This window comes from Anopheles marshallii, chromosome 3, assembly GCF_943734725.1.
Source record: "Anopheles marshallii chromosome 3, idAnoMarsDA_429_01, whole genome shotgun sequence".
Taxonomy (NCBI): domain Eukaryota; kingdom Metazoa; phylum Arthropoda; class Insecta; order Diptera; family Culicidae; genus Anopheles; species Anopheles marshallii.
In genome coordinates, this window is record NC_071327.1 from 77940498 (window position 1) to 78080850 (window position 140353).

Below are 140353 nucleotides of genomic sequence, written 5' to 3' on the forward strand. Positions count from 1 at the left end.
AATCTAGCGTTTTTATTATAAACCTCCGCTCGAGTCGTTCATCCTACCCAAGGGCCACCGAACTCCTGAACCAGGTGTGGTACCGTGGGTCCCAAAACCATCACGGACGCCATCGCACTCGTACGATGGAGACTGGGGCTGCCGCCAGTCCAGCGCGCCGGTACAGCGTTGTTTTAAGCAAACGACAAGCAAATTTTCCATCACATTCAATTTATGAACATGAGCATGATAAATTCTTCCTAATCTCGCGCCCAGTACCACCCGTGCCCCGCTAAACCAAGTGTGTTTGTATGTGTGTAATTGATGAACAATTTCCACGAGCGAAATGTCATTTGTTTTATCGGACACGGATGCAGAAATCACAGCACGTCTTGCCCCGGAAGACCGTCTGCGTTTTCGTGTCCGTCGAAGAAGGACTGCTGTGATGGACACGGTCAGTGATTGCTTTAAAAAAGGAAGTGCTCGCGCGATTCGCGCTACGGTTCGATGCGACATTTATTCGCTCGGTTGCATTTGGAAGGAGCGAAGTATTTGTTAGTTGATATCCATTTTTGGTCCATCATTTTTGCAGTTGTGAGCGAGTGTTTCAATCGCACTCACCTTTATCACTGGTGATGTTTATTCACACACGGCATTATTCATTGGTGTATCGGATTTAATTAAGTTGTCATGGCATTTTACCTCTCATTGTGCCTTTTGATGTTGATTTAAGTGACACATCACCGTACGCGTGTAATACGTTAAAAAAGTTATGGAGTTAAAATTTATCCGTTTGATCACATTTACAATTCTATAAAGGGTTTTTCATTCTGATGCAGGGGTTTTTAAGACGGCGCAGGAAAGTTGGAATAAGTTTCGGATTGTATGTGGAAAGTGGAATGTTTCCTCTTTTCTTGAGCCTTCAGACATGATGGATGTGTTAGTGGCGATAGCTATGAATAGAGTCAAATTTAATTTACTTAGGCTTCATAAAACGGCACGTTCTTCTCTGAATGTCAACTTTTCCTGAGTAACACCCGAAATTGATCCCATCGCTTAAATGAAAATTGATTGAAGTTTAATAGCAAAAACCCTTGATTGGCAAAAATTAGAATGCAGCGAAACCTTTGCAAAATGCACCACTAAGCTTTATGAGTTTATATTAGCGATATTACCTACAAAAACAATAGAGTTAATTAATTAACCAACCCAAAGCCATATCAATCGAGAGGATAGTGTAGCATGCTCATGATGTGTTGATTTACTTCCCAACTCAAAGCATACGAAATTAATTAATGCAAGAACTTTAAGATTGAAGTGCAGTTTGCATTCACATCTCTCTCACCAGGGTTGGCTCTCTCCACCGCCTAAAACTAAACTGAGCTATCACAAACAACCTTGCCCTATCGGCAAAGATTATAATAAGCAAATATTTACCAACAGAGATGTTCCTACTACCGCGAGCCAGACGAGCTTGCTGGGTCGGATTTATGGTACTGGCTGTAAATTTTGCCACCGCAACCGGACGAACCCCTTGAAGTCTGACCCGTTGCATCATGGTCGTAAAACTCGGTCCGGTTGATGGGTTGATCGCACAACAAACCCTGGTATGGCGAAGGGAAGGTGAGACCCTTGCTATATTTGGCCTGACCAGCCATTTCTTTTTACCACCCATAATTAAGCGATCCGTTTCTACTGCTTCTAATAATGCAAACCCTTGTGCGATGCGTTTGATGTTGGGTTTGTTTGCCGTTTGCGTCTCCCTAGCTTGGCTTATTGGCGGGTTTCGAGCGACTGCGACTGGCGTGTGTCAAACGTCATCCATCCGTGTGTTATTTGCTTAGCATTATCAACTCCTTACAACTCTGGGTATCGTTCTGCGTGTGGTATGAAGACATTAAAGTGGCAAGTAACACACGTATGTCTCGCAATCAACGGACAGTGGATGCGCATCTCACCCAATTGATGATTATGATGGTGGTGCTGATGGTAAAATTATTGTCAGCTATGTACTACCGCTGTCTGGCGAGTGTGTTTGAGCCGAAGGTGTACAAGACGAGACGCAAGGTCAGCAACTACCCCGATGTCCCGGCCCACGTTTCATGGTTCCCTTTCGCGAGCGTTTGTTTGAAGTCGGCGGTAGTGCGCGCCTTGAATGGATTGCCTTTTCCTTTTTCCGCACCGACACCAGGCACCGGCCTGGGGTTTGGTGGCGTGTCTATGCTTAGAACAGCACCCAACCACGGTGCGCACATCAATTATCTGTCATTTTACAAGATCTCACCCGTTCGAGTGAACATCTTCCCAAGAATGGGAAGAAACCGCACCGTTTCCCTTTCGGGAGTGTGGTCGCACACTACTCAGGACGGGCACTTGACATTCCTTGCGGCCATGTTCTTATCGTTCCAGTGGGGAGCGAGCTCACATTGAGCAGAGGCAAGCTCGTTATAATCATCGCCAAAGATAGCTGTAGCGCAGGTTCGACGTGCCAATCGCTTCCGAACATACACACCACACTGGGTGATATTTTTCTCCATCTGCGAAAACCCTTTGGGCCGAGCGGGCCCGGGATTAAAACCGATTGTTTTCGATCGTACGCTTTCGGGCGTTCCTTTTCCCCAAAGGAAACGGTTGCAACCTTCGATACGTTTCTCGATTTCCGAGCGCGCTTCATACCGTGGTTCTGCCCTGTGGTCTCCCACACGTAGACACAAAGTAGACACCGTGCGCACTGATTGCGTTTCCGATTGTAAAACCGTGGTCTCCGAGGCGCTTCGCGAAGCGATCCCGCCAATCCTTTTCGGATGTAATTGTTTCCTTCCCGGTGCGGGCATCGGGGGGCCTCCACTGTCCGCCACATCCCGGCACGGGAATCCATTAGACGATCCACAAATAGTAGACGATGCGGGAGCACGGATAGACATCATTCTCGCTGTCGTTTCAGTTGTTGCCTCCGGGGTGTTGGTTGGGCACTGGTTTGCCACAACCATCGTAAAAATTCTTCCGATCCGAACTGAAGCCCCCGGTACCGGTGTGCGTGTGTGAGCCGCTGGTACGATGGCAGATAAAAGACATCTCCAAAGCGGCCGCGATCAGTTGGCGGCAATTTTGCCCGCTGGCTTAAAAAATTATAATTAATGGAAATTGAAGCTAAACGAGTTGATAATGGTTCCTTTACCCGGAGCACTTGCAGGGTTCGCTGTTTTTCGCTAGCATTTATTCCCACTTCGCTACCAACTGCCCGGTTGTGGCAGAGCGAATTGTCGGATTGTCTCTATGCACAACTCGTTACATAGGGAAGGTTGAGATTTGAAAAAGAACTTACCGCCGTGCAGGAAGAAGCATGAAATAAAAGCACCAAGTGCTTAAGATGATGTTGCCCGATTATTGTGCAACGGAAGCCCGGTAACATCGCCATCTTCCAGGGCGTCCCCTAAGGTGACAGCGCACCGGTGAACGTGCGCGTCCTTGGCCACTTGAATAACCGCACACGAACGTTACAATTTTGCACCACGAAGAAAGGGCCGAACCTGCCGTGTCCTTTGAAGGCCACCAACACCTGATACAACACCGCTCGTATGTGGTGGCCGTGCGTTCCATTGCGGAAGTCTTCGCATACCGTACCGTAAGTTTAAAGGCAAGATTGTGCGACGCGCAGTTCAGCAATCGAAAATGGCACACTACGATATGAATTAATCAGTACCGATCATTAGCGAAACACGGAGGCACCCAATGTCTCACCTGGTTTAGTTGCCACTGCTCATCACCTTGCTTCATCAGCTAGAACGGTTAGGCCCGGATGTATTTTTTTGGTGTGTTTTTAACGGCGTGCGAAGAGTTTCCTCCTTTTCCAGCCAACCGCAAACCTGATGTCTTCATGAAGTCGTTTGTTTGATTAGTAGTGTTTTGGGGGCTTTTTTCCGCCGTTGTTTAGACTCGTGCAAGGAAGTGGACATTTTGTCCGTGCTGTCGGTTGTTAGACAGGGCTGGTTAGATTTGGCGGGTGGGTCAGTCTGTGACTAGCGTCTCGATCGTGTTGACAGTGTGGATCGTGCCAGAAAACAAATGTGCTTTTTGGGGTGAGCGTTTTCATTTCGCATGTATGAGATAAGTTCGGGGTTTTAGCTGTGCCGGTTAGGTGCTGGAAGTTGAAGTGTCGCGCATTCTATTTGCTTCTCATCACTGGATATACACTCCGTCAAGCAAACGATAGATTATCCGTAACACAAAAAAGTGAACCGTCATCCGGCGATAACCAACTTAAAGTTCTGATTGATGAAGTTGTTTATAGTCACTCATTCTGCTTCTCATCACCGAGGAGGCAACGACTAAAAAGCCATCAATAATCCCATATCGTCAGTGTGTTGTGTACGTAAATATTACATCACAGTGGTGTGCAAGCTGTCATCAGTACCATCTCCCTGTCCTCAACAACTCCTTGTTGCTAAAGGATGGCCGAGAAATGGAGGCACCTCAAATGAGATCTTCCGAACGGCAAGACTAGCAGCGATATCGGTACGTATTGACAAAGCTCCAACCCAACAATAACACCAGCACCGTTGTGACTCTGGCTATAATTCCCTCCGAGCAAACGAACAACTCAATAAACGCCCTCCAACAACGCCCGCGACACAGAAATATGGCTGGGCTGGTACACAATTTCCCACGAATTTTTGCCGCAGACCACTAGCGGGCCACTCCCCGGCTTTGTAGCGGTGGTTGAGATGAGATCAGCCGAGAAGCATCTTATTGATTGCTTCCCGCCAGCTCTTCGGAGCTGAAAAAAAAATACTTCGGACCTGAGATGCAGCACCAGCAGCGGAGGGTTCTTTCCGTTGCATTTTGCAAGTTTTTCAATGAAAAATGTTCTACTCAGCGCTTCCAACCGTTCGGACAGGGAAAGCACCCCGTCCAATTTCACACCTTTAGCTACCGCTGCTACACACTCCATTACGGTCGGATCATGGCGGGCCCAGAAGAATGGACCCACTCTGCTGCCCACGGTCTGCATCACGGCAGGCGTGTCCATAAGGCAAACACAGCGTGTCCTGCGGACCGTACAGGACGGGATTTGTCGGATGATATCACCAGCGGCCGTAGAACGTGAAACAAAGCGCGACCCGGTGCGCGATGGTCACGACCTGGCTCTGGTGCACACTCCGAAACCAATTACTCTTTTGACTGTGTCATATATTTCAACATTTGTGCGGTTTCGTTCTTGCGATCGGGTTTGGGTACCGTCTCTGCCGGTGAAGGTTGTTGATCGTGTGAATGAACCACCCGACCGAAGGTACCTGTTGCTGTACCCGTGGGACGGGGAGGATGGCGCTTACGGCGTCCAATCGATGACGGGCTGACCTACCCTAACGGGGAACCACCTTATTGTAGCGGTCGTGACGGTGTGGCCCCCGGGATGTCGGACCAGTTCGAGCGGAGATTCGCAACAGGTTCGATTAACGGACAGGCGAAGGTGTGCCACCACTATTAGTTTGCCTGATATTGCCTTATTTATTTCCCGTTTCGTGTTTTTCTTTCCTCCCTTCAGTTTTTGCTCGGTGGCGTACAAAGCTTTTGAAGTTAACGTAGCCTACCGGCTGGATCGTCCCACCCATTAGGAAACGTGAAAAGGTTTCCACGACCGCTTCGTTCGACGAGTGTTCGTTGCGCGGGTTTCGAACTGTAAAATAAAGGGAAGAGATTTTCTCTATTTCCACTCCTCCATTTATCTTTCGTTTCGATTGTTAGCGATTGATCGGGACGTACCGCGGCAAGTTGGACTTTTAACACATTGGAGAAATTGTGGTCGTTTCGTGTTCTCACATTCTTGTACTCATAGAAATGGTTCAATGAAATTATGCAACTAAGGAGCGCTGGTTGAATAAAGACTACTAGAACCTGTCCTGAGCCACGTCCAAATTACAATTCTTTTAGCCAAATATCAATATACCATAAATCAATTCCTCATGAATGACATCAGCTCTGTTACAAGTCGCCGTGAGTCAGTTCAACGGAGCTAAACGCACTCTACATCTGTCTTTAATTCGTTTGAACGATCAACTGCTACCCTGTACAAACAAGCGATTATTATAAATGGAGAAACACTTAAACGGGTCATCAGTACTCGTGACTTGGGTGTTACTCTAAATTTGGTGTTAACATTCCAATTACATTACGAGGACTATTCGAGTTACAGCACTTATCTTGAGAATGCTGCTAGGTTGGGACGGACCCATTTGATCTAATATACCAAGGATAGTGATCTCTGATCTGGAGTACGAATGGTGACAAGTTTCTTCTGTGTGACATTACAACCTCAGAACGTTGGCATGCCCATTTCTGAGTCTCCTTGGCATTAATTTCTCGTAGCTGGAGAGCCAGTTCTGGGTGCGGAAGAATGATTTGGGAATGGTTTGGTGCTGGTTCTATTTGCTTAAAAACCGACAAGTCTATTACTATTCTACAAAGCCTGCGATTAATCATTTGTTGATAATTTAAACCCCTGTTCGCCATCCATTAGAAAGAATTGGTGAAGTCCTTCGCGGTTGTATAGTAGAATAAGACGAAGATGAACCCATCTAATAGTCCGAACATTGGTAGATAAAGCAAAATTATAAAACAGACAACGTTAAACAATCATATTGTTAAGACGTTTTCTACCAGCCTCCACGCTCCATGCTCGATGCTATAACTCCAGCTTTTCACCTTCATTTATCGCTTCCAGACATCAATCATGCAAATGGTTCGGCTTTCAATGTGATGAAGACGTTGTTTAATTACGGAAGAGCAAGCCATCATTTATGATAAGTTCATTTGTCACTTGTGTTACGCCGTTGTGCCGTGATGAATCACTAACGATGAATCTTTTCTCTAGCCAGGAGAAAGGCCGAAGAAGCCTCGCAGTAATTTACCTCGTTTGCTTTTTAATTTACTGGATGGAAGTTCTAAAATTAATCATCCTCCTTGCTCTGTGGCTGTCGAAGTAGTGGGGATTTTTTTATTCGTTCTGAGTTTTTACTATTAAAGAATAGGTTTTGATAATGGCTGTTTATACAAGACGCTACAAACAGGAATTGTTTTTCATTTCCCTTTTAATTTTAAGGTAAAACAGTTCGTTTTTAATCACAATCTTAATGTTAAGTCGATTGAATGTGTTTTTTTTTTCTCACACGATCATTCCAAAGAAAACTAAAAGCAAGGCGGCTTTCCCAGGCACTGCGGGAGCGTGCCAAACTACATTATTGGAGAAAAAACGCAACCCAAATCGTACCGTAATGCTAATTATACGGATGATGCAAATTGTTCGATGATATTTCTCTAACCACCGCGATCATGGCACGAACGGGTTTACTACCCATATTTTGCTACCACACTTACCTGGACCTGGACTGGTGCACGGCAATTTTCGGCCATTTGCTACTTTTGGGGTAAATCACAATCCGCTCATTATAGAAACGTTTGGCTCATCTTCAACTCCGAACAATCGTATTCCGAATGCTGCGTGTTCCATCACCGTTACCGTTCCACGAACCCGCCGGGTGGGAGCCAATTTGCTCATCAATTCACCCGTCCCGCGAACGTTTCCATCCATTCTTTTTCCCAATTTTTTTTTTTTGCTGTGGGGCAACAATTTTGTAACCTTTGCGTCTGCTTTTCACTTTCAGCACGAATTTAAATCGGAAATTCCCGCCAGCGCCCGGTGCGGTCGTGTTTGTTGTTGTTGTTGTGTGGAATGGGTGGAACGGAGCAGCACATCCTCTAACGCGAACCGGACCCGACAAACCGAAACAGAACTGACTCCAAATTCCGATGACGACAGCGAGAGTGTGACCCCCTGCGAGTTGCGAACTTCTATTCCCCAAAAAAAAAAAAATCCCCCGATAATGACGACAGGGTTGCTGCGGATGATGATGATGATGATGGAGCGTTACGATGATGGTAATGAAGCTGCAGATCACGCTGACCATAATGATGCTGCCCGGCATGAATAGGAAGATCGTGTAGCGCATAATTTCCTGGGATCGTGCTGTTTCTGCAACAACAAAAAAACTACGGACCGACCAAGTGTGTTTCAACACGATCGTACGTGTGTGCGCGCGTGGTGTTTTGTTTAAGTTATATTCACGTTTTTAATCACCATTTACTGGATGATTCTGTTGTTTGCTGGTGGTGAGACAAAGTGAAAAAAGAAGAGAAGATTTAATTTACCAAGCAAATCGGCCACCGAAACTTCCACATAACGAAACCAACGAAAAAGAGCTCATCAGGCACAGCAAACCCCGGAGAAGTGAGTGAGTGGCGTTAGAAACAAAAAATAGTGATCTAAACGGCGTTTGGTGCGCATTATTGGGTCAAATTTGAGCGGGGTCCGTCGTCCAGTGTGCCAGTGCTCTTACTGACGCACGTGTGTATTGCAACACCCAAGTGCCTGAAGATCCCCAACGTTGGCGTGTGAATTCAGTAGTGGAGTTTAGTTTTAAGCCCTTCAATCTATCTAGCTTACCAAACATCGGTCCCATTCTCCCCACGGCGTACTTCTAGAGCACTGGTCAAGATGTTGAAGAACATTCACGAACGTACCGTGAAGAAGTAAGTTTTGTGGGCAGTTTCTTGAATATCTGCTATCGTAACGCTCGTCTTTTCTGCTTCGCAGGGTAAAGGGTAACCACTATGTGGCAACGCATGGCCGTGATACGGTGGATCTACCGTACGCCCAGGCAAACCGAGGATACTCCACCGACGGCGAGGACAGCCAACGGGCCCCTTCGGAACGGACCCTGTCCGAGTACACGGTTGCGAACGAGCGGGCAACACCTCCGACAGCACCGGCTCGGAAGTCCCGCTCGGAACACAAGTACCAGAACAACAACAATGGAGGTCCCCGACCTCTTTCTAGTCCACCGACGCGAGCTCCACCAAGGGCACCGTCGGCGCTCAGTTACGATCATGGCGGCGAAACTGGCAGCGACATCTACGTCACATCCGCGGCCTACAAGGCACCGTCGGAAATAAGGTAAATTGGGTACAACTATCACTATTCAGAACACACTCAGCACACTATCCATTAGTCCAGAATTAGCCCGACAAGACCGTACAGCACGTGGACTAATATTCCACTACGCCGGTTGGAATGCGTTGGTATATGAAAATTCCACTCCTCATGAAGTACCACTTCTAGAGAGGCTATATTAAAACAAATACATGTGGATATTTATTGGTATGAAGCGGGTCTTACCGGTTTCCGTTCTGCAGTCGTTACAGTGCCCACCGAACGCATCAATCGCGCGGACCGCGCAGCGTGTACAGTGTTGCCAGTACGGCGAAAACTGGCCGCAGCTCACGGCGACACGGTGCCAAGGTGGAGGCCATGTCCGCACCGAACCCATTCTGCCCGAACGTGAAGGGTGTCTGCTGTCTGATGCTGCTGCTAAACCTGGGGCTGATACTCATCACGCTTGGATTCGTCATAGTAATGCAGTTTATGGAGCCATTGTTTGTGTGGTGAGTGTCTTGCTGCGTGTGAGTCTGTTTTATCGCTTCCGCTCCGTAATCTAACCGGTCCATCGTCTTCCCGCAGGATCTTGGGTGTGGTGTTCCTGATCTTCGGTTTCGGTACACTGATCGGCAGCATGATCTACTGTGTGATCGTGTGTCGGGATGCGAAAACACCGTCCCAGCTGAAGAATGAGGACCTTTACTGGACGAAACATTGGCAGAAGAGCATCGGCTACACGCCACAGGAGATCGACTACAAAACGGATCGGTTCGATGAGCGCGACCGATACTCGGACAGGTTTTCGGTTAGCAAAATGAGCGGCAAATACTCCGATCGTGACATTACCCGATACTAATGCGCCAAGGTGCGGGTTTTTTTTAATAGTCCAGAGGGTAAATGACGATGAGAGACCGAGAGCTCTTCAGTTTATAATCGTGAAAGGATTTTTAATGCAAGAAAGTTACAATAAGCACAAGAACTAACGTATGGCTGATTGTACTAAAAGATACATTACTTCAGTCACTTACAAAAAAAGAAACAGGCAATATAAGAAACGTTAACATTTGCAACCGTGTATCCTTCCACTCTCCCCCATCCGTCCGCTTCGTAAACCAAGTTACTAACCTTTTAAAATAAATGATTTCGCTAAAATGTAGCAAAAAAAAGATGGCGGTCTATTCATGCGTGTCCGGAAAGGGTTGTTTAGTTACATTTCACTTCCGAATAGAGTTTTTGAGCGGAATGTAAAGCAATCAGCAAGAGACGGAAAGGAACTACAACATAACTTTAATTAGTGATAGGGAAATTTTACTTGCAAGCTAGAGCAATAATCGTAACCTGATTAGACGCATAAATACAGCAGCAGTTAGGTGTCCGAGGTTTTGAATAATTGGCAATAATTAATGGAGAGAAAGCCAACGTTAAGTTCCCCAACTCCTTGAATTTCCACATCCCGTAAAAGTACTCTGTGTAAATAATCCAAGTAATAACTTAATGTAATAAAGAAATGAATGTTTTTAATATTATGTACGGGGAGCGCATGGCATAATGTTTTATTACTTTCCACTGCATGTGTAGACGTACAAAATTCGTGTTCCACTTCTAATGGAGAATGTTTGATGGTGTAAGTCAACATTATGCTTATGAATGTATTACTTCACCACGACGTGAATCTGTTCGGTCCGAAATGCCTGGATGTATGTATGTATCGCTGATTTTTGGGTCATATTTCGTAGTTTGTTTGGAAACGATTTTTGACACTTTGAAGCCATCTTGAGGAAAGCGACTTAAGTAAGAACAAAGCAGAATGCCGTCGAGGGAAGTAATACAATTATACTTTGTTTTTGTTCGTTCAGCAGTACGGTAAGTAGTGTACGTTACAGCTTAGAAGGTGATTTAATTTCTGTCGGGGATAACAACCTATACCGGTAGCTACAGTTTACACCGTATTACCCTATTCTGGTACATAAAATGGATGATATACAAAATAATCGCTTCCTATTAGATAAAGCTGCTATCTCTTCTGTTCAATTAACGGTTTTGTACGTTCATTTACGATTCAGCACCAACATGTTCATCCTTTAAATTCCCTCCAACTTCAACTTTACTTTCTTCTCCTGACGCTCAACACTAATCTCGGCTAAACTCTGTTCCATATCTACCTAACTGATTCGGTCGCTTATACTGTTCCAGATGCAGATTTATCTATTGGAAAGCAAGGGGAGATATCGTTTTGGATGCGAATTACAAACTCGAATTCACTTAAAAGTAGGAAGGATATGCGTACGCTTAGCGAGATAAAAACACGGATCACGGATTCTATCCGGATTGATTGAAAAAAAAAACACACTAATTTCCCTTACTGATACTACTATTGATAATGATTAAAATGCACTTTAGCATATTGGACGCAACGGGTAGACACAAGGGTGTGTGTTTCGAGGGTGGTGTGGTGCATCGATTCTTAAAGGCTAAAAGCGGAGGAATGGCGAAGAAGAAAACATTCACCAAACTGGCACAAAGGAGATACAGTGATGTAAGCATTATTAGGACGCACAACACCTGGTCATATTTGAGGAGAAGTACCTTTACGATGACACACCCATTAAACATGGCTTGAGCGAAAGTTGAATGGCATTAGACATCAGTCTGCTGTGTGCTTCCTTTCTCTGGCTTGGATGCTTTCGAGATCTGTACTCCCATCGAACCGAGTAGGTTGGCCGCCGGACCGGGACCACCGATCTGCGACTGGTAGCTTTCCATCATATTCTTCAACGTGTTCATATCGATGTTGACCGGTTTGAATGACTCAATGTCATCGAAATCATCCGCAGCGGTCGAGTCAGCCGAAGCGGAAGGTTTACCCTCAGGCCCATCTTCATCATCGATAGCAGTTTCAAAGCTCTTCCCAATAGTAGTGCCGGCAAGTTCGCGATCCATCTGATCCATGTACGTCTTCAGTCCGTTCTGTACGGCACGATGCGTTCGCGTCGGTGACATTTCCTCAATGTTCCGATCGAACTCATCCTGGCTGTAGTCGCTCATTTCCGACTCGTCGGACGAATCCCACCGGTCCTCGGGTATGAGCAAATCGAGCATATTTCGTACGTGCATTCCAAAGGCACCGGCATCGAACTCGACCGTTGCCGACTGATGGAACGGCGATTCCTGTGCCATCGTGTCCGACGATGACGTGTGTTTGTTGTGCTGCTGTGTCGTTTTCGTCTGTCGATCGTGTGCGTTTTTACTTTTGGTGCGTTTCGGTTTCGAGGGTGATTTAAGTGGTCCCAGATCGAGTTTAGCCAATACTGCCTTGGCCGCTTTCTCGTCTGCTTCCTCCACAACCACGCCATCAAATTCACTCTTCTGGTCCAGGAAGTCGCTAACCATTGAGGTAAACGTTTCTGCCGCATTTGTGTTACCGTTCAACGAGAAAAGCTTCTTGGCCCCATACCGCTTGGTAAGCAATTGATCTAGTTCTTCAGGTGAAATGTTCATCCAATCGTCACTGTCCGCTGGTGGCAACTCTAGACCCTCTTTGCGCAGTTCCTCCACATCCCATTCGTTGCGTTTCAGAATGGAAACAATTTCTTCGCCAATCTTCGGTGTGGAACGCATCGAATCCCGGTTGTCCACGTAGTACTCACGCGCGATGGTGAGCAGTTTTGTGTGCTCTTGTGATCCCTCGATATTGTCACGGAAGTATCCTTTTGCTTTGAGCGATTCGTAGTAACTCTTCCACCCTTTGTCCGTTTCCCAGTCGGTGCGGGAGGATTTTGCCTGTGACGCTAAGATCTCGAACCCGCAGGCCAGCTTCACGCCCAGCATGTACGCTTTATACTCCGGATCGGTGGACAGTGGGATGCTCCAGCCGGTTCTCCGGTCCGGCAGGTAGCGGCTCTGGGCAAGCATTGCATACAAACATTTCGTGAACGTAACACTAACGTTCACACAATTCTCCGGTGGAAAATATCGCATGGCACGGCATGCTTTCAGATCAATTGGATCTCGACCGCAAAATGCCAACACTGCCGGTGCCACGAGCTGGGGATTTTCACGTAAAACCGCCGCTACGCCAACGGGCACATTAACCGTCGCTCGGTGCTGATGCTCCGGAACTTCATCCGGGAAACCCTGAATCCTTTCGCGTATGCATTGGTCCACCTCTTCGCTGACGCAATATTTCATCCCCTCCGTTCCTCTAACCACTTCGAGCGCATCATGCACCTCTAAATGTTCTTGCGCTTCGTTTGCTCGTTCATTTGACCCCACCAGTCGCAATGTTCCATCGCATATAAAAACTTTACCCTCGCAGCTTTCCGGATTTGCCCAACGGGGTAACTGTTCAGCCGCTTCAATCAGTAGGAACTCTCCATCCGCATCTACAACACGCGCCACCAGCCCGGGGATACGTTCAGTCAGATGGAACAACAGTGCGACAATGAACCACTCATCTTGAATGTTGTCACCGACATGGGAAATCCCGTACAGATGAGATGGTAGTGTTGCTAAAAATAGAAATGTACAAAGTTCAACTTTACCGAACCGTTTTTCTCACTATTCGAACAGCCTTACCGCTCGATGAACCGTTCTCCCCCGTGGCTGCTTCGATGAGCATCCGCGAATCGTTCAGTAGCCTTGGAACCACCCGAAACGAATCACGATGCCAGATGTACCGCTGGCAAAATGCCTCCGCCAACCGATTTACCTCCAGAAGGAGTGGCTCCAGCGAGTTTTCACTATTCTCCAGCTCCACATCGGCAGGATCGGATGGACGGGTGGGAAATAGGAAATATTCGACGAAATCGTCCTCCCGGATCGACTGCAGTATTTCGCGATGCGACATCGTTTCGTTCGGTGGTCAACACTGCTTATGCACTGCTACTAAATCCAGCAAACAACTAGCCTTCCTCACCTGGTTAGCCTTCGCCCCGACAAGGTGTTTGCCCTTCCCTGTGCGGATTCAATCGATATTACCGTGGGGCAAATGAAGGGATGAACACAAAGAGCCTTCCCCTTCTACAAAACTATGACACAGAGATGGTTAACGCTTGGTTCTTCTTCCTAACACTAGAGTTTAGTTACAGCGAGTACAAGGAATTTTAGGCTTATCCGATGAGATTAATGCAATTTTACTACAAGCATTTTATGTAAATTTAAAGCTAAATTATGCGCTTGAGGTGTGTTTGCCCGATTTGTTTTGCACAAACCGCCTTTTCCGTTTTGACAGTTCAGAGCGCAGCGTTTGTGTAGACCAGCGGATTGAATACTTTGAATTGAAGGGGCTTTGCATGCATTTTACACATGGCGCGAAATGAAAACATGAAATTTTTAAATTGATATAATTTTATCTATTTTTCATTTGAAATGGAGTTGGGAAGTCAATTATTATGTTATACAATGATCTATATTGTGGTATTTAATATTTTATTGGGTAGGTAGCTAAGAAGACTTAGTTTTGCGTGCTGAATTTGCCTTGTAGTTTGCGCTACGTGTACAAGACCCTAGAGCATTTTTTTATTTGAAAAATAAAATGTTTGTGCAATAAACAACTTTGCATTCAGGAAATATGTATGTACTATTTTCATGAATGGTATTTTAATATTAGATCGAACCATTTTCATCTTTTACGTGATATGTATGTGCGTGAATTTAGCACTTCCCATTCTTTTCCAACATTACGAAATAGTTGACTACATTTTAGCATTATTCATCGTTCTGTATTTAACGCTCCATCAGCGCTAGTACTTTGTGAAAAACCGCGTATCATGCTAACTATCGTTACGTAAACACTACGAAATTACCGGTGCCCGACTGCTAATTTGTTTACATTGTTCATCATGTGCATTTGATATGGTAAAATGAGAAAAAGTACACCTCTGCTTTACTTATTCAACATCTTTATATGAGTTTTCTTGACTAAGCATACAGAAAGTCCAAACATACAAACTAATACATAGCATTTCTTATCATACAACACCACCTTCCATCGTGCACTCGGATCGAATGCGTGATGGACCCGGCTAGGGACTTACTCGCCTTTCTTCTGTTTCTTGTTGTAGTCCTCAAGCGCTGCCTTTATTGCATCTTCTGCCAGCATCGAGCAGTGCAGCTTGACCGGCGGCAACGACAGCTCCTTGGCGATGTCCGTATTTTTCAGCTGGCCCGCCTGATCCAGTGTCTTGCCCTTTACCCACTCCGTGGCCAAAGAGCTCGAAGCGATGGCCGAACCGCATCCGAACGTCTTGAACTTGGCGTCAATGATTTTGCCATTCTCGTCCACCTTAATCTGCAGTTTCATGACATCACCGCAGGCCGGGGCACCAACCAGACCCGTACCGACGTTCTTGTCCTTCTTATCAAGCGAACCGACGTTCCGCGGATTTTCGTAGTGCTCCAAGACGTTCTGATGATACAGGGCGCACGGCACGCTGTGCGCACGGGAAACCTTCAACAGTGCACCGATATTGCGTGGGAGCGACATGGTGTTATACTGAATTTATGAGCCACAAACGAATTTAAACGACACGACGCTGCAACCACCGGAGCTACTATCACGCTCAATCGTACTCTTCGACAAACAATTGCGTTGTGGTGCAATGCGATTGACAATAACAAAAATCAGATGTTTGCTTGATGCTCATTCACCGAGCGTCTACATGACAGGGTTCAAAAGCTCGAATCGGTAAAATTGAAGCATGGCTGTTAATTTTTCGTTATCGAGCCAATTAAGTATCAAACTAGACGGTTCTGGTAATGAAGAATCATCTTAACATTTTATCTACTCATCATTCATAATTTTATCAGGTCACGTTCGCTGATAAAATCGACACGCGTTTCATCAGAAGCACAAATCTCATTGTTTATACACAAACAGCTGTCAAACTACCACGAGCTGTAAGAAAACAGGAAAAGAATCGTGTTTGCCTCCTGCAAACTCAGGAAATAAGTGATAATTTTGTAACAAACGAGTGCCTAAACCATTACCAACATGTCAGTAACGTTTTCTCGACGTAGCAATACCACACAGCATAATCGAGCGGAGTTGCTTAGCTCGAAAGCTTTACCTCAACAAAAAATCATCGCCATAACCGGTAGATATTGAAAGACCGTTTCCGTTTCAATTTAACATATGATTCGCTTTTTAGATAAAATTGGATTTGAACCCAACGCTAGCACAGTGATAGGTAGCTGGCTGAAGGAACAGTATGGCGATAATGCTTGTCCGGTTGAACTTGTACAGCATCTGAACGGATCGTCCAAATTCCAGTTAATCATCCTATCCAACACAGAGCGACGATGTGAACCTAGCCAAATATTCAAATACATTGCACAGTGTAAGAAAAATTCCAACATCGAACACGTTTTCGTGTGGATCGTGGAGCAAAAGCTGCAGGAAATGTTTCTTTTGCCTTACGTCGAGCATATGGCCGATACGGTTGTCACGTTCGAGGATAGAACACATTTGTCCCTGTTGATAAAGAAACCCACCGGAGGAGTTACCAACAAGTACTACGAGTTCGATACACTGAAAGGTTCGTTCACCATCGTTGAGGTAAAACGATCCTTCTCAACTAAACAGAGCACACGAGCGATGGGAGTGGATCCTCCACCGAATCCTGCCACGCTAGGCACATTCAAAATTGACTTAAAGGACGAAGAGGTGGTGGCAAAGAACGCTCTAACGTTACCATTTGAATTGTAAGTGATTCTGTACCGGGAAGATTAAGAATTAGTTTTGAACTCAATATGTTTTCGCATTTTCATCAGCTTCAAAACTCTACCGGAAGGCGGTAAAATCCTCTACCATCCCGATGCCGAAGATGATCTCGACGAAGAGGATCCCGATGATGATTTGTTGATATAAGGTGTGCGAAATACACGCTTTCCCGGCGATAAGAACAGGTAGAACAAGACTTTTTTTTTATCTTGGATTCGTTTTTAATCGTTCCTTTATTCACGCGTAGTATCTGCACGGGATAATTTGGTAGTTTGATACGTCCTAAACAGGCTGTTCCGACAGCGACATTTGAAAATGGGCTAACATTACTAACTAGAGATACCAATTTCCTTTAATTGAACATCACCAACAAGCTACCTTCGTTCCGCGGATTCACATCGTTCAGTTGGCAGTTTGGACTGTTTATGAACACGTATTCTGCATCATATTTTGTTTCATTTTTATCGTATCAAGAATTTAATCTTTTCTCCTTTTGCACGTGGTGCACGTAAAAGCAATTGACTGGTTTTAAAAAGCATACTGGACAGGGCAGAACACTCGCGTTCCTTTTGGTATGGAAGGATTGAGATTATAACATTAAGAAAGTAGGATATGGGATATAACAATCAACACAAAACAAAACAATGGCACTGTATGCGGCTTAATCTAGCTCTTTTTTCGGCTGCCACTAGTTTGACGTCTCTGATTCGACGTAGATATCACTCTTTGGATCCGTTGCTAAGCTGCTCCAGCTGGTTGATTTACAATCGTCAAATTGTTGCTCCGATCGCTTTCTTTCTTCACCGAAAGCGATCACTGCGCAGGTTTCTCGGATGGCAAAGAACTGTCCCACCAGCTTGTCTAGCTGTAATGGATGCTCATCGCCATCCTGCCAGTGATCGTTCCGATCATGACGATCACCAGAATGTCCCACCGGGCTTTGTTTACGATCCTTTGCTCGGATCTTGCTAGTGGCCGTATTGGCACCACTCGAACTACGGCGTAATGGCATAATCTGTCGATGAGTGTGCTGCTCATGATCATCACCATCGGCCGCTTGTTCGTTAGCCTCACGAAAAGTCGCTGCAACAACAAGAAATCGTGTTGCACCGAGTAAAACCTTTCCTTGCAGTAACCGTGCACCCCAAATACCGTCCGCTAGCGGTAGCTTAAGTTTGCTTCCCTTCAAAAAATGATTAAAACTATGCGGTGGTCCATTCGGGCTGTCTTCGATCGTAAAATGACTAGAAGCAACGATCGTCCCCAGCGGATCGATCCACTCGACGGTGAGCGAATAGTTAGTCGCGTTCGCTCCCTTTATCCGTTCCGATTCGAGCGGGGCGGCGAGCCGGAAAATTAGTGCCGGTTCCGCGTTGGTACCGATGATGCGCGGAAAGTTGCGCGACAATTGTTCCTTTTCGTCATAGTCCGTACTGACCTCGAGATGGATCAGACGGCGCGCGAGCGGTGTGTTTCGGGTCACCTTTGCCGTTACGACAGGAGATATCCATGTTTCGAGCTCGATCGCGTTTTCCGTCCCATCAAGCGCTATTGCTTCGTGACGTACCAGAAAGCCACGGTACGTGTCCCGCTCGAGGTAGTGCGTAATTTCCCGTATCCGGCGCGGTTCGTACAACTGAACTGGATTGGTGCGTCCATTCACCCGGAGCAAACTGTGCGCTACGTTTAACAGTGCTCCAACACCCGTCGATCCGGAGTCCTCGTGATGGTACACATTGTGCCAGTACGAGTGTAGATTCGGATAGTCAGCCGGATACGGTCCGAAGATCCACTCCTCAAGCTGCAGCACGATCGCTTGATTAACCATTGCTTCAAACTTACGGGCAAAGTAGAGCTTCTTGTGCTGGCTGGCCTGCAACCGTTCCCAGTCCTCGGTGCGGAAATCGTTCGGACTACAGCCGCACCAGTCCACGATGTGGCGGTACTGGCACTTGCAACCGAGCTGACGCTTCCAGTTCGTCATGTGCAGGTTGTTGTTCGTGTAGGTGTGACAGAAGCGCGAGTTACGCAGTGCCGTGTGGAAAAACGATTCCGCTGGTAGGATTGTGTACTGGAACACACGCAAAAGGCCACGTATCAGTTCGTCCCGGTGTGCGTTACCGTCACCCGTAACATAGCGCGCAAAGTCGCGCGATAAACACACCCAATCGCTACCACCATCGATGGTAATGCCGGCCGGGAGTGTCCGATCACCGATGCGCCACATCCGATTGTCACACTCAACGAACGTCATGTCCAGGCCCTGCTTCTGTATGAACCGTTGAACCTCCCGGCCATGGTTGCGTACGAAGTTTTGTCCCCGGTTGGCCGTTAGAAACGTAACCAGCTGGTCGACCGTTTTGAGCGGGAAATCACTTTCGCTGAGATTGAGCACAAAGTCCCAGTGCCAGTCCGTTTCGTACAGCAGGTGTTCCATGGAAGACAGCAGCATCTGAAGCAACGATGCACCGCCCCAAATCGAGGAGAACCGTTTGCGCGCCAGTCGAATATTGGGGAACTTTGGTTCTAGCTTCAACAGTTCGCGGTACAGATACTCTTGGCGCTGTGTAAAAAGAAACCATGTGTGTCAGCAAGTCCATTGCCTATCCTATGAACAACGGTCTATCCTTACCGCATCGATATGTATGTAGTAATAGTGCCGTGGACTGTACAGTGCCTTCAGCAACCGGTGTACTTGCCGAACGGCTCGTCCGTTCAGTGTGAGCAGAAAAGCGATTCGCACCGTTTCGTCCGCGTGCTTCGGAACAGTTTCGGTGCTTTGAGCAGCAAATTCTAAAAGAACCAGAAACTTATTAAAAAGATCTACTTCCCTTGAAGAGATACGTACTGCGTATGCCTGTTTCGTAAACGTTGATTGCGAAATATCCACCGCAGGCTTGCTTTGGATCACCGGGACATTTGATATTGCAGCTAGAGTCCGGTAGTTTGGCCGATGCTTTTGGTAGCTCGTCGCCACAGAAACATTCGTAGCTGGAAGAGTAACCATTTGATAAGAATCATCTTTCCCAGAGGTACATCCGAACGACGGTCGCTTACCCATACTGTACACCCGCAAACGGGTAGCCCGACTGTAGACACAACCGTATGCACTTTTCCGGCGAATTGTTCGTCTTGAAGGTGGAATAATATCCCGACAGGATGCGGAAGTTCTTCTCATCCCGGAAGCATCCAAGCGCTCGGTTTGGCGAATGATCACCTCGCGGACAGTAGTTCGGTAGCCGTTGGGGGTAGAATTTTCCGGCCTGAATTTCACATGCCACTTCCACAATTTTCGCTTTGCACGACTGGCTCTTGGCTCGGTGGATGGCAGATACGGTTTCCTTCCGTGTCAGCTCGCACGGTGGCACAAAGTCGAGCTCGTCCAACCTTAGCACGTGCTGGTTCGGATTGCCCTCCTTCACGTCTCGTCCATGCCGTCCCGTACCATCGGCCGTTCGTTTATCGTTCTCACCCATGGACAGGTTTAGTCCATCCGTGCCGGTGGAGGGTTTTTGCACATACTTCTCGTACAGCCGCCGGCTTAGATCCCGTTCCTCCGTGGTTTCGTTACCCGTCAGTGGCATGCACAGGAGCTTGTACGCTAGAAATATCTGTGCGGCCACGATCATAAACCCAATCAGCACGAACACCTTGTAGCGCCATAGTAGGCGCAGCGGGAACTTTTGCATGTTGCACAGCCAAGCCGTACCGAGCACCAGCAGCGCTACGGACGGTGAGCGAGTTCTATCTCTGTAGCAAAACGACACCTACGCGTGGATATTTGAGCCGCGCGTGCATTGGAACCCGAATCTCCTAACGGGAAGAATGCTACCGAACTGTAACGCGGCAATATGCTAACCAACACATTCACCTTCCGATGGTGCACATGATCTTTGCCCGATTTGGAGAAGGTTATCTTCTTTCTTCCGCTGCGGTAACACTGCTGCAGTGAACGAAAAAAAATTATGGGCGAAAGAAAATGTGTTAACAAATGTGTCAGATAGCGAGTGGTGACGCGTGCACCGAACTTGCACGATACCTACGGTTACGTGGATCGGTGTAAAGAATCAAATTACATCTAATTAAGAACCGTCGTCGTGACTTGCTCCAGATTGGAGAACCGCCAGAAAAGCACAAGAAACAGGGTAAAAGCAAATGCACCAAGACGCAGAACAAGCAGAAGAAGAGTGCTTGTTTTGACAACACGGTTTGTTGACGAAATGTGAAATGGTGTACGGAGCGAAGGTTGGTCTACGGACAGCATTTTGACAGGGAGCTGGAACAGGTGAACAGGTTGACGTTTCAGTGCTGAAATTGTTGGTTCACTTTTTTTTTCTTTCCTAATTTTCATGCAAATTCTTCAAGTGCGGATCAATCGTTCTCGTTTTATTTGAAAGAAAATATCTAGTGAATACAATTGGGACTCAAATTATGTTTGTTATTCTCTTCAACAGCAAAATTCCTCATACATGCTTCTAAATGTTCAATTTCCGAATTCTCTGTTATTTTTCAGAATAAAATACACCTCATACGCAGATTACAGATTTTAATATCTATCAAGATATTCTAGGCACGTTTTTTAATGCGATTGTAAACATCGCTTTTCGGGTCCGGTGCCAGCGTGCTCCACATGCTGGCAGAACAGTTAGCAAACGATTTGAAATTTATTTGTTCCGGAACTATTTCTCCATCAATAATGCACGTACTCTCAACGTGGAACGAACTTTGAACGCTCTCGACAAGATGAGCATGTTTCTGTAGCACGTGATCGCTGTTTTTCATATTGCAGGAGGTTTGTTTAAACCACTCAACTGGACCACGTGGCTGAATGCAAACGGAAGTAGTTGTACTTGAACGGGGAAACGCGATGAGTTCGTGTGAAGCAACCATAAAATCGATTTTTCCTATGTAGGTCCCATTTAGAGTAACCCGTGCACGCCAAACACCTTCCACGAGAGGAATGTTTAGGGTCGTGCTTTGAAGGGAATGACGATCGAATTTATCTGGATCATCATTGATCGTGTAATTTTCAACCACCGCCGATTGTTGATAAGGATCGATCCAGTCCACGGTAACGGTGTGATTAATAATGGTTTGGAATTGGGTTTTTGCTCGTGGTAGGTTAAAAATAAGCGTAGGCTGCTTGTCGGCCGATAGCACCTGATCGAAGTCGAGTGGGCTTTGTTCGACCACCTCAATGACGTTAGAAATCGCTAACATTACATTAACCAGCTTGCTCTCTAATTTCCTGCTGGGAATAAACTTGTGTATGGGTTTAACAAAAATCTCTAGCTCCAATCGATGATCGTTCACCAGTGCTAAATGGCGAATCAGAAATCCTTCAAATGTGTTCCGATTAAAGTAGTGAGTTATTTCCAATATCTTCATTACCTCGTAGTGCTCGTAATCGTTGGTCTGCGCATTTATGTACAGCAAAGCATAGGCAACATTTAGAATGGCATTCGTCCTCGGGCCGTGGCTCTCATCTTCGTGATGGTACACATTTTCCCAGTAAGCGTTCAAGTTTGGCACATTTGATGGATACCTGCCAAACGCATACTCTTCCGCTATAAGAATAACTGTTTGATCGAAGATGGGATTGAACTTTCGAACTGCGTAGATCACGTCGGTGATGGATCTCTGTACATCTGGCCAGCTATCTCGGCGTATGATGAGAGGACTGCAACCGATCCATTCGATCGTCCGCCCCGTCGAACAACCAACACCGTAAGCCCAGCTAATTAAGCGCAAACCACTACTGTATTGCGTTTGACAGAAAGGCGAATTTTGCAGCACTTGTTGGAAAAAGTTTTCCGTACCAAAAATCGTATGTTCCATAATGCGCATAACATCGGCCACTAGATCGTGCCGGTCGTCTAGTGCGTACTGAATAAATTCTCGCGACAGACAAAACCAATCACTTCCACCGTTCGTCACTATACCGCTCGGTAGTTTCCGATCGCCGATAACCCACATTCGATTATCACACTCCAGAAAGTTCTTACTATATCCCGAATCAGTAATGAACTTGTCTACCGAATACAAGGATTGCATTTGCAGGAAATTTCGTCCCCGATTTGCAGTAAGAAATTTGGTCAGCTTCGCTATCGTTTTGATCGGGAAATCACTTTCGCTCATGTTCAATATGTAATCGGGATTCCACATGGTGAGCATGTCTTTCATCGATGCCAGCAGGGCCTGCAGCTGTGTAAAGCATCCCCAGGTGATGGAGTGCCGTTGACGAGTTACGTAGATATTGGGGAAATCTTTCTCCAGTTTCAGCAGCTCGCGATAAAGATAGTGTTGCTTCTGCAAAAGGTAAAACATTTAGGCGGGGCACAGAAGAAAAATTGGCACAACGCTACCGATTACTTACTGGATCGACATGAATGTAATAATAGTGGCTCTTGTCGTAGATAGCACGAATCAAACGGTGTACTTGTCGGAGATTTCTTTTGTGAAATATCAGAAGAAACGCTATTCGAACCGGTTTATCCTTCGGGTTCGGATACAACTTAACCGGTTGAATCGGGTGCTCTGCAATGGGATTAGAACGCATGGGAACTAGCTGAACGTTTAGCCATTATTGACACACTTACTTGCAAGACCCGTTTCGTACACTAAAGCCTCCCACGCTCCTCCGCAGTTCAGTGCGGGATTTCCAGGACAGGGAAAGCTACACATGACGTCGTTGAATTTTTCCTTCGGGATCGGTGCATCGTCTTCACAGTAGCAAAAATGTCTATAATGCGGTTGAATAGATTGAGAAATAATAGAGAAAATTGTGCAATAGATGGCTATGGTTTCAACATTCTTTACCCTTTTTGAACCATCGCGTAGCGGAAGTTACGCTGGGTGCAGAAATCTACGCAGCGTTTTGGAGTATTATCCGGCATGTTTGTGATCGTGGAGTTGTAGGTCAAGATTCTGGCTGGATAACATCCCAACAGTCGATACGGTTCGAAACCTCCCCGTGGACAGTGATACCCGATCAATCGCGGCGTAAGCTTACCCTTGGCATTCTTGCAAGCGGCATTTGCTATCTTAAGTTTACACTCATCACTAACGGCACGTCGGATGGCATCGATTGCATCCGGGTCAGAAACGTCGCACGGCAGCACATACTTCGTCCCATTCGAAATGGTCAGCGTTCCGATTGTAATTGGATTAGCCGGATGAGACCAATCGAAAAGATGCAAATTTTTTAGCAAAATTAGCACGAAACTTGTGAAAACTATCGCGTAAGTGATGCACTTGATACTGATAAAACGATTAAAAACTGGAACCATTGTTTCGAAACGAAACCATTGACGGTATTGTTAAGACTGGTTTAGAATTTTGAGCTCAAATTGTTCCATGTTGAGCAGATGCGGAACCCAGCTGTGTAAATAAATCAGTAGTTCAAAAGCAGTGTATTCCAAAGAGCTGTTCCGTCCAATGCATGTGCGTGTTTGATGGTTCACGATCGAATTTCTTCGTAGGCCGGGCCTTCACTTCGGGTCCAGTGTGGCGCTGCTTAACATAATTTAAACTTTTGCATTGTTTTCGCAGCCGGTTATACATCGTTTCTCGATTGCAGTGATAACTAAACGAGAAGCCGGAATGGTATTAATACTTCGGTAGATTGACCTACTTATCTTGTGTGTTTGTATTCTAGAATTTAGACAAGAATAGGTTTTAATTTAAAAAAAAAATCAGTGGCTCATTCGAGCTGATTGCGTTGAGAAACGGAGTAAAATGCAACGGCTCGCTATGACCGTGGGCTATCCCACTGTCAAACGTCCCGGCTGTCAAATGATGTGCTGTCAAACTCAGCATAACGGTCAAACCTGCGGCTCTCGCTTTGTACACATCTTGGTATTCGGTAAAATTATCAGTGCAGAAAAGTTGAATTTTTCGCGACAAAAACAAAAGCATTTTCTACTGTATCTTTTCGCTACGGTTCGTCGGTTGTATATTTGCTGTTCGGATCACTCTCCGGCAAAGGCACGGAGAATCGGGTAAAGTTTCGTTCGTTTTCAACCGCCCTACCTTCATCCGCCAAACATCCGCCAACCGAGCTCACAGGCATAGTGCGTGCGGTTGCCGAAAACTCAAAATTAAGACGTAATCTTCCGCACGGGACAACCAAATCGGATTATTCTATTGTTTCTTGGGACAGGGCGGAGAGTGAAGGGCACATTGGATTAGAGCACGTTACAAAGCTTGGTAAGCATTGGGCTCGCGTTTGCCATTCCCTTCGCATAGCCATCCAGGGTGGTTCCGGCCACGGTACGCGGGTGCTTTCGATTGTTATGATGTGATGATAAAGGAATGTGTGTTCGCTAAACGTTCCGCAAACAAACGTTATATGCTGCTAATCACGCGTTGCTTTTGCTTTGCGCCGTCGGACCGATTGACCCCAACGTACAGGAAATGGTTTATGAGATTATTCGACGTATCCGCTTTATGCCACCCTCACTGATCGCGCTTTTTTTTTGCTTTTCCAGATCACTTTATTACTGCAGTACGTACAATCGTGTCCACTGGTCTGTGTGCGTAACACATTTCCTAACATTTGACCTTGCCGTAAAGTAGCCGTCAAAATTAGCGGAGAAACAAGAGTACGCAAAATGTCCTTCAGTTCGGACTCACCGGATGCGAAAAAGCCCTGCAAGGGTATCCTTAAATCCTCGAGCAGCTTCGACAAACATTCGGCGGCATCATCGGTGTAAGTAGGGTGTGCTGGTGAGTTAAGGAGAACGTCAATATGCTGATTGAACCTTCGGTTTTAGACATAGGAAAAGTGCCAAATTTGATGAGCTGAACGTACTACAGACGTACCATCCGCCGGATAAAGATTACGGCCACATGAAGGTGGACGAACCGAAAACTCCCTTCAACTACGTGGAAGCAGCCGACGTCGATCAACTGGACGCCGAAGTACTCGCAGAAAGGTATGATGTATGATTGACATTTGGAGAACCGCACCCACATTGATATCGGTCCCATATCGCAATGTTTTAGATTACGCGTTGCAGCAGACGCTCGCAGTGATGCCGTATCCGAGGAGGAGCTAGACGATGACGACGAGGAGGAAGAGGAAGAACTCACGGAGGAGCAGAAAAAGCGTAAGCTAGAATTCGAACGACGCCGCAAAGCACACTATAACGAGTTCGAGGCAGTGAAGCTGGCCCGCAAACTTATCGAAGAGGACGACGAGGAGGAGGAGGAAGAGCAGGCAGACGATGACCCAAACAAAGTGGACGACGAGCCAAGTTCAAACAATGTGCCCCCTGCTGCTACGGAAGGGTCATCCAGCACACCTGCCAGTAAGGGCGAAACGAGAATGGAGATCGAGGAGGAGGAAACCGATCGGAATGCAAGCAACCGGTCGAATAAGGTTGGCACCGCCGAAAGCCCGGCCGCCCGATTAAAACCAGGTATGGAGGAAACTGTTTAGGTGTGTGTGTAGGTATCGTCAACCGTGTTGGTACCGGTTGGTCGGGCGGGGAAGGAGGTGAAGAAGGAGGACGGGTGGATGGGTGGCATCCATTGTCACGGATGGAAACATTTACGCTTCCACAGCCGGATCGCGTGCACACCGCCATTTCCGGTGGGTCCGGTTTTTTACAAACCGTACAATTGTCCATATAGACACACACACACATGCATACACACATACACACATTCATACATGCTATGCAACGTCGTGGGGTGATACAAAAAACCAAGGTCCTAAGACTGCCAATCTGCCATTTTGTGAGCTGTTACATGGTTACACCTACGCAGAACGCGTTGAGAATAGAGAAAAAGTGTTCACTTCGTTGTACATTCTGTATTGTTTAGCTGTTTTTGCTTTTCTTGTAGGGGTTACAAGTTTATAGGGGTGTATCTGTGCTGGTGTGTGTGTCCGTATAGCTTTGAAACTAGAAGCAACTAGTGTAGCCGTTAGTTTGATGAATCCCCGGCAAAAGGTGTGTGACTCACATCTGATCTTGCGAAGGTGTATTGGGACAAATGTAAGCAATCGAACAATGTCACAATTTGTGGAAAAAAGTACAGCAATTGTTGTAAAGGAATCTAATATACGTCCTAAAAAGAACAAAATCGTCGCCAACATTCAACGATTTCGAAACACATTTCACTTATCCTGTGCACCAGTTTGTTTAGATTTCAGCTACCAAAAAGGGCTATTGTTTGGAGTTTTTCCCCGTTTTTAACTGTTCAGTTACCTGATTCGATCTTTTTAATCTGGTTTTATTCTCTTTTTTTTCTTTTTTCCAAATTTTTTCCATTTTTTCTCTTCCTTTTCTCGTTGTTGCACACTAATGCGTGTTGTTATTGTTACACTCTGCATTAATTTTGCCTTTGTGTGTGTGTGTTTTGTGTTTTCTTAAATTCTGTTTTTTGGCACGTCTCTGTTTCGTGTATCTTGTACTCTTTAACGCCGTAAACACAAGTGTCGAGTGCAATCAGACTCGAGGAAAGTTCCGACTTTGAAAGCCCACGTAGCTCGGTCATCGCACTGATAATGATAGTGTCGATCTGTTTGATGATATTCTTCATCGTTTGCTTTACGTTACTGTTTTATCTGCTGAAAAGAAACATTTAGGTAACGCAGCAACACTGTACCGCGGTGTGACAGGTTCGATCAGTTCCTTTCCTTCCGCCAGAATAGGGTAACGTGTTTTCTTTCTTGTGAGTGAGAACTTAGCTAGGTAGACCGATAGGAAGAGAATATTTATGAATTGTTCTATTTTGGCTTTACTTTATTCGATTGAAAGCGATAAAGAACGATAGATAGATTTGGTTAGCCGCTAGAGAAGGGGAGAAAGAATTAGTTTAGTAGTGTTACAGTTTTCAATGGTCCCCAAACAACGGCACCCGAAAGTCCACACCGTAACCGAATTCGGATTTAGTTGTAAATAACCTCGCACCAACGGATCATTTTTATTGTGTTTCTCTCTGCTAAAAACCGTCAGAAAATATGATTCATAAGCATACGAATTTCTTTCTAACTAAGATTAGATTTGTAACGCATGGGAAGCGAAGGTACGCGTCCGATAAGTTAGTCAGAAGGAGTGTTCCGTTTCCGTTTACCTCCATCACCAAAATCGAACCACTAACCTAAATACCTCCATTACCATGTTGTTACCTTCGTTCCTGTGAACCTTTTGCTACCAACGAAACCCAGTGCTACCAAGTGTGTCGCGTTGCTGTTCGGTAACAAACTGTGGTTTTTTTTTATCTAGCTGCACTCATGGGTAGAATGGGATTAGGAACAGGCTGGCTTTCAAAGGGACGCCGGTGCACAAAAGGGTTTGCCGCTTGTTGCTGCTCATGCACCGCTGCTTCCGCTGCTTGTAACATCCGCCAACGTGTGTGCTAGTAGTCAATGTTTAGAGCGATCTCTTATCCGGCCTGTGGTACGACGGGGACCGGTGTGCAGTTGTGTAGTGTGCGATAAGGGTAAGAAGCCGATTGCTGCACAATCAATCAATCAGTGTGTGTGTTTATGGAACGGGGGGGGATCTAATGAATGAACGCGAACAACACAAACGTGTTTGTACTGAGGACCGGCGAATAAATGATAGAAACTAACTAAAAAACCACCACCACTCGGTTGTCGTGGTAAACCATAGGCGCTTAGTGTAGAGAACAATAATTTTACAACTTCATTTGCTTAGTAATGATTGGCACGTATTGGCGATCGCTAGTAGTACCGGTTAGTGTGTAAAAGAGTAAAAATTGGAAACAAAATTGTAAAACTTAACATTGGGAGGAAACACAAACTTAGCAAACGTTTCTAAAAATTCAATCAACCGAGCAAAAGGAATTACATAGTAAATACGAAGATAAAGGAAGAGAAAGCTAATCCTAAAAACCAATTAAATTAAGCAATATAATACATACACGAATCGGTACTCTTTGAAAACCACAAATGGTTAAAAATGGCATACAAATATGAAACATTGTTGAAAATCGGGCATTTGGATGATAATAATGCCAACCACAACAACCACCTTGTAATAAGATAATCAAAAAACAAACAGAAAAAAGCGTCACACGTTTTTTCGAAAAGCAGGAAAAGTGTAGTTTGCGACCCAAGCAAGGGAATGCATGGTTAAACATTATTATGCGGCTGTTTTTACTCATTAGGATATGATCTGTTATTTTAAAACTAGCGCAACTGTTTGTAATAATTAATCTCAACTCAATTGCATGTCAAATCTGGCTATTTTGGATTATTTTCAATGTCTCAAAAAGGTGAAGCTAATCAAAATTTAGAAAAAGGAAGCCGTTTTGCAAAGATCGACAAAATTCTGTTACTGTTACGGCAATAACACACCTTTTCCCATGATTTTAGGTAGCACGATGTGTATACCAAACGTAACAAAATTAGACCGTTAAATTAGGAAACATTGGAAAATTGTTAATTGTTCTGTTCAAGTTCAAGTACGGAACACACAGCTGGTAGTGTTTTAAGCTATTATCTCGGCCCACAAAAGCATAAATGCAGATTCATTTTATCATCAAAAAGGACAGACTCGACAGGCTCTACATTAGTATGCTTTACATTGGCCTCGGAGTAGTCCCATACAACATTAACTAAAACCAATGTATTTAGTTATCGAATATTCAATTCAAAACAAGCTGCAATTCCAACCATTTTGATGCAGATGGATGAACGTTAGAAATGAAGAACAGAAAATCAAACTTCCGTAGCGTTTAGTATAGATTAGTTTTAGCTTTTTTTTGCGGTATCACACACGGACCATCCATCCTACATGAGTTTGTAATGTATGATTAATAATTTTCTTCACCAGAGTGAGAAATAATGGAGTGAGATTTGATTAATTTAACCATAACACATAAGATTGTTGATTTCGAGCTGCGTGATAGTAATAATTCGTAGTTTTTCCTTCCGTTTTCTTTTTTTGGTGGCTGCACGTGTGTAACGTTACCACACCTTTGATTATTCGTTCGCTTGGGCCAAAATAGTGAGGAAATGTTTTAAATTTTGTTCCCGTTTTTTAACCTGTTTTTCGATCCCGATCCCGCGAGATACGAGAGATTAATTAAATGGGGTAGCAAAATGTAAGGGAAGTCAAGGTTGAGCAATGATAATAGTATCGAATCAATATGCATATAGTTTGCGATTGGATTGAAACAATTAGCAATATAATCAAAGAAAATTATATTGTTTTTGGCGCCAGTAAAATAAGCAATAGAGTGAATGCGGCGAGAGAGAAAGAAAGAGAGCGAGTTAAAGGAATTTCTTGAATAAATTAAAATCGTGAATTGAATAATATGGTCGGTGATGGCTTTCGCTCTGTGTCCACATATAATAATCCTTTTGTTTTTTTTTTTTTGTTGTTGTTTATGTCCATTGTAGGTAACAACTGCTGCGACTGATTGGTGGAAAAATTTGCGGCGATGCAAATTGAAATATTCGAATGCGGCAATGTATGTGGATGGGCGTCCTTTTTTCTTTTCGTTTAACTCTTGGACGCATTTTAATACCTACATCCCGGAACAAGATAAACATGTGAATGTAAAAATAATCCTGCTGAAATTGTCGAACTAATTGATTTCGATGTTTCGTTTGTAGCACGATCGGTACTGTTGGCTCCCACTCCACGCCGGATATTGTCAACCGGTCGGATATCCCGGAGTGGCCAGCAATGGCAGAAACGCCGGGAGAGAGACGTTACTGCATTAATGATGTTGTTGTATTCACTCATCTGATTGTGCAACGGCGGGGATGGGATTATTTTGCTTTTGCCACCCAGTTTGCATTATGGCACGCCACGCACTAAATCATGCCGCCCGGCATACGACGCCTGGATCGGTTGAGTGTCCGTTTCGCTCGAACGCACCCGCCAGCTGTAGCGTAGCGTAGCGGGGTGCTCGTACATGCGGAAAGCAGTGACGACTCATTATCGTTAAAATAAATTCCTCTATCATTACCAGCGAGACAACACCGTGGTGTCTTTGGTGTTTTTTTATGTTTCGGCTTTTTTGCTTTGTAATGATATATTTTATCCCGTCCCGTTCCGTGGGTAAAGATTGAACGCATTCGTCATACCGTGCAGGTGGCGGTGGAGGTGATGAACAAATCGGCCAACGTGCGAGGAAGAGTAACAGTGCACTGTATCGTGTATTAATTTAATAAACAAAAGTATCCCTTGCGTCGTTCCCCTTTCGATGGCCGATGGGTTTTCGCGTATGCAGCAAAACCTAAAGGGGGTACCACGTTGGGCATAAAAACGAATGGGCGGAAAATTGATTCTCCCATGGTGAAAAGTGGGTAAAAATCAAATGTGATATCATGTTATTTTTAATGCCCCATTTGCTCTGGAGAGAGAGAGAAGGACTAAAAGTTGCGTTTTATTTTTGCTTCGAATTGGAAATAAATATTTTAGACGAGTGGGGACAGAAAGCAGCGACACGGAAACGGTGATGGTGAAACACGATTTACAACTCTTTATGGAGAACGCATTCGGAACTCTCCGTAGCCTGCATGTTGATGAGTGTAAAAATTAATTCATCTATCTGTTTACCCATCACGTGCCAACAGTGGCCATCAGTTGTTTACAGGCATATAAATTAGCAGCACCGAGCAGCTACCAACCAATCGAAGTGCGGACCGGCATTGAATTGCCCGTTTTATTCTTATTTTGTCGCAAAATTGTATCGACTGCTGTTGTTCGCTACTGCTACGAACCTGTGCCAAACGGGAAGCGAGGTTGCGGCAAGCAAAAGCTTTAGGTCGGCGGCTTTAGGCAAACTTTCACTTCACTACTCCCCCATCTCCTGTAGGTGTTCGGGTGAATTCAACCGGAAGTGTACCAACTCTCCCAAACGGCACTGCCAGCGGTTGTTATTCCGGTGCGTTGACGAGTGTTTTACAATGTAATAAATTGGTGCACACTCAAAATGTGGCCACCAAGCATGTAGCCCGTTTTTTACAACTGCAAATGAACCATTGGTTAGCACGCGGTTGGTTTTATTTTCTATTTCGTCGTTCGTTTTACATTTGCACGCTGGTTTTTTTTGGGGGGGGCAACGTTTAAAAATTGGAAAACGTAAATGTAACCCGCAGAAAGAAAATATCAAAACGAGAAAAAAATGTACCGGTAATATGGAAAGCTGTTTTTACATTCCCTTCACTATGGGGCGGGTGCCACTGAAACATCGGAAAAAAACAACGAAATCTCGATTTGATATTTATTTGCTGATGAATATGTTTTTTTTTACCTCTCACCCGGAGTTCGCCAGCGTAGCGACGTTTTTGGGTGGTGAGGAACAAGTGCCGAGTGGTCCATTTTTGTTTCTGGCGCCGTGTGCAAATTCGGCACGCACGCCGCGGCCCGTCTGTCACTACGTAATGTTGTTACTTTGTCCTTTTCTTTGTCGAGCCGGTTTTGCGCACAAATGGGTGGGTGGGTAAAAAAACACAACAAATAGTAGAACGCCACGCGTAAAAAAAAGGATACGAACCCATGTTATGTACGCAGATGATTTCGATGATTTTATTATAGAGTTGCTATAGATATTTTTTTTTTTTGTTCGGGCCGGTTTTGGAGTGTTTTTGTCGCAATGTCGCCCTCGCCGTTGTTGATTTTTTTATGTGTCGAGGGAAACAAACCAGTTGAAAATGATGGTTCTGTTAGGCGCACGAAGGGTATATGTGCACAATGGTCGTCTTAATTCATGTTAAGCGAATTTATGCTGGGTACGTTTTTGAGTGTTTTTCGTTGCCGAAAGGGCAGACCAGCACAACCTCGTGATGTTTTAATTGGAAACCGAGGGTGTGGGAGATTGGCTTGTGTGTGTGTGTGTGTGTCTTCAGTTGATACTACCATTATTTCATTGTGCAGCCCATTATGCTTGCGATGGTCTGCTCACACCGTTTGAATGCAATCCGGATGTGTTAAACACGAGATTTATTGTGATTGTGATAGATTTTTATGAATCCAAATCCTATAAGTTTTTTTTAAGGTATATAATGAATTTCCCTTGTAAATATCTGGTATTAAAGTTCTGTTTGGTCGTTTTCTCTAAAATAATAGTCTTGGTCAGACCTCAAGTAATAGAGGACGCCGTACCCGTCTACGACTCTACGTAAGAGCTACCAGATCGATAAGAACGAACATTGAAATAACGTGTAAATAAACACAAAAGCAAGTATTGTCCTGAGGGGGCTCTTTCCACAACACACGAGATAAGTCTACAAAAGTCGAATTGAAAGAGGATCGGAACTATTCAATGAGTCTTGAGATTCATCAAATTATATCCTCCCCTGGATAAGTTTATAGAATGTGAGTCTTACAGGAAGGAATCTTTAGGAAGCTTAGTTAATGCCTCTAAAATTCTAACTGAGAAGAGGCATCAAATAGCAAACATCACGACATCAAGTTGGTTCACACACTTACCAAATACCCTGAACCTGTGATGAAAATCCTTATAAATGAAATGTGATGAAAATAAACGATGTAAAAAAATATTTCTCTCATTACATCACCGTATGATGGTTTGAAACATTGCGATAAAGCACCTCAAACCCGAAGCCGATAATGAGTGTGGGTTGGTATAAAAATAGGGTTTATTAAAATTGGATAGCCCCGGACCGGGTTGAAGTGTAATTTTGTGGTTAGAGCCCACATAGGATATATGGGGTCGTTGTGGGCTAGTGGCCAACAAACCAATGAAAGTACCCGCAAAAAAGTACGTAAAACCCTCACCCTCTACGGCTATCCTAGTTCGCGCGGGAGGGGGGGTTGGTGACGTGGGTAAAACTCATTTATGGCTTTGTGGGTGGGTGGCGGTCGTATTGCGGAGGGTGGTGCGGGAGGTAGGGGGAAATTTTAATTGGACTAAGTTTGTTGATAAAGCGGAAACTATGAATTAAGCATATGTGTCTGATTTCACATCGTCCAGCCGTATCATGCGTTTGAATAATGATTATTGTCATCTTTTTATTATTATCCCCGGGCACATCCGTTCCGGGTGTGTCTAACAATTCCGTCCACTTCCTGCAACCGGACAGCAGGCAACGAGGGCGGACAAACGCAGAAGAGTGGGTCGCTTCGCTTCGGTTCCATTCCGGTATCAAATTAATCAACAATAAGTGCAAATTTACGACACCCATAGATATATTATGCGCGCTTTGCGCTCTGTTTTTTGGTCCTGCCGGTGGTCAGTCTTTTGACTTTCGCTAACACACCGACGCCAGCATTTGTTGACCCGGAACGGCGCGTCCGTTTCAATTTGTACATTTCGGGATGTCAACGCTTATTTGTCATTATGGGTCGCACCGGCGGGTCGCGGGTATTTGCGAGTAGTAATTTTAATAATTTAAAACAATGTATAATAACGACACGAGGGTAACGTTTGCGAAATTGACAGCAGCGGAAAGAGCATCCGCCTGTTTCCCTCTGTATCGTCATCCATGCACGTGTTTGGACAACGGGAACCAATCCCAGTGATATCCTTCAAGCATTGTTATGAAAGCGGCCGGACAGCTTCCGCTTGTTTAAAGGGGCTCCGGTTGCCTGGTGTTCGGGTTTAATGCTTCAACCATTATCCGCGATAGCAACTGATACCGATAGCATTACCTCGCCGAAAATAAAACAATCAAAATGGTAGATTTCTTTTTCTGCTTCCCTTTTCCGAACAGATTTGCAATCTGTAACAATGTGGTTTCGCGAAATCCTTTCCCAAAAGTTTCCATACCGAGGTGGATTTTTTGCAGCATAAGTGAGAGGATCGGGTCGGGACGGGGAGAGGGGTGGAAAGCGACGAAACAGCACAGGATATGCGCTGATGCGTCCATCGTAAAATAAACAATGGTGTCGGTGCGGGTTGCACGAATAAATAAATAATAAACGGCGTTTCCCTCGTGCGGGTGCAACTGGTACGCGCTTTTTGTGGGTGGTTTTGGGGGAAAGCAAAAAAAAAATCACGACAAAGAAGGAAAGAAAACATACACAGATGTACCATAATTTTTGCATGTGGCCTCGCAATTACTCGGCGCTCAACAGCAATGGAAGATGGGGGGGTGGAGTCGAAAACTCCCTTGGCGATTTTCCCCCTTTCTCAAACAGTCCGTTCAATCTTCTGCTCGATCGATTGAAGCCGTTAAAATCTCGTAATATATTTAAAATTTGATTAATAATTACTCTTAACCCACTGCAACCCGATGCCACGTGGTGAACGTGGCTGCGTGGCTCTTGTCGTGTGCACCACCGCCGGATTATGGGTGTCTCATATTCATCCCTCGTTATCTCGTGGTCATCATCGTGCGAACGGAAAAACGAGATGAGCCGCCCATTTTAATGAGCCGTTGCCCCGGAACACCTGCTGCGTTCATTTTCGCTTTTATGTGTACCAAACCGTCCTATCATTTGTCTGTTGCCGTAATCTTATGAATCTCATGTGTGTGAAAACAACGATCCCCCTTCGAACAAATGGCGATTGAGCTTGCTACTGTAACGAATATAAGCCTTTATTAATGTACGTTTCGTTTTGAAAACATCACAAGCATAAGCGTTAAGCGCTTACAGGCGTAATACAGTATACACTGTTCGTGTTTTGTTCAGTTCCTAAAGCGATAAGCTGTAAGTTACAAGCGGATTAGAAGAACATAAGTAAGTAAACAAATAAATAAATTACTGAATAACATATTTAATTGCTTTTCCACGCTTTTCTCCCTTCACATACGCACCTTTGCGTTCGGTTGGTACTTGAACCAAATTAAAACACACATAGAAACGGAGAACAGGAAGCACACGATAAGGCACAGGAAGATTAAAGCCACCGCGCAACTGATGCGCCCATTTTCTACGCGCATCATATTCTGCTTACTATTGTAACGCTAGGCGCATTATATCTAATAGCTTTGCGCACGCTTAAGCTCGTGGTTATACAAAGGATAAAGTAATGATAATTATTATTATGTCGTCTGCTTCCTTGCCTGCAAATCTTAACTGTATAATGTGTGTTCAGTTGTGTCTTCTCCTCACTATTTGCTTTGCTTTCGTTTAGTGTAGTTTTCGAAAATGTTTTCCTTGATTTGTTTAGTGACGTGATGGCTCGTGTTATTATTGCCGTGTGCCCTGTATGTTTTCAGATGATTAACGCTAAGCAGGCAAAATGGTTTAATTGAACGTTTTTTTGAACTTATTTTTCGCACTTTCGGTAAATACTTTCTTGATGTAAGCAACACTTTTTTTCTCTCTCTCTCTCTCTCTCTCTCTCTCTCTCTCTCTTCAGCAACTCAGTACCAACACGTTTAGTCCCTAGCTTTTGTGATGCTTTAGTTTCCAATTGTGGCACGTCCCATCACACTAACGCCAACAGCGCACTGTTTCACTTTTTCCCATGCGCTGCTATTCCGTGCGATGTGGTTGTACGTCATCGGTTTAGGAGTGATGTTGCGTTCCTGGTGGGGCCCGGTAGCCGGGGTAGGTGTTGTTCAGTGCATTCTTCGCAAAGAAGTCGGCATAGTCCTGAGGTCGCCGAGTATACCCAGACGAAATTGTAGAGAGAAAGAGAAAGAGAAAAAGAAAGAAAAACAAAACATTAACCAAATCTGCTGGTAATGAGTGTGATACAGGATTTTAAATTATGTTTTGTATGTTAGTGGAATTCGCTTTATAAATGGCGACATAGCAATTATGGGTGCCGTAACATATTTGCTACTCTGGAGTGCATAACTGTTCAAGTTTACATTTACTCAATCCAATCTTTCAGTTTGGCCCTTTCAAGTTTCTTTGTACTGAAGAAGCTTCCTGTTTATAGTAACGCCGAAAGCTTCACTGTATAAACCTTGTCCCCATTACACATCAATGCGTACTGTAGTGAAGTACTGGGCGGCTCCATAATTTTCCATTTCCATTTTCCAAAAATTTCATAATAAAAACTGAATTTGGTCAAGTTGTACAAGATATTTTTCCTTTTTCTTTTTGTTCAATAATTATCGTGGTGTTGAGGGAAATAATTGACACTTTTTGGCTCATAACTCGGAATGCTTTCCTAACAGGTCTCCAAACCCTTCCGCATTGCATACTTTCAGGCGTTCGTTTCGAATTTCCTTTGCGACGAGAGTAACTCACATGTACCTAAGCGCATAAACATCATAATCCTTTTCAAGACCAGCTTTCAATCGTACTCGGTGATTAAAAATAAATATCAATTATATCATCCACCTGCCATACAGTTTGTGCAGGATGGAGAAATCCCATTGATCTCACTTTTCCATTTCACATTCACTAATCACACTTCAATGGTACGGTGATTTATTTAGTTAACACTTGAAATGAACTGAATGTAAAAATGATTTCGCAACAAACGATGCAGAAAACTTTTGCAGTTTCCCGTTCCCTCACTGGTGCGCGGTTTGCCTATTCTCGCCCAGCTGTACCACGCGCACGATCTACGAGATTAATTAATTTAGCGTTGGGAGTGGAATAGTTTTAGCCGCATTCAACGTTCGCATTCAACTGCATGAAGTGAGATATTTTTTTTCTACGAGTTAACTCGCACGTGTGTGGTTGTTTATACACATAATCAAGTTGCTATTGCTTCGGGTGAGTGATTCTTAAAAGTGCTCGAACGTTCGTTTCGTTCTTATTGGTGGCGTTTTTTGTTTCAACATCGAGCATTGAGACGTAAAATGCGTTTCACTCGTAGTGCTACAAGAATATCATCCGATGTGCATTGGTGTAGCAAAAAGGAAAGCGTAAAAATATCATTCAATGGTCGGTTTGTATAGTGAAGCTCATAGCATAATATGATTTTTATACAATTTGATGGGCACTCAACCAACATCGTTTAATTGTTCATCTGCTAGGATATACGTGTATGTATTTACCCTGTTGCATGGGAAAACCTCTTTCGTTGTCCTTGCGGATCGATAAATCCTATTAATTTGCACCAGCATTATTCGGAAATCTTGCCCGAATTAATTCCATCGCAGGGGCAATTATTCGTGTTGCAGCAGGTACACTTCTTCTTTGTCCCAGTTACGGTGAAACGCTGAAAGCCCTAGCACGTCCCGCACTCCCATTTAAGGATGGTGTGGTGCGTTAATGGTGTGGCAAAATGGAGCAAAATGGAACCAAACATCCGAGCGTGTGAAGCATGGCCAGCAACAGGATGGGTTGCAGCGGCGTAACCAACGTTCGCGATAGTGCTGAAATCCTTTCCCGAGTGTGGGGTGCACTTTTTCGTTCGGGAATGTCCACACAAAAGCTTGGCAAGACTGCAGGGTAATTGGGTTGGGTTGGTTGAGAATATGGCTTTTTGGTGTTTGGTGTTTGTTTGCTTTTTTACCATGCGTTTCGCGACTGTCACAACTCGTTTTATTGTGCGCCATGCAGACCAAAATGAGCCTAGTATCATATTATGACAAAAAATGGCCAAACCCATCCCGTGTTACCGATCGAGAAAATGCGTTGAAAGCGAGGAAATTCTCGCACCACACCATAGAGCTACCTATTCGGTTCGGCTATTGTTTTACGTTCCATTTTATACTGTGGAGCTGAATTCTCCTTGTTTTTTTGGTTCGGAAAGCTCTCCACACGGTTTGCAACGGATATCCCGAGTGTGCGGATGATGTCAAACCCAAACCCGATAATCTCGTAGGCTCGTTAGTTGTGGCTTGTAACAAAAAGCAAAAAAAAAAAAACGATGATAACAAAAACGGAAAGGAAACTATCAGTAGTACCCCTTTGTTCACGTTTGGCTTAAAGGTGTCAAACTACAATACGGCCACCGATTTTTGTCACCTTCGCACACCTTTTTTGCGTGCATATGTACGGACAGCATTTGGGATGAGTGCGCTGGAACGGGAAAGGGGCCGTTGTTTTTTCGTTGCTGTTGCCTCATCTTCTGCCCATTATTCTTGTACCCTTGTCAGCGGGATCGATCCACTTTGGTTAGGAATTTATGCTATGGTATGACAACCCCGAAGGATAGCAAACGGCCTGGTTGGGTCGTGGTGCACGCGATACAGATCTACCTAAATTGATAAGCTTTTCTCATAAACTGCTCGTCAATTTGCGCAATATCCCCCAAAGCTGATATTTTCTGCCGATGGCCATTGTTAAAATGATTAAATAATAACGCTTTAGGTCGGCGGTACGAATTTAAAACTGCTAATAGGTTTTATCAATTTCAACGAAACCCGATCAAAATTGAATATGGTCGTATATCTTGTCTATTGAATTTATTTATACGTTTTTTTTAGACAATACAACTCAATTAACAACATATTGCGTTTCTGTTCCCAAGAGCGGCAAACAGTAAAACTGCTTGCATCGAACGAAATACCTTTGCCATCAGGTTTATAAGCTGCCAAACGACAGCTGCGATCGTTCACTCGGCTAGATTCTAAAACCAGCTGTCATTTCTCTTCCGTCGGGCATTTGTGAAAAAGGAAGTGAAATGTTTCGCGATTCAATCTGATCACCATTTTCGATGCGTCGGTTACGGCGTGTGGGCAGAAACAAAAAATCAAACATCCTAATTGTTAGTGAGTTTTTAGCGGGTTTTTTTCTTGCAATAGAGAAATTTGTTGAACTAAACCTTTTTTCCTTTTGTGTGAAGCGCTGTGCATCACTTGCTATCGATAAAGATGTGTTTAAGATATATTAAAAATGCAAACGAAGTACAACTTTATCGCACTTGTTTGAATAAAGTTGGACAATATTTCTCTATTTTGCGCTAAAAATTCAAGGAAATCCACGATACTATAGGAAACCTGCTACTTGGCTAGTACATAATGTTTGTTCTTTGGTCCATCGCGGACGACGGATTCACTCGGTGAAAAAAGACACTTTGATCGACTTTGCCTTTCAAATGGGCCTGTGCCATTGCTCTTACTATCGACTGCTGTTCGAAGAAATCGTAACCATGCTGCTGTCTTCCATGTTCCTATTTTTCGTTTTGCTTAACGTCCGTTGAATTCAATTAGCATTGATTTTAATTCAATTTTCTTTCAATTCTTAAAAGAACGAAGTACCGGCTTAAAACCTGATGGTGAACAACCCTATCAGGTGCGGCAGAGCAAAGCAGACCCGAATCAGATATTAAGGTCAGTGGAAAAGTGCGACCCAAAAAGGTGAAAAATCGTACGTTCCATCCACTTATAGGAACCGAAGCATAGCAGGACGCGTGGGAATATAAGCATAGAACCAAAAAAAAAAAACGACAAAAAGCTCGAATCATTCGACAAAAAAGTCGATGTGGAAACTATTCATACATATATATGAGTACAGCTGGCTTCCATCGGCTGCAGTCGCTGGACGTATAAGCTTTTCTGTGCCAGGTACAGATCCTTCCATTTGCCGGTACCATGCATGTACACTCTAATGAAGAGGCGAGATTTTCTACCGTTAGATGAAAAGCTTTCGACTTGATCCTTTCCTTCAGGACCGAGGCGAACCGTGTTCCAACTGTACGTAATTAGAAATCATGACGCCGTACGACGGTTTCCAGCGCTCGTTTCATTGCGATCGTGATTGAATTTAATCAATGATGGAGGAACTTTATTTCTGTGTCGATGAGCGACGGGGTAATCGTTGTACCTTGCCCATGTTCGGATGATGATTTGTCACGCCTACGGTTGATAGTGATCGTCGATGGTGGATCGCATTACATGAAGTGTGGAGATATAGGGGTAGATAATGTTAATAAAATTTCTGAATGGCCATACGCCGTGGAAGCTACTGGTCCAGTCTTACTTTTCGTTAAGGATTTTAAAATAAGTTGATTAATTCGATTTCAATATTGAATCGCCCAAGCATGCAGCTTTTGAGTCATCCGTCCACATGAAATAATAAAAGGAGGTAGCTTAAAGATATTAAATTCCCTTTGTTTTATTGGGTAAATGTAAGAAATGATATGGGAATTGCCTAAATTAGTTAAAATATAAGAGACCCAAGAGCATAAATGACTACTCCAAATGAAATTTACCCGTGGAACTGATGAATTATAATCATATTACTATGGGATTACAAAGCGCACGTTATTTTAGCTTCAACTCCACACCACCGTAAACATAATGCATCAGTAGTTGAAGCAAACGCATGGCAACTAAATTATCCTCTCGCATGTTCTTCTACTACAATCGCCACAAACAATGAGCTATCCGTCCGTAGCTTCCTGTCTGTCGAAAATTTTCAACCATTCAACCTAACAATACTTAATGCTGCACAGACTTTAATTTAACAAACAGTAAGTGCGGCACATTGCACCGTGCTGTGCAACGCTACACCATAAATGATTCACTCTGCGCTGATGATGATAATAATCAGGGTAACGATAATGATGGTAAAGTACTGGGAGATTGATTGTACGTACTGTCCGAGGGTAACAGGACCCGTCCATAGTTGTTATATATGACGGGAAAATGTAACACAACAAAGCACACCGATTGCATAACCTTTGGCGAGATTCGAATACTTCCAACAGGATGCGTGATGCATTATGATGTTTAGCAAACAAAAGGGATTCGAATCTTGTTCAATTTTTTTAAACCTTTTTTTAGAATGGGAGCATTTCACATGTTTATGTTCAGTTTATATTATTTTCCTATAGGAATATAGGAATTATAATTGTAGAAATGTTGTACCGTTCAGAAATGTTACAATGGAGAAGGGCTTAAATTTCAAATTGTTTATGATAAGCTACCTATAATTCGGTTCTTTATTATCAAAACTTTGTTCTCTAATGATAATACTGATTAAATTATCGCGTGTGCTTCGTTCTCTCTTGGAAAGACTGGTCCGCTTCGGCCGAAAATGCTACCCGATCAGTACGCACAAGTTTAACACACCGGCTGGACAAACCCATCCCGTGATTGGATGATGTAATAATACGCATAATTATAGTTGTTATTGAGAGATTATTATAAATTGGGCTTATTGGCATTGAGGTTACTCCGCTCGTCGACAATAATTGGTTGTACTTTTCCGTGCAGCAAATTCAATTTCCATGTGGGAAAAAGATGAGAATTTATAGAAGCTGAATTCGTGCGTGAAACGTACGACAGAAAATTAGGATTACATTTCGTATCTCGTTTCTCGTACCGTTTAATTGAAACCGGATATTAAAGCATATCGCAACTGGTCATCCAAACCGGCAGCTGTTGTCTCACGGAGAAATCTTATTAATCCGATGCGTTTTTTTTCTGTTACCCTTTCGCCTGCGGTATGTTACATCTTTTGTGCTTTTGATCCTTGGAAAATGTAGGGTGAACCAAAAAGCCCACCATTATCTCTTGCATCTTCATCTGAGCAGTTTTTTTTTCTTTCGTTGGTGCGCTTGTATGTATGTGCGTTGTTTTATGGTGTGGTTTTTGGCTAATTAATTTTGGCCCATTACTTAACGAAGGCAACATATGACTTCGCAGTGAACGATCCACCACCAGATTGGAGAAAGCTTTAACTGCCTGTGGATGGGTTTGCGCAGACACTGCGTTTTCATGCTGGTTTGCCGAGGCCAGTGAGCATCTTATCTCTTTGATCGTTGTGTTTTATTAGCTTCGTTCTACACTCTTTACTTTCAGCAACTGCTGGTAACTCTTCACATGAATGTTACTCACGAGTAAACGGGCTCGAATAGATTGGGAAGTTATTGCTAGTGGGTATTTTCTGTTATTAGGTGTTTTGTCTAATGATATGGTCGTACATAGAAGTAGTTTTTCCAGTTTCATAGTTTCCGCAATGTGATAGTTCCGCATGTCATAGTCTTCTTATGATGGTGTGCACTTTTTTAGCTTTAAAAAAAACATGAACTAATACAATATTTTACCAATCGATATCGCCACCATAACGAAACGTTTCGTGTCAACGTGTCGAGCTAGATAGTTCCAGGCGCAGCAAACCACAAAATAGATGTACCATTTAGCTGAGGTTTAGCAACACGGGGAACAATTTACATTTGCGCGCCCGGAATCGTATTATTTGCGGTACCTGTCAGCGCGGTTTTGTGGCGTGTAAAATGTCCGAATAAATTTATCCACCGTTGCAAACCGCCCACACGTACCCATATTTTTGAACGCGCTTTGTTCTTTTCGACGACAAGCGTTATTAGTTGAGGGGTAAGGTCGTGTGAGAAAAAGGCGAGACCAATTTGCTGCCCTGATCTGTGTGGGTGTTTGTTGTGTTATTAACCTTTTTTCTATTGTTCTATTTCGCATTTCCCCCAAACATCCTCCAGCAAGGGCCAGGATGTATTATTTTTAACAGTAATTAGATAGCCTTCATTGGTGTCAATGGTTTTGTAGGGTTGGTCGTATCGGGTGCGGTGCTTCCGCTCAGCTCCGTATGCGTATGGATTCACTGTATTGCCAAAGCAAACAGTGTATGGCATTTGCGTACGGTCGTGCTGAGGGGTTAGCTTAAAGTACCCCCCATTTGAGATCCGCTTCACCCTTCTCTCGCTCTCTCTATCCTCCAAATGAACGTGGTCACGTTTCATCCCACCAGGTTCTTCTAATGAGCGCCCGTTTGCCTTTGGTTAAATTCAATTAAAACATACATAAGCACTCAGCAATGGCAATTGCAGTTGTAATGCACCGCGGCATAGGTAATAAAACATTGCACCCGAGGTAGAGCACGTGACTCACCAGGCGCCTCCATCCAAACACCAGGCGCCTCCATCTATATACCAGGCGCCTCCATCCATATGAAAGGGATGTTCCCATCGGTCCCACAATTACCCTTACTGCACCATCCTCATCATCATCCCAACACACAGTCTGCCAACTGTTGATTGTGTCGGTTAAATAAATGTGAAATTTTAAATACTTTTTGGTGGCAGCCGTTTTGTGGCCTGGCCAGGTGGATCGGTCCCCCACGGGGAAGCTAAAGTGCAAATCTAAAATTCATGCAGATTGAGCCTGTGAGGGGAGTGTGTAAAATTAGAACGTTACAATTAACACGCAAATCCCTTTTTGGGGGATGGTGGTGTACTGTATCGTTTGGAGGAGAAATTATACGTCGGGATTTCGGTGACCGTAGTGTTGGCGTTGCAGCGAACGTTAAATGATACGAGCATACAAATGAACGTTTATTCAAGGGTTTTTTTTTATTCAACGTTGGCGTTGATTTAACAAAAACGAAAATTTCACCAATAACAAGTCCTACCAACTGCCAACACTTTTCTCTCAAATGTATATAACTAAAGTGAAATGAATGGCTTTAATTAAAGCCATTTCCAACGCTCCATTGTTTATCGTATCGGTCGTAATCAAAGGCAAATCCGAACGATTTTGATTGGTTTTAATCAAGAAAATGTACGAATGTCTGGTTTCTAAGCACACTTTCAACCTCTTGCAGCGTTGCATTCTATTTGATGTCGGATAATTGAATTGTATCCGTGCTTAACGGCTTAACCGTAACAATCGAGGGTGAACATGAAAGATGATCTGTTTTGCTGGGGTGAACGGACCAGTAAGTTTCATTAAATTGAATACTAATAACCCCATTAAAGCGTTCTTTATTGTTTCGTATGTCCGCTGCTGGCGCTCCGTCCTTGGGTCGATAAACGATTGGCTCGTTTCGATTAAAAGTGCCAAAACTTGGGAAGCACATTCATTAAAGCATTGCAAACTTTAGCAAATGCCGTGTAGCGTGTGGCGATTAGATGGGGTCATTCACTTCACTTACCTTCTGCTGGCGGCGTGGACGAAACGCTGGCTGCTGGGCTAGCTTACGGCGTTCTTCGTTATCCACCTCCGACTGGCGCTTGTATTCCTCCGGGGGCCACTTTTGATCTCCGCGCATATTGCTACCTCCTGTGCATGAAGTGGATTTGTGGGTGGTATTAGGGTGCGCAATAGAACAGATAGAACCGGGGAGAGACAAAGGAAAGCGAGAGAGAGAATGAGATAAGACAATTAAAAAAAAAAAAAAAACAACAGTTAGCTGATGGTTGCCAAACAGTAACGGTTACCGGTTACAAAATATGCTACATAAAATAAATAAAGCAATTACAATAAAGTATCGTTAATGATATTGCAATTTCATGAACAATAAGTACCGCGATGCTATTATCTATTCGACGACAACCCGGCGGTGACCCGGCGACATGGGTACACGGCTATAAAATCAACCCGTTGCCGTGTCGTGCCTTCGAGCAGAGAGAGCGAGAAAAGAAAAGATTTATACCAGATTTCCTGGCTGGCAGTTTGAGATTTTCGGGCGGGAACACAAAATGTCGAAATGAATTTTTCCCATTAGCGATTAGGAGCAATGGCATATCATTACCGTAAACAAAGCCAGCTCGTAGTGTAGAATGTGTGGCCTGTTTGGGTATAAAATCGATTTTCAATTTGACAATTTTCAATACAACATTTTACTTTGCCTCTGAATAACGATAATGTGCGTTAGAACGAGGAGGTGCTACGTTCCGCGAGTGTGAGCTTGTTGTTTGTTACATTTTTTAAATCTTCAAAAGATTATACAACAGACCACCGAAGGAATGTCTTGAGCATCCTGGTCATGGGACTAGCTTTTTGAGAATAGTTTGGAAAACAAAGGGTATGCATGATTTAATGTAAATAATAGTAAATCATTTCTTCTATTTATACAGATCGGTCAGGACTTAAGCTAAGAAACTTTGAGACATGCTTTGAAGCAGGTTTTGACATTCAGCTTATTCTCAGCTGTTTCTCCTTATTTTCGTCTGAATATCGCAAAAAAAAACTGGATAAGTGTTTTTTTTCCCCTATACAACACGTACCGCTTAATGGACTTGATGGTGTACGATTAGCAAAAATAAAAAGGCTTTCCCTTCACAGCAAACGATCTATTCATCGAAACAAAGTAAAAGCTCTACGGCACCACCGATGAAGCCATTCTTATCGTCGTAAATCTACGCCTCCAAATATCGCTCGAAGGAAGAAAGAAAAAAAATGCACGCCAAAATTTTCCATTTGGTGTAGCAGAAAAACGCGCAAGAGACGATTTTTTGTTACGGTTGTTTATATGCGCAAAATTTGCCATTGCGCTTTGGACTTGGGTGAATGGGAAGGTGAATAAAAAAGACACGTCAGCGTATTTGGACTTTATTTTTATTTAAAAAGAAGAAAATGGCGCCCATTTCGTGAACTTTCCTTCATTCGGTGCAGCTGCCATCGGTGTTGAGCGATGTTTGTTAGCCGGCATTCAGATTGTATGTCCCCCCCTCCAATGCTCCACCTTGTTCCTTCTGTGCAACTCTTGCTTCCTCTCTTTTCCAAGCGGGTTGTATGCTCATAAAAATTCACAAAAATTTTCGCTTTACAATATAAATCGGTGCGCGCCGGTCGGTGGTACCATTACAATTGCCTATGGCGTGGGTTGTTTTTCTCTCTCCCTCCTCTCGATTATAAGAATGGGAATATGAGCGAAGAAAAGTTGTACACTTTTGGGTACACCATTTGGTACGCACATTCAGCGCCGAAACCATGTGTCAGCCATCGGTTCATTTACATTTGTATGATTTAACCGATTCCGCAGCCACTCCGTGAAGAACGGGACGAATACTTTTTGCCGTACTCGTGCGTGCCATTCCGGTACAGTGCGTCCATTGAAAACGTGTGTGGCACGTGTATGACTTTTGCTTATTCCGGGTTGCCGAAAAGCGAACATCGTTCGATATACGCAAGCATTTATCGCGTACCCCGTTTGCTGACAGTGCGATTGAATGGGTTGATGGGGCAAAAAAGGTTTTAACTATTGCAGGAGTGAATTCAAATCGATCATATTTATGCAGCAGCTACAGCAGCACTCAAGCGCAGGAAAATGGAAAATCCGACTGTCGCGAAAAGGCCGCGATTTTTTGACGCGTGAACAATTCGATATCGTTTGGTTTTGGGAAGAAATGATAAAACACGTCAAATATTGCTCCAAGGCATGTTCCGATACGTTGATGATCGTTTTGAAGACGCTGGGAATCATCGCCATTTTGCAATGCATCAATCGGCAATCGTTTCTTTTCTGGCGTACAGTGGATAGAACATTCGCTTTCCATCGGTACAGGTGGCACAAGTGCCATAATTTGCAGGCGCCTCGCGTTTCGAAGGAAGCTCTTTTATTTTTTCGTTGTACATCATCAAAAGCTTTCCAACGACAAAAAAAACAGAATGGAAAGCCACACGATAAGGGCAACGTTGGGGGGGTGATGTAACAACGTGCTCTACGTCGCACGGGGCAGATCCTATTTGCCAAGATGTGCTGCGTGCAAAACATGCCGACATCCGACGACAAACGGATTGGCCCAGCGGTGCACGGGAAAGCGCACGAACGTGCTGTTCGTGCATACATCGATGCTTCAATGGTTGCACTCACGCGATGCATTTGCAAATCGGTATTGCACTCGAACTGCATTAACGGGGCAACGAACGTTACATTCGTACGAGGGTGAAGAAGTACTCGCTGGATGTGTGTGCAGGTGGAGGGGTGGAGAGCCAAGTGCCAACAGCCACTACTGGTCGGTTCGTGGGAACGTGTAAGGTCGGCTTGGATTAGGCTAAAGCACCGAAACGGAAGGAAAGCACAGCCCGCACAGCAGCACAAAACGGAAAACCGTGTCGTATGTCGTCTGTACTTTTTCTCCTTTCGGTTTCTACTGACAAACCCAGGGTTACAATGTGCTCGCACTCACTTACGTTATGTGACTTTGTGGTGGCAAGCGTAAAGGTAAGCCAAGAGGTCAGATGTAACATGAAACACCGTTTCCTATGCGGGTGATGGGTTGAAGATTGGTGGGCGCGCAATGGGAGTGATCGTGCCGTCTTAAGGCGTTTGACATATTCTTTGGCATTCGTGAGTGCAGGGTTTTTTTTTGTTGAAAGTTGAATTGATGACAGATGACTAAGGACAGGGATCGAAGGGTATGTGAGCGTGTTTGTTGTGCTTTATGCTCGACACTTTTCTAGGCGGAGGGTTTTAAAGATTTTTAAGACTAACTAATGGCTTATCTGATTTAAATACAGCAATCAGGGTTTACAATTTAATAATAAGTTAATAATAAATAAAAATGTTTTCCTTTTTAATGCAACAAACTAAATTCCATGAAACCCTCTGCATGGCGCAAAACGTTCATTTTGATCCATTTGTTTCGTCAAACATACATTCGCCCAAATCGAACGTACTGGGGCTGGACGCCACGACAGAACCCCATTCTCAAACACAGCTCATTGTAGTCTTCGGCAAACATCTCACGCGCACCAATGCCTTTGCGAGCAAATGTGAGTTGAATGTGCAAATGTGACGGATAAGCTAGCACCGGTATGTGACCGCAAAACGATCACTACGCTCCCTCGAGAACCGGGGCCCCGAGCCGGATTGCCGTCTGCACGAGAACGGGGTGGAATTGTTTGCATAGCACCGGCTTCTGCCACCATGCCGGTGCGATGACGCTTGCGAGCCCTTCGGTGTGATGAATATTTGATGCGCGAAAAGAGCTTTCTATCATTAAATTGAATTTATTTTAGCTATTTATGAGCCCGTGCCGGAAATGTTCGCAAAACGGGAAATCGTTCGCGAAAACGATTGGTCGGAGGCGTGTCGTGCTCATTTTGTAGCGGATGTGTAGCTAGCCCCAAAAATGGTACGATAATAGGAAGCGCTACGGTAGCCAAGATGAAGATGTTTATTTGTGCTAAATGCGCTTTACGTGTTGCGAAAGCTCGAGTAGCTTATGTGAACAGGGGATTGATTTATGTGACGTACGCTGATGCAAGAATGTGGGTGAGAGGGGAGGCGTTAGATTTGGACCGCAAAACACAACCACATACAGAGCCATACAGACTGGACCCGAAATTGTTTTCTCCCTTCGCGGTGACTGTCCTGCACGTGAGCTTGAAATAGCTTTTATCGCTGCGTATGTATGGGAGGGATATGCGGGTGATACTTATGAGCACGTTATGGACAGGTACGTCACCTTTGCGAGCCCCCAAGCTTCTCGGAACATTTGCTCCATTATTTCGATCCCGGCATCAATAACGAAATCGGCAGACTGTAAAATGGAAAGCTTCCGAAAATCATAAATCAAGCTAAGGGGACTGCACACATACACACACTGGAGGAATCACTTTGCTTCGTTATCAAATCACCTATTTGGCACCGTTGTTGTTCCGGGCTGAGAGATTCTTCCCCGTGCCAAGGTGAGCGTGTCGCGTTGGAAATCGACTTTAGTGTGTTGCCCAATGGTTGTCTAAAGGCGGTCCCCGGCGGAACCCTTATTCGATCTATGGCGATATAGGCTGGTGGCCCAAGCCATCGAAAAGCGTATGTCTTCGGAATGGAACATTTATTATAATATTCTGTTGCAATCCTCCCAACCCCGAGGCCCATTTGAGATGGCCGGGGGGAGATCTGGGGGAAATAGGAAAAGAAAAGGAAGAAAAAACACCACAAGCACAAACACCGATACGAGGACGGAATCGATCACATCTATAAATAATCAACGACAAATTGCATAGGAAAAATGGCCTCGAGGCTAAAACCTTGATTCGGGCTGAGCGCGTTTGCAAACGTACGGACGTCGGTGTGGGCGTGAGTGTGTGCGCGAGAGCATTTCTGATCGAATCGAGTTTCGGTGAATCGAAGCGAACAGATTGAATATCCCGAGGGGTATACCCCATTCGTTGGAATGCCCCCTGACGGGTGATGGTGTTGGTTTTGCTGCCCTGTGACCATTATGATTCGTGACTAGCGGAAAATGATTTGTTTGTCCTGCTGCTGCTCGAGGGGATAGAGGACACAAACCGCACATTGCTGGATTGCAACTCGTGCAATGGGAAAGTATTTTCCTTACGGGTGAAAACTCGACCAAATGCCGACGAGTGCGTTGTAAAAGAGTCAAGTGCCGTGATAAAATGCTTTGTTACTGTGAAACTGAGACGATGATTGTTTATTCCTGCAGCTAATGCAACTGAGGGCGGCAAAATGATTGATTAACATAGTTGATCAATTTTTTGAAAATATCTTGGCGTTATTGAAAATTGATATACTTTTCGAATAGGACAACACAAGTCGTACAATATGAAAGTAAACATACTTAAAAATGTTAGGCATTTGCTCAAATGTTTATGTTACAGTGGATTACCGCTAAAAACCCTTGATTAAATTTGAGTGTACAATGCTTTTTATATGTGCGGTTTTATGCGCATTGCCTATATTTAGGCGAATAAACGAACTTTACGAAGTGATGCTTGTAAATTATAGTTTTGTGTACAGCAAAGCTACAGTTCTCAAGAAGGAACACTTCGTTAGAACGTATTTAGATGGTTATGTGTGGTATAAGCATTCAAATGGTTGAAACTGTTTGAAATGCATCTGTTTGCAGGATTTAGAGAATCAGTATTCACGTCTAATCAATCAATCTTTTTCGTTCATAACATCACAAAATACAAAGCGCTTACAGCAACGACGCTGGAGCATTCGCTATCGATTGGAAACAGACCGTTACCTCAAGGGTGCGATACCGGCCGGTAAAGCCTTTCGAAAAGCCTCCTTATGAAGCGAGTGTTCGAGCTCGGGCTCAATTTTGAATAATTTTTCAAGCATCACTCGATGCACCGGATCATTAACGTTGCGGTATTTGCACACGAGAGCGTTTGCGTTTGTGAGGGGCACATCAGGAAAGAAGCTGAGCGGTGTAAATGGGTTCCACCCCTTCGGGTTCATCATTAAGCATGGATTGGATTGTTTTTTCCCCGCACTGAATCGATAACAATCTGCGCGATTCATTACGGTTCGCTACAAACGGAAAGCTGCAGTAGTGGTTATCGCTCCGATGGTAGCGATTTCCTGCAACAGTAGATGGATTTTATGTTCTAGTGGGCCGTTAGATGGTGCCGTCTCGTACCAGCATGCATGGTACTTGTGGAGCAATGGTCGGTACCATTGGTATTTGAATGAGATGATGAAAACCGAAGCAAATGCAACCGTCATTCTTGTATGCCCTCCTTTACCTGATAGCTTCTCGTGATGTATTTTTGAAAGCACCTTCGAAGTAAGGTTCTCATAAAATGGAGTTATTTGAATTTATAGTCGTTGTTCCGAGTTTGTAGTATTTGATGTATCGCTTTGGGAACTTTGCACGCGCTTAAGTCATCTAAAATGGAACTATTTCCTTTATTTTTCCCCGTGCAGGAACACCGTTTCATAGCAATTTAAACAGAAGTGGACATGCAGTTGTGCACCGCTTTCACTGCAGCCGTTAAGTAGCGTCTTTTGTTCGTCAGTAAAACAATAGAATGCAGAATGCCAATGGTCAAAAGTCCATGACTCTCAAGTGCTGCTTTCAGCGCTTAGAAGCTTACCTTGATAAATAGCAGCAACCGGTTGCGTCTGATAGACGGGAGCGGGCTCCTGAGACATTGGTGGTTCTTTGCGTAGTGTTGTGATCAGTGTCGGTGGCAACTGCTGTTGTGGCAGCGCTGGTTGGTACAGTGGTTGTTGCTGTTGTGCCGTCAGCGGTTGGAAGGCTTCAGTGGGCTGCGGTTGGTACGGCTGCTGCTCGAGCGGATTCTGATACTGTGGTGCTAGCGGTTGTTGCTGTTGTTGTTGAGCCTCAGGCTGAAGTGAAACGGGAAAGGACACACATTAGTTTAACAAGTTTAGGCAGCATTCATTGTGTGTTATATTCCATGAACTGTGGAAGTTCATTTGAGTTGGATATTTCATTAGAGCGTTTGATTGGCATGTGCGGCATTTGCTAAGAAAGCCAACCAAGCTTCCATTACTTGAGTCGATAAACTGATTGCTGTAGCTCGATACAACATATTGGAATGTTGTTCAAATTGCCCCCAAGGATCGTATCGTAACATGTCTTGTAATTATAGGGGGTAAACAGTATTTTTCAACAACATAATTCCTTTGAATGCTGCTTGCATTACTTCCACCCATGGAGCTAGCTTTCTGTTTTAAGAGAACAGTATATCAGCCAAAGATCTGAACCATGTATTACGCAATCTCAATACCAAGAATAATTCAGTTCAGTGGTTCATAAGAAGAGGCACAAATGAGCATCAATTCCTTCTAGAAATTGAGAAACTTAAACAGATATCATACAGAGGAAGTATGATTTCTTTGAAGGAGCAGCAACTTGAAGCAACTGAGTTTTAGAATGTTGTGATAGATCTTTTTTGTAAAGTTGAATAGCAGTTAAAGTTGATCCTTTTTTAATTACGCCGCAAAGTATGCAATTTAATTACAAAGGATTTTTTTATACTACTGATTGCATACTTTCCGGCTCCATGTGCTTTGCACAATACTAGTGTACTCAAAAATTCTTCACGAATGAAAATGGTTACTTTAGAATATTCTGATGCAAAGTCTGTTTAGCCATTCGTCGACTAAAGTATCTACATTAAAGATGCTAAACGTTCATTATAGCAACATAATGACAACACTCTATGATGTAGCACACACCAAAACGCATGTTTAATTAACCCTCACACCGTACATAACACGACTCATTCATAGCTGAAAAAAGGGACAAGTGCCAACGGCAGAATCGTCGAAAAAGACCACACTGTGTACTGTGAACATTCGGTGCAGTGCATCAGTGCAAGCCACATTTGAAGCGTTGACCGTTTCTATGATGACAGATCAGTTTATGCAAAAGCAGTTCGGTACGTCGGTGAAAACATTGTGACGGAATTGGTCACTTGTACGTCCTCCAGTGCGTTGCATTGCATCCACAGAAGAGACCAAAGATATTTCGGTGGTTTGCGTAAAAACAGACTCGCACAAGATGTGGGCGTGTGTTTATTTGCCTCATGTTTGATAAATACTCGATATGAAGTTGTGCCTCCGTGTGGCAGCTTTAGGCTGAGTGAGCGTGAGCCGCCAGAACCGGCAAAACGGGAACCTGCACTGAATGTCACCGCAGGATTAGTGCGTCATTAGTGCGCAATCGAATCGAACCATCGTAAGGAGCAATAGTGGAGACACTGGCGATGGCATGTTTTGCCAAAAACGCAACCGCTTCCGACACATGCCCACCCGGCATGGCATCCCTCCAGGCGAGATCGTCTGCCGGATTTCGGTATTTGTTTTTCCCGTGACCGATTTGGGTCGGTTTGGGTTGGGTCGCTTCGTTCATCGTTTTGGATGGGCACGGGAAGGGGGTTACTGTTTCATCTCGTTATCGGAATAAACAAAGGAACCGTGTGGATCCGTTTCGGTAAAAGGTCGCGATGAAACGCGTCACAGCAACACCATCGTGTGCGGTTCCAAGCGGTGTGGGTCCCGATGGGTTTGGCGATGGCGCTGGGTACGCGGCCATGTTTCGCGACCGTTCAAGCACGGCATAATTTATCCGGTAGTGTTTTGGGGGCAACCGGGACTTTACTATTTTGTGCGTTAACTGTTTTCGCATAAAATGCACGACCGGTTGTGGTTTCACTAGTGCAGGGTGGAAAGGTTGCAAACATCGTTGCAAATTCCACCGAACTTTCGCTACATATTTCACAGACTGGTCTTTTCGCGGCGGGGATGGTAATGGTGACCGAAAGCATGTCGACGCGTATGGGAAAGCCGATCGCCGATTATACCGGCATTTGACAGTTTTCGCAACTCGCCTGAAGTGTATCTGTGGGGGCGTCCTTGAGTGCGAGCGCATGTTTACCTCAATAATGTTTTCATTCGCACTGTGTGCATGTGCGCATATCGGGGCATACATTCCGGGGCGCGTTAGGTGTTAGAACAGTAACGATCTTCACGTTTGCCGTGTGGTTTTGTTTGCTGGTGATATCGCGTGGTTCAGGTGCGTATTTTGTGTGTGCTAGAAAATGCACTAGTACGGTTATGGCATCGTTGTGTGACGTATAAAGCATGAGCAGGTACTGTAAAGAGCTAATTTGGCAAACGATTATGTTTAAATCTCCTGTTTCTGGTATCTTGTAATTATAAAATTATGTGTTGATAAGCAGCTATGGGTAGCTCCAGCTGTTTCAATGCCAATATATTACATTTTAAAATTAAACTATGACAAGATCCTGGTCTGCTGTAGGGTAAAATGAAGTTTTGTTATTGATTTGGCAATTAGAATAATAATATGGAATAATTTTAATTAAGATCCTTCGATCTGTTTTCGTTCATAAGTGTACATTTTTGTTTGAAATTATACTAAAATTTAACATTTTTTTACGACTGGGTCTGTTTACCCTGTGTGTATGGCATGGGAAGTAGTAATAAGCAAATAAATTCTCCAAATGTAATAAGCAAGACAGTTTTTTATTATTGATGGAAATTAATTTAATCGACTTTACTGGACTGAGTTAAGAATTCGAAACGCCCTAAAATATGCAATCGTTATCTTGAAAATCATTTTTCCATCGTTTATGGACTGTTTCCGATGATAAATTGCATACTTTACAGGCTCATTGCTTACTACAATCGTCACTACTTCGTCGCTTTATGTGAACTTGAATTAAACGGCACTTAAACTACATATTATAAGTTTCTAGCAGCTTTAAGCAGCAATTTATATTGTATTTAAATGACTAGCCATTACTTTTCAGCGGTCAGTGCTTCACAATGGAGTATGAAAACTTATGATGGCAATGGAGTGTTATGAAATGGAGACATACAGAAACAATGTTTTTTTTACTGAAAATATTGAACACACCTAAAAGGATCATTTAAAATAAAATAAACATTTTTAATATAACTTTCATGTATTTAATTTCACGTAACCAAATTTGAGTGTAGAACTATATGAAAACTTAATACATAAAAACACGTAGAATAATACACATGAAAATAAAACATGAAATATTTTACAACAGTTTCTTCGTAAGGTCGATTTGAAACGTTAACCATACTTAAAAAAAAACATCCAATTCTGTTCAACAAGTGAAGTAGACAAAAACAGGAAAGAAGAACGTACATTAGCGAAAGTGAGAGAGAAAAAAACAAACACAGTAAAAAACACAAGTAGTCAAAACAAGAACAAAACATAAATCGTACACAGAACCCACCGGATGTTTTCATTTTTTTCTGATCGTGCGCGGTATGATTTGTGAGGACAAGGAGCAGTGGTAGCAGTTTCAGCGCGCCTTAGCGTGTTCAGTAGTTATGTACCTTTCTCGCACCGTACCAGGCGGCCGGCTGGGCCGATCCGGTGTGACCGGCCGAAGCGTACCCTGGGTGATACTGCTGCTGTTGCGGCTGTTGCTGCTGATAGAAAGGTGAAGATGGTGAAGAAGGTGAAGATGAGAATTGGGGCGATGGACGGTAGGTCGGTACCGGTGAGGCCACGTGAGCCCAGCCACGTGGACTTCCACTACCGCCGAGGGTAGACAGGCCCGGTGAGCGCGGCGAAGCTACTGGAACCACCGGTGAGCGTGGTGCAGCCTGATTGCCGTATCCACCACGCTGCTGTTGCTGCTGGTAGTACTGCTGCGACTTATTAGGCAGTACGGCACGGCCACCACTAAAAGCGACGGTGGAAGATGCCTGTCCTCGGGAGCCGGCGGGTGGCCCAGCAGCTGGATAATGCACTGACGGCTGCGGAGATCCCGGGTAGGTCGGGTACTTGAGCTGATTAACGGGTGATTTGGTTGGTGTGCCCAGAGGCGATTGGATCGATGTAGCCTGCTTTGCATAAACACAGGCGTTTTCGAACGGTAGCCACACATGCGATTGGAGTCCGCCAAGATTTTGCGACGGGTTCGAGGTTAGGATGAGAAGGATGAAGTTCCGTTCGAAGTTGATGGGATGTGTGTGGTTTTTTCATTCGATGTGTCCATTTTTTGCAAAACATTCATCACGCACACACACACATACACCGTCCGAAATGAGTGATAAGAGATAATGCGATGGTAGTAGAGATGGATAGTTGTTTTCGTTTTGGTTCGTTTTTTTTTTGCAAAATGAAGCATTTGTTTGTTTGTGGGATGAAGGTAAATATATACATTTGATAATCATTTGCAAAACGATGGTCGAAAGTTGCACGTGCACGGGGAAAGAGAAAAAAAGAAAGAAATAAAATAAAATACAGTTCAATGAGCTACATGCTAGATCTATGTAATGTAAATGCACTTTTGTGTGGGTGCTGATTATGGGCAGATTATACTTATTACGTATCATGTTATGAATGAATCAATGGTATGATCAAAGTGTATGTGCTGTATGTTTTAAAACAGATAAATGTTTGTTTACTATCTGTTATCGTACATCCATAGATTCCACTAAGCCCTTTCACTGGGTTTATAAGCAACTGAATTAAAGTGAATGATGATACGATGAGTAGGAGAACAGTTCATTTTCAACATTAAGCGCGCCTTCCTTACTCAACTTTCCTTGAAATGAGTCGTGAAGTGACGTTACGTGACGTGGCAAATGGCTAAGACCTTTTTGGATTCGAATAAAACCAAGTGTTTAATTTTTACACTAAAACTCCGTTTAAGAAATACTTCATTTGTATTGGAAAAGGTTGGATAACTATATTTATGATACATATTTGAACCGGCAGACCTCCACATTGACATTCATTGTCAAATAAAAAGATCATCCAGCGAGAAGAAATCCAGCGAAAAATCTATCTCGCAAGGGAGAAATAAGGTGAAATGATGAACAAAACCATCACAAGAGTTAGCACCGTAGGAAAACAGCGCAGAAAAACCAACACCGGCATGTGCTGGACGATGGTGTAGCCAACTGTCAGCCCAATGATAAAAATCTGTTCCAACATAGCATCTCAAATTTACAACCAACCGGCACAAAAATGTTGTGCCCTTCCGTCTCCCGTGGAACTCGTTATGATAAATGGCTATTGTCTCACATTTGGGCTACTCGTGGCAGAGTTTTTCCCACGCTTACTACCCGTACCATCGCCCGTCCACTTCCAGCAAATCGCCATAATTGTCAGCTAAAAAATACTAAAAACAAGGAATGGGTTAGAAGAGAACACAAGTCAGACGGTATGATATTTCTACCATCGTGCTTACGGGTTGCAGGACGAAACTCGTGCCTCGTGTTGCAAAACACCCGCTTCCTTGCCTTCCCTTTCCCAACCATGCCGCAGAGGCGTTCATTCTGGCCACAGGGTCGAGTTTTTGCTTTTGGGTAACAGGGGGCGGCAAAAAAAAGTTTCCACTCAGGTTTGGTGTAAAATTTCGAAGCTTGAAATAAAAGCACTTCACCCCATCGGTGGATGGTCTTTTTGCGATGTGTTTTTTTTATTTACTCGAGTAGAATCGAGACACCACACGAGTTCACTTTTGGCTTTTCCATCGATCATGGTTCCTGTTCCTGTGTTTCCGTTTTTGTGTATGATATTTTCCCTGAGTTTCCATCAAAATTTGTTGTGTAGGTTTTTCCAATTCGTTTGATACCCTATCGTTCCCAGTTTTTCCGCCACTTACATGTCTCATTGTGTGGAAGGTGCAAAGAAAAATTATTACACAGATAGAGAAAAAAAAGTGGAAAACCAACTACTCGTTCGAATGAGCAACTTTTCTGCTGCAGGCACTCGGTGCTTTGGCGCGCTTGGAACTTTCCTTGTACCACCGGAAGTGTGTTTGTTTATTCTATTTAATTCGAGCACTGTGCCACCGGTGGCTCGGTGCCACCAATCGTCACGGACACCTTCGCGAAATGGGGAAAGCAGTTTAATATGTGAGCCAATTTCGTTAATTATGGGGATTCATTGGGCTCTCTTCCTCTGAGGTGGAAACAGGGAGCAGAAATTTCCCTCCCGACACGGTGGGAGGTGACACGGCAAATCAAACGCCACAGTAGCATTTATTTCAAACAACCGTAACGAAGGGTGTAAATGGTCGAACATTGAAATGGAACCGGTGCGGCACGATGGAACAGGTCGCGTCTGGCAAGTGGCAACAAAATGAACAAAAAGAATGGAAGAAAAAACACCAAAACAAAACAAACACAATACAACAAGTGCGGTAATTAATATTTCTGATACGACACAGAAGGAGGGAACGAGAGGGAGCATCGGTACATAAAACAGCAAAGCGAAAGAAAGTATTTACGACACTGTTCTTCGCACAAGTGTTTGGGTGGTTATTTTTTTCACCACCCGGTGTACTTTCATGCTCTGCAAGGTGTACGCGAATGAGTGCTTTTTTTGTTTTTGCTTTTTCACGCACACAGACAGTGTGAAAGCATTTTTCTTTATCGCGCTCGATACACCCGTGCCTCCAGTTGATGCATGAAATGAGGCAAGAACTGCGGGAGACTATGAGAACGAAGGAAGACTAATGGAGCAAATTTTGACGCAAAACTTTGTGTACGGTTTCATTTTGTTCGCATAGCATCACATGGCCAACGCCAACCCTCCCCCCAATTGCCTACCGCCCGGGACCAGTTGTTGCTTAGTTGTGGTGGTTGCGCTTGTTCATGGCGTACACGGTTGAGAAATTTATCCAAATTCACCCACAAGGATGATTTGATGAATGCGAACGAACGAACTGAAAGAAGCGTAAGCGTGGCAAGGGAAGGGAATGAAGCAGAAGGAAGGAACTTGTGGGAGGTTAGGTTCTTTTGCTGGTTTTTCGCTAAATGGAGGGTAAAATTTGCTACAACATTAAACAATTTCTGGGGGTGCAATCACCCAAAACGTGTGGGTGTGGGTTGCGAAGGAAACGCTCGGCTAATGAGAAGGACGTCGTGGTATGTGTGCTTTTCTTCGTGTTTCTTTGGGAAGAGTAAAGAAAAAAGGAATCACAAGTTCCTGGCGATGCACGCCGCATGTATGTGTGACATAATTATTTGCCAACACATCCCCACACTGCCGATTGTCGAGTGTTTGCAACAACTTTGCACCGCAATCTATATTAGATTGAGCCATTTCGGGACAAAGGCGCCTAATTGTGCTGCTGATGTGGATGGGTTTTAACACATTTTGTATCATAGTTTGATAAATAATAGAACAACATACACAATATACGCACAGACAGTGTTGTGATGTATAGACACATTGCTCTCAAGTGGCCGAATTGGACCAGGCAAACGCACATAACGAAAGAACGATCCGGCTTTTCGTGCCAAATACCAAGAACCAGCTTGGGTTTTCTCCCAATTCCTCCCCTACTGGGTGAAAATTTTCTGTTTGGATTGTGTTTTGCACGGTTACCCAGCATCACGCTCGAAGGAACGAGTGGAATTAAATAGTTTGCCGGCGTGAAAATGGTGGCCCAATCGAACGGTTCGCTCGAAGAAAAGCAAATCGCGCCCGGGATGTTTGAGCGAGAATGTAGCAGTTAGCGCGGATCGTCACGATCCTCGACCGGAACATTACAGCTGTTCAATGGGCTGTGTTATGCTTTGCCGGTGGAACCCGGCCTGGCGAGTTGTGTTAATTTCTGGCTTCTGGTTACTGTTTTTGTAGCCTGCCTGCCTGTTTTTTTTTGTATCCCCGTATGACTTGCGGCCGCACAGTGACGAAGCGTACGGTAAAAGATGTTTACATTTCGCAATGTACCTATTCTGTTTTGCTCAAATAATATTTGTTTGGTCGAATAAACACGCCAGATAGTTTATTTTGGATCCGGGGTTTGCACCGTGAAAGGTTGCAAAAAACGTAAAATCATTTATGTTCTTATTCGCATCAATTGTATTGCTTTTCTTTGTTTAGGTTGAGAAGGTTCTAATATCAAGGAGATAATGCAGGTTTTTGGCAAAGAGTTTTGGGTTAACGTAAGCATTCTTACGTAAGTAGTACGTAAGTAGGAAAAATCGAGCCATCCACTTTATACAAGACTTACATGAAGAAAGCGATCTTCCATCTGTTCGCATAAATTGCATGCTTCTAGGCATTGTAGAGAAAATTTTCCCAAAATGGATTTACATTAGTCTAAACCGTACATTACATTTTGTATTCTTTCTTAAAATTCTTATATTCTTTATTATACATTTTCCTCTTCAATAGCATTCTAAAAACTCTTTTTAAAGTGCTCATATTCGACAGGAGATCAAAAGAAACATGGAGTAAAGTAAACAACACTGTATAAGTTGATCATACTCTTCGAGTGCTTACGTTGTGCGCAGTTAAGAATGGCAGCATAAAAATGAAACGGGTTTTCACCGGATACGCACTGTGTAGTACAACAGAAGGACAACAGAGCGTACGTTATCGTAAAACCGAAAAAACCACGAATGAGTCTTGCTGTTGTGAGCCCGAAACGAGTAGCGATTCATTCTCCTAGCTGCCTCTTCAACCTCGCCCCAGTTTGAGGCTCCAATTTGGGTAGCTCGTGGTTTGTCAGATGATTTTTATTGCCTGTGTTGCATGTGTTTCGATTTTTGGTTCGTGTTTTTTCCCCATCGTTATTTTCAAAGAACGCAAAAATATTTCGTTTATTTCCCGTATCCTGATTCCACTTTCTCTTCAGAAGTGCTTCCTATTTTTTGCCCGTCGATGCCCAACAACAACTTCAGTATGCTTTTCACTGTTTTTATATTTCTCCACTCATCCGTTCCACGTACGGGTTAGCTTTTTCATGGTGGCCTTAAACATAATGCTTGGGGCCAACATTCAAGCCAAAAAATTACGGACGCTAACGTTTGTTCATGGATGAATAGAAATATACGAACGATGAAATCGATGGATGGAGGGATCATTGCGGTAACCTTGAAAAGTGTAAAGTCAGAATGCCGATTTTTAATACCGAGCCTGGTGCTTAGCACGGTGACTGTGTACAGATCAACAGATCAACTTAAAAAATTCTTCATTTGTACATTGATTGCATACTTTCTGGCGTAAGAGCTCCGTTGTGCAGGGTAACAATGAAACCCTTATCATATAACCAATAAGATACGAGTCATAATTCCACTTCTATAGGCATGTACATTTAAATGGAAGTGCATAGAAATTAAATTACAACCATCACTACCAATAATTGGATGTGGAAGTACCACCCAACGCGTTAGTGTGACAAGACCCCGGAAGAGCTAGGCGGACGCGTAATTACCGCATTTAATCAAATGCTTTCGCTACAGTGGCAACAACTTCCATCCAGAGCTCGGTCGGAACCATTGATGGTTGAGCGTACGGAAGGTTTCGCTTTGGCATCAACTCCAACACCACCCGTTCTAATCCTCGCGATATGGTACCCCGTTAGAATTCGAATCCAATCGAAGCTTCCAGTGTGTGTGTGTGTGTGTGTGTGTGTGTGTGTGTGTGTGTGAGTGTGTCTGTGTTACGCGGTTATTCCAATCGATACCGAACGATGGATGCAGTGAAGGCGCTTAAATTGCGTAAACCTCACAAAACAGTCAATAATAATCATTGTCGGTAATTAATTAGACTCGCGGGCGCCAGAGTGCCACCGTGGCAGTACCGTCGGTTGTCGAGTTTGACGCAGCATAACGCACGATGGGCTATGCTCCGGTGTAAACACAAACGGTTTACGCGATTGGTGTGGTGAAGTTTGCTTGCTTGGAGGTTTTGCGGTCTACTGTGGCCGCATCCAGGCAGCAGCTCCTTTAATTCATCGCCTCACATACACACATCAAGCACCTGGTTGACTTCCAGGTCCGGACAGGAATGTCGTAATCCATTCGCTAACAGTGCGTGAACCAACTCGGGCTCGAGATGGTGATGATGAGAATTCGGACCGTTTGATCATGCTGTTGGAGGTTTTGCGGTTGATTTACTCAGCATCGGCACAGTTACACTGACCAGGTTGCAATCAGGCTACCGAAGAGATGCTGTTTGTAATCGCCAACAATTTATCACTCAAATAGTGTCCCCTTCCAGCGCGGGTCGGGGCCGTCCCAGCAAACGGCAGCACTTCACGCCCGCGAAGGCACATTAATGATGTTGGGCGCGCGTGTGTGTGCTCTGGGGTGGCCACTAGAAGCAGCCAGGTGGGCAGTACCGAAGCACGTTTGGTGCTTCCTGTAGGTGAAAAATTCCTCACGCATGTTTGAAGCGCCCGTGTAGGTGACGCTCGCTAGTGACTTCACGGGCAATCGCGAATGGTAGGCATACGGAAAGTGAAGCAAATTTTTGTTCCTAGCAGAATTACTCATCACATAAATAACCATAAATAATAGCACCTACATCATGTGTACGCGAGCGTGTGTATATGGTCGGGCTTTTGTTTCGTTGTCGTTAAGTGCGTTCCCCGTGTCCTCCCACTTTCCCACAATTCGCCCCGTCCTTTGGTAGTGTTACTTTGTTAATACATTTGTTGAAGGATGTGTGTTTGTGTGTGTTTTTTTTTTTGTGTTTGCTCCTGTAAATGTTTTTACCTTTATGATCGCCTAAAATGCTCGGGCCTATGTTTATGCGATGCGGTGGATGGGACAGAATGCTACGCGGAAATGGTAAAACTCACCCCTCGTTCTGGACGCGCCGCCAGGGAGGGTGGAAGAGCTGGGTGGTGGAAACGTACAACTCAAGTGTGGGCCGACTTTCCACACCGTCCGGCCGAAGTGGCCGTGGATCTTTACGAGCGGCATTTTGCGAAATAACGCTCCAGTATGAAGAATGGCAAAGATGTTAATTTCATCTCCGGAGGCTGAGCAAAAATGTTTCCACAATATGGCATGGAAAATGGGAACCATCTACGGGCGGAATGTCATTCCAGCCAGACGGTGTTAATGTGGCCGTGTGTTGCGGTGCTACCCGCTACGAAACGTTGCGGGGCAATAGCTTACATTATGATGTATTTCCTTGAACGGCGCACCTGTCCATCCCGAAGGAAAGGAAAATGACATGCTAACACGTATGAAATATGTTTATCCCAAATGTGCCAATGGGCTGCGTGATGAAATTTGTACCAATGCTCCGCGTTGGCTCTCAGTATGTTTGTGTGTGTGGAGAGAAAGTGTTTTTTCTACTCACGTTGCGTTGTTTTACAAACAGAAGCAAAAGTATGGTAATTTGGCGAAGTGAAGATGTTAACAAATTTAATACGTGTGAAATGATTTATGTTATTTTTGTTCCGTGTTGAAACGCGTCCCGTGTGTGGTTTCTATTGCTGAAGACAGTTTTACAAGTTGGTGAAAGGAAAAGGTGATTAATTTTTACCGAGCGCATATCCATGATAGTTATGAAATGATTCATTTTTACTTGAATGAACTGTTTTAGAAGTTCTTATGTTGTATTACTTTTTACCTTTTGCAAACGATTCCAGGTGGAGTTGATGAAAATTTTGTACTTTTTTATAGAAAATTCAGATTATACTATTTATCGTAACATTTTTCATTCGGTTAAAGTGCAAGTACTGATATACACCTCAGAAAACTAATGATTTTCATGTAGGCCTGTAAGGGAACCTGGAATGGTGCGGGTCAACCCGTAGATACAAGGTCCAGTTGGTTGAAAGGTTACATTTGGGGCAACAAAGCATTAGAAACTTCCACCTCGGATCGGAATCGAGTCCAAATGGGTTGCACCCGAATGTGTTGCCCTTTTGGGTGGGAGTACCGGATTTGTCGAACCTAATGGAATAATCGATTCTGATTAGCTTGCATTCGCTTCCGGCTCGTTCCATCAAAGGCGTCATATGACTCTAAACATAATAATATTAAAGTGCAAGTGTGTATTTGGTAAGAACGTGATGCCATGCAGTTTCCTCCTGGTTGGTGCTGCAAATGATCAAAATAATGAGGATTGCCCCATGTTCCCCATAATGCATAGTTCTTAGATATAAGCTAGGGCAATACTATAAAACCCTTAAGATTGTGATAATAACAAATGGTGTTTGCATATTTTCAGGCGTATTTTGTACTCAAAAATTTCCGATCTATACCGCACAAACAAAGCAAAGTGATAGATTTTGATCCATATTGCTAGCTTCCTTCCAATTAAAGCTTTACAAGTACCATCAGTTTTCAACCTCTTTTAATCATCCTCACCCGAATGTGTCGTCTGTACCTATCCCATTCCCATTCCACGTGTATAATTTATTAAGGTGAGCGGCACTACCAAATTGGCCACGTTCAGTGTGGGAATCTCCTTACGAAGGTGTGTCCCCCGAAAAAGGATCCCTTTTCATTGCGAATGTGTAGAAAGTTTGCCCAAAACACGAGACGAGCTTCCAATTTGCTGCTCGTCCTGGCGCTCTGGTGAAACATTTTACGGGACATTTTTGTGACTATCATTTGTGTCATGTCGTGCAGTGCAGTTTGCGTGTGTGCGTACGGATATTGGGTTTTTGGGGAGGGGTACGTGTACCGAAACTAGATCGTGGGAAAACCGTTGTCCTATCGAGCGAACTGGATGGGAGGCAGTTTTACGTTCGCGAAATTGGAGTGAGAGTTTTGAAGTATACTTACCAATGCACACACACACACACACACACACACACACACACACACACACACACACACACACACACACACACACTCACTCACACTGTTAGCCATACAAAATTTATATAATTCAGTATCGGCACACATGTGTGCGGGTCGTAAATCATGCGCAAAATGTGTGCTCACGTGTGGAAATGGTTCCATTTTCCGACAGCGTGTATGTCTCGAGACGGGACACCTTCCCGGAACCATAACCGGATGGGTACGGACAACGATAAGCGGAAGGTGACGGGGATTGCTGGCGGTGGTGGTCCGTCCAGGCGGTACAAAAATACTGTCGAACTTTTTCCATCCGAAAACGGGAAAATGATATCATTTCGTTCGTGTACAGTGCGGCTGCTCTATTCCAGCCGGTCGAAAGCAGGAGCAGTGGAATGTTTAACGAGGTACGCTTTGCTAATAAGCTGCACTCGAAAGGCTGTTGCAAAGTTTGCAGCGGAGAAAGTTTCCCCTTTAGTCAATCGTTAAAGACAATCGGACCGAAGCGTGGTGGCAAATGGTGGTTATGGTGGTACTGGTTGGTGCACAGCAGCGACAGCAGGATGTGTACTTCTTGGGTAAGTTTAGTGGACTGCTCGTGATAGTTGTGCAGCAAAATCTTCTTTTCTTGGTAATTGGTGTGCATAAGCACTGTTTGCGGGTGTCATAATGTGTTCTTTAAAAGGCTTCCTAAAAGAGGCGAGATGGGTCGGCGGGAAAATTATAAGCACATTTCAACCATACGGTAGCTCTTTAATAGGAAATAAATATTGAAAAACCGGACAAGAGGTACTGATGTTCTGGGACATAACTATATAACTAAAATTATTTTTCAAACGCTTTTTCCAGTACAGTGCAAGCGAATTAATTAAATGATCAAAAGAAATGGGAACCCTGCCTCTGTGCATCCTATTCGCAATACCATCACCATGCTACGGAACAGACGGCTTTAATCAATAGGGAGGAACAATCTAGATGGCCCTTAACGACACCTTTTCTCTCTGGAGAAACATATTCAATGGAATGCCTTGATCAACGTGAAAGAATTAAGAAATAAAAAGAATTCAACTCCGCTAAAAAAACTGCGACGGTGTACTCGCATGAAAGCGATCTATCGAAAAGGGTGTGTGCGTATTGCCTACCTGCCAGGCGCGAAGATAACGAACGATCCAGAATGCAGTGAGGCACGCCAACCGGTTTGGCATCCGTGCATGTCAGTGCCCGGGACTTGCAACATGTCACGTAGCTTGTTGGTCCTCAAATAATGCTTCCCTTCTGTGCTTTCCTTTTCCAGCGAGAGGCACACGTGCACCCGTCGAATGTCAAATGACACGGCGAGGCGACGTAGTGATGACACACACACACACCCCTCCGGCGGTCTCTTATGATCCTGCTACGCTGCAGACCACACTTTTACAGGTGAGGAAGCAAACGATGAGGTGAGGAGGTCAACGCAAAGCTCGATAGTGTGATGCTTTTCCGGATCGTACGTTGGAAAATGTTATTGCATGCCTTTGCCACCGGAATCGGCACACTGTCACAAGCGTATCCCTCGTTTCGGCTGCGAGGTGCATCGAGTGTCGTTGAAATGTTGAATTTGAAGTATCCTCCTGTGGCCAGAAGTACGTATTTTCACACATGCACATTCGGCGCGGCGTGTAGGGTAACGCTCGCCAGGACCGTGAATCTATTTACCGAAAGGATCACTAGCCCAGGTAACACACGGGATAGGGACCGGAACACAGTGCAGCGTGACGGGGACACACTCGTATTTGTGTTTGCGCTCGCGTGCGTGTGTGTATTATTGCATGACAACTTATCCGGCATGTGTGCGACCGACGGGTTTGACGATAAACTTTCAACCTTCCAATACATTGATTCCAAATTCACATGCACATGCATACCCCCGGAACCAAACAAACTCAACCCCCGGTAAGAAGGGGGATGGTTTTTTCCTGTTTTGTTTCGTTCGTTCGGATCTTTCCTAACCATCCAACATCGCGTTCTGGTCGGCGATGTCGTCCATAAATTTTTGTTTCACGCCATAAATCGCAAAGCGCCATAAATTTTCGTATACCACAGCCCCAGATTGCACCTGTTTACTTTTGTCCGACGGTTTGGCAGATATACCTGGCGTACCTGCGAGCAGTGCTTATTTGCAAAACCATGCCAGATGAACCAGTGCGTGGCGTCTGTTTGAAACTCCACTTTTTTGTTCACTGCATGGGACATTGGGGCGAGCAAGAAACTGGCGTAACCAGCGATAACTGCATCCTCCAAAACTCATCACCGCCAGCTCAAGACCGCACTGGCGCCTTTGTGTTTGTGTGATCACGGTCGCAACTGGCACCGTGTCCGCGGGGAGGACGTTCGTTAGCCGCCGTCTGTCGCTAGCTTAGGGGTGGACAATATCATTTCGACCACCAATTCCGGTTTTGCAAAATGACCCTTTTTTTGGGCAAAACAATCATTCCCCGCCATCATAATCGACGAGCGAAGACGAGCCGTTGCGATCATCAACATTATAACTCGGGTGCCATTATCGTTAGCGTTGCGTCAAATCTCAAGAGGTTGGCCACAAAGGGAATGGATGCATTTTTAGTGTCTCCCAACACTGGCTGGATGCGGCAAACATAAATGGGATATTGCTGATCTATGCTATCGCCAACCGATTTTATCACTTAATCGCTGGAATATCATAACGCCGCTCAATGCGATATCAGTGCACTTAGCGAAAATGCATTAGCAACACAAAACTGCGATAAAAAAGATCCCTTACGACAAGACTGCATGCAGTTTAAAACCTGATAGCAATATAAAATCTGCCTGATTGGCACATCACCTATCGTGTGTCGAACGCGGAAGGAAGCAATGGGATACGATATTTCCTTTTCCAGACAGCAAGAGACAGAGAGAGATAGAGAGAAAGAGAGAATAAAAACATATACTCAAACAATGGCCATACCGATGATTCGTATCGGACGATCATCAGCGGAAAATATTTTTTTTTTGTATGTGAGTCAATTTTATTACTCCGGATCGAATGGCCAATTTATTACGCCCGCAAATGACCGCGTATAGGTCAGCACTAGGTGGCACCTGCACAGCACACTGGAGGGAGGGAGGGAGTAGGACAGCGGGTGGGGGGGCATGTGATAAAAGGTGCAAAAAGGTGCTGTTCGCATCCGGCTGAGTGTGTCGATTGATCCGCTAATAAATTTTATGAAGCACTCCATGCACCATAAAATCAACGTGTGCCTATACCGCATACCGTGTTGCTGTACACGGTGGTGCATCATACACGGCGCTGGGTGCTGCCTGGATGCTGATAACAAAGGGTGTGTGCTGTGCTTGGATATAATGGTCCTTTGTCGCTGCAAAGTGTTGGTTAGAAAATCACAGTAATTTTTGGTCCAATAAAAGCTTGTAAAAAGAAGGGAATCGGTTTTCGTGGAATAATTCAGTGAATTGCTATGAAAAAAAGGCTTGACGCTTTTGTTATGCTAAATATTCTAATGATCATGATCGTTATCTTGACCTGACTTTATTCGGAAGGAAGTTTTAAAGTTTCAAAGTCTAATTTGGAACACATTTTAGGAAGACCTTTGAAATTGACGGTACTTCATTCCAAATCAGCTTGGAGTTATTGTAAAGAGAATCAGAACCTACAGACCTTCAGAGAGAAGGTGTTTAAATTTGAGGCCTGAAATTAGAATTCGGAACAATAGGGCTTCGATAAGCTTTTGAACAATATCTTAAACTAGTGCCACAGTTGATAAAGGCATGTTTCGATGTAATTGTCCTTAAACTGTTCCCGTATTACTCCAGTTGTGATGTGAAGTACCTGTAGTGCTTAATCGGACATGATCCTTCCAATAGGTTGTTGCTCACAATAATCCATTAGAAATCACATCTTGCTCATGCTCAAACTTGAGGACAATGAGCGTGTTATTAAAATTCGTACAAAAAGCAAGAATAACAAGGAGTTGTTGCTCATGAGCATCCATGGGAATTTGTAAGAGATTTCCCTTCTAGCCAAGAGTGTAAAAAATGAAAACGTTGCAAGAAAAACTCATGTGGTGATCGTGATTATTCAGTGTGTTGTGCTTTCAATAGCAGTAGAGAAGAAACAAGATACATATCAATTAATAATGAATACACTCTTGTTCAACACTGGCACTAATAGAAACCATTTATCACAGTGTTTTTCTTTTTGCTACACATTGCAACAACATGTACAAGTACAAGTAAATTTTTACCACATGCACAAACCATTAGGGCATGCATTTTTTTGCTGATCGCTTTATAACTCGAAAGGAATTTTTTGCACTCGAAACCGTTGCTTAATCTCGTTTGTTCTCTATTACTTGCATTAAATCCCACTCCATTTTAACTTAATTTTTGTCTGTCTGCACATTCACTCCTCCCATATGTGCGCGTGTGAGCGTATAAAAAAGCTGGTAAGCATGAGTGGAGGTGTCACTGGGATTACAGCATCACTTGCAAAACCGTGCTCCGGAAGACCCAACCATTTCCGGGCTACATTGAGCGGCAAACTTTTGATGTGCACTTTATGCATCAAATTTGCATTCCAAGTGATGCAGCGGCATTTGCGCTGATCGAGAATCCATGGCACCTATTTTTTTGCTGTTGCTTTTTGTTCACAAGAGATGGGGCGTTTTTTCTGTTTTGTTGTTGCGCGCGTTGATTGTTGTTTTCTGTTCTGCTGCTTCGGTTCGTTCAGTTCCGTTTTTTTTTTGTTTCCCGGTGCGATGGATAAAAGTGTGGAAAATGTTTGCCATTTTCGTTCGGAGTGTCTTTTTTTTTGTTTTCTTGACTCGCTTTCAGCAATGGGCCAGAAATATTATGGATGGACGAATGGGTCGAGCGTACGTCCGAGTAGTTTTTTTTCTCTTCATTCACTGCCTCCATCCCTAGCCTTTTAGTGCTACTTGGCCGAATGCAATTTTCCTCGATGGTAAATTAACAGCAAACGAGGGCACAGCTGCATGGCGATGCAAATGATTTACGTCACACTAACTACCTCCCCCTTCCGTTCCACGGGTCCCTCAACCTCCGCTGCCCGGTACTGCAAAACGGGGTGGCCAATTAGAGCAAACACGCTCTCGCACGGGAGCGTTTGGTGGTTGTGAAATCATGAGCAAGAGGAAGCAAGAAGACGGAACCAACCATAACCGAAAGCAAAATCGGGCGTGGAAGCTTTCACAATCATTTACACATTTTAAGTGAAAACAATCCGTGACCGTTTTAGTTTTGAGGCACCCAAGCAATACGTTTGGGGACGCCGGAGGTTAGACAAATGGGAAACGGGATAGCTCGGGGACGCAGTTAAATATTGAAATAAAAATAATTGTTCAATCCTTGTACACAATTGAACTCTTTTCGTCTTTTTGCTTTTCGAAGGACCATTTATTTTAAACTTAACTTTTACAATTTTAAGATACGTCCGTTCCCTTTGGCGATCACTCTACTTCTCCTCGTTCTCTCACTCGCTCTCTCACCTCGCTCGCTCACATTCTTCTCTCACATCCTTCTAGCACACCGCTTAGAGATGTGTAAATGACGAAATGTCATTTGAGTTCTTTTCGTTCCGGATGGGAACGGAACATACTCCCCCCGTTGAGGTCACTCAACATCAAACTAACGGATCTCTCTCTAAGGGATGTATTCATTATCATCGATAGGTAGTACTGATATTTTGTTCACGGCACGTCGATATGTAGCTCCGCCTGTGAACACGTCTATAGCTCGAACCAATCCATCCTCGCCTGGGTAGACTGCGGTTACTCGACCCAACTTCCAATTCAGCGGTGGAAGATTTCGATCGTGTAGTAGAACAACCATGCCCTTCCGAATATTGGGCATAGCGCGTGTGTTCTTCTTTCTAGGTTGCAGAGTATTAAGATACTCTCGACTCCATGCACGCCAAAAATGCTCACGCATGAGCTGAAGATGTTGCCAACGGGACAAACGGGTGACTTTCACGTTTTCCAAAGAAGGCTCAGCCATAGCGGTTAAGGGTCGTCCAATCAAATAGTGGGCTGGGGTGATTACCATCGGGTCTGCAGGATCGTTCGAGACCGTAAACAGTGGGCGGGAATTCAACACGGCTTCTATTTCTATTAGCACTGTACTCAGCTCTTCGAAAGATAACTTGATGTTGCCGACAATTCGTTTCAGATGAGTTTTGGCAGATTTAACAGCAGCCTCCCAGAGGCCGCCGAACTCTGGAGCATCTGGCGGTATAAAGTGCCACTCGATTTCTCTGGCACTACAAAATTCCTCGATGGCATCGACCGATTGCTGATTTTGAAACTGCTCAAAGAGCTTCTTCAGTTCATGATTAGCTCCTCGAAAGTTTGTCGCGTTGTCGGAGTTGAGCTGCTGGACCATTCCACGTCGACCGATGAAACGCTTAAGGGAGGCCAGAAACGCATCGGTGCTTAAGTCGGATACAGCCTCTAAATGTACAGCTTTAGTTGTCATGCATACGAACACGCATACATAAGCTTTGGTAACCACTGGACGCCGTGACCCTTGTTTTATAAGAATTGGACCGGCGTAGTCCAACCCTGTGATTGCAAAAGGAGGCGACGGTGTAACTCTGGAGGCTGGTAAATTTCCCATTAACTGGTTGTTGTTGGTTGGGTTTAGTCGGAAACATCTCACACATTTCCGTGTTACGGCTCGAATGGTAGAACGGGCGTGAATAAGCCAATAACGTTGTCTCATAGCGTTTACCAAGCCAGTTTGTCCAATATGCAGATGCTCCTCATGCATCTGTTTTATCAGCAAACGCACAACAGGATCCTTGTTGGGTAAGATGATTGGATGGCGATTCTCGAATGGAAGTTGTGATTTATCTAAACGACCACCTACACGCAGTAGCCGATTAGAATAGATTGGACGAAGGTTTGCGAGGTTTTTGCACGGTTCGTTGTGAATCACTCGCTGGATCTCATCCGCCAAATGAATGTGTTGGATTACTCGGATGATCGCTTCGGTAGAACGACGCAATTCTCCAACAGATAAATGACGGCATTTTCTACGTTGGTTCAAGGGTGTACGGCAGTTTTCAATGAAGCGTAGTACGTATCCCATAATGAGCTGAATCTTCCTAAAACGACTAAACTTGTTAAAGAATGCAAGAGGCTCAGTACTTACAACCACAGTCGAGATTACATCCTTCAATTCAGGTAATTCGTCATCAGGGATTGGGTTTAGCCGCAATACTTCGTACTCTACTCGGTGCATACTCTCAGGACCATTCCACCATAGGCTGTTACCTTCCAGAGCCTCGGGCATTTGTCCTCGAGAGACGATGTCTGCTGGGTTGAACTGGGAACGAATGTATTCCCATCTGCAGTTACTTGATTCTTCCTGGATCACGGCAACACGATTGCGAACAAACAGCTGCAACTGATTGAGCGGCTTTTTAATCCAGGCTAGAACAATCGTGCTGTCACACCATAACACGATTTCACGAAGCATCATATTCAGGGCTGGCAGTGCCCTTTTCAACAGTCGGGTAAGCAGGAGTGCTGCGCACAATTCTTTTCGCGGGATGGAAAGATCATGCAATGGTGCAAGCTTCGATTTACTGGTGAGAAGTTGTAACCTTGCTGAACCATCCGAAAACAGGCTGCGCAGGTAAATGCATGCTCCGTAGGCGTAAGATGAAGCATCGGAGAATCCGTGTATCTCATATCCGATAGCTCCGTTGAAAGTTACACATCGTGGTATTTCGATAAGATGTAATCGGGACAAAGATGCTTGTAGTGCTTGCCACTCTTGTGCAGTAGCTTCGTCGACGGGATCATCCCAATCTATCTTCAGTTTCCATAATCGTTGGGTAAGTAGCTTTGCCAAAACAATAACAGGGGATACCAGACCGAGTGGATCGAAGAATTTGGCTATCTCCGAATACATACCGCGTTTTGTAACGCGTTGAAGGTTAGTTGTTGAGGAAATCTCCGGACGGTAAGAGATGAACAGGGTGTCTGCGGTTGGATCCCAACATACTCCCAGCACTTTGATGGTTTCGTTAACTCCTCTTTCTTCCATTTTCACCAACCTTTCACGGTCCTCCTCTGGTATTTGCTCGAGGAATTCTGGTGAATTTGAGCACCATTTTCGAATAGGGAAGCCTCCTTGCCCTAGAAGTTGCTTTAGTTGACGTTGCGCGACAATCGCATCGTCCACTGAGTCCGCACCCGACAGTACATCGTCCATGTAGGTTTCTTCCTGGACGATTCTCGATGCAATTGGGAACGCGCCACCATCTTCTACTACTAATTGTACTAAACACCTTGTTGCTAAAAATGGTGCAGACGCCGTACCGTAGGTAACGGTACTCAGTTCTAAAACTCGTAACGGTTTTGATGGGTGATCTCTCCAAAAGATTCGCAGGAATCGCTGATCTTCTTTCGTGTGAAGTATTTGGCGATACATCTTAGATACGTCTCCAGAAAAAGCTATCTTGTATTTACGGAAACGCAGCATAATGAAATGCAGGTCGTTTTGTACTACGGGACCTACCTGTAGCACGTCGTTCAGGGAAAACTCGGATGGATGTGTCTTTGCACTAGCATCAAATACCACTCGACATTTAGTACTTGAGCTGGATGGTCGCAACACTGCGTGGTGTGGCAGGTAATAAACCAGTTGGTTTGGTGAATCTAGGGTTTCGTTGATTTCGTTGCAATGTCCTAGTGCTTCATACTCGTGAATGAATTCCTTATACTGTTCCTGCAGCTCTGGGTTTCGGGCAAAACGTCTCTCCAGCATAAGGAATCGCTTTAGCGCAACTGCTCGGCAATTGTTTAATTGTCCAACGGTGTCCTTAAAAGGCAATTGGACAATGAATCTACCAGTCTCGTCACGTCTGTACGACGATAGGAAATGTTCTTCACAAGCCAACTCTTCTTTTGCTAGCTTTGGAACCTCGGGAACCTCCTCAATCTTCCAGAACTGTTGCATCATTCGTTCCAAAGTTTCGACCGAAGCGTGGTTAGATTGTAGCGAGGAATGGTTAGATACTTGCGGCTCGTTGATTATTCCAGAAACGATCCAACCAAAATGAGTATTACGCAGCACTGGACGGCTGTTCATTACGTTAATCATTCCAGACTTAAAAATGTCGAAAAATAGTTCGGCACCAATCAGCAAATCAATCTTGTCCGGCAGGTAAAAGTTGGGATCTGCTAAGATAATACCATGCGGAATCTTCCAGTGATCGATGTTTATCGGAGATGATGGAATTGTACCTGTGACCTTCGGCGTTACCAGGCACTCCAAGTTGACTTCAAAGCTAGAAACTCTCGATTTAATCCTCAATTGTACCTTCTCTCGAGCCAGGGTACGCAAGGCATTGATACCTGAGATCGGCACATTCGCTGGTGATTTTGTTACTCCAAGGCGGTTGGTGAATTCTTCAGACACAAAATTCACCTGTGAACCACTGTCCAACAGAACTCGACACTGATGAGGACGATTCTTGAAGTCGAACACATGTACAATAGCTGTTTGAAGCAAAACCGTTTTAGATGACCGAACAACATTTGAAGAGCATGTGGTGGAAACCGGGTTGGTAATACCACGGTTTATCGTCAGTCTTGACGTTGTCTCAGACGTCGAAGCTGGAGTGGGTGGTAATCTATGAGCGGCTTCTGCTGGTTGAGGCACTAAGGAACTGTAATTTGGGTAAAGTGCGTTTTCTTCGTGGATGATAGTATGGTGTCGTCGTTGGCACTTACGACAATTCACTGTTGATGGACATTCTCGAGCACGATGACCCTTTCGCAGACAATTAAAACAAACTCCAGCGGTTCGAATTCGTTCAATTTTCTGAGATGTTGTCAGATTATTGAGTTCAGTGCAATGGTGATTGCGATGCGAACCACTGCAAATTTCACATAACGGTGGAGTGGTAGTGGCCGCTGCATGGCTTTTCTGTGATAGCTTCCCTTGCGTGGTGTTCTGTGGCGCACGAGGGTTAGGCTGTGGCTTACCATTAGTTGTAACCGGAAATGCTGTTTCACAATACTCCAAGATTCCACACCGAGATTTTAAGAACTCTATGGTTTGTTCATACTTGGGTAATACGGTTTTCTTTTGTGAGGCTTCCCAAGCTTTCCGGGTAGATTTGTCGAGTGCTGACACTAACAAATGCACAATCATGAGGTCTGAAATTCCTAGAAGCTCTTGTCCCTGATATTTCAAACTCTCCACATGACGTGACGTTTCTTGGACCAAGTTGCGTAACTCGATGTGAGTTTCTGATGTCATCTTCTTCAGGGAGAATAAACCACGAATATGGTTTTCGATGATGATTCGTTTGTTCTCATATCTCTCGGTTAATATGTTCCATGCCTGCTCGTAGTTACCCTCGTTAATCACTTTTGCATCTAATATTCCAGCCGCTTCTCCGATGAGTGCCTTATCCAAATGATACAGCTTTACGGCCTCACTGTCTCCAGAATTGGCCATCAAATCTTGGAAAATCGCTTTGAACTTAGGCCATGCTGTATAAGTGCCGTCGAAGGTCGGGATCGGAACCTTCAACGGTTTTTGCTGGATTAATATCTGTGGTTGCATGGGTGGTTTCTCTTCCTTCGTGTCTATTGTTAATTTCAATTCGTCAATCTTGGTTAGTGTTGCGTTGTTTAGTTCTTCGAAATCAATGTATTCCTTTTCTTGCTCTTCCATCGCATCGTCACTCGTTATTCCGATTATATTCATATGGAGACGATTGTAGTCATTTTCAATCGACGTTGCGGTTTTCTCAAACACGTTGAATTGGGACAGAGTAACATGCTGTGTCTCTGTAAGCGTTCTGTGCAAGCGCAAAAGTTTGCTTTTGACATGCGAGCGTTGACGAATTGCCTTAGAAAGCTCTTCTGGTTTGGTAGCCATTTTGTCCTTATTTGCGTTTTTCTGCGAACGCGTTTCTGGTCCCATGCACGACACTTCTCAAATGCTCACAAACCAAGCACACCGCACACACACGATGAAACTTGTAGCGCAAGATGCACACAGCTAACAGTTACTGGAACGTGTCCTTTTGCGAGATTTCTAGGAACAAGAATAGATCTGCGCACAAACACAAGTCACTCACACACGCACGGATTACGGGAACCTCAATCACACTTATACACGAGTGCAGTATGAGTCTGATGATTTCTGGGAACACTAACGTTCTTTGTACACACACTCTCAAACGATCGGCGGTAGTCGCGATCACAATCACGACCACATGCAGCAACACACAAACACACGAGTAGTAGATGGCAAATTGGTTCTTTTTCAAATGATTTGGGCACAACGCGCACAGACGCTGGTTCGCGGAAAAATGTTCTTCTAGTATGCGTGTGCTCACACAACCCACGCGGACTACGGTTATCGGGGTATTAAGTGGTCTGAGCGGTCACGTACACACACACGCGCACAGACACTATTGTGTGAGAACCGTTCTTAGCATAAAACACGTGGTTTCATACAACGCACAGGGAACATTCGCAGGAAACTATCCTTTTTAGTGACACGAACGGTCACACAACGCACGCGGGTGGTGGTTGTTGGGAACTTTTTTTTACTTATGACCCGGGCGGTCATACAACACAAGTGAAAAGTCACACAACGCACACGGGCGGTGATTGTGAGGGAACACTTTTCTTGCGTCGCGGGTGATCACACAACGCACGCGGGCGGTGGTTGTTGGATCACTTTTTAGGGACACGGACGGTCACACAACGCACATGGACTGAGGTTGTGAGGGGACTCTTCTAGTGACGCGGGCGGTCACACAACGCACACGGGCGGTGGTTGTTGGGAAAACTACTTTCTTCGATTGACGCTGGTGGTCACACACATTGGCACGGACACTGACAAACGCACGCGTGCGGTGGTTTCAGGCCGCAATCCTGGTTTCTATCCGGTTCGATCGGACCAAATGTTCAATCCTTGTACACAATTGAACTCTTTTCGTCTTTTTGCTTTTCGAAGGACCATTTATTTTAAACTTAACTTTTACAATTTTAAGATACGTCCGTTCCCTTTGGCGATCACTCTACTTCTCCTCGTTCTCTCACTCGCTCTCTCACCTCGCTCGCTCACATTCTTCTCTCACATCCTTCTAGCACACCGCTTAGAGATGTGTAAATGACGAAATGTCATTTGAGTTCTTTTCGTTCCGGATGGGAACGGAACAATAATTAAACCCTCCCTCCCAAGAGCGTCTCAACACACTGGTCCGAGCTGAAAAGGGCCCAAAAGGGGGAAATAAGATTCAATTAAAAGCTATTGGAAAGGAATTATGAAAGTGCCATTTGTGGCGGCGCATAATGCCGGCTGCTGCTTGGCCGAAAAGGAAAAAAATGAGTAATAGTCAACCGGATAAGTTGTACCGGGATGCAGGGCAATTAATTTGTCTTCGCTTGCGCGCCAGTGCAGAAAAGTGATTTAAAATTACCATAATGGTTTAATGCATTCTGTGGACCTTTACACTGTTAGCCTGGGATATGTGGCCCGGCTGCAGCATGGTGCAATACACTGCTTTCCTAATGCGGCAACTAACTAACTCCCGCAGGCCGTTCCACATGTGGCGCTTGCAGCAAACCTGAAGATGGAACGAAAATGACAGCACCGTAGCAAATCTTGTGACAGCTGTCAATTTGACGCGCCAAGTACGCAGTAAAAAGAGCACACGGCGATGGCGTCGTTGGGGCCAGGCTACTGCGGTGAATGGTGCCGTGTTGAATGAGGTCAACCGATTTGTTGCAAAATACGAGTCGTATTTTTTTCTGCGGTCTCTCGCAGCGTTTCCGGGGCGTGTGTGTCACAATACGTCACAATGCTTGCATTCATTCGGTTACCGGAGTGGATTGGTAGGGGCATTTCACCGCCCAGCAACATTTCACACTGCATGAATTTTTCCTACGAAATCTAACTGGTGAAATGTAATATTAAGAAGTGCTGTAGAATATTTTTAGTTGACAGTAAAAATTGCTACCGGTGTAAATTAACGCACGTCGATGTGTGCCGAATCGGGTCAAGTTAGCATGACTAACACGCCCAGTACATTTGTGAGTGAGAAATTGCACGCGAAAAACAACCCCTTTCGGCGGAGTTTAATTTATCATCTCGCTTATAATGCCATTTGACAGGACGCTGGCCTTAAAATTTATTTATGGAGCCATTTTTCCCCTTCTTCTACTTTCACAGTGACCTAGAAGAACGCTGTCGGTGACGCTTAATAAAACCGTCCTCGCGCTATCCCAATCGCAAGAGGGAGTTGCGTCGGTTAATCTTTTGACCGTGTGCCAGTATGTCAACAACGCGCTAAGTGGCTCATTTACAGTGTTTTAATATTTTCCGTCAATAACACAGCACAGCCACTCTCGCCAAAGAGCTCGTTTCGCGTGAAATATCGACATTTGCCCTGCTGGCAGCTTGTTTCGATCGTTTGGCCAATAGTTTTGCAACAAGTTTGTGAGGGATGAACGGATTATTGTCCGTTTCGGAATGTCCGATGCGACAGCGTTCGAAATTAATCCGATGCTATTATTATTTTTCATTAGTGGCTCACTCACTAATCGCTTCAGACATAACTTTTCATTTATTTTTGTAGAAAACTACGGCAAATGGATGATTAATTTGCAAGACAAAGATAAAGTGCAGTCTATTTGTGGGTACTAAACAGTTTTCCTTAATTGAAGTCGCTGGCCGGTTTATAGCGTGTTTCGTATCCTGGTCATGGCACCGTTCAGCATCACAAAGCGGTGAAGAACCAGCGCATACTTTAAGGCGTGTGTGTTGTTTCTGTGTGTAAAAACATTCAAACATTTGTTTTCCAGCACACTCGGGGTGGGGGTTTTCAGTGTGTTTTCTCGGTATTAAAATAATTCGCAACAGCACATAATCTACATAATTTGGCTGCTTCTGGATGTGCGAGTGAACGGCTACCCGGTACTCACCCTTTGAATGGGAACGATTCTTTCCACCGGCTGGTGCGGGTGCTGCTGTGGTGGAAAGCTCGTTTGCTGATAAGCCGGCTGCTGATGCTGCTGCTGCTGCTGCTGCTGTTGAGGGTTCGTTTGGTGGTAGAATTGTTGCGGCTGGAACTGCTGCTGCTGCGGCGGGAATTGCTGACCTACCGCGTGTTGTTTCTGCTGTGATGGATGTACCTCGTACTCAGGGCCCTCGGCTGGTGGAGGCCAAGCAACGCGCTTCAAACCTAACCGGGATCCAAGTGGGAAAACGGCCGCACCAAGAGCAATGGAAAGAAAGAACACAAAAAAAGATCGTAGAATTGTAGTACGTGTGAGCGTAGTTATTCTTCGGCCGACGGCCGTCAGCCGGCCAGGGTGTGGGTGGAGTATAAAATAATTAAATTGCTACAGCGATTCATCTCGAGTCGCATTCTTTGCTTTCTGCACATTTCTTCCCAGTACCCCGCCAGAAATGTCGGTGTCCATGTCAGTTAGCGATGGTGTATGTTTTATATTTCTCATTCCCACCTCCCAGGGAAACCGGGACGACTCCCGGTGCAATCCATCTCTTCCCGTTCGCTCAATGCCCACAGCTTTGATATATCTCAGTGAAAAACTGTACCTTTCGTACTGGGGTCGGAAGAATGAAGTCGAAGGTGGGATGGCAAAAATCCGAGAATTATCTGGCGGACACTTGCCAGCTAGTTCAGCCGCACTAATACTTTACGGTGGCATGCCCGAAGCTTGCCAGCGAGAAACATTGGAGGGGGAAAAAGGGTGTACAAAATCCCCTTATGCCCGTTTGCAACCCGAGCGCTAACCCACAAATGCGTCCTACTTCACTGGAAGATAAATGGGATTTGAGTGAAAGACTTTTCATCTGATATGCTAGGCGCTACTACACTGGTGTGCTGCTTTTCTTTCAGCGTTATCTTTTTGTTGTAGGTTGTGTTTTTTTTTTTATTTGATGAGCCCAACACTAAATTGCCCACCGAACCGCGACTTTATCCCATCCGCCCCACCCTAGAAGGGCACTTTGGTGCGGGAAGTTTTGTTCTCTTCTGAAGGGATACAAATATCGTCTTGAACCATCAAACCTTAAAGCCAGAGAGTTCGGTCCGAATGTCAGTGAAGCGCACTCCTCAACAATCAAGTTGGGGTTTTTGATAAAAAGATATATTCACATGGGATCAAATCGCTCCGGATCAGCTAGTCTGTCCCGCCGGAGACTTATCGCGCTGGAGTGAATGAGTGTGCAGGTTTTTTTTGTGTCATTTTGCTCGCGAATTACCACAACGTTCCCTGCTGTTGACGTTTGTGTAAAGTGCATACCGAGCAGCTCGCAAACTCGTTCGTGGAATTTGAGGGTTGGTGGCCTTTTGTGTTTGCGGTAGCGAGCGAATAGTGGCCGGTAGGTGCGAAGCCGAGTGATGCCTAGACATGAAGTCTACTTCATGTCTCTCCAGCGAGATGGTTCATGAGATTTTAATTAAAACAGACACTTTCTATAACAAGTTTTTCAAAAACTTAATTTGCTGTATGAAGAGCTGCGTCTCCGCTTTGAAGTTTCCGTTTGTGTCGGTATCCTTTTGTTGCGCCCGTAAGCCTTCATTCATGCGATAAGATCATTCGTGGCCAGTGCAAAATAAGACAGTTTGTGAGAGTGTTCGTATTTTTTTGTGTGTTTGGTTTTCTATCTTACTCTACGTTTGAGCGCTGTGAGCACCACTCGTGTGAGTTTCGGGTTGGGAAGCGAAAGGAAAGTTTTTCTTGTGCAAGTCGTGCACTTTGGATGGAGTTTTTGGCTTATAGTGTGGGTTCAGGTTTGATACATATACTCTTTTCTTATTCGTCTGTAAGAACATGATGATTTATCATATCACCCGCTTCTTCGGGGGAAAAAATATGCCACCAGAGTGTATTGGTCCCAAGTAACAATATATTATCGCATTTCTATTGTTGTGCGGTGGAAAACAAAAAAGCGTCGGTCATTCCACTGTTGTAAAACATCTTCATCGCACCAGCCTCAACACCTCCAGTGGAAGTAAATTTTCAATGAAACGAATTAATTAAACGATTTTAAATCTTGTGCTAATGACCTCCCCCTTTTGCCCTTGTTCACATTCTACGTCATCGTTACCTCGTTCGCATCATTGGATTATGATTTCTGCCCACCAGGGATTTATCGTGGCAATTAATCGTTCATTTGCTGATCCAGTGGCATAGAGCAGCGACAGCTAGAAGCCGTGGGCTCAAGTTTGTCAAACTTAATGACGCTGATGATGATAATCAACGATAATCGGTTCCCGGGCATTTTGCTAGTGTGCGCGTCATAAGTTGTGTTAAGGAAGAGGCATGAGCTTGGTTTTGACATTTTTTCGTGCTTATATTGAAGGTTCTTATGCTGTAAGATCAAGAGCAAATTTGGAACCAGCTTTCGATTGGTTAGTATGTCCGTTGTAGATGGAGACGCATGGTGCTTCACACTGTCTGTTATAGATTATTATTTACCTTCCGCAAACTGCTCAACAGAATACTGATTTAAATCGTTTGATAGATATGCCAAACTTTATATTTCTCCTCAAGGTTTTTGTGAGCTAATTTTCAGTTGAATTGAAGCATTAATTCAGTCATTTGTTTCGAGAATTATCTATCCATGTCAAACGACGATTTACGAAGCTATTTAAAAAATCTTAAACATTACTCAAAGATATCTCTAACAGACGAAACGCAGCAGAGCAAAAGTCGCAATTGTTTATAAAAATCTAAACAAAATTTGCGAACCCACCATGACCTCATTTTGGTGGCCTAGCACAGTGAAACCAGACCAGGCTTGGCTTAGTAAATGCCATACCACTGCATCCAAAAATATGGTTCCCCCGGCTAATACCATTCTACTTAGTACCAGCGGGAGTTATGACCGCATTCCAAAGAGGTTACTCCTATAACGGTCCGTAGGTAGATCTACGGTTTTATTTTAGAAACGAGCTTCTACCGATCCGGTCAATGTTCGGCTGCATGCCATGCTCATGCATTTCGTGAACATCTTGTGCGTGAGTGTGTTAGTGTGTCTGCTTGAATTGTGCAGGAAGTTTTGTTTAACTGTTCATTTGCCTTTTTTGCCACCTCTCCTGGTGAAAAGGTGATGACGAGGGTGGAGATTGTAAGTGACGCTGAAATTCCGTTTAGGCCTCAAACATGCTATTTATAAAATTTCTATTTCTCCATAAGAACATAGTCTATCGCCCAATTTAAAAACTATGCGATGATTCACACCTTCCATTGCCGACGATGGATGGCTGTAATTGGGAACGCGCTTGTTCGAAGGTCTGGTTTCTTTCTCAGTTTAACGAATCCACAGTCACACTAGCCACCGATTGTTCGATTCTCTGATCGATTGCACCGAAATAAAGCACTAACAGCTTGAAGCAATTATTAATTAAAACGTAAATAAAAATGAAGACTGTCCAATGGCAATTTTTAAAATAAATTAAAAATGAAAGAATTCAACTAATTTAAGATTATCAACCATAATCACCACTTCCACTTTCGATAGCACGTTTTTATAACAGAAAAGGGACTTTAAATTCACAAACCTTTGTGCTCTCTTTTTGAAACCCAAAAACCACACTCACTGCACGCTCTTATAAGCACGAAAAAATTCACTAGAACTATACGTCAACAACCGCTGTATCGAAAAATGCACCACTCACAACGAACCGTTTCGCACCGATCTTTGTTTAAGAATTGCCCGCTCTCGAACGCTTGAAACTTCGCGACAAACTGAACGACCGGCACGCTTGGATCGAGCACGCCTGGTACCTGCAGCTACTACCTGTTACTACTATACGGTTGCTATCCTTGAGTCCCATGGATGATCTCCTACCGCTCGCGATCGTACACTAGCGATGCCGCGTTTTCTTCTCGCGGTAGTGTTTGTGTGTTGTGTGCTCTTCATACAGGTAGAGTGAAATAAAACGGGGAACCAACACCACCACTGTGTAATGGAAGCGACAAGCTAAATAACATAAGTCACCGTCACGATGGCTGTCAGAAATGTAACTTCTTGTTTTTGGGCACTCTTCGCGCTTTTCCATATCTCGCTCTCTCTTTCTCTGTCTTTCTCACTTTCTGCTTCTCGTTCTAGTAGAGAAAAATGTCCGTGAGTGAGTCAGACGAGTTGAAAAGACGAGAATGATCATGACGTTGAAGCGGAACGAATGGCGTTCCTGTTGTTTGAAGAAAGGTTGAGGCGAATTTTTCGGCACCGATGATTTGCTGTGGATGATGCGCAAATATAATTTAAGTTCGTCATCATCATCAACGGCACAACAAAGAAATGGGTGGGATGATTAACTCCATCCCAAATTGTGTCGCTGTATATGATCTGTCTCATCTTTGTAGACCATCTTTGTGCACAAAGCGTACATTTTAGTAACATTGAACATACTCTAAAATGCCCTTGAAATGCTTTGTTGTGGTTGATCTTCAACACCGTTGTCCTTCATTTTGTCTGGCTTTGTAGTGACGATTTTTGTTGGATCATGTCCTCCACTGGTGCAGATGAGCAATTAGGTTTTTGTTTTATTTTGCAGATGAGCAATTAGGTTTGGTTTTATTATTTTGTTGTCACATCATCAACAACCAACCTTGACACGCACGATGTCAGTGGCCATGATGGCCAGTCCGAAGTATGGATGACCAATCTTCAAAATGTATCTTTTATATAGATTAATCATCGCCTTATTTAAACGTCGTTGATCTACCGGGCGGAGAGAACCGCTATGGCGTGCTCGTATGGGCAGGTGAAAAATATAAATAAATCCATCCACGTATCGTATTCTTAGCTACGGTGAGCAACACTGTTCATGCTGATGCGTGTATGTGTGGCGTTAAATTGTTTATTGGAGGATGAAAAATTGTGAACCATACATTTGTGCACCATCGGCCAGCATGGAACCGAACAACCAAGCAGGCGCTGGGAACAGGGGTATTTCTTGGTACACCGGTTTGTGTCCATGATAAATCCTTCAATCTTTCCACCATGCTGCACGTGGCTGGGATAAAGTAGTGTGCTTGGATTGGATGAATGTGACACCCATGTTCGACACTTTCGTCGTGATTTGACCGATAGTCTATCAGCCAACCGCAGTACGGCATAGGTAAAGATCAATTTCTTTACATTCTGCTCGTTGAGTTGTGAAAACAGAAGCAACCAACGGTAGAAAACGAGGTTTCCCGGGAACGTTCACAAACGGTCTTCGATGTATCGTGCATGATATGGAATAGTTGCATTATAGAGGATGCATTAAACCCATTCGTTAAGCACATATGACAGAAAAATAATACAGTTTTATGGTGTACATTCAATAAAGATTTCTCTCGATGTTGTACAACTCTCTCTCTTTATTGGCACAACAACCTCAAAGATCTAGGCCTGCCTTTTCTGCCTTTCTTTGACTTTATTTACCCGTTGCTGCATAGTCAGTCCTGCGTACGTCACTGACTTATTAATTTTAGTTTAGTTATGATTAAAATTACAGGAATAAAATAGTTTTCTCGTCGAGTGCTGAGTATTTAAAATATATTCTGTATATTATTCACCAATGTTATGTGGCATAAAACAAATACATTCAACGTACAGTAGTGTGTATCCTTCCGAGTAAACAACCTGCTATCGGCCAATGTTTCACATGGCTGCACTATCTGCTTTCCGTTCCGTAGCAACATGGCATGCATTATACGCCATCCATAGTTCCGCTACGCTCACGAGCCAGTTATTTGGAGGCATCTTTTAAACGTTGAAGTTAGTGGGTAGAAAAGTCAAAGAAGCATCGAAAATAACGAGAAAATATACGGCATGAAAAAAATCTTACGATCCAAAAGGAAAAGAAACCCCACGGACGGTTTGCTTCGTAGCAGACGCATTGCCATAAATGCAAAAAGCGCTGCCAAGTGGAATGCGATGCGATGCTGTCAGTTTGTTGAGAGTTTGGGGGGAGGATACTGTGCGGGGTTGTAGAAAGAAGGGAAGCTAAAAAAAACCCTTCACATACTGACGTAAAATTTTGTGACTGCTAGGTGGGAGAGCGAAACCCCTGGCTGGTGCAGACGTAGAATGCACATGCATATGCAGAATATGCGTTCTCCCACTAGTGTGAAGGGTGGCGCACGTGATGCATATTTTTCGTACGCCATGTAGTACCGATGGCGGCAGCCTGCCAGACAGTTAGTCGGTAGAATTCGGTACAGTGCGGAAAATGTCACTCGCTGTACCGGCACACACACCGGCGATAGACTCTTCTTGCCGTGCGCCACCGTAAACACGATCCAATTTGATGCTCGCTGCATAGAATTGGTTGTGGCGAATGAAGCATAAGCGTAAATTCCTTCAGGAACTACGATGCCCATATGCGAAGCGTGACACCGAGTCGGCACTCGAGGTTTTGCAATTGTCCCGATGAAGCAAGAAACGCAACTGTACAAACACTCACACATTTCCCCGTTTGGTACTTTGGTTCCGTTCGGAGGTGGAGGATTTCAGACGGAGAACGACTTAAGATCATTAGAAAATGGTTTGGAAATTGACACTGAAGCCGAAAAGCTTTGCATCGGAAGGAGGTTGTTGTTTGTATTTAAATCGTTTCCAATGCGATTGCTATGTTAATTGTTTTCCGGATCGACCGAATATGTTCTATTTATAATTATTAAAAAATGTTTCCGAAACAAGAATATCTTTTTGCTGTCAAAATAATGTTCGATGTTGTTGAAGGAATGTCGCAGAAATATACATATTAATCTTTTTTTTTTTTTAAGAATATTTAAACATCTGCTTCAAGATTTCTACCACAATAAGATAAAAGAGAAAGAAATCTTCAGAAAAAAGAGAAGAGGACAAGAGAAATAAATGTAAAAAGGCACCATCTTTGAAACCAAAAGCATGCATGAGCATTCTTTTCCTACGTCCCTTTTTGCGTCTCGAATGTAATGTTAGACCGGACAGCTGTTCGTGTGTCAATTTCTTCGTGCTGCAAAACGATGCATATGATAAGAAAATATGACACATTCATGGTGCAAATCTCAGCTGACACGTATTAGCCGTACACGGTGTTGGGCACGGTTTTTAAAATGTGGCGTAAAAAGAAATATTTCTCCCGAGCGCTTGCGGGCACATTTGCTTCATCGTTTGCATCAGAGTTGTCTTCAATATGCGCACTGCACGCGGTAAAACGAAGTGACTTTTTTGGGTTTCCCTTTATAAGTAAGAGAAGAGTCTCGCTCGTCGAGGATGTAAAAAATCCGTCTTGCACCACTTCAAAGTCCGTCGAGTCCGTCCGGGGAAGTTGGGAAGGCATGGTTCAGCAAAAATGCTTTCCAGTTTCTACCACCTGCTATGTGGCACAGTGGTGGTGGAAGGTATGGTAAAAAAAAAACAACAGTGCTTAAGATGCAGCTGCTGCATTGCTGTGGATTGCGGGATCGAATGATACCGAATCGGTACGTGACGGGTTGACAAAATCTTGTACTCGACCGATAAAGCTATTTTTTGCGGCGCTTTTGTAAGATTTTATCGCTAGTCACGAAAATGGGTTGATGGTTTTTATTACAGCTTTCGATCTATTCGTAACTGATATGCAAGAGATGTTGTTGGAAATAAATGTTTTCTTTAAGATTCAACGAGCTATCGTCAGCAATTCGGTATGTTACAATAGGAAGAATATGCGATTATTAATTAAAGCATTACAACATATTTCGTCTTATGCAGCCAATGAAATTGTGTCAGTAAATTGTGCCCCTAAACACACCATGTTTATACATGCCAGAGCATCCCCACTGGCATGGTAAAGCAAATAGGAGTCATTCCACGGAAAATGCACGTTTCCCCCGTTGTGAATCGGGCACTGACTGGTGAAAAATGCAGCTCTTGCATTCCCGTCAAGACGAACTCATAAATATGCTCCTGTGGCGCGTATAGCTCAACCGCTCCATGTGCCACGAACTTGGCAGAAGCCATTTAAGGTGCATGGGATGAATTATCCCAATGCTTTTCTACTGCACCTGAATGAGTGTGTTTGAAAAGGGCAAATTTCAAAGTAAAGCGCAATGCTAGAGAGATACAGTGGGACCTGTGTGTATGCGCAGTTGCTAGGGAAAGGTGCAAGCATTTCAGCATTCCATGCGCGTTTCTCGCAGCGGTTTCCTTACACAGCGCGCTTGGATGGATGTGTATCGCATGCCATTGCATACTTTCAGGCGCCATCAATGCTGTGCATCGTCGGTGAGAATTTGCAAACCCGAACCGCCCGAAAGCTCCCACCGGGCCAACCCCGATGAATTTATCGATGCTAATGAATGTTTGCGCTCGCTAGCTTTAGCGTTGGAAAGATGTTCATTTTTATTTTGGGATTATTTCTGCCCCGTGGGTGGCACTGTACCTTACGGTCCTGTACGCCCACGGGGTTTCAACCTCATTGTTGGTTAATACTGCTCTCATTACGGTACCACCGGTCGGGTAAATGAGTTCGGCATCGTGGAAGCAGCATAAATGGGCATATGCAACGAGTAACATGATGCCTAGCGATGAATGTGTGGGATGGTTGTAAACGCTTCATTGTGCGCTTTGTGCGGTTAGGAATAGAGGATGCAGATCGTCCCAGCGAGACGTTCTACCGAGGTTGTTTTATCTGACTTTTTTTCATTTTAATTACTCTTTACTGGCTTCGTAAATGGTGAAAATTTATCATGTAAGTGAAAGTAAATTCCTTTGATGCAGCTTGCCTTTTGCTCAGTGACCAGTGATTAAGGCAATTAAAAGGCTGTTAAATTCGTCGTCGAACTAGAAGCCATTACAACAGACGCATTTCAAGGATAAAATCACCAATTCGAATGTAACTTTTTGTCACTCGTGCCTGTAAGGTTCTTGGGTCCAATTGAAATAAAAGCACAGGGGTAAGATGATGGGAAGAGAGAATTGAACTATTTGAGTAAGTGACATTATACCATTTATAGCCTTCGATGAATTCTTTGTTTTTAAAACAAACAGAAACAAGGGCAAAATTGTCGAATATTAAGTAAATGTTTAGTCAAATAAACAAAGTCTTGTATATTGTGAAAAGGATAACTGACAAACATATGTAAGTAATCTTATGAAGGCAAGAGTGCAGCCCAACAAAGTCGTGTAGCCACAGAAAAAAAAAGAAATAACCAGCTCAACATGAGATAAAACCAAAGAAGATAATGTTTTTCGAAAAATACGCAAGTGAAGCATTGAAACATGGTGCGATCCTACTGCAAAATACCAAAACATACTACTTGCTGCAGGAGATAATCGTTCCGCATCACAGCAAAACTTTCCGAACGGTATTCATTTGTTTTAGTCACTCAGTTCTGTGATTTATTGTTGTGTGTTCCAGCTGTCATTACAAATCAGTACATAATTAACACTGCATGTAATTAACTTTCCGTTTATGAACCCACTATCAGCTAGCGGGCATTACGGGAGCATAACAGGGCAATAGCTGGGAGGAGTTTTATTGCGGAGGGTGTATTATTTAATAACCGTTTCTTTCGATACGGTTTTAGTGGTTCTCTTAAAGGGGAAAACGAAAGTTCCAACCATTGACCATTCTCGTAAAAATCTATTCTCATTACGCGAACACAGGCCCCATTGACCCTGAAAACTGATTGACGGTTGATCAATCTCGGACCCCCGGTTGGTTTTGTCCGGTTTCATGCGGCCAATCAGCGTACCGTACCATTCTTGCCCTGTATGCTTAGGAAACAAAACGAAATGGTAATAATTCATCCGTCGAGTTTTTGTAACGTCAATGGATCGTTCAGCAAATCTAGCGTTGAGTGAGTGAGTGAGAGAAAATAATGAGGAAATTGAGGTACGAACTAATGCTTATCTTAATAGTATCCACAATAAACAAACAGTTGGTCAATGCAAAGGGTGTCCCATGTAGGGCAAATGGTAAACAGTACCAATCGATTGTATCTATTAGTTAAGTATAATTGGAAGCAATATAATGTGGTCTCGTTACAAAACAGGCCATTTAATGGGCGGAGAACAAATGTTAGTGATTTGTCTGTATGAATACTTCTTTTTTCTGGTGATTCATGGTCTCTTGTTTACATGAAAATGCAGTAAAAAAAGAAAGAAAAAAAAACGTTTCATTTCTGCCGTACTTTAAACGGATTAAAGTCGGTCAAGAAATGCACCATCAATTACTGCGGTGAACTTGAAATGTTTATTGATTCATTGTGTACCGGCGGGCTAAACGGTGGTACACACGGAAACAAACCATTGGGTTGCAATTGAGGCAGCATGATGTGCCACCACGATGTTTGTCGTCGTTAGGTAAGCAACATAGCTGTTCCGCAGTATGAGCTACAACAGGGAGAAAATGCTTCTTTTATCGGGCCGCATGCAGGTAGCACACTGGAGGTTTTCACCTTTAACCACGACAAACTGGGAAACAAAAACATGAAAAACTCACCGTTACTCTCCCGTTTTAGAAATTTTGAAGAATGACTCCCGTGGTCCAAGAAACGCTAGTCCAGTGGTAAACGCTTGCCGCGAATTTTACAACCCACGGTGTGCCACGCATACACCGCTCGCTCGTATGATGATTTATAGCGAAAGGAAAAGCAAAATTACCATCATTAATTTGATGGTCGTTTCCAATAAGCCAGGTAGCTTTTTGTTCTGATGTGGATGTTGTTGATGTTACAGGAACTGCCTGAGCTATTGCTAGCCCATTAGCTAAGCTCGTTTGTTTTTCGTGGTACCACTTATGTGTGTGTGTGTGTGTGGGATGAAAAGCGTATGAAAAACTCGGGAAACGATGTAAAAATGCTTTCCTTCTTTGGGTTTTCCACACACGTCTCGTGTGTCTGTGTGTGTGGCCTGTTTTGTTTGCCTCGTTCCGTACATTAGAAGACGGGAAAAAAGGAAGCAAATCGTTGCCAATCGTTGCCCTCGCACCGATGTTCACATATTTGTTCCTCGCAAAGTTGGGCAAATAGTATAAACAGCGGTTCGGTTGGTGTATTTGTGAAGCTCGGTGCAGCTTAGGTCCGGTTGTGCAAGGACGCCGTGCTGTCGTCGTTGTGTGACATGTAATGGAGGGGAGCTGTCTGCCAGGCAGGCAGATGCATGATGGAAAGCGGTTGGCCGCGGTATGATTGTTTGTGGAAATTATTAATCACACGAATGCCACGGTCACTGCACAATGCTAAAAGCCAGCGGAACAATCGAGTAAGGGCAAGGGTCTTACTGAGAAGAACACGCGACACGGCGGAGGCAATTGGGTTGGGAGTTGTCCGAAGACGCCGCCTGTGCGGAGATGGGCTGAGTTTGATTGGTTATTTGTACTTGACTCGGTCGGTTGATTTTGCCTGCCTCATGCACCGTCCCGTGCATTAGTGTTTGACTGGCCGCATCGATTTCCACGGCGTTCACCACCGCCCCCGACGCGAGCAGAAGACCGACCAAGAATGGCGAAATCGGGACTACGCTGTTGCGTGGCATGCTCCGGAGGATGACGAGGATGATGTGAAGTTTTTGCAGTTCCCAGAAACCACGAGCGAGTCTGCTGGGGGGAGCCAACCTCTCAACGAACGCACAAATCCAATAATAAGCTTTTCCAGCGGCTCGTGAACTGATAATTGGGAGCGATGTTCCTGTGTGCCTGCCCGTCTCGGGTGTCTGGTGTTCGTCCCACTTTCGTCCCTTCTTCCCCTCTGGGGAGGATAATGATTGAAGCGCACTCGCTGGAGTGGAGCGAAACGATGAAAAGTTAGATCGAATTAGGTTGGAACAGTTTTCGGGAAGGTGGTTGACTCTTGTTCGAAATTAATTTATATCATTATCTCGTCTTGGTTTTGCCGAGTTAGTACTTTCAAGAGGACACACTTGCGTCCGGGTGGACCGAACTTTTGTTGTTGTTGTTGTTGATCCTCCGAGCAGAAGCACACCAACTTTGACTCGGCTAGTGAACTGTGAAGCATCAGTGTTCAGCTAAAGTCAATTAAACAACCATTGATTGTTTTATTTCTATGGTTGATGTTGAGTAAATTCCGCTTCACAAATTAACTGCATTAAGTGCGGTCGAACTGAGAGGGTGCGAGTAAAAATCAACGGAAATGCGGCGCTTTTGATCGTATCAAACGCAAAAGAAATCAATCGCAGACGGATTTCCGACGCTCACGCCAGAGGGCGCTGAAGCGCGCTTCATGTGGGAAGGTGTTAGAGTACACTCAAATGATAATAAAATATGACAATCTGTGAACGATTTGTGTGCGGTTTCTGGCACTGAAGGCGTATTTCGCTGCTGTTGACGTAAGGGAAAATTGGTTCGTGGGTTGAATGGAACGACAATTTACGATCCCACTAGTGGAATTGGAACGATTCGCATGGGATGGTCAAAGACGCGCCGGATAAAAGTCGCCGCACACACACCCGGTACAATCATAAATATTCCTATCTCGCTTCACTCTACCGGATGTTCTTTTGGTAAAGTTTTCTTTGCTGTTGTGGTTGTTTTCGTTTTTTCCCTTCAGAGCCGTGGGTGTGTTCTGTGGTGCTGTGTGTCGGCTACAGCGAAAGGATATGAAATTTTCTCAGTTTTTGAAGTGTTTCACACTCTAGCTGGTGTTTGTTGGTGTTCAATGCGCTCAGATTTACTTTCAAGCTGTAATAACTTTTTTTGCTGTTTTGTCCTACGCTTGCCTCCGTGCACCGGAACCAGTACTGGAGCGGAGAGTTTCTTTCCCTAGCACCCTTACACTGGATGTGGTCAAATAAACAAAAGTGCATTTTCCACTTCCACACGGATTGAGTTTCACTTTTGCCTCGCATCGGTATTCTTTGCCAATATCATTGACATAGTAGATTGTAGTTTTTCAGTGCAGACTTCCGGGCGCAAGAGGTGGAAGTGTTGAACCATGGTGATAAGAGTACTTAGACCATTCTCGGTGGTTGTCTTGTTTCGCTGGCCGCGTTCGATGCATGCCGGGTGGGGATACACTTAGCTGTCGCTTTATTTTCAATATCAAGGCAACTCGGTTCTATCCCGGGCACACATTTTGTCCATTGTCAATATGTTCCCCCCTTATGAAGCTACTCCGCACTTAGCACAAGCAGAACAATGCGGACCAAACTTCTCGTTCACCCCTCGTGGGACCACCGTGTGGTAGGAAAAGGTTTTTGATTTATAAAAAAATAGCTGGTTACGTTCCTTCCCGCATGGAGTTTCTTTGAGGAGTTTTACACGGACCGTTAGTTTCTCGGACGTGTGGAAAAGTAAATATATTGCGGCGTAAAATTGAGAACTCTCCACCTTAAGTAGCTAGCACATTCGGGAAATAATTTTACTAGAAGCAAAAATGAAAATAAAACTACGATACACTAGGTCCATTGCATGAAAGAGGGCTTCTTTTCGTGCCTTCGTAATGACAAGCAATCCGCGGGGAATAGCCAGAGCTTGTGTAGAGCATCAAGATAGAGCAGCTCGTAAAAGTAGCATCTCCGGTAATGGTTTCTGTTTGCTGCTGGGTAGAGCCCTCTGTCCGTGGTATCACGACCGATCACGATTTCCGTGCATCATTTTCCAGGTAATAAATAGCACAACATGAAAATATTATTTCCGTCTTTATGGGGCGCCGGACAGACGGTCTGTCTGCTTGTTTGCGTGAGTTCGCTTCATCAATTTTATGGCTGTGTTGATATTTTTACTGAGATCTGGTGGAGCATAAAAGCTGTCCAACATCAATCCGATGGATGCTCCATTAGGGCGGTAAGACTTTATGCTTTGAATGAAACTCAGATGAAATGTTAAGAAATTGAAGGAAAATTGCTTCACAAAACGTGTTTTAATAAAGTCCAATAGAAAAGATACGCCATAATTGTTTGCTGTAATGTATGGCTTTTCTTGTACTGCTCCAATCAATTCGATCGTCTGTCCAGGCTTTATGTGTGGACGATTTCAACTATAGCGATGCAATTTAGTGGTAGTGACTTTCATAATGATGCACGATAAAACATATTGATGACACCATAAAGTTGATTTAACATCACACATTCCGTTGCACTGATTGCCCTTTGATTGGCTTCCTTGGGCATATCTTTTTCGAAGATCTGATGTGTACTTTTTGATATTGTGCAGAGCGGTTTGTTCATTTATAGTGTAGCTACTAACCAAGCTATTAAGCTGTTTACGTTTGAAAGTTAGTTGATTAGGAAATGACTTGCTTAATTTCATTTCAATTTGATGATTGGGGCATTATTTTTAATCTTGTTTTTGATTATGAAGCGATCTTTAATTTATCATTTAGCCGTGTCCTTTACACAATCTCAGATGCATTAGCTTTATAATTATAAATAAATAACTTGAAAATACGAAAAAATCAAAATAATTTCCCAAACACTAAAATTGATGAGAATTTTCTACAGTGTTATGCTGATTATGAAAAAAAGCTCTTTCCTAGCACATAACAAAGGGCTATAAATAACTGTACCACTTCCTGAAAATAATGTGTTTATTTGTACAGTCAACAGAAAAACACAAACACCAATCCATTGCACAAACAGGTTTGTGGTTCAAAAGGCAAAGGCAGAAACAAAAAAATCTAACAGCAAACAGGAATTGTGTGTCGCTCAGGAATGTACCTGGGAATTTTTTAAACTTCATATTACACACATCAGTATATCAATACCGTGTGCTGCTGACAGTGCCAAAACAAATGCTGAATTATGTACGTTGCGGAAACGGAAAGCACAATCGATATGGTTTCTTATTGGAAAAGTTTATGCGTATGTTTTTTTTTGTTTCAATGAGAGAAAATGTTCCTGCAGTGCGCGAAACAAGGTGCAACGAAAACGAAAACAAAATGTCGAAAAGACGCAAAAAGTGCATATTAACAGTACATGTAACATGCTGTTGGTTAGCAAACAGGGTAGGTATTGATGTAACATTATAAATCGTTTCAGTTTTGAAATATAATTGTGACATCGCTGACCTTTAACCTTTTCCTTGAATATGGGTTTAGTTTTAGCAAAAACTCTCTTTATCATTTCTACCAATTTCCAGCTCTAACCAAACTACCCCATCCGTATACTACCCTGAACGATTAACTGTTCATGGATGATTCTCTCTCATGGGGGGATGAAGATAAAATGTGAAAATTGTGTGTGAATTGCTTTTCTTATCGATCAAATCGTTATTCTATGGTTGCAAAACATGGTCTCTGAGCTGGGATGTTCCGAGAAGATAAATGACCGTAGTGGAATTCACAAATGGTACACTTCGAAGGAAGTTGCTTTTTCGATGTTAAGAACATTCTGGAAGAAATTACTGTTTTATAGTTAAAGAATATTTTAATTTTATTTTAAAACAGATTATAAAAGTAAATTTTAAAGCAAACTATGGTGCATTCCATATCAACAAGTTATGCTCAATCACTAATTAATACACCGAAACATACGTAGTTTGCCTGCATAAAGTTCAACCCACCACGGCAAACCTTACCATACGCTTGAATAAATGAGTGGATAGAGATTTAAAAGTTCATCTTTTGAGACAGAAAAAATGGCATCATCCATACAAAAATCATTACGCTTCATGCTTCGGGTCACGATTTACAAGTGACTGTTCGATGGTATACAAAGTCCAACACTCGGTCAACAAGGACGGGTAGTTTTTTGTTGCCATTACTTCCGCACTCCCACTTACAGAGTTAGCTTTTGCTTCGAAGCTCCACATGTGGTTTTGTAGCCGATTCCGCTTGGTAGTGGAAACTATAAATAAATGGAGCCTAGCTGTTTTTTGCTCACAGCTCCGTTGCTCCCTATTGAGTTCCCAAACAGCTGAATCGCTGAGGACTAGGTCGGAAGTATGAATGTAACACAAATATTGTGCTATCGCGTAATATGCATGAAACATGATCGAAAGTAAAAAAAACAAAAACAATGCTATGGTCGAAACGGTGACCAGCGGGAAAAGAGGATGAACCCGTCCAGTGTAAAACCATGTAGAACCCCTGCAAGCGTTAAGTGCTATCCAGTAGCCCCATTCGGTTCGGTTCGATGTATAGATAAAAAGTCAGTGTGAAGGTGCAATCGGTAGAGAAACAATCTCCAAGAGGCGAACAACGTGAAGCATTATGATGCTGGAATGCATAAATGAAAGCAGGAAGGAAGGTTTAAAATGGTAAAGCACGGCAAGCTTAAAAAGTCGGCTGCAACAAAATGGTGTTGTATCAACCAAACCACGGTTGTCCGGCGGTGAAAATCATACAGCTGGAAAAAAATATGACCAATGATGGAAGAACACTGCACGAGGGTGGCATGAAACAGAGTGCTAAAGGTGCTTTTGCGGAAATCAGAGAAGCAACCGCGTGTAATGTTGTGTTGTGTGTATAATTTTTTTTGTACAAATACATTCTCTTCCACCAGGGAGCGAGTTAATACCGGGCGTAACTGTTGCAGTACCCATTCCACTCATTCACCATGCTTCGTACGGTGAATCCTCTTTTAGCGATGGCGAAATTAACAGATGGAATAATAAGGTTTTGCTGACTTTCGGATGGATGAGCAACCAAATGGAATACCGTTTCTGGCAGCGTTTCTCGGAAACGGTTAATAATGCAAAACGGAAATTCATCATATTAAAGGAAGTAAATGCACATCAGGGGAAAGCGAATGCTTTGCAGGGAAAAGTAAATGAAATTATTATTGGATAAGGTTTCCACATGGTACAAATCTATTTCGGGAATGACTATCTTTTTATTGGATAAGTTTTCAAGCTTTTGGTTTTTGTTGGTATTTTTTGACAGACTTTATTCATCCAGTTGATTGCAAGACAGTAGTATTTTTGTAATAAACTATAAAGAAACAGTTCGACAGATGCATTATACATAAAGAAAACAAAATTCCTGATTACAAGACACAAGACAAAATAAACTATTTTTTTTTAAATAAAAACTGTTTATGTTCAAAATATTCAGCAACGATATATATTGCACTTTTACTACTCAACTATAAACACAAGCAACCTTACAATGTTATATAATGGCATCATACAAACTCGTTAGATTTTGACATATTATTCAAAATAATTTGAAAAATAGTTAACCAGCGAAACGACGTAATTGCACCCAGCAAATGTGTCACACGCCTGTCCGTACACGTGAGAGAATTGCAGTGTGCGATAAATTTTTCCTCGAACCACCCACATTACGCAGAACGTAATCCGATATTATCACAACGGTACATTGACACACTGTTGTCGGACTTGTTTGCCAGTCTGGACTCGGGAACAGCAGGACGACACAAACAGGGCTGGGGAAGGGTGCCATGGATACACGTGGACTTAACACAGGCAATCAAAAGACTGCAACAATTGCAATCGTGTCGAACAGCGTACGACAAATCCACCAACCATCATCAGCGGTACGTACCTTCGTCGGTTGTTGCGCTGGTCAGTGTTGGTGAACGGGCAGCTGGTTCACATTGCTGCCCACTTTCCTGGTCCGGAGCATCCTGTCCGAGGGGATAGTGAACGTGGCTAGAGTCATAGAAATGTAACACCTGATTCATTTGCACAATCTTATCTACATTGTCACCAGGCCGACAGCCCACCGTGGACGATGAGCCGGCAGTTGCCATGGGATCAACACACGGCGAACAATAATTGTGACAAGCGTCCATTTTCCAATCGGGTACAGGCGTCTTCGGTGCAGTTGCGGCAACAGTGTGCAAAGTGCTTACAATTCCGTCGCTCTGCGAGCGCTCACATTCCGTCTCCGGGTTGTAATTTTTTGCTGATTGGTTCTCGATGGAGGCGCCCGGTACTTGAGCGCTTCGGTGAATAGCAATCGCGTGCTCGTTAGTGACAGCAGCAGCAGTATCCGTTTCCTCCGGTACGGTGGGAAGCGGTATGATTGAAGGCTGCAACGACGGGAGCATTGGTACGGGTGAGATGGCACGCATGTCTGCCAAAGCGAACCGGGGATCAATCATAAACAGCCCGTGCTGTTGATAGACGTCCAGCGGGTTCCAGTTGAAGATGGCCACGTTGGTAAACAGGTCTTCCTGCTCGGTTTGCTGGTAGCTGCAATCATCCTCGGGCAGTGGAACGGGACCACTGCTAAAGTCACCCGGTTGATTGCTGTTCGCGTCATTGTTTGCCGATTTTTCGTCCCCTCCAATGGAGGCGCCCGGTCCTTCATGAGCGCCACGGTCGCGGAGGTCTCTATTGGGCAACTTATCGCCCCGGACGTTTCGCCCGTCGTCGTCGGAAGCTTCTTGCTCGTCCACCTCATTGCCGGGGGCTAATAAATTAATTAAATTATCATCATTTATCTCCGCTCGCTGTGCCGGGCCACGATTCTCGGGTGGCAGCTTTGTGACAGCGTCTTCTACTGCGTTTGCATCATCGATCGATTCTTTCGCCTCGAGGTAATGCTTCTGTTCTAGCAGCTGCTTCGAGAAGGTCAACAAATCGTCCAGTATGCGTTCGATCACGGGCACATTCTCCACCAGTTGGCCGAGCGTCGTTCTCGTGGCCGTGTCTTCGCCACCGCCATCGCGCGGCACAGACGCGGCCTTCGATGCGTTTGCTTTCAGCGTGTGGTTTAGCTGCTGAAAAATGTCCTCAATTTCTTCACCACGCGTTCGCCGTTTGGAGGGTGCCTCGGTATGGGGCGATTGTTTGTGGTTATCTGCGGTCAGCTCATTTTCCGATGGCGGCGGGCTTATATTTCCATTTTCGAACCGTGCCCAACGGGTGTAGTCTTCGGGGTGAAGCTGGGGTGACTGGGTGCTGTCGATGCGGGGCGAAGCTGTGTGCACAACGAGGTCATCCAGAAAAATGCAAAATTCAAACAAAGAAAGCCATGAAATGCGATAGCGGGAAAATGCACACGCGGTCCCGTTGTACAAATAGAATCAAATGTTGACTGACGTCTGGCAATGATTACTCAATTAATGTCGATGAAAGTGATAGAGTTGAAAGGGTCTTTCTTGTCGTTGTTTGCGATGTTGTTGGTAGCGTTTTTTAATCCAATGTTGTCACGAGGAGGAGGTGAATGGGTGGGAGTGCTTTGGGGGTGCTGCTGTAAGCACCTTTCAATATTTTGATTATCTAACATGCTGTATCTCTCATCAGTTCTCAGTGCGGTTAGACGGATTTTGATGTTGAGCTCAGATTGTATATGTTTTTTTTGTTGCTGCTGTGACAAAATTCCATCGGAACCGTTGTCTGAAGGTTGGTTTTATATTTAGCTTTCAATTTCCCATTTTGGCCCGCCAGTAAGGAGTGGGAAATATGTTGTCGTTTCGTGTTGGATCTTATGTTTCGCACTGGTCAACCGGTCAGCACATGAACGACGTCGACAGGATCGAAATTCCAAAACCAAAATCCCGAGTGGGTTTACCACTGACATAACGTACCCACACACACACACACACACACGCACACTCTCATATAGGACACATCTACAGGAAGCTGCTCATCCGGGGCTTTCCGTTTCAGCGGGCAAACCATAATGCAATTCGGCCCCGAGGTTGAAATGGAAGCACCCGCAAAAGGTGAAGTGTTTTGTTGGAAGTTTATGTCTCGTGTTCCATCGTCACTGGCATCCGTCGTCCGGTGTTGTCCGATGGTGAAAAAGGTGATGTTGATGACATTTCGAGGATGGGGGCCATGTTTTGGAAATGGAAAATGTAATGGTCCCGAAGGAATTTTCTTTGCTTCCCAAATCGAATGGCCGAACGGGTTCTCCCTGTGTACGTGAAGCGTGTTCTGCGGGTTTCATTTCGTCATCCGTAAAATGTACACAATTTCGAATTTCATGCTCGACCATACACGTATGAAGCGCAGGAACATTATTCTTCTCGCTTGTGTAACGGGGGAACGATGCGTGCGTGTGCGTGTGTGTGTGTATGTATGTATGGTAAAACCCAATTCCAGGCCAGTGAAGATGAGTCGATGAAAGCGTAATGCTCTCCGGGGCGCTAGCTTACGCACCAATTTTCCATTTAACGTCCTCGGGTACGCTATTTTCCACCTCAATCGCTTCACCTTGTGCTGGTTGCGGGCCTGTTGATAATGTCGACTGGCGCGAACGCTCATCGGCGCTGATGTACGTCGGGTCGGTGATCTTGGGCTCCTCGGCAACCGTTGCCCAATGCGGACGTTCATCAGTGGCAGCTGCTGTCAGCATCGCACCGGTCCCAGCGGGAGATTTTCGCGCCCCCAGTTTATCGCTCAATAATTCAAATCGTCCGAATTCCAGCGACCGCTCGTCGAACGGGCCAAAAATAAACTCACCATCGGTGAAACTAATCATGCGCGGTTGTACCGGCTTGTCTTCGGTGCCGGTACCGCGTTCCGGTCTATTTTCGGCGCCGTAACGGCGACGCTCCTGCGACGTACGGTCGGGGTCGATTGATTTGGCCTGCGGTGTTTGGGTGTCGTATTTATTCGGTTCTTCATCGAAATTGCGCGCTCTGTTTGCGTTGACGTCCGGTGTTTTATCATCCGTGAAATTTGTTTTAAAATAATCAACATCAACGTTACTGCTTTGGTGCAGTGTCGGTTCCGTCGGCGAGCAAGGTACAACATGGACACCAGGTGAGTGGAAAACATTCCGAAACGATCGACTCGCTTTTGCCCGATGCGTTCTTTCATCGTCCGATGCGGTGCAGCTGTCTGGATATATCTGGGTTTGAGGATGCTTTAAACCGGTGACATCATTATCACCATCGGTAAGGTCAACCGTTGGTGGGAACCCGTCACGAGCAGAACTTAGTGTCGGCGGAGGGTAAATTGCCGGATTGGCAGCCCTGTACGTTGGATGTGATGCGGTAAATGTTGCTGCTAGGTTAACCGGAGACAGTTTCGCTTCGGGACGGTTGATTCGGTCTGCAATGGTGCAATTATTTTAATCTCTAATCTCGAGCACAGGACATGGTATGACCAAGCGGTGGGTATAATGTACAGTAAACGAAGAGGCAGAACCATGATGGAGCGCGAATGATGTACTGAAAATCTAATCATTGGACAATTGTTCCATAACAAGTGTTGCCAAAAACCATTTCATTACATTATATGCTACCAAACTGTTTGATACGAAAGCGTTACTGCGAATGGACGCATTGATTCAACGAAGTGCATCAAGTGATACTGAAAATTCGATCAATTAAATCATATCTAGATTGTGAATCGTAAAATGAATAACTTGTTGAAATTAGAACATACTACAAGCTATAAATAGCTAATTGTGTGTAAAGGAATGACCATTTTTAAGGAACTGAAGCTATTTTTTTATTAACTTTATTTTGTTCATAGTCCAATCAAGCCTTTTCTATGCGAAAATAATGCTTTTGTGCATTGTAAATCATATTGTATTAGAAGCGCTCCCCGTATACCAAACTCTTTTCAAAGGTAAATTAAAAATAAACGATAGAAGATGAATGCGTCATCGAACATTAAGCTTCTTCGGGCTTAAGCATACTTTTATCTCGGTTCCAATAGTGGATGCTGCATTTGCACCACTTCATCACGATCATACGCACTTCAGCACTCATCAACACTTCGACACACTACTCACCGTGGCGCGAATTCAATTGATGTGCGGCCCCGGTAATCGAGCTGGTCATAAAATGCATTCCTTGATTGTTATTTCAAACAACTCAGTGGTACTTTTTTAATTTCCACACCCACCAGCCCGTTGCGGTGTGTTTCCGGTATGAAAGCTTAACATGAGGCAGACCCAGTAATAAACATCACCACAAAAACAAGGGACATCAACGGAAACAAACGAGAGAAAACCCAGTAAGCGTAGGACGTACGAGTCACGCGTGTCCTTTAATTGCTTTATGCTTCAAACGGTCATCCACCGTACTGATTTTGTTTGTACGTGTTTCATTCATCGCGCAGTGGCAGTGTGGTGTCGTTGTGTTTGTGTTTTTATTTTATTTTATTTGCCATTCGTGAAGTTTTATTGGAATGAATCACGGGCACAATCAACAGTGGACGCATTTTTAATTCACGCTCGCACGTTTATTATCCGCCACTAATTCCATTCCGGGTCAAATTTGTTAGCTTTTATTTGATACGGTTTTGATTGATGCGATAAACAATGGCAAAGGGTTTCAATCCTGTGCAATCAGCAATAAGAAAATATTGGTTAAGCTAAATATTTGCCGAAAACACCACCAAGTTTGGAAAGGTAGCAAATTATCGGTATCAATGTGATTGGTGTTTGTGTTGACACCTTAATGTCTATTTTATGTTTTAAACATTAAAGTTTGCGTTTTACGCATTGTATCATTGTAAATTGTGGCTATTTTATTACTATTTTACATAAGTTCTTTAGGAAATATGTTAGTTTTGCCAAAACCTTGTTTTAACGATACTGTGTTCTTGACCAGTAGTTATTTTATCGTAGCACATACCAGGTGCAAACGTTTTGGTTTTTAGGCAGTGAACTGAATTGTTTCATCGGTTTTTAATAGCTAGTATCAAATTCGAGCAAGTCGATACCAGCAGTTTGGTGTGTTGAGAACTTTTAGTGGCTGGTCGCACTCTTCGCTTCAAACATCGAAATCAACACTTTTGAATTTTCTACCCCATTCCCGGAACTGTGTTGCACTTAAGACATGTCCACCGTAAGCTTACGTAAGCTAACCGTAAGCTTCCAGTTATCGAATCAAACATCAACCTCATTAACCCAACTGTACCGCGAGTATAAGTGCCATTCTTGCTTACAGCCCCGACTCCTTAACTTCCAGCACCCAACTCCCATGCACAAATCATCAACCGAAACCACTTATTGATAGCAAGCGATATCGGTTTTCAGATCAAAATAAACTTCCAGATTTCCTAATCATTCCCTCCAGAAAATGGTTCTGCCTTCTCGTCGGTTGCCGAAAAACGCATTAGCGCGCTACCGAGAACTAGAAAGATAATTACCACTTGTGGAATAATCCCTTCCGGTGTCATCGCTGGTATCGGGAACACCCTTGCCGCTATTCGATTCCGAGCCGCGTACATTCGTGCGGTACACAGTCATTCCGCAGGATGGCTCACCATCGTCTTCGATCGCATCGCCAGCGGGACAATCGCACGGGTACGGTGGGGGTGGTGGAAATTCGAAAATCTCATTAATTTTTACGCTCGAACCGGAACTTCCCGAGCGTGCCCGTGGTCGCCATGGGATCGGCGGTTCCACCGGGAAGGGCGGAAGCGGTGGCGACGGTGTCACATAACGGGGGCGCGGTGCGTCAACCGGAAGTGGCCCATTGTCGGCGGGCGATGCTTCACGGCGATAATGACTGCGAACGCTTTTATTATCATAATTACAGTCTGCCCGTACGGCCTGCTGGTGCCTCTGGTCGGTGCGCCTTTGAAGGTTATCATTAGCGTTCTGGTGGTTCGTTGGTGTAGCGTTGTTGTCACCGTACGCAACATGTGTCTCCCGGCCCGGGGAACGGTCACTTCCTGTGCCGGTCGGTGGATCATCATGGGCGCTGTGGTCGGTGTTTTGGTGGTAGGCACTGGCAAGCCCAACGGTACTGACATCGGTACGACTTGGTGACATTCGCTGACAGACGGGATCCCTTGGAGATGTCCGTTGCTGGTGATAAATTTGATTTGAATTTAAATTAATCCAATTACGATTTGGCTGATTTGATACATTTAATGCTGACGAATGCGGCTGGCGTCGGTTTTCGGTGATCCGACGCTTGTCCACCGGCTGCGGTGTCGTTGATCCATTGCGTGGTACCAGCATCACGTCGTTGCCACCCGTGTCTGTAATTAGTTTTTCATTGTAATTATGAAACTCGTCCAGCGAGGCAAACCGGTGACCGGTGCAGTTGACGTTACTGTCAAATTTGTGGTTCGCTCGTTCGATTTCTACACCAGCGGCCAACAGTGGAAAGTTGGGAATGGATTCCCCGTGCTCGGATGGCGTCCGGTTAGCAGCGACCGGGAACTGGTCGTACGATGAGCCAACTGTTGAAGGGAGGCGCGAGTGTTTGTCGAAGTAATTAGTGGTCAGCTGATCGGCCCCGATAGTCACCGATGTTGGCGGGATTGTCGCACTGACGGGACACGTCACCGTCGGTGAGTTGTGGCCATTGGTGCAACTTTGTTTCGGTGGTGGTTTCGGGCACCAGTCGGTCGGTGTGCCGGACAGCGCTTCCCGGTGTCTATCAATATTTAAATTCCTGCCCGTATTTGAATTTAAATTGAATTCGTGATACGCCTCGACCGCATCGACATCCTCGTGCTGCGTCATGTGAAACGTTCCGTCCGGATCGATTGCCTCGATGCAGCTAACGTCGGTCACGGTCGGATGGCGTTGAAGCGTACCGCTGCGTGGCGTCGTCCGTCCGGTGGAAGATTTTAGCTTTAACGGTGGTTTAGATTCGACACCGTCCTGCCGTAAGCCAGCTGCCTGACCCTGGACGGATTTGCTTCGCTCGGGTAGATGCAGCTGCGACGCCCCTCCGCCAGATGGCGTTGCGCTTCTACGTCCGTGCACAGGTGAGCAAGGCCCATCGGGATGTTGTCCGGTGGTAATTGTTGTGTCTTGAAACAAGCGAAGCATAGCTTCCAGCTCACCACGCACTATCTTATCCATTGGCAGATAGTACCGTCTCGGTGGTGGTTCAGGTGGATGCACTTCCTGTCGAGCCTGATAATCACCGGTCCGAGCGGTAAGTGAAGATGTTACGCCAGGACCACTTACCGGCACACAATTGCTATCCGGCCAATCTACCGGTGGAGTTGCAGGACGCTGCGACACGGTACATCCTTCCGGGTAGTCATCATCTCGCAAAGTCTTACGATTATCGGACCCGGCGGATATGTGCCACGGATCGTGCCCAGTTGTGCTCGGTGCATCGCTTCCGTAAACATGATTATCATTTTTATCTTCATCCCGCCCCGAACGATGGCCGACCTGCAGTGGGGTGGACTGAGGCCGTTGGCCCCAATCCGTCAGGACGACATTCTCCTTATCGAAGAGCGTACGAAGTGGCTCGATCTTGTGCTGCCGGCGAATGCGCTCGTCAAAGTGAATGCTATCGTGGCTACCGTATCGCCGGCTGTCGATGGCAAACTCACCCCGATTGCCGTCCATCCCTGCCGGGGATGGATCACGCTGGTGCGTTTCCTCGATGCACAGTGATCGCGGTGGCCAAACGTTGTCGCACGACCGGTGCCGTCGCTGAAGCGGACGACGATTAATCTTGAGAACGGTTTCACGGTCAATACAGGTCGTTGCGGCTGACGAGACATCGGTCGATCGGGTTGGTTGCCGGGAGCGGCTTTGACGTCCAAAGCCAACTGTTGTCGTAGCGTTGCAGCGATCGAGAATAGATAAGAGCGATAATATGTAACATGTAATTAATCAACGGTTTCACCCATTTGGAAGGTACGTTGCACACTGTCGAACAAAACACATACCGTGTATGAAGGACACACAGTTGCAGCTTGATGTACACTGACGCGTTATGCACACACGAAAACTCACACGTACAAACACACGAAACACTTGTCATCACACACGACGATGGTGATTTACTGTACAATTTAATAGCGTCTTTGCTTCACTAATGGTGACAAATGGCAAATAGCAACAACACGAGCCATCCTTTCCATTATGCTTGTTTTGAGAATTAGAATGTTTTATCTTCCACAGAATTGCGTAGAACTCAAACCACTCTTGTGGAAATCATGAAATGATTCGTTGAGTAATTCCAATTTAAGCTCAATTCATCCCAAACAGCCATGGGAGAAACCTTTCCGAATAAAAGTTTAGTGAAATTGTCCAGAAAATGCCTTCCAATGAGCAATTAATGATCGTTTCCCCACTGCTCCATTACGTACCGGCTTTCCCGCTGGGATTTCTATAAAACTTTGCGATAAAAATCTCTACCTCCATTTCCGGCCTTCCCGTTAGTCGTCCTTTGCCTACGCGGCGATATGTTAGCACACAAAACAGTGAACATTCGAGTGAGCATTCGTTGAGTCCTTTTTTTATCTATCCTTTGCCTGCACTGTCCGTTGTTTGTGACGCCTTCTCGATTATCTGCACATCAACGCCCCAACACCGTGTGTGGCAATGGGTGAGGAACATTTACCACCACCGTAATTAATCCCTGGGCTGGGAAGAGGGGGGAATGTAGTTCAGTTTGGTGGTACTGACCCATTTTGCAGTGTTGACATGGGCGGGAATGAGCAACGATGATTGATGTGAATGCATTCAATACTCTAACGGGGTCATCGTCGTGTAAAAGTTAAACATCATATCATGAAAATTGTAAGACTATTTTAAGCGAAACTTTATATGAAAAATGTGTCGTGCTTCCCAGAATTCCTGCGAATTATCTTACTCGATTAAATATGTTTAATAAAAAAAAACGTTAGTAACATTTCTGTCGCAGGAAGAGTTTTATAAGAATTTCACTGTTTGGTTACTAACCATTTCAATCATTCATAATTTCAAAGATAATTTCGAGCTGCTTCCACTAATTTTACGGAATTTTTTAACATACTCGAATACCGAATCGTTATTTAATTTTAATACGATTGAATTTCCGTTCGATCATCCGAAAGCAAAGGAGTAAGTATTACTTAACTTTCAGCTCGATGCATCACTAATAAAAAATAAAAATAATATGCTTGGTTGTTCGAAACGCTTACACCAACAATTCTGCAATTTTTGTATTATTATTTTTTAAACAATTTTATCGCCACTTTGTTCGGATGCGGATTATTGCGTTAATGCAACAAAAAGCAATAAGCAAGAAACAAAATCAATAGAGAATCGAAACAACTTTGTTTGCTAGCGTTTGTGGATGTAATCAGTAATCACGCTGCAGACAGTAAGTAACATCACGCACAACCAAACCGTACACAAAATGGTCGAATCGTATTGAAACGTATCAAAAATTCGAATTCCAATCACATTCGCTGCACTGCTTTCCATTCCCATATAACGTGTATTGAATTTCGGTTCTCTTCTTTGAACCACTGCAGTAATCGAGATACAAACAAAACAGCAACAAGAAAATTGGCAAACAATCGACGATAATCGATTTGAGGGTGTGAGTTCTGGAAAGTTTACAACCCCATTCGCCGTTGTGCAATTTGCTTTTGGAATTTACAATTTTTGTACGCATTTCTGTTTGGAAAACTGAAAAAAAAGGCACTGAAACGACGCTGGCAGTAATTAACAAGTATTGTACCAATTTCACGCATCATCATCATCTTCTCGGTGGTGTCCGGTATGGATAATCGTATCTGGGGCAGAATAAATAGCGTAGCAAAATGTGCGAAAACGATATTGGACTCGGTACGAAAATCCAATGATATGTTTGCGTTTCGTGGCGCGATGAATGTAACAATTTGATTTCACGTTTAAGCGTTTGCATAACTGGTCGATTCTATACAGCATACATATTTGTATGTATTTGCACCGCCCATCACATGGTTATGCTTTCCATGACAGTCGATGTGTCGCAGCGTTCAAATTTAAACATAATCTCAGAAATGGAAAGAAGCAAAAAGGAATAACAATAATGCATCAGTTGTCTCATTATTTCCGCTCACTCGGAAAAGTCAATCCAGCAATGGATTACGAATAGTTCTGCACGGCCGATGTGTTCAATAATTACCGCTTCGCGGTACTTCTACCCTCTGACCTCATTCGTACGATTAATACCCACGAAACGATTGGCTCCGGCTTATCAACCTCCCGATGCCACTCGAATTGCCTTTCATTCTAATTACTTTTCACTGCTCGTAACGCTTCTTTCTTGCGGACGGACGGATATGGATTATCGTTGCCTCGGTTCGGTACGAAATGGGCTCCCGGGAAAGGTTTTGCTTGTGGCGCCGAAGCAATTAAAATAAAATGTGCTAATCGTGGCAAAAAAAACAACAACAAAAAATCATTCGGCGTTGTTACGGCAATTTTTCCACTGGGCATAAATAATTAAAGGGGTTTAATAAGGTTCAATTGAGTCAACGTTTTTCTTTTTTCGTTTCGCTGCTTTTATTACGCGATCGACCTTTGCTAAGAAATGCTATGAATGGTTCAACGCGTACCGAGCACGCCAACGGTTTAGCACCTCGCAGTGGAAAATGCGGAAAAGCGTTGAATCGTTTTGTAAAGTGGTTCCGTTTTCTAAGTACGTCGTGGCTTCATTTGCTAAGCCGCCAAGTGGAGCAGTCGATATTGGCATGAGCTTAATGTCGATTTATATCGGTTTCAGAGCCTAATATTGCCCATTTGATGATGTGGCACATTTACGAAAAGATCCGTTCATTATTCGTGTGGCATGAAAAAGCTTAACTCACTCAAATTGATACATTTCGCTGTGATGCTGTCCCCAAAGCGATATCCCCAAGATGACCAACTGTTTGATGTTCAGTTTGGAATCCATCATTCAAGCTCGTATCACATCCAGTCACGGGAGACGCTTGTTTTTTCCTTGTTTGTTTCTATTTTATATCATACCCAGACCAGCAGGAACGCCTAAAATCCATCAATCAACAAGCACGGTACACCGTGCCGGAAATGACACAGGAACTCCCATCCATCAGTCAGACAACGTATACACAACTTTCAAAACCAGTCCTTTTGGTGGGAAGGTCATCACCGTAGAGTCCGAACCACCGGAACTTTAATCAATATCATAAACAATCGAGTAACTGTCAATTGCCGGTTGGGTCTTTCATCAAGCTGTGGCGAGTTGGGTCGTGTGTGGTTATTTGGAGGAAAAAAAAACGGGGAAAAACTGTACGGTGACCATTAGCATTTGATCACCTCCCGATGGAATGCATCGTGTGTAAAAGACACCCTTATCAAAAAAGTTTGTTTTAAAGTGTAGAAACTGATACTTGAGGCCCTTGTTTTAATCCCGTTCTTAAAAGGAGCAGTTCGGACTTAAAATGCGAAATGTTTCAAAACACTCGTAGAATTGTCTGAAACATTTAGAGAAATTTCTTGTAAGCATTAAGGCCCATAAGTTAACGCACGAGACAAACGGTTTGATAGTTGAGCACAAAACTGACGGCGTGCAATTACCAGCTGATAGCCATTGACTTTGATCGACTTTGATTGGACTTTGAAAAAAAAAAGGAACGATTGGTTTGGAATTTGCCCGTAAAAACCGCATCATATACATCGGATGCATCCCGTGTCCTGGGATGTTTCTAATCCCTTCCCGGAGCAACACCGCAACGTCACAGTGTGAAATCAATCAACGATCGGTACGATGCAGCCGACGACACTTAAGCTCCTTTACTGCCGTCTAACGTTCGGTTGTCCGACTATTGCTGGGCAGCTGTTTAACAGATGGACTTTTCAGCAGGGCCACACGAGCAGCTGGAGCAGTGATGATCATCTCATCGACCGTCGTGCAGCGTATTTGATTAAATGCCTTACGGCATACGGTGGACTGGGCGTAGGGGTGGATCATAGCTGGAAAGTTTTCGAACTGAACGCGTTGGGTTTGATCCTTGACGTTGCCAGAATCTGCCCATACACGGTGCAAATTAAATCGGGCCCATCCAGCCGGCCCATTTCACACTTTGCCAGATAAAGAGGATACGAAGGATGGTAAAGAACTGTGGGAGCGTTTGCATATATATGTGTGTAGGTATGTGTGTGTATGTGTGGAGGAGAAGAAGCTGGTTTCTCATCGAGCAGATTATATCCCACTTCGAGCGGAGTCGGACCGCCAATTCAGCGAACTAAAGCCGAAAGCCCGAAGGCAGGTATCCAATTACCGTCAATTAAACGCGAGATAAGATAACGAGCATCCGTAACTTCCGCCGTACGGTGGAGGTGGTTTGATGGGTAGTTTTCGCTTTAGGTATCGAATGGTACCGAAACCGATGGGTTTCCGATAACGGTTCGGACGCAATTGAGCGCCCGGTGTGATCGGATTGAGCGATTTCGAACGGAAAGTTATTTAAAACTGTCCATTGGCAGTGGACGGGAAATGTAATCAGCGCTTAATGGAGACTGGGAAATTGTCTGTCGTGAAGATGTAGAACCAGAGATCTTCCTAAAATGAGCGCATAGAGATGCGGTTGTGAGCATACGTTTGTGTGAGTGTGATCCTTTCGATTGAGTTATGGTAATTGATGTTGCTTCGCCACTGTATCTAAATTCACATTCGAGACATATCACTTCGCCCGATCGATATACCATTCCGACACATTTTCGCACAACGGCAGCCATTGTGATGTGTGGTAAGTAACTGCCAATTAGTATTGGAAGGGTGGAACATTCCATTAGGATGAAACATTTAGAAACATTGCGAGAAAACACTCTGAAACAGATGAACAAGAACATATATACATACACTCCCACAACTACACACAACCGAGCACGCTTTTTCATGTACTTCGATTCTTCGAGCGGGAACGAGAAACGCCTCATTATTACGTACGAAAGTTGCACTTGTTGCAACCGAGCATGTTCGATAACACGATTGACAGTACTTACCAGTGCCGCGAGACTTTTCGCGTTCCTCCTCCTCGAGGGCGGCAAGCACGGCCGATTTGGCCAGGCTCGGTGGCTTGGTCGTCGATGGGTCATCGAAGTCGATTCTGCAAGGTAAGCGAACGTATCGGACACACAATTAATTTGCATACTAATTTGTTGCAAGGGTGACTTTTGTTAAGTATGACAGTGAGTCGTATATATGGCTGACGGTGTGACAGTTTCGCTTATTGTGCTGGCAATACTGATGGTATCGCAACGCAATGCTGCATTGCTTGGATATCAATTTGTGTTTGACTAAATTGATTGATGGTGGGAATGATTAAGTAAGGAATTAAAGTTATTGCTGCGTAATTGATACGAGCACAACATCAGCTAATAATTGAGACTCGAGTAGAATATCTTGAGCGAGTTTTAATAGCATTAATAAAAATTACTACACTGAATTCATGGGTACACACCGTACTTTTCTTGCTAAATTACATTTTCATTATAACATTTTATGCAGTGCGGGCTGTAGGCGTGTTAGAAAAAATTAGAATTAGATTAGATTCTGATGGAGGGCGTCGCTATGCAGTAAGTAAATTTGGTGCGTTAGGGCATTATGACAACCACGAAATGATTCCTTTTCTCAAATAACACATCTTGCTGATCTAGTCTAGCTATTCCGAGATATCACCATGTAAACAACAATGCAAACAGCTAGATAATCTGAAAAATAATTTCCTCCCCATAGAGAACATATCACAAACAATGCTGGAAAAGATTAAAGAACCACCGAAAGGCACGAATCGTTCGTAGATCGGAGTGGTTAAAGGTCAACAGACGACCGTTCCCGTTGACGGCTTGCCGAGATTGTCCGTTTGTGCAGTTCCCGCGAAATCCCAACGAGAAGAATGTGAACGAGGAAACGCGCTGTAAGTGCGGACCATTTTCTCAACCGAGTCGAAATAAATCAAATTCCACAACGGTTTTAGCGTCGGGTTTGTTGTTGTGGGGTTGAAATTTTGGCGCATCTAACTGGCAGCGCTGTGGCGGCTGGCAAAAGGGACTGCCTGGAGGGGGTCGTAACCAAAGCGAACCAAAATATCCACCCAACGACTATTACAAATCTGGAGCCTGGTGTCGGTTCACTCTTCAGACAAATCCTTCCCACATGGCATTTTTGGGGCAGCAACCGGCTTTACGCTGTAGGCTGCTTTGCCGGGAATTGTTCAATCCTTCGCAGTGGAACCCTCGTGGGAGGGCTGTCGGCCTCGAGGACAAGCCAGAAATATTTTCGGAAACGTGCCCCACTGGAACCCGACATGGGACGTTCCGGTGGGATGATGATGGTAGCGTTGTGCTTCACTGTCCTTGATGCAAATTGAAAAACGGACCACAGATAACCACAGACTCGTGCTGTACGTTCGTGTGGTTTTATGACCGAAATTGGCCTCTAATCTTTAGATTACAAAATAGATGAAGTTTGGTGCAGCAGCCATTTGTCGCCTGAGCTGAGAGTTGGTTGAAGCCGTTGTCGTCGGCTATAATTTAGTAGCAGCATGCATCAGGTACACACACGTCCCGCGATAGAGAGATAATTTATAAGGATTGTGACATAGGAATTTTTGACACGATTGTTACAGTTCAGGGAAAATAGTGTTCAAATAAGTAACATCCATCAATTGCAGTTTAAGTGTTTCAAGTTTTCTGTCTCAATTAGTTATGCGTAACAAATCCATGATCGATTACAGCAGTAATACAAGCTGAGACACAACTGGACCGGGAAAACTTTTCCCCCAAACACAATTATACAAACGTCTTTTGCTCTCACGATCCGGAGAGCCCTTTTCTCGTACGCCAACTGGGTGGTAAGTAAAGGTTTTCCATCTGCCAGGTAGCAGAACCAAGTTATGAGCCGTGTCGTTGAGTGTGTGGGAGTTGGGAAAAGTTTTATTCATAGGAAAACTCCTTCTGAACTGGAAAGCGTCTCGCAGAGCGTGAGGGAAGAAAACGGTAAAGGATGCCAGCCTGTCTTATTGTAGGACCGGTAAAACGGACACGGGAAATATGGTGGGTCCGTTTCCCGCAAGAAAGATGGTGAAAATATTTGCTTATCTAATTTACAGACGAAAGTTTGCTCGTTTTCCAGCCCGGTGAAGACACCTCTTTTCGTCAAAAAGATACACACACGCACACACCCTTTTGGCGTGCTGTGTGCGTGCGTTCCTATCTCATACGTGTGTGCCACGGCTTCGGTGGGTATATTCAAACATTCCAAGTTTACCAACATGTGTGTATGTGACGATTGGAAGCTTCCCGTTTCGGGTCATAAGTTTTGCCACTGCTTGTCAGTTCTTCGATTGTGATTTGAAAGGTATCCGTTTTGTGTATGTGTGTTTGTGTTTTTTTAAGAAAGAAAAGTAGTATATTTTTAATACATCCTAACGATCACCACTGACTCATGTAGGGCGCCCAGTACTCATGCCTCAAGCAATGCGGCGAAAGAAAGTTGGCCCTGTCGGAGGTGGAAGCTGATGGTAGCCTACCACTTTTCCGGCTTTTCCAACCGTACAGCAACATATGCAAATAACCCCTTATGAGGTTCGAGTAAAGTGATATATTTTCCCTCTGTTAGATGTTTCCTCCCATTCTCCCCCTTGCAGGAAGATACGCGAGCTTTTGGAAATCGATTCCAATGGCGATGATGAAAGGAGTCTGCGAAGGGGTGTATTTGTATGTTCTAGTTTCCATACCCTGGCCACGTCCTAGTCATTCGACTTCTTGGCCCATCGAAAGGCCCCCACCCAACCCGGTCGTAGAGGAGTGAAGAATAATTCAAAAAGTTTTCCCCAAAACGCAGTGGAAACTTTCCGAACGGAGCAGAGCAGTGTGGTGGATCGGTAGTCGTAGCAACAGCCGTAGCACATCCTCGACTAAAGTTTTGAGGAGGGACTTTTGGCACGTTGTGCTTTTGCTTTGCAGTCTATAAATCATTGATACGATAAATCTTTATCAGACACTTGTCGGATTAGTTTACAAACATGACAATTTTCTTGGCCGTGCCGTGCATATCTTCCCTGGGCGCATTTAAAGAAGTGCGAACGAGGAAGTCGATCGTTGTTTGAGGTAGACCTGAACGATGCACGAGCGGTGTTGAAGAACCGATTTATGAGGCAAAGGTGAATGTTTCCCGCTAGGTGGTGAAATAGTTCCCTAAGCTGAAGTGAATCTTCTGCTGGGATGACGTGTTGCTTAATAGATAGTTTTAGGCGCAATAGCAGTAAAAGAATTTCATCAAAAACTTTGACCATTTTCTTTGTTTTCTTCTGTGTTGCTTTTCACCCTGCAATTTATTAATCAATACGCTCTGATCTTATCTGAAGCTGTTTGTGAACGAAAAAACAATGATCAACCAGCTGCCAAGTTGTACAAAAAAAAGGGCTCCATAATGTGACTTTATCTGCAGTGGCCACAAAGTACGTGTTTTCGCTGCCCGTATAAATTCCACGTAAGCCAGCTTCAATTCGTTACCGAGTTCACTCCACAACCGAGATCTAGCCAATCTGGACCAGAAACGATTACGGATTACATGCAACGGTTGAATGAAGATATAAATCCATCAAGATAAACATTTAGATATTCTACACGACCGACTGTCCGGCAGGCTGAATGTGTGGCAGGATATGAGGCCCGTGACTCATGGCCGAAAAGGAAGGAAGGTTTGCACGCTTTGCTGCATAGCCCGTACCCAGCTTCAACTTTTCCTTATCAACCCAGCATGACCCACATGCCGGGTTGGCTCACGCTTCGCCGGCATGGGTAACAATTTAATCACTCCTAGCACCGAAACGAAACAGGCTGTTCGGTACGGGGGTCACTCCACAGCGAAGGAGCGCTGTATGTCTACGTGCAATAAATCATACCAGGATTTACTTCCGATGGGTCCCGCATGCACAGGAATTTGTCCATCGATCGAGCTGGCTCTCGTCTGGCTGTCTTATGGTTCTTTTGTATTATCGGTAACCATCGCACTCGGAGCAATTATTTGCTTCGTCGGAATGGTTCATTTTGAGAGCACTTTAGTCCATTGCTAGCGTTCCGGGTAGTGTTTGTACGGCACGTGTGCAGATGCTCTGGAAGCGAGTACGTTTTGTGGTTGACAGGGGCTAATAGTACATTGACGCTCTTCGTTGAAGCGCTTGTTGATACGATTAGAATATGGAACGTGTCAAACTGCTACAAAACTGCAACGCATGTTGTTTTTATTAATCATGTGAATTAGTCCAATAATGGGTTTAAATATTTAACTAGTAGTTTATGCAACGAATGCAACCTAATATAACAAAAATAGATGTATTACGCCGGGAAATGAACGCAAAAAACAGCTTGTACTAATCTACCTTTATTATAGTTTAGACCGATTATTGTTAAATACACGATCACGATCACATCTATTGGACTGAAAACACTAAAATGTGCTAAAATCCGATTAAAATTCTGCTGCTGTTCTCTAGCCATCCCAAAACAAAAAACTACATAATTTGTAAATGGCTTTAGAACATCACGATAAACTAACACTAAAGTTGGAAAAAACGATAGACACATCACAATTTCGACTTTCTTCCGCGATGATTTTATCAAATAAACTAGTTTAGCGTTCCGTTATGAACCATAAAAGTTTCTCTGGCATTTCCCTTTTGCAAGATGTACGTCAATAGGAAAACATGTACGACCCAACCGATTTATGACCCCAAGATGCCTACACACCAGCGGATCCGGTCTAGAAGTGCCAGAAACAATGCTCACAGCTCGAGAGTCAATCAGGCTAAATATAATCTTAAAATCCTTCCCAACACCGGGCACGTTGCCGTTCCATCCCTGAAGCCAGACGGTTCGACTCCGTCACAGTATGTTAACAGTTTTCTGGTCCGACGCATACAATTCCCGATCCATACATATGCAATGAAAGCGGGTGGTATCATCCGTCCGGAGAAGCACCACTTTCTCGCTCCGAACATGTGTAGCCACCGGTTCTTTGTGTTTTGGGCTGCTTCCAGTGTTGTTGGTTGGAGCATGGTACCATAAATTCCGTTTTAATAGCTCGTAAAAGAACAATACCATTGTCTACCATGATAACGCAGTTCGTAATTTGTTTTTCGGCGATTAACTTCGAACCGATTTCCCCGGAGGAACTACGGCACTGCAAGGACAAATAGCAACACCGTTCATGGGAGCGGATGGCAAATGGAACGTAACGGTGTGATGAATGGTCGAGCGAGGATTCTTCAGCAAGCGTGTAAGGATTCAAATACTAGGATTGAATTCTTCCGTGTTCCCAATGAGTTGGCAACATCGCCTTTGCTGTCCGCTGAACGGCTGGCTGGTCCGAAATATCCGACTTACTGCATCACCAATTCATACCGTTCCTGCTTGGCCACACCTAAACTGGGCAGAAAACAATATCACGCTAGTGTTCGGAGTGGACGTGGTGATTCGTCTTCATAAACATAATAAAGCAAATTTCCATAGTGTGTCCACCTTCCACGACTGACACTACGTTCGACCGACGCCGCTTTACTAGTCTCATCAACATTATCACAGCGCGCGTAAGGACCTTCTTTGGCCCGGCAGCGTTTCGTCTAAACCGAATGTAAATGCAAGCTATTTTAATCTCTTCTGCAGCCATACCCAGGTTTGTGTTTCATTTGCCTTCCACGTGCCAGTCATTAGGAAGCGACCGTATTCTTCCTAGCGTACCCAGTGTTTTCATCAGAAATCTGCCTCAAAGCTCGGCAATTCGTCATCTCCCATTCCAATCAGGAAAAGTCACCTGTGCGAATGTGACTCATAATAACAGTCCGTGCCCGTGCGTCCGAATGTGTCCTCGGGGGTGGGCTTCCACAACAAATCGCTTTCATAAATTACGATTCATAATCCAATTTTGTTGAAACGCTTGCTAGGAGTCGGCAGAACAATGCCACCGAACATTGAACTGATGCCTTATTGGGCTCTAGTGTTGTGGTTATTCGAAGGAACACTTGAAAGAATTATAAAAACAATGATCACCTATCTTTCAGGGGGTTTAATAACCTTGCTATAATGTTTTTTATTAGATACAAGGATCCAAATACTGCACTATGGGCCATCAAAATTAATTGGTCGGGAGCAGTGTGTTTTCCTCTTCATACAGCCATGTACCTTTGGATTGTTTACTGCCATGCCATGACTTGAAATATTGCCATGACTTGAAATATTATTGTTTCTCTGCCAGATATGAAACAATATTAGCTTTACCATTTTCGTAATACCTTGCTTATGTTAGTCTTAATTAGTCTTCACTGAACTATTTTTGTTTCATTACTTTGATGGGAACAGCACAAATTACTGATCCATAAACGCTAATGTACTCTGCATTGAATTCAGACAATAGATATAAAATAACTTGAACTGTACCTTCAATACAATTTAAACTGGCTTTGAGTGCCAAAATGTAGATACACAAACTAGACACTAGGCACACAAAGCCGAAACCTAATTTCTATGAGTCCTATCAATGTTCTGACTGCCTGACAGAGTGCAGTTGCCCCGCATTGATTTCACTACTATTTAATTATTTTCGAAAACCAATATTGTTTCTTGTGGAAGCATTTCCAGCACACTGTACATTAAAATTCAATCACGAGTTCCTATCAGGTTTCTTTCAATCTTATGGCAATTGACTCGCATGTTCCTAAACCATCCTCAAAGTTGAACCTGCATTCACGATGAACCGAAAACTAATTTTGACCGAAATTTTGAGAATTTCCCCAATAATATTCGCAAATGGAAGAGGTCTTCTACTCGTATCGTTCGAGGAAATCACTCTGAATTCTAAAGGTACGTAGCTTCATTCCAGAATTCGATCAAATAATTCATCGTAGGCTCTGCTGATTCGTGTCTGCAGAGTGCGGCGCTCAAAATTCAGAGCAATATTATCACAGTAGAATCATTCATGCATTTCTGCATTGATTATTTTCAAGAACAAAACAGCTTCAGGTCATTATACAATTATCATTCATTGTGCTAAGCATGATTCCATTTTACTTCAGGTTGCTCTTGTATTTTCGAAACCCCGAAAGAAAAAAAAACATTAGGTAGCCAATGCAACCTCTTAGGACAACCTACCTCCTAGGACTGCGGTACTGAGACACTCGTTGATGATACGCCATCATTTTCACAAGCACCGATTAACACTCACTGCACAGAAAGTTTAGGATGATACAGCACTGTCCAATCCCAGCAACACTTTTCAATGACACCACGATCGTTTAATTTCTTAAAACGATCTTCAACTTACGCCTGCTCAGGTATTTTCCACACGTTCGTTAGAATACAAATTATTCGTTCAAAGTACACAAATCCTTCTAGAGGAAGGATTTTATACTGCAAAATTGAAATTTTTCCAAACACAAAACATTAACCGAACGCTGCACATGAAAACGGCTCGAAATCACCCGAATGCCAATCTCTTTCTATCACTTTGAATATTACAGTGCACTGGTATTCAATCCCGATTCCAGAGTTCACGCGCGCGGTACAGCTGCTTTATGTCCGGTTCGTTGGATCGTTTCGCGGAAAATGCGATCGCATCGATACGGTTTGGGGCTCGAAACTAGTCGAAGATGTGTGGTTCGGTTGAGTGAGGCATCGTCTGCCAACGGTCTTTACCCACCATAATTTTCACATCCTCCACCACTTTGCTCCGACTGCCAGTGGGTGTAGCACATTCGTGTTCTGCTAGTCATTAGCGAGTAGTGTGGTCGTGTGTGCATTTGATGCAAAACGAAAAAAAAAAATACTCAAGCGAAGTACGTCACATACCATAGGGAAATGGTCATACCAATCGCTACAATTAGTGTACAGTGGGGTGTGAGTGTTGTTCTTTTTAAAAATAGTATGTTCTCTAGAGAGGAGCTAGGAGAAGCTTTGCACTCGAAAAAAAAGTTTTGGTATTCGTTTCTGTTTAAGGTTTTCCTCCAAATTTAACGTCAAACGTCCTCTGGACAGCTGTTTTTCAAGAGCATCGTTTGCACACACAAATGTCCACAGTTGACACCTCTTAGTCACCGTTTGAGTAGAATATTCACGGGCACGTTCGTTATTACGCCTCGAGGAACCTGTCGTACAAACCTAGCTCTATTTTCAATCTCTTCTCAGCGTTATTCTTCACCATTCTCGAATGGTACGTTGCCGGAAAGCCGATCACTGAGTAATGTATCCCATGTTTGTATCATCACCGTCTTGTTTGCCGCTAGTTGGTTTCACGATATTTTTAAATACGCTTTCGAATGCCCTTTGCCCACGTGCCGCAATCCCCAAGATACCCGGACGTTAGCCTCAAAGCGGACCAGCCATGATTGTTTGTATGCGTCTAATAATAGCACCATGACTAATCGTTGCAGATCCTCCGCTTCCGAACGTTTGATCCCCGTTGCACATTGCATCTCGTTTGTTCAAGATGGGTGTTCTTTTTTTTCCTGAAACTCACTCAACATGAGTGGATTGGGTTTTCTTTTTTTTCGCTGATTCATACCGTGATGCTGTGCAAACAACAAACCTTTTACCCCACCACCGGTCTGTAAAGATAGGTCAGTTTGTTGGGTTGGGATCGGTGGATGCCCCGGTGCGGTGAGACAGATGTGATGTGCATCATGTACGATACGAAAAACTAAGATATAATATTGCGAGGCATGGTGTTATCTGTTTGTTTTGTGTGTTTTTCATCCCATTGCCGTGACGGTGATCCTGCAGAAGAGTGGTTGTTGTTGTTTTCGTTTGTCTGTATTTCATCGTTGATGTGAAAAAAATAGGATGCCCTTAAGTGCACCATTGCCCGCGGAAAAGTGGTTCATGTGGATAAAATTGGATGATTTAGTGCAAATAATGATGACTCAATTAGAGAAATTCATTCCTTGGAAAATTTCCTGAATAGAATCCTGGTTCACAAATATGTGTCTCAGGCTAGGACACATAGATAAACCGTTCAGCCAGAACGGTGCTATCAAACAATCATTCAATATGATTTTATAAATTATTCCTCTCAGCGCTCGTTGCACACCTAAAAGGCTTCTATCGAACCGTATCCATGTTATGATAAGCTCGCTTTCCTGTTACGCCTTCTTCGTGAAATAATTTCCCTCTGGTACCAGCCTAGGAGAAAAAAATAATTGAAACTGTCTTGGAAACAAGCTCTCCATGATTGATAGTGCATTTGACGAACCGGATCCATTATTTCTCGAGAATATCTGCAATTTCCTTCAGGAGAACGATAAACGATCAAGTTCTAATTTTATTCATTTTGCCTGCTTCCGTCATCTGCGAGCCCTGGCGAGGGATTCTTATGCCGTCCGGAAATTAGAGATGGAAACGGAAAATCTCGATGAATCATTTGCCAATGGGGAAGAGTGTGTTACGATAACCTTTGCGAATAAGTATTATCGCTAAAACTAAGCCAAGATGAATGACGTTGAATCATAGTTTAGAATTCTTCTTGCAAAATTCGGCTTCGTGTACTTTCATTGCCTAACAATACAATTCGATAAACAAAAAGTTCATCTGTAATGACCTAGATAGAAGTGTGCCATTTCGTACCTTAATGCTATTCGTACTACGTGCCCATCCACAATTGTCTGTCTGGCAGAACCGTGCGGAAATCTACCGAGGACAAGACATTATTGGCTCGGTGACTAATGATTAAATTTCCGTGTGCAACTTAATTAACCTTTCCCACGCTCACAGCTTCCACCCATCGCTCGGACCCAATACACACATACACGAGGTACGGGCACAGCTCCATCAAGATACGGCCATCGAGCCTTCAGTGGGAAGTTCATGCCGGGAGAGCAAGGCAGAAGCTAATTTTCACGTTGCAATCGGAAAGAATCACTCGGACGAGGGACAGCCCCAAAGCCGACCTCCCCGAATAGCCCCCGGTGACAGACTAACGATCGTCGTTCACATTTACACTTCCGGGCCGTGTGCCCAGCACCGGCAATGTTTTGCATTAATGAGTCGTCACTCTTCCGCTTCCGTACGCCGTGGGCCCGTGTACGAATGGGACGAGCGTCTCCTCCGGCGCTAGCCATTAATCCTAATCAGGATGCCTGGTTCCCGGGATCCGGCCGCTAGTGCACGGACTGCCAGTGTCTGTGTACGTTTTCCCTTCCGTGATTCATTTTCTTTTCATAAATTCTGTTCCGCAGGCGAGGAATACTCCATCGAAAGCTATCCGACTATCCCAGGTTGGGCAGATCGGCTCGGATTCGGATGTTCCAATAGCTGCTGGTGGTGGTGGTGGACTGATGGAGTGTGGCGAGAAAAAAAAAATCAAACCCCGTGTATTCTTTCTACCCCGCCTTCCTCCACACTTCTGCTTCCCCAAATCCCCATCCCAGCGCGAGAGAGATCCCATACAACCGGGCGTCCGGAAACGGTGCTAATGATAGCCCGAGCGAGTAACTTCCGGCGATGTACCACACCGTTTGCCTTCTGCTTTCGAAGTAAATGGACGCCAAAAGTCAGGCGGCCAGCTATTCGGATAAGACGATAGAACCGGCAGCACAAGAAGCTGCCAGCCGCTAAACGGGGCGAGAAAAAATACGGCTCCATTCATCTCACGTTCAAATCTAATTAGCAAGAATGGAATTAATTGCAGCACTAATTAATTAGCATACATGAAATATTTCCCTTTTGCTTTTTTTTTCCTCTGACACTTTTCACTTCGTGCCGTGTTTCATGGTGGACTCGGTTGGGCGCGTGGCTACAGACTGTAAGTACTGAGAAAGGGACGAGTTTTGGATCGCTTGGCCGATGGGGGAATTGAATCAGTGAGCCAGAAGACGAGTGCACGCTAGACGAACCATAGTTCCCAGGACGACCGAACGATGAACCGTTTCGGATCGATGTGCCGTACAGTTGGAATAGTTTTTTTTCCCGCACCCGACCGACTAACGCTGCCAGTTGCCTTTCGTTTTCCCACAGCCCGTACAGGGTTAGCGTCGGTACAGTGATGAGTCCCGGTACAAGTGTTTACCCTGTATGCCTCTTCATCCGTCACTAGTCGGCAGCATCTACTGATTGCCCCAGTCAAGGCCATTGGATGATAATGGCAACAGTACGATGATGGCGTTGATGATGATGGTGGTGCTTAAGTATGTAAACACGACGCCAGAAGTAAATGACAACATTGGTGATGGTGCTGTGATTAAGTCGTGAGTACGTGAGTGAAATCGTTCTCGACGCTACGCAGGCATTGACAGGGCGCTTGGAGTGCCATTTCCCAATCGAAGTGGGCAGCAGTGGTCGGATGGGAATGGAGCAAAGCTAATCTTATTTCACGACTCAAGAGTGGTCTAATTCTTGGGCACTCTCCTGCGAACTACCTTCGCACGGTAGGTTGACGTTAGACGGATGGCTATGTTTTGGTTGGGTAATTTCAATGTCCAAAGCGCCATGTTGCTTGTACCATGTAACGATAAAAATGTGTAATCGTTTCGTTGGCTGATGGCTGATGAGGGGAATGTTCTCTATTTGATTGTATTTTAATTGGCCACAGTTATGACTATTGTCTTCCGGATTTTTACTGTGTCTAGTCGAGAAGAAGGAAGAACAATTTTATGCACTACTGGTGAAACTCAGATCCTGGATGTTTTGTTTGACGAAAGATTACTTATGTCGGTATGTTATGTGTATCTTAATTTATTAGTTTGATTCGCTATCTAACCCAAATCTATTTTTTATCGATCCCAAAATAAATTTCCGGTGAAAAGCATTGATTTTATACATAAAAACTGTTACCAGATAGTCTATTTGTTGTTAATTAAAAAAATTGTCCATAAAATCATTTGCATTTATTCTATTATTGTATGCATAACGCACGCCATATTTTACTGCGTGAATGGCGCATTTAACCCTAGCTGTTTATTTCTTTTGTTGTAAATACGAAGCTTTAGAGCAACACCACCAAAATCGTCCATCGGCATATTCCGGGCGCACGTACCGTGGAAAATCGGTGAAAAATTACACTCACGCTAACCTCGAGCCACCATCCAACCCATGCATAAACCATTCGAGAACGTGAAATGCGAAAATTCCTTCGTGGTTGGATTGGTTTTCGGTGGTTTTGGTGCTACATTTTTCCTTTTTATTTCCACCAGCGTATGGGTTTTTTTTGAATTTCCCTTTAGTTGTTCATGATGGTTACCGAATACGAACTGCTTCGCTGTTCCCGTTGTGTTGGGAACGGCCGGAAAATAACATAATCAACGTTATGGCAGTAGTGCGGCAGCCGATGACCGTGGGACCAAACAAAAGGAAGGGTTTTGTGGGAAATGGGGGAGGAAAGAGATCGAGTCATGATGTGGTGGATGCTGGTCCGAATGGTTCGGTAAATTTAAAATTCCTTTACCCGAAAGAAAAATATTTACCGGACGTGATTTATATATTTGTCGGTCAGGCCAGGGTAGAGTTGTTTGTATGTGTGTTTTTTACTTCCTTGGTTTGTTAATATTGAATCCAGGTTGAGGCGAAAATCGAGGGAAAACTTTCCAACTGGTGAGTGTTGCGTTTAGTTTCGGTGCGCACTTTTCTACCCCGGCGTACCATCAAATAATAAAGCGCCGAAAGAAGAAATGCAGCAGTGTGACGGTTGCTCCGCGCGACAGCTATAGCTTTACGGGTTTGGACGGGAGTTTTGCGAGAAAGTTAGGCAAGCAGCGATAGCATTCAGGCGCAGTGTGGTAGCCACTTACCCGACGGCCCCATTCGAGAGGAGCTTCAGTTCGCGATCGAGCGTTTCCTGGATGTTCTTCTGCGAGTACAGATTGATCGGCGAGTTGAACTGCTTGTGCACAAGTCGTCGCTGGATTGTCGCCATGGTGGTGGAAATGCTTCCTTCACAAGATGGGAAACTTTCTTAGCAGCAAGAATCAATCAATCGGATGCAGGTTATACGCTAACTTTTCACTGCTTCGTTTCAATTTGGTTTGTACTCAAATTAAACAAATGGCGATCGTACTTCCCGAGGCCCCTGGTTGGAACTGGTTGGCCTGCAGCACTTCTACGAAACTTGGCTTGGGTTTGGTGGGTTACCGTGTTGTTGTAGTGTAGTAGTGGTGCTAAAATGTTGCGTGAGAGTTCAAATAGTAAGAACAACAACAGATAAAATAACTATAAGAGTAATGGTGTAACCATTTGAGCGCTTCGCAGTTACCAACGTCAAATTATTAACAGAATTTTCCAAGCAAAAGCAGAATATCAAAACAAGTAAGGAATAGTGCCATTGAATGAGAAGGTACTAAACAACTACTACAATTTAATAGATATCATGCTGTTTTATCAGTTATTCAAATGACACTGTAGTAAATAAAATTTATACATTCCGTTTTCAAATATTGTTTATGGATGCGGGAAAATTTTGTTATGTTCGATTTAGTAATGCAAGGAGAATTGAAGACATCGAATAAGAAATTATTTGCTGTGTTTTTTGTTTCACGAACCGTGGTGAATATTGGCCGGATGATTTAATTGGAATTTCAATTCGCTTCAACATTTTCTGCAACGGCGTACGAGTACATCCATCCTGCTTGTTACCGGCAAGCCGTAAATTTTGGGCAGTGCGGAATGATGCATTCACCGCACGAGTTGTGATTTCTCCTGATCAAAAGTTCACATAAAATCGTAATGTTTCCAAAAGGATTGATTGTACGTGATAGCCAAATCAATCAGAAGGAAGGATCCCTCTTTTTGCTAACCAATGCGCGTACCATCCTCCCATACGGTTTGCAAGAACTGTAGCTAGAGCGCCATTTTCCAACGATATGGATCGAAGTGATTTGAATGTGAATCAGGTATGGGGAGTGGTCGGTGTGGAGCGATGAACACTAAGAAGCCAATCGAGCAGTAGAATGGAACTGTTCAGATTCGTTTAGAATATAGCGTGTTCCACAAAATCACAACCGGTCCGTGAGCTGAAAGTGGATGTGCAGACAGGAATGCATGGGTCAAGCGGAACATGCCTATGGCCCCCTTCGTGAACTGACCATCCGGTAGAAACAGTAGGGAAATGTACGATCATGGCGGGAGGTGCACGTGTGTTCGCGGGCGAGGGTTTGTTGGGGAAGGGTAAGGAATGAATGAAATTAAATTTCAAAATTAATTAAATGCATTATGAATCATGGCGCGGTATAGCTGCTTGCTTAGCGTGGCTTTCGGTGACCGATATGTGGATGCTGGATAAAGCATGCGGTGCAAGCACAACGAGACGGGTAAGGTGATACGATTATCCTGCCCCGTCATACCTCACACACTCTTTCCATTCTTCGTGAAGTTTTGTACGAGCGTTGGAAATTATGGTTGGAAAAGATTTTCATTTCGCTTCAACGGGAATATTGAGGGTGGAACATTCACGCCAACGCTCCCGTTTCATAATTTTCCCCTCTCTCATTTTCCTAATGTTTACCATCCTCAAACGGAAGCACAAATATTGAAAGCGAAGGCCAACTGATGAAGACTTCCATACGATTGACGGGGTGTGTGGTCGGAAAGTTCGCGGCAAGACATAACACACAAAGGGGGGAATTGTGCCAAAATTGGGAGAGGTTGGTGGTGAAAATAACAAACCACAATCCGCTTCCCGGTGGGTTGTACTAGTTCGGAATGCGGGGCTGACTGGGATGGAATTCGAAATATGGGAACACATCCTCCTCTCGCAAGCAAAGCTATGAGATAGGCGTTATGGTGTTATATTATTTTCCAGCCACGTGTGTTTGCCATCCATTAATCGTGCATCGCCCTGCAACGCGATCCTTCGTTTTCTTTCGCCTGCATGTATGCAGAACCGAACCACTGCAGGTGAACGAAAATGAGGAAAGTGTTTATAGTGCAGGTCCGGTTTCTAACATTCTCGCAACGAATGGCATTAGACTGCATATTTAGGAAACTCGGTTTTTGGGGAAATTTTCTAATTAAAACTTCCTATTGTAAGTATAAAGTTGTTTACTTTCCATCATGGTGGTATGGCTGATTACTGGTGAGCGACCGAATAACAGGGAGGTTCTGTGGTTCTGAGAACTATTCGACCAAGTTACAGTTTCAATGCTAGTTCAGATTAATTCTCAACTTCGTTTTAAACTGCTTCATCACTATTCTATTTGCGTTGTTTTTTTCCTCTTGCTGCAATCGCGAAGCCATTTTTTGTCCAAAACAGGTTGAAGCCAAAAGTAAACCTCCTAATAAAAGATTTATTGAATACAATAACTCAATCTATTTGTGTGTAAATATCTCATCAACATTTTGACGTGTAATGATACCGATACGTATTGGACGCGAACCCCTAAAGGCATGCAAAGCTATTGGAACACGCTAAAGTAATGTGATGAACAAATGAAAAGCATACTTTCAGGCGCTTTCAAACGAAGCCTATAAAAAGTGATTTTATTTACTGCGAATGGAAACAATAGTAGTAAATTTTGTTTCATTGTTTCTCATCCTTTTAGTTTCATTGAGTAATCCTTTTTAAATGGTTTATCTATTTAATTGCTCTCGTTATCGAAACGAACGCATTCATCGTCTAAGCATGGCCATTGCTTTACACAATATCATGCTCCAAATCCAATCGGAACAGGTTGGTACAGATGAGAAGAAAAATTATTTATTTAGAAAATTGATTATCAATTACAATTACACGGTTGAGGGAACTGCATCGCTGTTGTATCGTTGTACCGCTGCCAGTACGCATACTGGGCCACTTTATACGCCGAACGGTGCGTGAAGTACGGTAGCAGCACGAACCGAGTTCCGATCGACTGCAGCATCTACCATTTATCGCACCGCTTCGTTCAACCGGTGGGACAACGTGCCGAGAACGCTATCGATTGAACATGGGAGATAATAAATTTCGACGACCATACCGGTATGCTGCTGGCAGCCCGGGGTCAGCGTGTATGTCCGGCGGCTTTAGTTTACAGTCGAATGTACGCTACCGGGTCGGAATTTGTTGTGGGCTTTCGGAGTTTGGTTGGTTTTGCATTCGATCAGCCAGGGTGCTAGCAGATTCCGAGCACGGCCGGAAATACATCCAGACAACACAACTCACACACTCGACTGGAACGCTGGGTTTTCCGATATGTATGGCGGCGGGCCGGGTACCGGGAGCCTGCCCGGCAGGACTGTTTCGTTGAATCAGTTCTCGGTTCAGCTGGAACCGGATATCCTGATTTTCTCCATCAAAATTTCCACGACAGTACGATCCCCGTTAGCCAACCTTCGGTGCACGTTCCCGGGGCTGGGTCGAAATCAACCGAATGGATCTCGATTTCCATCGACCGCTTACCCGTTTACCCCGAATGAGTGTGTGTTTCCTTTTTTAAATCTCATCCCCGTGTGTACGCGCGTTCTGTGTGAATATTTCAATGTGGTTTGGTGCGTGTATAGACGCTTAGTATTTGCACTCAGCTCGAAATCCACCTTTTAAGCACGCTTCGATGCAGATGAATTTAGAATGAAATAAAATCGCAATGAAGAGATGAATCGTGCACCACGGTTATGTCCGGTTCGATGATTCTATCAAAACCCGGGGCTGTAACTGCTGGCAGCAAAGGCGAACAAGGGTCTTTGCCGTTCCTTACCGTAGGCACTTGTCACCTGCCTCCTGGACCGGTCTCATGACGCATACGGTAGCCCCGCGACGGACAGTGCCACTGCTTTAGTGGTTAAGCTTTCTTCCGCTTGATAGCTTCCTTTTTCAAGCGGTCGCACTATCGCTTCGGGTGGGAAAAGGGAAATGCATTCATGCGATCTGTGTATCCATCCCAGCTCCCACCGTCCAAGGTGTGAGTCGACACGTGCAGCACCCGGGATGATTTATGCAACAAAAGGTGTACACCGGCGGAACAAATTTGGAAATTTCGAAATTCGATTAATTGGGTCGCTGATTGCATTTTCTCGTCAATGTTCCAGGTGTACGCGGGCGACCAGGGCCGACATTTGCATTTCCTGTCGAGGGGCTGGGTTTGGATGCAGGTGTCGGTGCAGTGGACTATGCATTAGATGCATTACCCCGAGCTTAGATGACTCATTGGAATTGGCATTTGGAAGCAATTCATTTCAAACGCATCGAACCGTAATCATTACTGTGCGGGTTCTGTGATAATCTGATGCTAGATCTACGTTTTAGTTGGTCATGAATGTAATGTTACGAAATGTACATAGCGCTTTAGATTGAATTTGATAAGTAAATTAGATAAATCAATCAAATTTGTATCTGGAAATTTAATGTGTTGTTTGATATTTGTATTACATCAAATTGAAAAGATTTTATTCCTATTTAGAACTATCTGATTGAATAAAATGAACAAAGCCTCTGTCATTTATTGTCAAAACCAAGGAATAATTGTGTTATTGTATTAATCTACAATACATTATACTTTTGGCCTCGTTTTGATATTATTATATAAAAGATCTCGTCATCATTCTGTTGCCGCAAACAATGTGCATCTTTGAAATTAGGTTTGAAACGATTTTGCTTGCTACATGCCACACAATGCACGGTTCATAACTGATGCAGCTGAATGGGACAGATCGAGCTACCACCCTTAACAATACTCTACGGCCCTGCCAGACGGTGTACGCCGGAAGAGCAAAATTGCAACGACACCAACCGAATGATGGATCGGATAAGAAGCATGGGTGCAGGATAAGCATGTTCAATTTCGAAATTTATGCGCTGACAAAGTAGATTTTAAATTCAATTCGTAGTACGGCTCTTTTTTCCCCGTGCAGCAAACTACCGTCGCTGCCATCCCGTGATGCAACAGCAGCAAAGATGGGCGAGAAATGGAACAAAAATGGATAGAATTGGGTAGATGGGTTTTTCCCCTTCTTTTTGTACGGTCCCTCGTGCCTGATTTGATGCATTCTACTGATCAAGTTTTGTAGTTCTTTGTAGAGGATCTGGTTGAGAATGTGGAGCACTGCGAGTGAAAACCTAATAGAGTGAAGGATTATTAGTTGCAGCAGCAGCAAACTACAATGTTGGTTGTTTCAGAAATACTTGTTGGTTTTTTTTAGCTTTAAACCTCAAGAAAAATCCGTTATAATCTTTAAATAATCTGACATTCCAAACTGTGTCGTGTACCGTGTCGTAGTTTTAACTGAAGGGAAAATTCTCAAAAGCCCAGAAAGAAAAACATTCTCTGTGTTCTCGTGTATGATTCGTGAATTCAAATCAGGACTACGTACAGAACACAATATTCATAAATTTGAAATAATTGTTTGAAACTAGAACTGGAAATAAATCTGTATTCGTAGATATGCCAACAGCTTTTAAAACAATGAAGCTATTTTAAGATAGTAAAGCACCCTTACTCTCAAACCCCATTGTTTGCCTTCAATCCTGTCAATCCACCCCCGTATCATCGTCATACCATCGATGTTTAGCATAACACATCGAAATGTCGTTTCTTTTTCTTCACTCACCCGCAGCGAGTTTGTAAAGATTTTCCATTGTACCACATCCCGGACAGTGCTGGCCGTAGGGTTAGACTAAATTTAGTTCACCAAACAGTCGTCTGTCCACCTACGCGCCATCTAAGACCATCCATCGAGTTCCAATGTTCGGTACGGCGCGGCGAGCGGCCCACACGCGAATATGCGCTGGTTGCTGTGCTTTGAGTTGAGCGAGGTTTTGGCAACGGTTGGTGTCAGTAACACACATAAGTTTGGATAAAAAGGTGTAGCAGGTGCGGTCGTCACGGACAAGAAGAATCCATGTCGGTCATCAGTGTTAGCGAGCGTAGGTTCGAGAGCGAAATCCGTTATAAATAGATTGATATGCTTTCCATTGGTTATTAAGAGCAATTTTGAATAGAATGTGAAATAAAGCAAAGTCACACTTTTTGTTAGATACTAAGTGGGTAAAAGTACACCTAAGGGCGACAATTTCTAAAGGCGGAAGTTCGTTTACTTACCTATTGCTCTTATTTTTAATAGGTAATTACGATGCAATTCACACAAATATGATTTACAATATTGTATCTTCACCACTTCACACCGCTACGCATTCAAACTGGGCTGGAAATAGGAAAAACAATTGAATCACACAAATTTCATCACTTCACCAACATTCACTGTGAACTCTCTTCTAGCCATTGACGAAATCCTCTCGACTATTAAAGATAAGAGCTCTACCCTCCGATGGTTCAAGTATCCACCGCCAAGTGGAGAAAATTTTCAACCGGAAAATTTTCACCAAACCGTACACACACGCACACATATACACCCACACATTCCATCACACTCGCTGAGATGCACTTAAACACGCACAAGCTGGAAAATGGAGCAGATTCGCGCATCATGCTCAACTGGTGCTCTGTCTACACTTGCATTGTACCATTTTCCACCGACACTTGTTTGCAAAAACAACCCAACCTCTTCTACCGCTTTGCCTTGCTAAGCAAAAAAAAATACGATCCGGGTGAACTTATTTCCACCATTTCAATTACCCATGCAAACACACGATTGATAAGCGAGCAGCGCACCTTTAAGAAAGGCGGATGGAAATCACCAAACCACCCAGACAAACGCTTCAGCTCTACCGATGGACAACGGGCCGACATCAACCATAACCCTAGCAAACTAGTGTGGCACAATTTTCCACTGTTGGTGCATGATTGTTTGCTCTCGTTTCGGTCCACCAAGGCTGTATAGCGCTGTCCTGCCTGGCTATAAATTAGTACGGCTCGGGGTTTTGCACACCACATTTTCTTCACCCCATCGTAGTGTGGCAATCCAACCCAACAGGGGACGGTCGAAATGATTATGATACAAATATTCATGCGCAGTCACTCAATACAAACTCACATGTGTTCGTTACTTTGCGTCCCTTAATGGGTTGGAGAGTGCGTACGAGACCACGTTGAGGCAGGATTTGTACGATCGGTGTCTTTTTTGCGGTTTGTTTTCCGCTCTTTACAATATATATGCCTATCTTTCGATCATGCCAGAACTTCCTAAGTGTGTGTGTGTGTGTGTTTGTGGATGTTTTGCTCTGAATAGGGGGATGTGGGAGTTGGTGAGGTCGAAAGATCAACACTACTTTCCTCACAGCCGCGCTCGAGTTTGTGTTGCTTTGGACCGTGCGATTGGTGCCAAATGTTCGGTGATATAAAAAGTCTTGCGATAATATTCTTTGTAACTCATTTAAAACGTTTTTGTATGAAATGAATATTAAATAGTGCCTAAGACTAGCAACTTTTCGTAACTGTCTAATAAAAAATTTCGTATTTTGCAAGTAATCTTCATTTATTGAATCACCCAACTGTACTGCTACTGTCTACCGACATAATTTAACATGCATTTACACACAAATAGTTTTCCTATGGATTCCGAAATCGTGTGTGTTGGTAGAGCCGTGGAATAGCTGGCGTGTTGAACTTGCGCCATATCAAACCACATAACGGGGACGTGGCCGTGAATTATGATTGTTGGAAGAAATGTTCAGATCATAGGAAATTTGTAAAATAGTGTTTCATCAGGAATATCTAAGTAATTTGATGACAACTTGAATACTGAGCGAATTTAAACCCCTACAGTATGTAAATATATAAAATACAATGAAATAAACGAAAATAGTCGAATAGTAGAAAGATTACAAAATGGCAAAGAAATGTAACCCACATGATTGTAGGCACATGAATAACAATTAAACTAAAGTGAAATGAAATTCCATCCCTTATTGCTTTCCCGCGAAACTGTGGCCATGTTTTATATGCCTGAAGGAAGGCAATTAATTTATAAAATTCTCTATCACCCTACGAACCTTTTGGGTCTTCCGGAGGTGCCAGCATATCCTTCCCATTAAGCGTGAAAAAGGTCTGCCTATACGTCGTGGACTAATCGAGCATGGTTCTATTAATTATAAATGGATAATTGCATAATTGAAAACTAACTTTATAGTCACCTTATTCTTCCTAGTGTTAAAATCTCATTTCAAATGTGTTTACCAATAAGGTTATACACTTCCAACAACATTGAAGAATCCGATCTTTCAGATTTCAGACAGACAGAGAACAGATTTCTTCCCTCATGAAATTTTCTTCCGTTTTTGCCACCGATCAAATGCGTATATTTAGCAAATCAAACCCTGAGAAACACCATCGTTAATGACAGCAAGGAAGAATGGCCATCCACGATTCTCTTTCATTTTCAATCAGTTTCACCAACGAAAATACAAAACCTGTGCTAAACTTTGGGCCAATGTTCGGCCAATAAACATCCATTTTTGACTGTATGCGTGTCAAATGCGGATCATTTCGGGGCGTAGTTGTGCGCACGGGAACGGAAGGTGAAAAATGGTCGTGAACTTTCTTGACACAACAGGGAAATGTTTTTGCCACCCATTGCTGCCATTCCTCCAGCGCGTTGCGCATGAAAGGAAGATGTTTTAAACAAACACAACGCGGTGTCCCGAGTGAACGGGAGAGAACAGGTATTTTTCGTTTCGACCAAACGAGTTGGCCGGTGGTTTCGGACGGTTTTCCGAATGGAATTTCGAAACGAAGGTAAAATAACTCGTGTAATACAACAGGTGTTTTTGATGCCACCCTTTTTCCAACCTGCGGTAGCAGCAAGTGTTGCCCATTGAGTAATGAGTGTGGTTTCCCAAGGGAACCTAAGAGAAGGCATTAGGAGGAGGATAATTTTGAATCGATTCTTTAAAGAAAAATTGTCCACGGTTCTGTTTTATTGTATTTACGCAATTGAATTTGGAAACTGAGGCAGTTGATTACATAAAAAGACTTCTTGAGGAACTGCTTCGTAAATGAAAACCTGCCACATTTGCATGTGAATTGATGAAAAATCTTTTAAAGCTACCAACTTCCCTAACTTGTAGCGCGTGATCGTTTGTTTACAGCACAAAACTGGAGGGATAAAAAAGTTTGATTCGTGAACAATTCTTCCTTCTCAAGATGTGAGAGTGTCAATATAAATACAGTCCTTCCACAACGGATGCGTAATGAGACGAAAATTGTACAAATATAAAAACAACTGAGCCGTACGCCCGAGAACAGGGTGATCCAAAGCGCCACCGGGTTTTGGATAATGAGAAAAGTTGCGATTGTTTTCGTCCAGCGCATTTGTGAAAATAAACGTTTACTATCGCATCTGCAGCTGACTTCCGTACCGAAACGTTCGGAAATGAGTTCGATCTGTGGAAAACGGTACGCAAAATGCTATCTGTTTCTTCGGGTCCGGGGCCGTAAGAAGCGGCAAAGCAGCAGCATTTGTAGCTCGGCAACTTTCACCACATCATCGACCATCGGCAGTTTATTATGATCTGCTTAACCGTTCGTCCGGCATCGTCGATGGAGCCAAAACTTTCTTCTAGCGTGCCGGATATCGTACGGTTCCTTTGCGGTTACGGTGTGCCAGCCCGGGCTCGATACGACACGAGCGAGCAGGGAAATGATTATTTCGGGTTTTCGGAAATATTTGTTTGGCAGAAACTTTCCTAATGCAAATCCATTGCTCCTGCCTCGCTGGCTAGGCGTGCCAGCGTACGATGACGAGTTTTATAAAGCAATCTCGCCCTGTTTAAAAACCTGTTGATTAAGCCGTACCCCACATTACATCATCTCTTATCGGGCATCATCGTTATCGTAGCGTCTTGGAAAGTTAGTGCGGTGGGTTTTGAAGTGGGAAAGTTCGTTGGAATATTATTAGCGGCTGGTGGGTTTCATTAAAAGTTTTCTAGTTCATTACTATTTAGACTGTGGTATAAGAAAATTTTATTTGTGTGAATGGGTTTTGCAGTATGAAATAACTCTAATGTGTCCGAAACATAACGCTTGTTCCGGTTGTCAGAGTATTAGCTGTGAAAATCATAGTTATTGCTGAAAGGATTCATTAACTATTGCTTACCGTATCATACTATATTCGAAAAGGTTTTTTTAATTGATTTCAGTTTTTTAATTGATAAACGAATTCAGAAATCCTTTTAAAAATGCGTATACCTCTTCATAATACTCAACCCTTAGACAAGAAGTCTTGTATAGCAAGGATTGATATTCAAACTACCTTCAACACACCAAACAAACGGTCATAAAATATGTGACAGTACATGAAATTTAAATCCCAACACAGTGCTCACCTCAGCTGTTCGTGACGCAGGTGAAGCGTGCCTGTTATAACAAGCACAATTTGCAGCAATTTTAATTCATTATTTTCGTCCGTCTCAAGGGTAGATATTTGCATGCAAATTCTCTGAAGATGATGACGTTTTACCGAGCGAACGTTTCATCGTGCGATCCTCCTCGAGAAAAGTGTCATCGGCCGTAATTAGCGTACGTTCATCAGACAGCACAGGACAGAATGGTTAAAAATAGCTCATTCAAATCGAAACTAAAATAAACATTAAGCACATATGGAGAGCCGCGCAGTGTGGGCACGGTGAAGAAAATGGGTCGTTTTGAATCAAGAATAGAACGAAATTTCAGTGTCATCGGTCGTGTTGAAACGATACACGATGTGCGTCTAGTTCTGCATTAATTTTAACGTACTCTTTAGAGAAAAAGAAATCTACATTGTTTCGAACAGTTAATAAAACATTTTAATCGTGTAATGTATTCTGCAGTTCAGTGGTTTGTTTGTACAACCCGAAAGGTGTCAATTTGTGATGCTCGCTTAATTATGCATCAAACAAAATTGATTTATATTTCACTCCTACCGTCAAAGATCAATTAACTCACTTTAGGGCTAAAAAATAAAAGGAACATTCCAAACAAACACTCACTTATCCCATCAAGAACAGGCCCCGCAACCTTTCAACCAAAATGCTACGGGGAAAATGGATGCTCTTACAGCGTTTCTTGGTTAAAGTGTTGAACAAAGAAGAAAAAAAGGAAGCTGAGCTGGGACCCGACCTCGATGGAATGGATGCACGGTCGGGGTTAGAAAAACGAGCGTTTTAGGGAACGTTCCGATCCCGTGCGGTTTCATCGCTGAGTGCATCGAAGCGCACGGCATTGGCTTTGTTTCGAGCGTAGAAGTTAAATATTTACTTAGGTTCTGATCCTTTGTAGAACGTTTGGGTGAGCGTATAGGTGTGTGTGCGTGTGTGTGGGAAGGAAGATGTAATTCGTTACACTTTTCCTTCCTTTATGTGGTGCCTGTGATCCATATGCTGTGCCGAAATCTGATGTCATACCATTCGTTTCATCCCAGCTGTCCCACACTTTAAAAGTACTTTATGCAAAAAGGATATTCAACTCCATGCACCGACCCAGATTGGTGGTTAAGTGGGAAGGGATGCAGGAAGAATAATATTAAAATCGAGTAAATGGAGATGAAATCAGAGCGCTTGTTGTTTGCGAGAAGGAGCATTGCCGTGATTGCCCTTTCTCCGCCGTTCGGAACATGGTTGTCATTTGATAAGCTGCCATTTTGCATTCTGTAGCTGAACGTTCCGTTAAATCCTTTTTTGTCGTGTCGTGAGTGTGATTACAGTGACGATAATGAGAATGTGGTGCGTATTGGGTGCTTCATCAGTGGGGGAAAAAACGACATATTGTTGGCCGCATATTTCGTGTTCGCTTTCTACTGTTGTTCTTTGTGGAAATGTGTGAGATAAAAAAGCCGATAAACATAAATCCGCATGCAGAATCCCAAACTTAACTATTATTTAATTCAAGAGAAAAGCATTTTCAATCAAAAATTTGCAAGATACAAACCGTAATATGAATTAAACATTTAAGATACACACAGCCCTTTGCAAGTAACTTTGAATGCAATAACATCATTATAGCAAAAATATGCAGCGATATATTTGAATTCGTTTATCAATAGCAAACAAACAATTCGGCACACCCCACTTGGCGCTTTCCGCAACCCACATTGGGTCGAATCGAATTTTCCAGCCCAATTCTCTTCATAACCGGTCAGTAGTATCACAACAAACGCACCAAATCTGTCGGAGTTGGGAAACCGTCATCATAGCCTTGCTCCAATGGGGAGGGCATTGTTGTTAGTCTGCCATTTCATTTCTACAATAATAAATCTGAAAACAAATTAAAATTTGCATAATTAATGTGCGGAGCAGCAGGGAAAATAATAATGTAACGATTATTATTGTTGTTATGCTAACGCTTGCCGTTTTGACTGTGAGCTCACGAAACATGTTCGGTGTTTGGCATCGATGGGAAAGTGTTTGCACAGAAAAGTTTTTAATTTTGTGAATCGAAATGCTTTGCGATAATGGAAATAATGATCCATTGTTATAGAGACACTGTATGCATGCTTTCACATTTACTGTGTTGTTAGTTGAAGTTTGCAGGCCTTTGTATGCTTAAGCGAATATTCAAGAACAATGTGAACAAACTATCACAAAATGTCATTCCTTTGTAGTTTTTTTTTAAAGTAACATAAATCAGTTTTAGTTGTAACATTGACAAGTTGTTCCTTAAAGTAAAGCGAAATCGAACGATGGCTCACCGTGCTTCAGTGAAAGCCAACCTAAAGCTTTAACTAAGTTTTGTTTATTACGAGCTGAATATAAAACATTACTCAGCTACTATCCAAATGTGGTCCCGTGCACGGTCCAAAAGTTGCGTTTTGGTTCGCTTGGGTTTGCAGTGTGCTTCGAAACGCTTCATTTTCCGCAAAACGCTTAAACGCCGTTCAATTAAATTCCGCCCGAAGTTATGCAGCGCGCGTAACAGCTTAACGTCAACTGCTGAGCTGTTTGGTGTGTTTTCCATCAAACGAAAAGCTTTTAATGGCACACATTATCCATGCAGCCACCCACTCCCAACGATGGTAATAAGTGTACGCAAAATAGAAGTTCAACGTAAGTCCCGCTTTTGGAACATTCCTGCGGATAAGGCGCCGATACGAGCTCGGAAGTGCAGCACAGCCGAGATTATGCCCAGCGTACGGATGCAGCGATGCAAAAACTAACACCTAATCATCCGACGGTTGTCATTCGCAAGGCTGTAAGTAAGGGGCGAACAGACAAAACTTTCGCATGCCTAAGCGACCGAGAGTTTGCGCGTTCGGGTGCGATAGGATAAAGTGAAGTTTGGTGAGATGAAACTTCACACTTTCTTGCGGCTTTCTTGTTTTGTCCTGGGTGTGGAGCGTGTTGAAAGTGCCGCTTAGACGAAAACTTTGCACTTTCCCGGCCCGGTATGTAAGGCTTTTCTTGGGATTTCGGGTTGGTTAGCCAAGGTTTTCCACTAAGCTTCTGGTCGAGCGATCCGTAATGGGTGGCGGTTAGTTATCTGGTGTAGGTGTGTGATTGGGTGTGTAGGTGATCTTAGCATGTGTGAGTGTGCATGAACGGATTAGCGTGTGTGAAAGTGTTTGCCAGATCCGAGGAACGGGTAAACTGACATGAAATGAGTGTTTTTAAAGTATATTTTCTTAATTACATAGAATTCTCCATGTTTAATTTTGATGGCCGTAGCTTAAATGTACTGCACCTAGTTATTTCGAGTAGTTCTCGAAATGTCAAAGTTTCGTAAATGATTTTGTTTTGGCTTGCGTGTACAAACCGAACACAACGACATTTTTTGCTCTTGAAGATGTCAACTGTTACAAACCTTAAAACATGTACCTAGAAGGAGACCACGAGTCATCGCGTCTTTTTATTCGCTTTCAATAACCATCAGCTCGCCTCCATAACTGTCAGTACTGTCGTGACAAGGTAAATCATTCCGTGTTTCGGTAGCGACGAGTTATGCTCCAGGGCTAAAGGAATTATCCAATTAACCACTTGGTGAAGGTGGTTTTTCATTCCACTTATGTGCTGGTTAAGTTTGACGAGCGATGAACATAGCGAGCATAGCAAATACTTTCCAGCTTTCTTGCTAAAATTACAAAAGCATTTTCCAGCAACAAGCGAGCGAGAAGGGGTTAGAAATATACATAACTTTCGGCAGGCGAGTCCGATGCATGCATGTTGAACTTGTTTCTTGTAAATTTTATGCTCGTTTCCTCATTTTCGACGGTCAGCTTTACACCCGACACCCGTGTCATCCGGTACCCTAACGAACTGTTGACCCATAGCGTCCAAGAGTGGTGAACCGTACGATGCATTATTTAGAAAATAATTGCAAGTGTACATTAACAGCATTTGTTATCTCAAATGACTCAATTATATGGCACGACGACATGCCAACCAAAACGCACCGCATAATCTGACCAATCCGTCCGTGCACAGCGAATAACCAACAGCCGGTCAACAGCGGAGTGTTGAATGCACGAACGGAAAACTCCCGTGGAAAAGGCCCTGTCCCTACGTCCTTTAGTGCCCGTCGGTTGAACTGGTTAAAGAAAGTACTAGTCAGCGTTCAACGGCAGGGCCAACCCGTCATCATCCTGCGACCTCGTTGGGGTTTGATGAGGAGATTGATTACATATGCAGTAAATACAATAGTCGGGAAAATGGTACGCCGTGGTGTACTCGGGCGTATCCCGGGACTGTATGTCACATTCACCGATTGCGCTGTATGTGTGTGTTGTATCGTGCCGGGTTGCTTATGCGTTTTTGATGAATGTGAAATGGTAATGGGTACCTTTGGGGATAGCCTTTTTTGTGGAGATGAGTGAGTTATCGCCCTGAGGCAGACTCATTATCGAAGAAAACGGAATTGTTGGTAGTGTAGTGTAGACCGGAGCGATAGAAAATTTTTCAAGGCATGTGTTTGCGAGCCATATTTTCTTTTGTTTGCTCTCCAGTAACGAGTGATGATGGTGTAGTATTTTAATCGATTGTTTATTGAAGTATTAGTAATAATGAAAAAACACTAAGTACCATAACTTTACGCCCCAGAGTGTGGAACAATTAAAACTGAAATTTTGAAATAAAATTAGAATAAAATCGTATCAGAAAAAGAAAATCAGCCAGAGCAATTTTTGTATATATTTTACGATTATACACAGCCCTGTGGCAATACCAATAGGAGCAACACATATTCTGCAATATATTTTTACAGAAAACATCCAAAGAAACAACTGTCGTCTAAAAGCTGGCGGAAATGAATAAAGGTAACGATTTGTAAATTTTCGAAATTACAATTTAGTTTAGCTTGACTTGGTTTTTAAACGCCTGAAAGTATGCAACTACTTACATTCGCTCCCACCATTCAGCCCGTCACGATTTCATATCGCGTGACACGAATCAAATGCACTCGCATAATGACTGCAAAATGTGCTATTTTTCAAAACCTTGGAAATATTTCTTGGATTACTCATATTTTTGCTGTCACTGTTACGTGTATACACCATTCGAACAGATAAACCAAATATATACGAACAACACTAGAGCTCCAGTTGCAGCATAAAATCACAGCCAACTACAAATATTCATCACACTGTCTTGTTAATGGTGTTTTTATGTAGTACAATAAACCATTGCACTGTGGAGCACCAGTTCGATAGCCAAGGAATTAAGTATTGCTGTTCACACCTCGGGACGCACACAGTGTAACGGAGAAGAATGGTCATGTTTGTTTTAAGACTATTTCTAGTTTTACAACACACTCCAACGGCTTTTGACTTGGCTCGGTCGTTCTCGGTCGTGCTTTTTCTGGGTGCTTTTAATGGGCTTTGTTTTTACAGTCTGGTTGCGACAGACAGTGTGTACTTATTCGTCTCTCTTCGCACTCTCCCGCCATAGCCAAATGGCTCGTAAACAATGATACGCACACAGACCGCACAGTGTAGGGGAGCAGATTGTTCCATTGATGCATCGTCCTCGGTTTGGTATGTTGTTTTAAGTTGTGGCCGTGTACTTAGCTCCCAACCGCAGAGACGGACCCATGGCTACAATCCCACAACATGCAAAGGTTCGCAACTGACGACGTACAGCGAACGCAATGTCTTGTGGGTGACATTAAGTGAATGCAGGTAAATAAAACCATCCCTTGGATGGGGGTTTGTCTTGGCATGGTAAAAGATGGTACAATCTGAGGAGTTGACAATGCACCAGACACCTCGATTAACAGCCTATTACAGGTGCAGAAGCAGTCAGTAGCAGTCTCTTATCGCTCGCCCAGATGGCGTGATGATGCACGATACCTGACATCCCGGTGCATGGTTGACGACGGCATTGTCGGTTGTCAGCTCGTCCGGTAAACACAAAACCCGGATGGATCTTGCATTGGGGTCGGAAGTCACACTTTCCCCGCACATGAGTAACGCTTCACACCATGACCACCAGAGGGCGCCATTCCTTGTTCGTCTGTTCCTGGTTTGTGTTATTGTAATTGCATGTCCTGTCGACCTCCGTTAGCTTTCTGCTGTACATCGCACGGTTCGGTACGGACACGAGTGACTTCTGTCCCGTGCATCGCACCATACTTGCTGACCACTCTGAATACTTTCGCCATAATTGCACTTATGTCTTCGCTCAATGTTATCGAGTGTACGATACTACAATTTACACAGAAATGCAACCATTGTTACGATTAAGGAGTAGATGCTGTCAGGCCGACGAATGTGTCCCGGAATGTGTCTGCCACCGTTGGTCAACACTTACCAGCCCATTCAATTGGTCGTTTCCTTTTGCTTGAAAGGGTAAGCATCAGAGAAGGTTTCCGTTTGCCCACCGAGACATTCCGACTTTCCGGCGGTGCCCACGTCGTTATCTTGCCAACGCAACCGGTCGGTACGGTTCGTGTTTGAAGGGGAATTATGACAAATTTCCTAACGGTCGCGCCCAAGACACGCACGATGATACTGCGGCAGCATCTATTGACATTTGTCGCATGTCCTCAAGTGTCAGCAAAATGGTATCAGCAGAACCAAGAAACGCAATGGTCAGTCGTAGCTGGGAGTTTGTCTTGCAATCGGGAACACTTGACATGCGAACGCAGAACGCATTTCTGGACGTTTGTATATTTGTACTAACAAAGGTAATTTAAGTTGTTTCCACAGGACCCATTCTCTCTCCGTTATCAGGTGGTGCTCGATTGCATTCGTGTGTTTAGCTGTCCACTTGTCGGATACTCGTCCGAGTTGAGACGTTTACACAAAAGGCTTAGGGTGAATGATAAGCCTCTGGGTCGGTAATGCAGCTGTTGTGTTGTGTAGCAGTTGTACGACTTGGTAGAGAACACTTTTGATAGGAAGAGATCTTACATAATAAAATTATATTTTACATCCGGTAAATTTAGTATTTTATTTTGTTTTTCGATTGAATCTCTCTTGTAGAACAGACCGTTGGTTAACCTACATACACGCATTATTTTGTACACCATTTAACAGCACATTCCTGCAAACATAGTTTAATTCGCTTTCCTGTACGCATCTACAGCTAAAAGCCAATCGTTACAATGGCGATGGGTAATGCCAAAGCCTTGTGGTCACGCAAAAACGGCTCTGCCATTGGTGTAGATGAAAATCGTCCGGAATGAATGATCTGATTATGGTAGAAGATCACCATCCGTACCGTTTGCTCGTTCCCGACCATAAAACGGACGGTCCCATTGAAATTCATAATCGCCAATATTAGCACAACGGTCAGGCTAAAGGTTCGCTCTTCGGTCGTTTTTGCTCTCTGCGCTATCACACACCGTTTCGCCTTTGTATGATGATTCACACCACGATGTGGCCCACCATTTCCGAATGCATCGATGCACCCTGCCCGAACGAAAGCAGCGCTGCATGCGCACCATGCGGATGGATGGATGAATGGAAATTTATTCAACGTAAAGTGAATTATTTGCGACATTTAATGAAATCAATTGAGTGAAATGTAATTCGTTGCTGAAGTGATATGTAAAATTTCCCATCACTAGACCATGTCCAACGTACTGGGAGTAGGTGTGTAAGCGCCGATTTGCATTGTGTTGCGGCTGAGACTGAATTGGGACGTTTGGATAAATTCAAAATAGCTTGCATATTTCCATTCATGTTATTGATTTCTGGTGAAAGTGCTGAATGGAAAATAGTCGCTTTTTGCTAAGAAATTCCTGTACTGTCGAACTAACAGGTTGTTATTTCTAGGAAGCAGAATGAAATTTATTCATAAAAGAGCAGATGGCTTTCAACAAAAATATCTTTGGTACTATACAATGTATCTGATTGAAATCATATAGAAATATGCAACGAACAATATTAACGATTTTGTTTTTTTGATAATTTTTTCTGTGTGCAAATGAGTGTAACATACAGCATCAGCTTACTGCGATTTAATGCGAAACCATACAAATTGTTAAACACCAGCAATGGTCAGATGCTATCATAGCGCTAGCGCTATTGAAGTCAAAAATAGGGGTCCGAAGAATAGCAAAGGAGATGCTGAGAGAACAGTGAATGAAGGTAGCAAAGGAACGATGATCGTAAATTTCTAATAAGCAGAGATTCCTTACAATAAGAAGTTGCCAATCATTCCACAGAACTAAGGAGAAGTTTGGTTGTTCATCTTTCATATTAGCTTTTACACCATTGAAAGAACACTTGGTTCTATTAATTCATCTCAATTATTACTCCTATCTGCTTTCATTATCCCTTCGCTTAACGCCAAAACGATCTATTGTCCTACCTGGTGGAAAGTAGCCAATTCAAAGCAATTCACTTATCACGGTCGCTGATTGTGGTTTAAGAATAATTTCATTTTTTGTGCCAATTGCTCGGCATGCTAAACGAAAGCACAAGAACAGAAAAAGACTACACGGAGTGGATATTATTCCCCAGCATCGTCTACCTTATCGCGCATTGAATCGTATACCGGAGACTCACCGTGTATCCGGGAGTAGATAGTTTATTTGCATGTTATCCCGCCTTAACCTGCATTTTTCTTACACCCTGTAGCTTTGCCTGTGATTCTCGCAGGGAA

General features: G+C 43.9%; 8 protein-coding genes across 8 annotated transcripts; 3 read left to right on the forward strand and 5 right to left on the reverse strand.

Moving 5' to 3' along the window:
- The first annotated feature begins 8530 nt into the window (after positions 1 to 8530).
- LOC128713408 (uncharacterized) lies at positions 8531 to 9827 on the forward strand. Its single transcript, XM_053808266.1, has 4 exons — positions 8531 to 8565; positions 8630 to 8989; positions 9229 to 9477; positions 9554 to 9827. Exons 1-4 carry the CDS (start codon positions 8531 to 8533, stop codon positions 9825 to 9827), a joined length of 918 nt encoding a protein of 305 aa, XP_053664241.1.
- Positions 9828 to 11608: 1781 nt separating this feature from the next.
- On the reverse strand, positions 11609 to 13820 carry LOC128714102 (protein ecdysoneless). Its single transcript, XM_053808977.1, has 2 exons — positions 13547 to 13820; positions 11609 to 13479 (listed from the first exon to the last, which is right to left on the reverse strand). The coding sequence occupies exons 1-2, from the start codon at positions 13815 to 13817 to the stop codon at positions 11609 to 11611; spliced, it is 2142 nt and encodes a 713-aa protein (XP_053664952.1). The 5' UTR covers positions 13818 to 13820.
- Positions 13821 to 15002: 1182 nt separating this feature from the next.
- Positions 15003 to 15455, reverse strand: LOC128715626 (iron-sulfur cluster assembly scaffold protein IscU). Its single transcript, XM_053810536.1, has one exon. The coding sequence runs from the start codon at positions 15453 to 15455 to the stop codon at positions 15003 to 15005; it is 453 nt and encodes a 150-aa protein (XP_053666511.1).
- Positions 15456 to 15962: 507 nt separating this feature from the next.
- Positions 15963 to 16838, forward strand: LOC128715625 (elongator complex protein 5). The gene is made up of 3 exons (XM_053810535.1): positions 15963 to 16065; positions 16120 to 16672; positions 16742 to 16838. The coding sequence occupies exons 1-3, from the start codon at positions 15963 to 15965 to the stop codon at positions 16836 to 16838; spliced, it is 753 nt and encodes a 250-aa protein (XP_053666510.1).
- Positions 16839 to 17379: 541 nt separating this feature from the next.
- LOC128715624 (xylosyltransferase oxt-like) lies at positions 17380 to 20380 on the reverse strand. Its single transcript, XM_053810534.1, has 4 exons — positions 19749 to 20380; positions 19540 to 19682; positions 19324 to 19484; positions 17380 to 19254 (listed from the first exon to the last, which is right to left on the reverse strand). Exons 1-4 carry the CDS (start codon positions 20378 to 20380, stop codon positions 17380 to 17382), a joined length of 2811 nt encoding a protein of 936 aa, XP_053666509.1.
- Positions 20381 to 21498: 1118 nt separating this feature from the next.
- On the reverse strand, positions 21499 to 23587 carry LOC128713185 (xylosyltransferase oxt-like). Its single transcript, XM_053808045.1, has 5 exons — positions 23511 to 23587; positions 23291 to 23433; positions 23068 to 23228; positions 21621 to 23000; positions 21499 to 21540 (listed from the first exon to the last, which is right to left on the reverse strand). Exons 1-5 carry the CDS (start codon positions 23585 to 23587, stop codon positions 21499 to 21501), a joined length of 1803 nt encoding a protein of 600 aa, XP_053664020.1.
- A 1716-nt stretch (positions 23588 to 25303) lies between these two features.
- On the forward strand, positions 25304 to 27285 carry LOC128712088 (protein phosphatase inhibitor 2). Its single transcript, XM_053806983.1, has 4 exons — positions 25304 to 25401; positions 25466 to 25627; positions 25698 to 26113; positions 27134 to 27285. The coding sequence occupies exons 1-4, from the start codon at positions 25304 to 25306 to the stop codon at positions 27283 to 27285; spliced, it is 828 nt and encodes a 275-aa protein (XP_053662958.1).
- Positions 27286 to 76210: 48925 nt separating this feature from the next.
- LOC128713186 (uncharacterized) lies at positions 76211 to 108591 on the reverse strand. Its single transcript, XM_053808046.1, is given in 7 exon segments — positions 76211 to 76228; positions 77947 to 78206; positions 95422 to 96804; positions 97992 to 98894; positions 98897 to 98923; positions 103121 to 103322; positions 108499 to 108591. Coding segments are annotated over 7 exon segments (2886 nt in total).
- Between the last annotated feature and the right edge of the window lie 31762 nt (positions 108592 to 140353).

Bases quoted from the DNA above. Each gene is read 5' to 3' on its own strand.
- LOC128715626 (XM_053810536.1), bottom strand. From the start codon at position 15,455: ATGTCGCTCCCACGCAATATCGGTGCACTGTTGAAGGTTTCCCGTGCG.
- LOC128712088 (XM_053806983.1), top strand. From the start codon at position 25,304: ATGTCCTTCAGTTCGGACTCACCGGATGCGAAAAAGCCCTGCAAGGGT. The intron at 25,402-25,465 runs GTAAGTAGGGTG...CTTCGGTTTTAG, and splicing joins CATTCGGCGGCATCATCGGT to ACATAGGAAAAGTGCCAAAT. The intron at 26,114-27,133 runs GTATGGAGGAAA...CGTAAACACAAG, and splicing joins GGCCGCCCGATTAAAACCAG to TGTCGAGTGCAATCAGACTC.
- LOC128713408 (XM_053808266.1), top strand. From the start codon at position 8,531: ATGTTGAAGAACATTCACGAACGTACCGTGAAGAA. The intron at 8,566-8,629 runs GTAAGTTTTGTG...TCTGCTTCGCAG, and splicing joins CACGAACGTACCGTGAAGAA to GGTAAAGGGTAACCACTATG. The intron at 8,990-9,228 runs GTAAATTGGGTA...TCCGTTCTGCAG, and splicing joins AAGGCACCGTCGGAAATAAG to TCGTTACAGTGCCCACCGAA.
- LOC128715625 (XM_053810535.1), top strand. From the start codon at position 15,963: ATGTCAGTAACGTTTTCTCGACGTAGCAATACCACACAGCATAATCGA. The intron at 16,066-16,119 runs GTAGATATTGAA...TTCGCTTTTTAG, and splicing joins AAAAATCATCGCCATAACCG to ATAAAATTGGATTTGAACCC. The intron at 16,673-16,741 runs GTAAGTGATTCT...CATTTTCATCAG, and splicing joins CTAACGTTACCATTTGAATT to CTTCAAAACTCTACCGGAAG.
- LOC128713185 (XM_053808045.1), bottom strand. From the start codon at position 23,587: ATGCCGGATAATACTCCAAAACGCTGCGTAGATTTCTGCACCCAGCGT. The intron at 23,434-23,510 runs GTAAAGAATGTT...ACCGCATTATAG, and splicing joins TACGCGATGGTTCAAAAAGG to ACATTTTTGCTACTGTGAAG. The intron at 23,229-23,290 runs GTAAGTGTGTCA...ATCCCATTGCAG, and splicing joins GTACGAAACGGGTCTTGCAA to AGCACCCGATTCAACCGGTT.
- LOC128714102 (XM_053808977.1), bottom strand. From the start codon at position 13,817: ATGTCGCATCGCGAAATACTGCAGTCGATCCGGGAGGACGATTTCGTC. The intron at 13,480-13,546 runs GTAAGGCTGTTC...TTCTATTTTTAG, and splicing joins GGAGAACGGTTCATCGAGCG to CAACACTACCATCTCATCTG.
- LOC128715624 (XM_053810534.1), bottom strand. From the start codon at position 20,380: ATGCAAAAGTTCCCGCTGCGCCTACTATGGCGCTACAAGGTGTTCGTG. The intron at 19,683-19,748 runs GTAAGCGACCGT...TTACTCTTCCAG, and splicing joins TTTGCGGGTGTACAGTATGG to CTACGAATGTTTCTGTGGCG. The intron at 19,485-19,539 runs GTACGTATCTCT...TGGTTCTTTTAG, and splicing joins TTACGAAACAGGCATACGCA to AATTTGCTGCTCAAAGCACC.